Source organism: Accipiter gentilis, chromosome 1 (genome assembly GCF_929443795.1).
Source record: "Accipiter gentilis chromosome 1, bAccGen1.1, whole genome shotgun sequence".
Taxonomy (NCBI): domain Eukaryota; kingdom Metazoa; phylum Chordata; class Aves; order Accipitriformes; family Accipitridae; genus Astur; species Astur gentilis.
This window is the reverse complement of record NC_064880.1, coordinates 52,085,992-52,230,170: the sequence shown is the minus strand read 5'-3', so window position 1 is coordinate 52,230,170 and position 144,179 is coordinate 52,085,992.

Here is a 144,179-nt window from a genome sequence, read left to right as displayed (position 1 = left end):
ATGACTTGGAGCAGTGGGAGAACAGGGTCATAGGCAGACTGGTAACTAATGTGTTTACATAAGCCTTGTTTTCTTAGGAAACCATGCTAAAAAGCCATCAGTATGTTGATATATCCTTTGATGGTGTTTGGATGGGGTTAGCTCGTACTTTAACTGCTGATTCACTCGACAGTGTGTTTAACTTTGTTGAAGAGAACTGTAACAGCGTTTACAGATAACATAAATTTATTAGTTTGAAACTTGGAGACGGGAGGGAAGAAACAGGAAGGAAATCTGAGCTCCTGTAGGTCAATCTTTTTGTTACATTGGCATTAAATCAAGAACAGGAGGAGAAAAATTGTGCAACAAGAATCTGAGTCTTTTTTTACTGGCTTGCCACTTTCTATTTATGGGAACCCAAAATGACCTCGCTTCCTGGACTGAAAACAGTAGTAACATACCCTTAATGATAGTCTTACTTTTACTTTTTAAGCCAGTCTCTGCTACATATCTATGCCATTTTTTAACAGATGCCATAGCCCGCAGTGCAATCTGAAAGGTGGTAGGACCTGGGACTGCATCCTGTGACACATGAAGCACCAGGTGATGTTAATAAAATCAGTGATGATGTTAGGGCTGCCTCTTCCACCCCCAGTAAATCAACACTCGATGCTTCTCTCGTACTCCCCCTCACCCTGGAGAAGAGCCTTATATAAATATTGTCACTCATTTTTCTTTTCCCAACAATGCCTCCAGGAAGAATAAGGCAGTAATGGTCAGCACGAGAGAGATTAAGCAGAGACTCCAGCAGTCCAACTGTTACAGTTTTTCTCCTTTGCTTGGCTCTTGTGCTAAATTTAATCTGTCCCCCAGACAGCTCAGAATCTGGTTTTTTTCTTCTGTTCTGTTTTTATGCAAGCTGTACCGTGACTGGCTCTTACCTATGCCTAGCTTGTATTGCTACAGGAACAAAATTATGAGACCTAAGTTGATATACTTGACACTAATTAAAATTGGTAGAAGGATCCCCACTGATTTCAGTAGAACTTCATCATGTGAAGGAACACTAAGAATTGGTAAGGATTTTTATTATTTGGAAGAACAGAAGTTTGAGGATATATTAGCAAAGCACAGACTGTTAACAGAAGACTGGCTTCCTAGCCAGTTGAATACAGTGGTCTATTTCTGAAATACATCATCTGAGGGACAAAAGCTTAGTCTCACCTAATACACATGTGCAACAGACTACAGGGCCACTGACTGCATTTCGTGTGGAAGCATACAAAACTTTACATATATGTTATTGCCAAATGCAGTTTTTAAAAATAAGTGAGGATGTGCAGGCAAGAGATGTTCTTTTGTCATTTAACCTCTTACCCAGACAGGGTAGTTGTCAGAGAGGCTCCAGAGACCCTGAAGCACTGCTGAGCATGAACTTAAGGAAAAAAGGAGACAGAGAAAGGAAATAGCAGGAGACCTTGCATTCACGTATCTTTTTGGCAAGATTGAAAGAACATCAAGCTCTTGTTCGATGCCTCCTGTATTTAGGAGAAATGGTACTTGTAAATTTTTTTTAATAAGCAAGTCTGCATACAGTCTACCAATTTCTTCCTCAGTCTTTTTTCTTGCAGGGCCTTGGAAACAGGACTTTTAATTTTCGATGTTTGGCTTTGGTCAAAAGCAGCACAGTTATATACAGTGCCTAATGGTTTCTTAAATAGTTCAATACTTCTAATCTTTTTTGATCAGCATGAACAGTAGGAGAAGCTTTCTCTGCTCCTTTTGCTCATTTCTATGTAGTATTGAGACCACGTGGTTCCTATTTTTTTTTCTTGCACTGCCCAAGCAGTGACTTTCACCATGGTTCACATTGACTGCTTTCTATAAGAAGCTTTTTTGCTTCTTGTTGTTCTGAATGCCTCTGAAGTGAAAATTTAAGTACTTTCTCACAAGTCTAATCACGCACACACACCACCCTCCCCAGGAGAGTAAAATTTCACTTAGTAGCAGCCTATAAAACACCGTGTGGTGGCATCAGCTATCTATCACCTGGATTTTTCAAAACATTGTCGTTTCTCAGAAGTAAGATCTATTCCATTTCACATCCTTTTTCTCCTATCTGCTGGGTGGCTGTAGCCTGCTGGATGATGGAGAAAAGAATTAAGATTCATTGCTGTATTGTTTCCTGTGCATACAAATAATATACACATAGGCATGGGATTATTTATTCATAGGTGTAAGGAAATCATCTAAATATGTCAAACAAAATTAACATTTAAAAATGCATGAAAAGTGATTACAATATTTAGTCCTACCTTAGACTTGTAGCTCTAGTTTTATCTTCTCTGAACTTTTTGAAAGAATTCTATTTCTAAAATGAAACACGTATATTTACAGAGGGTAGTTGGCTATTAAATTGAAATAATTTTTGTCAATTTCTGTGGAACCCCTGCCAGTGGCTGAATATTTGGCACTTTTGTGAACATTGAAAAATCTGGAATAATTGAGGAAGTTTATAAATTCTTTGTGATATTCCTGATTATCCAAGAGGACTTCAAAGACTCTGCAGCAGTGAATTTATTTGAATCTGGATCTCTCTAGTGCCATATCAGAACTACTGAGTCATGTTTGCACCAGCCAGGCTAAAACACAACTTAATACTTACCAGATTTTTGAGTCTTTTGCCTTTTACTGATCATAATTTGTTGCCCAACTTTCTGTATGCGTCAAGAGAAGAAACACATTTCAAGAAGGAATTTGAGTAAAGCTCAGATTGAGTTCTGAGATTGGCTTGGTTCAGTACTCTATTGTAAGTGATACCTAAGAGCACTATTTTGCTTCTTTCTATTTTGTAGTTGAGAAGTAAAGCCATTTGAAGGAAAAATGACTCAAATAGTCTACCAGATACTGTTATTCACATCAGTTAGGTGCAGCTGGGAGACTCTGCTCAGGAAGTGTAACACAGACTCAAATACCTATTGCAATTAGAGGTCTGTCTGGGTCAAAGAAGGAAGGAAGAGCTTTCCTTCTGCTTGTATACACATAGCCAGCTGAAAATACCATATTGCAGTATTTTCTTTACTTTAAGTAGTAGGGATAGACTCATTTCTTGTAACAGAGTTATATGGACGCATGTGATAAAGGTTACAGATTTTTTTAGAACAGGAGATTCTTGAGATCTTCAGAGAAAGGTGTTGATGCTTCAAACTCTTGTCTTACAGAAAAAAAAAAGGCCGGATAAGAGGTACCAGAGGTTTTTGAGGGCGATTCCTGTGATAGAGGATGTCTTCCTACTAGAGATTCTGCATATAGCAAATGGGGCAACAGAAACAAATGAAATCTGAATGAGGATTTCAAAGAAGAAAAGAGGTCAGACGGCTCTTACATTTGACCTTGTCTGAGTATTTATTCCTTCTGAGTTCTTATCTTCTGTGTGCATGTGTAAGGATAGTAAAGGGGAAATGCAGGCAGAAGGCTGCCTATTTTTCCTTCTGGCTGGCGGCAAGTTTGGCCACAGAATAGAGAATGGGAAGTAGGTTGGTAAATGCTGATTGCAGCACTAACAGGGGAGTTCTTCTGTTGGCTGGGGGCAGGAAGTTCTTCAGCCCACGACTGCTGGATGACAGCAATGCTCCTTTGTTTCCAGCTGAGGAATTTGCTGGTTGTACCACAGGCAGAATTTCTCAGATAAAATTTGCAGCTTCTGTGGGTGGGGAAGAATGTTTCAAAGAGCTAAACTGAACCTTCTTCTGGCTTGTGACTCTGAAAGGAAGGAGGGTACTTCAGGCTACTACTTGCGTAATGGTCTCACTATGTCTGTTGGCTTGTAAGGACCAGCCATCGTGGAGCTAGTTGGTGCTCCTTTGCCAGATTTTCTTGAGATCGTATTCTTTTAAGGTCTCTGGTTTTTAATGATCTCACATTTTTTACATCATAGATCATATTTGCTAATTGTTAGATTGTTGGTTTTGTCTAAGCAACCTTAATGTTCTTAACTGTTCCTCGATTTTGTTCTACCTTTGAAGCTGAATCAGTGTTAATGCTGTTGGATTAGAGATATTCTCCAAAGCATGAAAGAAGACTTTGAGCCCATTCTGATACTGTCCGTGTTATAGTGGAGAGGTTCCCATTGTGCTTTTGTGATCACTAGAGTGGCTGACACAATGTCTTCTGGTGGTGACATGTCGTGAGACGTAATCCAGCTAAAACCAACACTGCTGGCAAGTTTTATGAAGGAATCAGAGGGTTGTTTAGTTATGTCAGCTGGAGGTGATGATAGCTGTCCATTCTTTGAAGCCATGTTTTGAAAGCTCAAGGTCTAGTAGACCTTGAGCTGTTGGCTGTAAACTCCTACAGAAGCATCCAAAAGCCTGCTTTTCCCATCTGTTCTTGCAAAGGTAAATGTGACAATTCACTCTGAGGACACACCTGACTTCCTTCATTAGCTTTAGATTAGTCTAATGCTACTCATTTTTCTTGGAGCTACATGTAGGAGCTGCACAGAGTATACAGTTAGTTCAGATAGCACAGCCAGGTGATTAAAGGTAGCTTCTTGTGGTGAGCATACTGCACCTGCGGCCTACAGGTTGCTCTACTTGTTGGCTTGTAATATGAAGCAAGATATTATTTGTTCGTGTTAAATCCCGAGTGATTCAAGGCTAGGTTCTTGAATGCTTGTATCCTCCTTGTTTTGTATTTTTTTTGTTGTTGCTTATTTTATGCTACCACAGGAATGATCGATAGAAGCCTTGAACTGAAGCCAATATGACTTGTAGGAGCCAGTCTGGAATTACTTCCTACCGCTGTGTGCCAGAATCATGAATTCCTGACGTTCCTGCCACCTGAAAAGGTTCAGTGGGCACTTCTGGAAGGAATTGGTTCCATGTTGATTAATTGTATTTAATTACATTGTGGTGATCTAGTATGCCTGCTATTCCTGATCGATTCTTGTGACTTTGAGAAGGCTCATGGCACCAAACGGCTTGCATACCTTGGGACTCTGAGCACTGCTCAAATCTTCTTGAGGAGGTAACCCTTCTTGATTGACTTTAGGGGGAGCTTCACAAAAATACCCAACCCACTGAATCAATCCACAATGCAAAATTTTACTTTTTATATGCCTTTTAATGAAATGTAATTGTTGCCTACTATAGAAAAGTACTAATTATTTAAAAAAAAAAAAAAGGTAACAGGGCAGTCACTTTTTTTTTAAATAAGATTCTGTCTGAGTACCCCCAAATAATGGGGTAATACCATGTGTCATTACAGAAGCCATGAGTAGAGTGCTTCTTTCATCAGTGCACTATTGCTAGGCATGAAATGCTCATTTAGGATTTTAAGAGCCAAATCTAAATGTGCTTAATGAGACACAAGGGGACTGGTCTGTGGCTGGGGAGAAATGGCTTTTAGCAGCAGATGCAGACAAAAGTATTGGATTTCAGTCTACAAAAAGTCAAAGACAGAAAGAAAAAGAGACTATAGTCCCAAACGAAGGAAGGAGGTGTCAGAATTTAGAAGGCTAAACAGCTGTAGCCTGTTTATGTATTTTAATCCATTGTTAGAGGACTAGAATTAAACAAAAAACCAAGAACATATTGAATCCTTTTAATAAAAGATCTGCAGTTGACCAAGACAGGCTACAAAAAGAAATGCAAAATTTGTCAGTAGTTTTAGGGTTATATGGAATGCATCTAAAATACATTGAAAGATTCTTCTGAGTGGGTGTTGTAGGAAAACACTCAAAATCACAGAATGAAAATAAAATCATTCAGATATCTCATGGTATCAGAAATCTGGTGACTGTCTGAAACCTGCTGTTCCAAAGCTCATAACTTACATCTGAGAATATTCCTACTATTGACAACTGTGTCAATACTGATCTGGCTAGTTAGGCAAGCGTTTTTTCTCAAAGTGTGGAAAAGTGGCATGTTTCTGAACTTTAACAATGATGGTATTTGATACTGGTGAAAAAGGAAGCAAAAAGTAATTATGAAATATTTTTATTGGCTTCAGCAACAGCTCTGCAGTTCAGATGGTTTAAATTACCTACCTCAGGGTTTGAGTGTAAAACTCATATCCATCTCGACATTTTTAATATTTAAAAAAAGGTACTAACTTGCTGGCCTAGATCTTGAAACAGCATAATTGAACCCTTAAAAGCTGCTAGTTCTATTTTACAGGAATCAACAAATACTTTTTTTTTTCCTCTCTAGTTTATTGGCAGTGAATTACTTAGTCACAGAAAATGTCAATCTGAAGAGAAGGAATTTTTTTCCCCAGACTATTCCATCTTTCAGCAGAACTTGAATCCTAACAGATGCAGTTGGATTCCACTGCCTTGTGTGCTCAGTGACTGAGGCCAAAAGGGTCATCCTACCCTTCCCTCTCCTTTCCACCTTCACTCACGGGTAACCAGATGTTCCTTCCTACCAGCTCTGGCATTCACCTAAGCCATTGCAAGCCAGGTCTTTTCTTTCCTTTTTCTTCTTCTTTTTTTTTTTTTTTTTTTTAAAGAAGGCTTTCTTTTAGCTTAGTGAACAGATTAGCTTAACAGGCCAAAGAAGCACCATGCCCTGCTTTGGTGTCTGTGGACAACTTGCTAAAACATTTTAACTGCACTATATTGGCTTTATATTTAAACATAACTTTCTTCTAGGCCTTTGCATAGTCCATGCTATGAGACAGTATTGCTGAGTGCCAGAAAAATGGGGCTAGGTAAGACTCTGTGAGGCTGTTTTACTTCATTTTTATGCTTGTTTAAACCTAATGAGACTACTGGAGTTGAATGGAGGCTATGTTCTTCAGAAGTATTGCTGACGGGGTTAAACCCTCATAGCAGTGCTACAGCCTGGCAATAGGACGTAAATTAGGCAGTCCGCATAAGCTGTTCAGTACTTGATGAGTTTTCAAGAATAAATGTTAGAAAAGTACCTTCATTTTTCTGTCTGTGAAGAATTGAGGATTGGAAGGCAAAGAACTTCTTATGCACCAGCTGAGTGTCTTCCACTCCAGCAGGTGAATAACAAAGGAGCCGAGCTGATACTTCTTGCAGCACCGTTCATAGAAAACCCCTTGTTAGGTGGGTGACGTTTTCTCTAAAAGGCATAGTCGTGTGTCAGACAGAGAGAAACAGTGAAGAGAGTCGACCGCAGCTTACGACGGCTCTCGCCAGTCTTGCAGATGTGGTGGGTCTTCTGCAGACGATTGTCACTCACTTGCTGCAAACTCCGCAAACCTCTGCCAGCACCAGGGCTGGAGGGAGAGTTGGGAAGTCAGACTGGAACAATACTTCATCCAAACGCACACCCAGAGTACTTTAAGTGTGACAAAAACCTAGTTCCCTCTTTGGTTTTGTACGGAAAAATACAGTTCTGAAAAGCCTCTGACTATTGTTTTTCTAACAAGTTAAACAGATGGATTGGAAATAGTATTTACTGTTTATTTCCTCAACATATCAATATGTGAGGAGCCAGTATAAATTATGGTTTGACTGCAAACAAACCAACCCACGCCAAAGCAATAGAGTAAACGTTGTTGTATTTTGTTTCAAGTCAATATTATGGGAATTTAGATGGCTGATGTTTCTGTTTTCACTGGCTATCACTGACTAGCTGAATTTTAAGCCCTGTAATAGAAAAAAATTATGGTTTAAGAGATTTTGTGGGAAATTGCCTTAGTAGTTATTCCGCAGAACATCAGAAGCTAGTAACTTCAGAAGTTACAGGCTTTAGCATTAGAAACAAGATTCCTACCTATTTCAGAACTGTTAAATTTTTTCACATGAGAAGAACAAGAGTGAAGCCATCACCAGGTACTCTCTGACGGTGGGGTTTATGATATGACAGTCTGTTCCTTCCTCTTTTCCCTCGCTTTATGCTTGTGGGTTTTTTTTCTGTACTGACTTCTTGACCTTTCAGGGAGCCAGCCGAGAGCCCTAAACCAGCAGAAAATCAACACTGCCAAAAAAGTGGATGGTTTCTGCCAGTTTAGAGCCAGTTGGGGGAACATCTTGAAGGCAGACCAGTATGGCAGGCAAGTGCCAGCGCGAGGATGGTGATGGGGACACGTGGCTGGGGAGGCTGTACATGCGGGGGTGGGGTTGAAGTAGAACGTTTTGGCAGAAGTGAGCCATTAAATTGGCTTAACTGAATTGTGTCCTCAAATTGCTTAAACTCTGCATACCAAAAACCAAAAAGTGGTGTATGTCATGTTCGCAACAACTTTGCCTGTATGTTATTAATTTAACATGTAGTTGGGCAAATTAGTTAACATGTCAGGGTTCTTGATCCATCTGTCTGACTGACCATGTGCTTCCAGCTGTAGTTTTCCAAACAGCATACTGCGGAAATTGAGAACAGATGAAACAAGGGAATGTAAAAACAGTGAATTGAATATACTCCCCAAATTATTCACTTATTTCAACAAACAAGAATCACATTGATGTAATATATGACTGGTTTCAATGCTAAAAGCAAATCAAGAGCTGGAATGTACTTACGTGGCTAGACAGTAAATATCTTTGAGTCCTTATAATCCATTAAATTGCAAGAGTATGTCTGCTTGTCTAAATGGAAGGAGACATCTCTTCTCTCTGCCACTGTCATTTACTCCTCTACTTCCTGGTTCTTTAGCCTTTTCTTTCTTTTTTCTATTTTTTTTTAAATAGGGCTTCTTTTGTATGTGTGAAATTACTGCTACTCCCACTTTAGTTTTCTCTCGGAAGCTGGGTTAAAGTACTGTACAAATTCATGCAGCAAGGGATGCAGCTTTTCCACTGTGAGTTGCCACTTTCTGGTATCAGAAATGGCCTAATGCAGAAGATGGGATTGAATGGTGTGAGGCTGAGCCACCCTCACTGTGCTTTGTGTTGAAGCTATTTGTTCTGCTTTTGATCACAGATTGTGATGTTTGCTTTCACCTCGTTGCCTAGTGTTGCAGACAAACACCACAGAACCGACTGGTTTGCGAAGTAGTCTTGTGCTAGTACATTGAATATTCTTACTGTAACTCAGTCTACCCAAAGTGTTATGACTAGGTAGACCTAATGCTTTTTTCAGGTAAATATCTTTAAGGCTGATAAATGTTGGTTCAGCTCAGGCCGGCGAAATAAATCTTTTTCACAATGCTTTAGTCCTGGCAGGGGACTTTGGAAGTCTGCCCTACGCCACAGAGTAGACATGGCTCAGAGTACCTGTGTGTCTCAGCAATATGTGCTCGGCAACCTGAGATCAGGATGCAGAAAGGGGGTGGAGGTGTCACAGTGTCTGTTTTTTCCAGTTTATCTGTCTGCATTAAACTGATAGGAAGTGGCATCATCTCTCAGGGTGCTCTGGAAACATATTTTGTGTGCAAATGGAGATACTGAACATGCAGTGAACAGTACGGGTGTTTAGCCTTGCTCTCTACGGTCCACATCATGGTGTTAGTTCCAATGTGTTGGCCCTCTCATTAGCTTCAGATAGTCATCATGTAAATCACAATGCAAGAAAAAGTTAATCTTCCCTTTTTCTGCAGTCTTTCACAAAATCCAAGATTCGAAATTATTGCTCTGAAATCTATGATGTGTGATACTTTCTATCAGGTGGCATATTACAAAATTGCTTGGGATTCAGAAGGTCTTTGTCCTATGTGCATTATGTTTCTAGAAAGCTTATCAGTTGGCTGATGAAAATCACTGCAAGACAGTTCTCCCACTCGCTCCTCAGACTGGCCATGCAGGGCAGAAGATGTGTACCATAGTGACCTTATGGCACTCAGCATTGCTAGGGTGCTCTCATGATCCTGTTTCAAGAATAGCTCTTTTGAAGGACTGAAATGCCTTTACCTTAGCCTGATCTGACAAACACAAAAGAAAATCAGACTTTTTGCAAAATCCCAAACAAAGGAACCCAGCTGTGGAAGTTCGTCACGATAGAGATGACAGAAAAGAAACCCTCTACACTTCCTCTACATTTCCAAACCTGTCCAATCCAAAAAGTCATCCCTTATAAATCTGGTTCACTAGCTGTCTGTGGTTATTTATTGCCTGAACAGTAATCGACTCCTAGCACCTGTCCGGTGTTACAGTTCTTAGGCAGGAGAGGCATGCTGAATGCCATACCCTGCTAGTTGGTGTGAGGTTTAGTATGAGCATCCCTGAGCTCCTAGCATACGTAATTCTTTGCCTTTAGGAGAATGTAGCTTGGATACTTCTTTTGCTGGGCTCTTGGCTGCCCTCAGTTTTTGGAGCCACTGAAATCTCTTTGGCAGGCCACGTGCAATCACCTTTTATGCTTGATTGAGATATTAGCAAGTCATTAATCCAAATAGCAAATTACTTAGTGAGGCAACAGCCAAATCTCCAATCCTAAGACTTTTTACACCCTTAGTGTTATAATTTCACATAAAGAATATAAATTGGTATGCATTCTTTATGCAAAATTATATAGGACATTAATGTATGCTGTTTATTACAGACCAGAAATTAGGTCTCACTTAGTCAGTTGGGTGGTTAGTAGTACTATGAGTTGACTGACTCCTAAAACTATCTTTTTGAAAGAAAACACACACCTTGTGCATAAATGGCAAGGCAACATACTAATCGTTTATATTACTGAAATTGTGGAAACTCGTAACTTCAAAATGTGCTACCTAGTGTTTACTTCTGAGTCTGTAGGAATTTAAAAATACGCGTATTTGAAGTTAAATATCTTTTGTCTAAACAGCTTTTAAAGTAGCTCTATAATGGAACTGTTTTGTTTTTCCTCTAATTGGACTCCTAACACCTAAGACCTCAAGGCTGTGTAGCTGCTATTTTCAGAGGTGCTGAGTGCATACAGCTGCTGTTGACTTCCCTTCGTATTCTGGATGTTCAACACTTCTCAAAATGAGTGCATACAGCATCTGCTGCTACTGCTAGAGTACCAGAGTTCCAGTACAAATGGCTGAAAATTTTCTGTTACATTTCTGCAGCAGTCAACGGAGTTGTTCAGCAGGTAATGCTCTGCTGTGATGTACAGTTTTGTTTGGGTGGTAGTTAGAGGGGATGTGCGTAACTGACATATGGCTTTGCTGTGTGTAACGTGGTCAGCCTAAGCTCATAGACCTCTCTTCTACACTGCAATGTATATGTAATGCATACCTCCTGTGGCCTTCATGACAGCGTTACCTTGGTTCGGCACTGATAAGTTACAAGCTTGGTAGAGGCTGAAAAAAGCATCTGCTTCATTAAGCTTTAAGAATTTTGCTCCAATTTGTTTGAATCAGACACAGAACCTAAATGTGAATATTGTCCAGCCTTTCCCATCCTCCAGAAAATGAAGTACTATCAAGTCACTTCAAGATCTATTGATTCACTATTTATTCTTCAGATGAGGTGTTCAAGTAGGTCTTGAGTAGCAGATTATTCTGTTGAACTCGCAAAGCCAAACGCTTTGTGTTTTCCACGATCATTCCCTAACATCTAGTTAAAATAGGTTTCCATTTGCTGAAATAGCAATTTTTAAGTATTGCACTCCAATCTGTCACTGGGACTTTGTTTGAAAACGTCTGAATAGTGAGAATTGCTTTGTGTCAAAGGAAAGTGGACAATTATTTCAAACCTTTCATTTTCACAGGCTATTACACTGCTGCAAATTAACAATTGCTGCAAGCTGACATGTAATTTAGAATATATGCCCCGCACACTTCTAGCTGAACAAAACCCACTAGGATATATGAAAAGAATCATGCAGCTCTGAGTGATGTGTATGTTCACACTGGAAAATGTTGGGTTATTCCCATTTGAAATACCACTATAAATGTTCATCGTTTGTCTCTGGTAAGATGAGGTGGGTAGAAAGTTAAAGTTACTACTTTCACAACTGTTAAAGAGCTCTTTCAGGCAAGAAGACACGCGCAACTGTAAAGCTGTCTTCATTCATAGCCTTTGAAATACAAAACTGTGAACTCAGACCACCAAGAAATATTAGGCATGCCAGCTAATGTTTACAGCAGTGTAGTCTTCATGTTTTCCATGCATGACTTGTGAAACTTCATTAAATATCTGTCAAGTACCAGAGTTTACTTTGATGTTGCAAATCTGCATATCTTAAACTTTGTCTTCTTTTGTTTAAACAGGCAAGTAATAAAAAACAATAGCTTTTATTGTTGGTTCACACCTCAAGAATATAGTGCTAAAGTCTTTGTTATCAAGTTAGAATTGAGAATTTCGTGCCACTAGTACAAATGTAAAAGAGCAAGCGGAAATCTATTTATAGAGATACAGTTATTGCAGACTTCTGAACAACAGATTAAAGGGACTGTTGGTTATTTTCTTCTGCAATGAATGTTTTGCTAATTATGAGCTATCTATTTTCTTTCCAAATATCGAAATGTGAAGAAAACAAATGTTTAGCAAACCAAGCAGTGAATTTATATTTCAAATAATTGGTGGGAAAATGTGTCTTGCATTCACGGCAGGCTCTGAATGCGCTGCTGTATTAATGTATTATGGGAATCTTAAGTAAGCATGGCACTACAGGCAGAATAAGTGCAGATTTTTTGAAAACTACCAGAAAAAAGTGAAGCATCGCTCTACTAACAATACATAAAAATACAACTTTTATCTATTAATCTTCAGCTGCTCAAAACCACAGTTTACCTTGAAAGCGGAAGATAAGGTTTGCTTGTGAAGGTGTAAAAGATACTCATACAAATGCATTTCCTTTGCAGTATGATCTTTCAGCTGTTTTTTTTAGCAGCAAAATATAAGATGATTCATACAGGTGAAGAAATTCATAAAATTTTGCATGGGATGTGATAAAAACATTCATGAACCTGTCTAGATACACAGTCCAGTTATTTTATTACTAGCACAGCTACATGACTCTAAATTATACAAATAGTTGCGTTATGGCTTTTCTAGCTGCCGAACACCTTGAGCTCCGCTGTAGAGGCCTCTTTGCCCAGTGGCACGTTAGCTCAGAGTGAATGTCTGCTGGTATGAACATACTGTAATGGGGGTTTTAGATTAAATACCTGCTTCGTCCAGAAATCTAATACAGGTTGTCCAGGCCAGTATGCAGAGACTCCAAGCATCCCCAACAAAAGAGGTGATATTTTATTGTGCAAGACACGCAATTTACAAAACTCGTAGGGGCAGATTTATAGTTTTCACAGCATAGGATCAGGCTAGTGAGGCAAATACCTATAGTCCACTTCTTTCATTAGCACTTTATTTTTACGCCATGTTGGTAGGGAGAGTGCTGGACAGGTGGATCCAGGTTTTTCTAGTCATTGCACTCTTATCCCTGTCCTCTTAGCACAATGTTGACCTCTCTCTTTCCCTCTTAGCTTCCCAAGGTGTTATTTTTGAGGGTATGCATCACTCCTGTCAAAGAAGACTTGTAATCTGATGCCATAAAATCATTCTTGAAGGTCTAACACATAGCAGGTTTATTCCAGATAGTCCTAAAGAGTCACAAGAGCAAAATACTAGCATAGCAGAAACTCATCTTGTAATACCTTGTTGGGTGACTTTAGGCAAATTACTTTATCTGTCTGAGTCTCAGGTTCCCCATCTATTAAAAAATAATGCTTTGTAAAAGTACTTTAAGATCTGCTCATGAAAACCATTTTCATGCTTTCTTTTGCAGTTGTGAAGACTTTTCATGTGGGAAGTCCTGCATGGTTATACATGTATTCGTCACAAAAAAGGCAAAAAAGAAGAAAAAATTCCAAAGAGCTATGCATTTATTTTTTTTTTTTTTTTTTTACTGGTAACATACATTGGTTAGAGAGGATTAGAATCTGATATTTTCGAAAATAAACAAAAATAAAAGGGATTATTTAAGAAGCTTGTGTTCAGAGACTACAGCTCACAGCAAGTCTGTGTTTTCAATGGTTTATTTGTAAGAAAATATTCTGAACCCATTAGACTGCTGCTGCTTTGAAGCAGTGTGGAGACTTAATTAAAGGTTCAAGGGAGAAAAGAGGATGGTGAGAGTTTTATAACCATAGGCTGATATTTTTGAAAAGCATTATCATGTTTTTTAATATGTAGAGGACTTGTAAAAGTGCAGGCTTGGAAGGTAAAACTACCTTGTCCTTCACTGCCAGGATTCACCTGCAGGTTCCTGAATTCTGGGATTTCGCTGTTCTCAGAATAATATCCTGAGCATTTCAGCTGCAAGGATCATACATTTCTGTGTACATTAAAAGGGCTGGGTTAATGTGACTCAAAAATGCGCTATAAATCTTTACAATTTTTCTAGATGAATCTGTGAGTTCAGTCGCCAAAAGACTTTCACTTGTTTCTTTTGCATGTAGATGTGTTATTACATGTATTTCCCATTACAAAAGCATTGCATTTAAATGTTTCGTATTCAGTTTTATAAATAATTACCTTTTGCGTGCTTATCCTGAAATTAGTATTGGTGCTTAAAGTACCCTTCCTTTTCTAGTTGCACCTTGTATTGCTGTGTGAATTTGGGGTACTTTGTTGTGTGCACTGCTTGATTACTCTCCACTCTTTTGATACGGCAAGTATGCCAGAAAATAGGGGGGTTTGGTAGGCAACCTAATTTCCCTATTTCTTAGGGGAATACAAGGAACTATTGCTAAAGCCTCCCGTCACAGAGGGGAGAAGAGGTGTGGAGAGAAGAACAAGCTTATGTTCAAGATTTAGTCCTGTAAGTGTATGCATGCAAAAGCTCAGCCCCTTGAACTTTGGGGAATTTGAGCCTGACCTTGAGTGCAGCTTCTGAAGGCTATGGAGAGGTGGCCTTTGGTGATGGAAGGGGTATTTGAAAGCTAGCTCCCCGGTGCTCCAAGTGCCTGGCATGGAACGGTGTTAGGCTAAGCTATGCCAATGCAAATGGAAATACGATGGTGTAGAGAGGTTTGGGAAGCCTTTCCTTCTGTGCTTGACACCTCACTCTTAGGAACACCTGTGATTTTTACAATGAACAGCGTGTAATACTTCTTAGAGCCTCCACCTCCTGTCTTATTGTAAGAATTCCAGCCTTCATTTAAAACAAAGCTTCCAGTCTTCTGAGTTACAGGAGAAAAACTTGGAAACGTAGGCCCAGCTGTCAAAGCGCCAACCACTTGTCACTTGTAATTTCACTACCTAAATATGTTAGAGAAAATAGCATTATTTAGACCTGTCTGGGTAGTGCTTTCATGTTCCACTGCACTTCTTTGGTAACTGAGGTGTCCTTTTGTTTCCACACATTAAATAATGTGTTACTCATCAATTTTTGACCTCACCGAGATGAAGAATTAGTCAGAATGCTGTGTGTATAAGTGGCTCATGACTATGTTCCTTCCAGTTGGGTCAAACAAGACAAATTTTAGATCTTAAGCGCATGGCTAAATTTACCCAGTTCTGCATACTTGATTTGGCAAAACCATATGGACTTTTTGATACATTCCTCAGATCTCTTCTGAATCAGTTTCAAAAGTCTATATTCATGAATTGTACCCACTGTTCAGTAGGAGGTGTAGAAGAACAACGCCTATTTTAGGCGGAAGATTTCCTGTGAACGTACTTGTCTCGGACCAGCTCTACCCCGAAGCTGCAGTCTGAAACTGTTGAAAGGGCCAGTCCTGTCCTCCCACCTCCGCTTAGCCGTGTTCCCGCACCTCCCCGGGGCTGGGGGGGGACGGGGGTCCCGCAGCCGTACGACGGAGCAGCTATGGGGTGTAGCTGAACAGTAATTTTCTCTCTCTGTCCTTCAGGCTGAGCTTTTCTGGAGCAGAGCTCTTGGGTCTGATCCAGAGTCCCCTCTGCCACAGGGAAGGGGGTGAGGATGTGCAGTGGGAGATGAAAAGACGGACCAGAGGCAACAGGGGAGGGGGGGGGGAGAGGGGGTGTCTCAGGTCAGCTTTAGCTAACCGTGCGATTGCACTTCGTTTTTTGCTGTGGGTTGTACGGCTGATACTGGAAAATGGAAAATTCCCTTTTAACCTGTTGGGCAGGATTTCCGCAGGAAAAAATGTATTTGCTAAACACGAGCTGTGAAGCAGCTGACGGATCAATCCCCAACGATATGCCTGAAAATCATCCTCCGGGATATTAGATGTTGAAAGCATATCCTGTTCCCTGAGCAGTTTGCCCTGAGGACGAAAGCTGGAGATGTCTTTCTGCTTTGCCAGTTGAGATTCCAGTGCGACTGAAGCACAAAGCAGCCTCGCCCCTGCCTCCGCCGAGCTGCAGAAGCCCGGGGGGAGCCTGTAGCATGCATCCGAGGCAGAGGATGTCTTCGTCAATAGAATGCTGCTTTTTTCTCTGAATGCCCAGGTCCTGATAAGTAAAGGTGCAATAATAAGAGGTTGACAGGGAAAGAACTATGAGCTGTTTAAAAAAAGACATTTGAGAATAATACTAGCCTCCCTTATATTTCAGATATAACAACTGCATAGATTGCCTTGTAATTGCTTTTTATTCTTTTGAGAAATGTTAAAACTGTAAGTAGGTTTTTTTCCCTCTGTCAGTGGGCTTAAGAATAGATTATTTATACCTGTTAGGAGATTGCTCAGCCCAGAAGGTATGAAACAGAAGGCTGCAAGAACTCGCTGTAAGGTCTTACATTAGAGCCAAGACAACCCAAAAATTAGCTGATGTAAAAAAAAAGACATATATATGTAGAGTCATCTTTTTTTCTTCTGTTCCCCCAACCATGTGATCCTGGTGCAGGCTCTGTGGCTCGTTTGCCCTGTGGTGAGCTGATTCAGGGAGCTAAACTGGCAGAAAAGAACTTGCTGGTTTTTGTTTAGTTAGTTCTTTGCTGTCTCATTTTCTGCACTGATTCACCACAAAGTGAGACAAACTCCAAAGCCAGGAGAGGAGAAGCGGAGTGTGGGCAGAACAGCAAAGGAGGGGAGCCAGCGGGACACCACCTTTCAGTTGCAGCTAGCTTTTAGAGTGCCTTAACGCTAATCTAAAATCACCGCCAAAAACCTTTAGAGTGAGTTAAAGCCATTTTTAAATTTTGGGTGATAGCAGGAATCTGTGAAAATACAAGTTTCTTCATCAGTTAATTGTTCAAATAAGTGTGGGAAGTCTATCTGAACTCCTGGGGGTTAAAGTTTGGATATACTTACGCATGCGCCTGTGTTTTGGCAGGGTTTGTAAGAACATCAATATACAGGAATTCTTTTTTAAAAATAAAATCAGAATTGTTGGCATTTTTACAGTTCAGTGCCTAAACTGAAAATGTAGAAACAATTAACTTAGAATTGAATGCAATATTTTGTTTCACATAAAATATTTTGGTTTGAGCTTTTAAATACTTTCCAAGTTTCAGATCTCCTCTGCTCTGCTATAAAATTCAATCTGAACTTGCAAATACTTTGTTTACTCCAGAATCATTTTTTTGGAATATAAACTATGCATTTTTGCTGCCAGCTATAGCTTCTAATGCAGGCTTATGAAGCTAGGCCACTTCCCCTACCATACGCTCTCAGTGAGTCAGGACTGCGGGTGGAACTTGAGTTTTCTCATTGCCAGGAATAAAAACACACTGCTTTATCAGAGCAGAAAACTTACGGGCATCATTTTTTATCACAAAAAGTGAAAAACAGCGGTTCAGCATTTTCATATTTTTGTATTGCTGACGTTTCTTCATCTTTCAAATTGAAAATATTCAGTGCACACATCAGTTTAAAAGCACCGAAACCCATGAAAATACAGCTTGATACCTCAGAGTGCTGAGAGCTTTGGCCTCATCCAAGAAGACACCAAGACACTTAACCATGTTAGTCATCACAGTGGTTTCAAAAGTGAGTGCTTGTTGCTTTGGGGGTTCAAACCCAAAGAAAGCTAAACTTGCAGAAGACCACGGAGAAGTCTAGTATCCGGTTGGCTGAACTGACAAATTTTCTGGAAACTCCCCTAAAATCTGGGCTAAAATTATTTCTTTTTGATGCTGAAATCACAGCTGTGACAAATATTCAGCCTTATCTATGATTCATGTGTTCTCTCAGAATGGGAAGTGTTAGAGTAGCACAATTTAGTAACTTTTGTTTACTTCCCCCTAGTTCAGCATTTCTGATTTAACATGGTTTCTCTGGAGTAGGTTATCTACAGAACAAACTCATTATTACCTGTCTGTATCTGACACTTTGCCATTTGTCCAACTGTTCTCTGCTGCCTGGTTGTAAAATATTCAGCTTCCTGTGATGTGACCCAAGCGGGGGGGAAATTTTTCTGTCTTAAATGTTGCAGAATTAATTTACAATCTCATATCTTTTTTACATACAGGGAATTTTCTTGTTTCAGAACATACCCCGGTTTACCTGCAAAATGGAATAACCATCTTTCTCTCTCTGTTGGCAGTTGCAACATTTCTTGAAACCTGGTGACCCCCACCTCCACACGCCCAGCTCCTAGAAGGTAAGACAATGCTGGACACTTCAGTTGAGCGTTGTAGGCTTTCAAGTCTCAGGTCTGCTCCCCGCTGATACAGAAAGAGGGGCTGAGACCTGTTTTCCTATTGTGCCTGCTCATCCCTTACCATTTGGGTTAGGAGCACATTATTCATGCACAGTTCTGTGTCCTGCTAATAGCTTAATTTGCAAACTTTTCCTTTTATCACAGCATCTAACCTCAGTTTGTCCACGCTTGAAAGTCTCGCTTCCTGTAATTTTTTTGTCTTTTGGTTCCTTTTAAAACATTTCAACATATTAGAAACTAAAGATTGGTTTCCTGCACGTAATAGTTGTTTCTTCGGTGGTATGCTTTTGGTCTGTGTTTGAGAAAGAAGTCCTGGTGGTCTTTCATGCAATTAAATTCAAAGTAGCTGTGGGGATCTTGAAATGAAAATATATTTCACTGCAAAACTGTCATCCTAACCAGTCACTTCAGATTGTTGTTCTCTCCCTTGGCATAAAATAATGTGCATTTTCAAGCTGAGATTTTTCTTTTCTGTCTGCCCTCATGGTCATTAGAAAATTGTAAATGAAACCTCGTTATGTTGAACAGCTGGTAGTTGTATTTAAAAATCTCATGTTAAAGCAAATGAATTAACTAAGTAACAAAGTTAAAATCTGTACACTGAGAGGCCAAAGTGGTAACAGAGCCACTCATGTCTTAGCAAGAACAGCTGAGTACAAGTGAAAATATGTCTAGGAAAAAAATGGAGTTTTGCTTGCACATTGTTGTCATAAGCACAACTTATTTTAATAACTTGCCAAACCTATGTTGGTAAAAGTCACATGGTACCACTTGTAAGAGATTTTTTAGAATTATGTGCATTAGAGGGGTTTTCTTGAATTAGAGCAAATTTTGTTCTCCTGCCTGCAGCAATGTCATTTCATTTAAGTGAATGCATTTCACAGTGGAGTAAAATGCAGTTCATCGTATTTAACTGTGGTATTAGCAACAAGAACAAATCTGTGGCTGCTTTTGTAAGGAATGTAACTTTTATGTGATAAGAGGAATGGAAAATAAATTATTGTCAAAAAGGCAGTTTATAAACGCCAATCCTTCTTGTGGAATATTGAAAAGCTCAATCAGAGATGAAGGATTCAGGTCTTTGCTTTTCACTGTGATGCCTCAACCCTGCACTTTGTAGGATTCCCCTTTGGGAAGGATTTTTAGGAGGGCATCATCATCCCAAGCAGTGAGACTGGCAGCTCTGCCTGCCCATTCTGCTTGTCATCCTCGACCAAAGGAGAATCTGGCTCCACACTCTCTCGTTTCGATGTGGAATTTGAAGGTGCTTAGAAAACATGTTATTCTACATTTGACTTTCCTTTTTTGGGTATTGCAAACTGTGGTTTTACTTGAATTTTCATGAAAAGTTTAGATGAATTTAGATATTTAAGCGGAAGCTTTCAAGGCAACTTACTATTTTGAGTCAAAACCAGTTTGAAACTAGTTGCAAGTAGAATGGCTGAGATCACATGATACTTTTCAAGACAAAGGTAGCTCCATTTGTTCAAGAAATGCTTTCACGTGGTTTCTCAAGGGGAATGGTAACTTCTCATGAACTGTTTAGATATACTCAGTGTCAAAGTGGCTGGTAGCAAAGTTCCATTATTTCAGCCTCCAAACGCATTTTCCAGCTAAAGTAAATATGTGTCGGTGACAAATAAAACACCTTTGTAAGAAGTAGGTTGAGCAGGAGGTTTTAAAGCTTGACACCTGAATATAATCTACAAATTATTTCCCCAGCAGAACCTCCTCTGCAGCATCTTAGTGAGGTGGGAAGAATTAGCAGGTAGCGTAACAGGTTGCCAGTAAAAACTTCTCGTGGTGTAGTATGTAGTGATGAATTGAGTCAAAGAGGAGGGAAGCGCTACAGAATCTCTGGCCAGCCCTGGGTTGTAGAACTTGTGCTCGGGGCTCCTCGTGGGGCTCCTGCCTTCCCCAGCTGCTCAAATACTTCTCCGGTTGCACCGGGCCCCCAGAGTTTGAAGTTACAGAAGTAAATAAAAAGCTGTTGGTGTCTCGTTCTCTGGGCACACCAATACTGCGTGCTGTGCTCTTTGTAGCACAGAACGTTATCTCGCCTGTTGGTTTTTGTTTGTCTTGGAGGGTCTTGTTAGTTTTTATTTTTGTCATTTGTGGTACTTTAAATAAAATGACATCAACTTTCACAATGATTTTTGCTTCTGGTCCCTTGGTATTTGCTGTTCATGAGGTTTAAGGAGATTTCCAGTATACTTCTAACAAGCTTAACTTCTTTTGTGTGGGTGGTGACCACTTTTTGAAAATCAGGCTGTATATGGCATCCTTACTCCAACACCCCAAATCCTTAGCTGATGTGACTAGATAAGGAGGTGACGCTAGAGTTGAATCTAAAACCACTCAGCCAAGAAAGAATGCCTTAATTTATCACATCATGCATAATGTAAGCAGAATAACACGGATCTTTTTGTTCATATTCAAATCACAATGTCTCTATGAATACATGGAGAATGTAATTTGTTCTTTCATTCATAAAAACCATAAAGATTTCAGATACCTTATTAGGGCTCATCGCTTTCAATTAGCTTTTACCGTTACATTGAAGTCTACTGAAAATGGCTAATTGTTCTGTGTGTAAAGAACAGATCGAATAACCCAAATAATCTTGTAGAAACAGTGGAGACCTGCACGTTCTCCATAGGCCTACAAGCCCAGTGGTTAACAGATTAGGCTCTGGAAACTGTTTTGTGCTAATGATGCTCCCAAGGTCAGTATCAAAATAATAAGCTAGGTGTGGTGAATTTAGCTTCTCTCCCTGTGTTTTCTTCTAACAATCCAAGAAATGTTTTTTTGTGTCTGAATGAGCATTTTTTCGCATTTTAAATGTTGGCGTATTCATCAGTCACTGATATCATTATGATTACTTTGTTTGGGTCAGCCTTTAATATGTTTTTAGACAAGCTTTTCTTCATTCAAAATATCGTCAGTGGTCTGTCTATCAGCTGTAAGGTGGGCAGGAGATGGCATCTGCTGTGTCTCATTCTGGACTAACAGTGTCTCAATGGCCAGAGGCAGCCCAGGCGTGGGGGATGACTGATGAGCTCCCATTTAAGCCTTTTTACCAGTGACAGTACTAATTTGTGTACTTTTTTCCCTTCCAGCCATCAGTTTTCATTAAGATGATAGAAACTCATATCTGTGAGATGTCTACCTGGCTTTCCGATTTGATTAAAATTGGTCCAAAAGTTATTGGACAAAGGAAAGATGGACAGTGTGATCACATAACTCTTCTTCATTAGCAATTGAAGCCAAGAATGCTGCATTATAAAACTGTGCCATGCATTTGTGGGAGATACTTCCATCTCTTATAAAGCATTTGCCTAGTCCATATTTGCAATTAATAGCAGCCATATAAGCTATAAACATTACCAGTAGTTTGCAGTGGTATTTTGCATTACCTGAAAACCAGTGATGGAAAATGAGGAGGAGTATCTTGCAGAAGTAACAGATTCTGAGACGAATAGGAACAATGTGAAAATTGTAAGGCCCAAATGTTAGCAAGGCTACTACATTTGGAAGACATTAGTACTATTTTATGCACGAAGCCTCCTAATAGTTATTTCTCATGGATCTGCAAAATACAAAAGACTTTGGGTTAAAGGAATAGTAATGAATCATTTATGAGATATTATCTACGAAGATGGATTGGTTCCATCTGTTACAGTAATAAAAATAATAATGCTTAGCAATTACATAAATGCTTTACAGGTTTTCAGTGTGCATCACAAACATTAATCTAAGATCTAGCCCATAGCACAGTTTTTAAGAGCTTGTAAAATGGCTTCAGCTTATACCTACTGGTTTATTTATTTATTTATAACAAGGAAATTTGGTGTAATAGAGTTTTTAAACTGGTTTAGAAAATTGAGTTGTAGCTCCTTGGTCTAAGACGGTATATGAAGATAGCCCCAAAACTAACTTCTTTTCCTTCTGTTAATTTAAGTTGCTGCAAATGTCCAGGAAAAATACAGCTCTACAGGCAGGTGTTCATTAACATACAAATGATGGAAGAGTCTTCCAAGATGCAGTATTCACATTATCTCACAGTTATTTGTTAATCTCAATTTTTGTGTCTTGTAAGCAGCTCACTGATTGAAAGCCAATGTATTCTGAAGCAGGCTCTAGTCTGGCAGAAGTTATGCTACGTCCATGTGTTATGTGTCAGTATATAGGATCATGTTACCTGAAAGAAGTAACTTCTTTTGTTCAATCCAGAAAGAAATCGAATATATGAAGTAGCGGTTTCCCATAAAACATGTTTTAGGTGCAGCCTAATTTACCTAACAGAATGACTATTAGATTTAATTTTGTCCTGTTTGGATTTTAATTTGAATTCTTGAAAAAGAGGTGATGATAACATTAGGCAAAAAAAAAAAAATAAAAAAAAAAAAATCAATACCTATTGGGATTGTTTGATGTGCTCCCTAGCAGTGTGGAGGTGTGGTAAAATAGACAAGATTTATAGTAAATGCAATTTAATAAATAGCTATCCCTAGTGATATTTTGAGCATGTCTGTAGGTTTTACGAATATCTAGATCAATATCCACTGTTACGCTTGGGGTAAGTACATATGTAAGAGTGTCTTGAAGTTGGCTTCTTGCAGTGTAACCTGTGACCTTGAAAGACAAGGTGCCATGTAAGCTATTGCTTTGTAAATCTGTTTATCCATATACGTCATAGATTAGACATGGGCTTTGCAATACGACTTGACTGAAACAAGTGACATTAATTCCATTAACTGTGGTCAAAAGTAGTGTATATATTGACAGTTTGAATGGGGTGGCTTACATCTCTTCATCTACCAAATATTTGGTTTGGAAACATTCAACGCATTAGATTACGCTAGATAATAGAAAGGTATTAATACAACTAAAACATCCGTTTGCCACAACAAGCTATAATTTCCTTAAGTAATATTCTGTTAATTCATATATAATAACATTAGTTAAAGCAGATGGGGGAAAAAAAATCTGGTATTTCATACACAGAAAAAATGATGGTTTCCGTTTAGTCCTACCCGAGTGAGTGCTGATAATCATTTATGAAATAGAGCAACAGTTTGTTATCAGTGCTAGCTCTACCCTTTTAATCATCAATGACCTGGAAAGCAGTTCTCTAGTCTCATTATCCAGGCTATCTGGGTTAGTGTTACAGAGCATAAACTGCACACGGAGGAAGCGATTAGCAGTGCAAAGTCGATCTTGCTCGGTAACTCCCAGATGCTGCTTGGCGTGCTCTGCTGCCTGCCCGGCACGAAGCTTCCCGTGCTGCCTCCTGCTTCGCGCTGCGGCCGTTCTGGTGTCCTCGCCAGGATGGCCCTCTGGGTACCCAGCTCCCCTCCAGCCCTTTTCTCAGGAGGCATCGCTGCTGAAGCGTCTTCAGTCTGGCCGTCTTCGGGGTTACTCATCCCAGAGCTGGTATAAAGTAGCTGTAATGTTAAAAAGCCTCTCTGTTAGCGTGTGCCGGTTCCTTGGTTCTTTCCTTCCCTGCCTCCTCCAAAGCATGAAGTACGCCATAGAAATCCCTTACTGCAAGTGTATATCAGCAGGTTTCCTCAGCCATTGGAGAAGGATGATAATCCTCCAAACTGCTGTGGAAACCTGCCCAGAAATCTACCTGAATGGAGGATGGAGCTCCCATGGTGTGAGCATTGTGATGCGTTTTTAATACCACGCTGATAAAAGTTAAATTTTGGTGGTGTTCCTCTAAACTGGCTTTGTTTCATACAGTAGGGCATTAGAATAGATGCTTTCAAGTTGGTGGTGCACAAGAGCTTTGACAAACCCGTTCCAGCTAATCTTGCTTTGAGGTGGTTAGATCTCCTGGCCCCAGAAGTCTGCTCTGTTTTTCTGCCAGAGCTCACCAGCTCATGCCAGGACTGGCAGGAAGGAAAACGCGCTTCTATCGTAACTGGAGTCTTGGCTCAAACCCACTCTCATCAGCAATTTAAACCAAGATGCCACTCTGTGAACAAGGTTAGCGGAGGCATCGCACACCTTGTGGTTTTTTGCCTCTCTTGGAGGTGGTGTAGCTCCCAGAGGATAGCAGGGTGGGTGATTAGAAGTCATCATAGTAAACGGTGCTGCAAGGTTTCCCAGATACCTTGTTTCAAGTAACCATCATCTGCAAAATCTGTAGTTAGGCTAGTAAATAACTGGTGTGCTATTTATTCCTTTCGATTCTGTCTTTCCTTAAAAAATGGTAATTATTGCTGAGAATATTGTCCCAAAGTTCCAAAATAAGCCACTGCATTTTCCTGAGAAAAGGGTCCTAGGCTGTTGCTACTCAGGTGGGATCTCAGCAGATAACAGGGTTTCAGAAGATTTTAAAAAAAGGAGCTACTAAGTACTGTTTGCCTAGAATATATAAGTAACTAGCTGTGTTACACAGCAGGATGATATGCAGAGCTGAGCTGCAACATAGTGTAATATATTAGGTTGTTTATCTCATAATAATGGCGTGATAATTGCGATAACATCAGAAATTACTATCGTTCTTTGCTGAAAAATTGCTTGTTACCATCCTCTTGTTTAAATATGCCGTTGACAGTTCTGAAATTATTTACAGGACTATTTGGAGGCCTCCCCTTATTTAGCCTTCCAGAACCTACTTAAAAAAAAAAAAAACAACAACTTGTGTGTATGTGTGAGAAATCCTCGGTTTCATCTTACCCGTGCTGCGTTGCCTTTTGTACATCTTCCCAGTGTTTTGCAGACATGTGTAATATTGAGCAGTGTTTTTTTCTCTTTTTAGTGTCTTATAAAGATCCAGTACCTTGTCTTGTAAGATGTGATTGCAGGGAAAAAAGGTATTAATGACTAATAAGAAATAATCTGTGGTTAACACAGCTCATCCCTTTCTTTTTTCCTCTGTCACGATCACAGTGTACGCTCTAGTTGTTGCTATTGAATGTTGGATTATCAAACTGCAGTATTTTGAGTTGATTGACAAAAATGGTTTGTTTAGCCTCCTTGTGTCTGAGTGAAGAAGAGACGGTCTGCTTTACTGGAATTTCCTGTGAAATGGAATCCTACCTAGGATGTACCTCTCCTCTGGTCCCAAGAGCCCCAAAATATTGAGTGTTCATCTAGCAGTAACAAAAATGTTTCTCCAACTTGAGATCTTTGAAACACCGGTCCTTGTAGCTGACATTTTTGCAGTATATTCAGCAGGTAAGAAAGTCTAGTTTGGAGAAGACGAAGCTGGAAACAAATTCCAAAGTATTTGTGTTGCTCCTGCCTATGTCCTTAGGAGATATCTCAGGTGATCAGGTCCTAAATTATTAGAAGCCTGAAGACAAACTCCAGGGACACCCCACAAGCAATGAGTTAGCCAGTATTTTCCATATCATGAAGACACAAGGAACTGTCTTCTCATTGTGATCTTGAGCTGCGAGTGAAGCAATGATAATTACCTATCACGGATGGACAACTTCCTTTTGTTTTTATTAGCAGGCATCCACAGAGTATTAGGTTAGAACTACAGAAGAGAAATTATCTCTATATCCTTCTGTGCTTTGCAGCATTTCAGTGATGTTGTAGTTTACTTAATCTAACTGAACGGTACACTCATGTGGAAAGTGTGGAAATTGAGGTGAAGGATCACAAAATGACATTAAAATTGGTGTAGAACTCCAAGCTTCCCAGCTTCTACTTTCTTCCTTCAGTTGACATTGCCAAGAGAAAGCATAACGGAAGTTACTAACATGATAGAAGTTTCCATTAGATTCTCTTTCAAAAATCAAAATAGGGTCATTTGGAGAATAACCTTTCGAACATAAAATGTTAATGACTGCTGAGGTCTGGACAGGACAGATATGCTCCATTTACACAGCCTTAGCTTCAGGTTATCAGAAGTACATGAAACATAGGCAGCTACAAAATAACTCATTACCCCATGGAAACAAAAATGTCCCATACCTTCAAAATTTCATTTAAAGTTAATCAGTGCTAGGATAGACCTTTAAAAATGTTTTTTTCCAGAATATCCTTACCATTATCAGTGATATCAATTGACCAGATATACAGCTGTGTAGCGAAGACTAGAACAAATGGTTATTAGGAAATTATTCATCAGGTAAAAGGGAGTGTTGTGGTTTGGAGTGTGAGGTTGGCTGATTTTAGCTTAGACAATGACATTTCAGCTGGAGGATTGTGATCGTTGACTCTCTGTGCTGTGTGACTGGTCACACGAGTCTTGTTCCTCCTCCGTGGAGGAGACAGGATGATTTGAACTCCTTATGCATAAAGGATAGTGAATACTGCAGTGCAGGTGTGGGCAAGGTTAACCATATTTGCACAGCGTGGGAATCCATGTATAGAAATGCCAAGAGTCTGTTTGCTTGTGTCAGTAGTGATTAATAAGTGTACAAGTATGTTGACTTGGAGTTTGTAATTTGTGCAAAGGTTTTTAACCTATTTGGCCTGAATATCTTCTGGGTGTCCGTCCTAACTGCTGTTAAATACTGGTGCTTCCTAAAGTCATGTGAGCCTGTGGTGATAGACTGGCTACAAGAATCCTATTAGTGAGAGTCTTTGAAGGAATCTCTGTGTTAAAAGGGAAGTTTGTCCCTTGAAAGTGTTTTTAGACTAGTTGGTTTTGGTTTTTTTAATGTTTCTTGAGCCTCTCTGGTTGTTCTTCTTTTTTTTTTTTTTTTTTTTTTTAAACGAATATATATATAAAAGGTGGAGTGAGAGAAGGGGCGGACTCATTTCCAGAATGTATTTATGATTTAGCAGGACTGAAAGAGAAGTGAGTTTTGGTAGTGCATGCTCAACAACAACGATGAGACTTTACATGCTGATAAAAATCACTGGAGACTGCGATGGACACTGAAGGCAGAAATTATCATGGTAATTTGGCTGCCTGCCATTCTTTTACTGTCTTTTGCTAATTTATGTACGGTATTGCATGATGGTTGTTCAGAAAATAGACAGCTTCATGAATGGTGTCTTTTATTACAAATGTAACTGTCAGATTTTATTTAGTTTCCTTAATTATAATGCTTACCCCTGATACTCACATGACAAACACTGTGACCTGTAGCGCATATCTGTTGGGTTAGGAGAAGCAAAAGGAGTCTTTCTTGTATGTGTTTAGGCTTATTTGAATGTGTTTCCCTTGAGGGGAAATCCCACATTCCTACAGGTCCCAGATAAAACCTCTCATTTCATTTCCCATAAGAGAGGCAGTGAAGGCAACAGCAGTTAGTCCCTGAAGAGTGAGCTGTAGCAGTTCCCTGCTTGATGACTGTCACTGCTAACGCTGGGTGCTAAAATAAATGCTCCACAGTACATTTAAGTTGAAAACACAGCATTATAGAGCTGCTTGAGGTAGTTAGCAGTATCAAGGCAACTTTCTAAGAGAATTAAATGAACGAGTCAAGAGTAAAACATCCATTCAGGGGTGCACTGTGGCGTGGGTGTGGGGAGGGACAGATGGAAAGGGTAAAACCAGCTGAAAGGAAGATAAATGTTCCCAGCAAAATGGCTCAATGTGTTTTCAAAGAACAAAAGTAGAAACCCACGTTGGATATATGACTTAATTTATAGAATTCTTAAAATGTTATATAATTGGAGCTTTACCATGACATTTGCAGTGTAAAACTTAATGTTTAACAGGCTTTATCACCTGAATGGTGTGTATGCCCCCCTTCTGCAGAACACTGGCTGATTTTGCTGTTACACTTTGCTAATTTCTTCATTTCTAGTGAGTTTGGTATTTAAATATCTGCCAACTCTGTGAATTCCAACAAGCATTGGCATGAGTAATGAGTCAAATGTTAGAGCAGCATTATTCTTTGACAGTTCTAAAAGGATTATATAACTAGATTTTTAAATAATATTTTTGAAAAGTGTAATTTAAAAGGTCCTCATGTTCTGTAAATGGTTTAATTTTTCATACCATTTAATTGACATTGCAAAAGAATCATTAAGTCAATGATGATTAAACCAGCACTTTTACGGATCAAACTCTCTTTTGGGAGAAATTTAATCATCATGAAAGAGATATAGGCATATATTTTGAGGACACTGCAATAGAAGCAGGGACTGAATAGGCTTTTCAATACATCTCTGCCATTGCAGCTAACCTGGAACCCCCTTCAGTCAATCTGAGGCCAAGGCACCTCTAAAGTCAACACTGAATAGTGTGGAAAAATTCTGTTGTGCCTTTACAACATGACACTCACATGAGGAGAGATTTATTTCAGCCGTGTGGTTTCAGCCCAGTCTGAACCAGATTCTAAAGAAGTGAGAATGGAATCAAGTTATTAAGTGTATGCTTGTGTTGATATTAAGCTGCACTCATTAAAAGTGAGTAATTAAGTTTTGCTTGGTTTTGTGTTGTTAAGTTTCAAAACTGCATACCTGAGACACTCGCCGTGGATCTATAGACTTTTTCTTACTTTGTAAGAAGCCTTCCCTGTATTGCATCAGAGGTATTTTTGTTTTTACTAAAAATTATAATACTCAAATATATAGTAGGCCGTGAAATAGAAAAGAAAGGAATAGTACCTAGAAGTGTTTCGTCTTTCATTCTTTCCTGTTCCCTTAAACAGTGTCTATGTTAGAGCATATAGTGACTTTTGTTCATTTTGAAGCTGGCTAGACTACGCTATCCCATCTTGCATAATAGAGGAATGGTATCATTACAGACTCAGCTGGATTAGTCTCATCTAAAATCATGTAGTACATTTAACTGTGGTTGCTAAAACAGAAGTATCTAATGCATCTGTTGGAGAGTTTCTGTGTACGATGTGAGCTTTATTGAAAATAAAATATGTAAAAAAATTTCAAGTTATGGGTAACATCGGTAGAGCAAGTTATGTAGAAGTAGTTCATAAAGAGGAGACATAAAGGAGATCAGAAATTAAGGAATGATAAATACAGAAAAGCAAGTATTATGTATCGGATCAGGAAATAGTGTTACTCTAACAGGGTTGCTGATAACACGGATTTGCGTTAGGATGGGATGACAATAAAAATGAAACCCGCAACGCCAGGAATTGCTCAGAGAAGATAAATAATTGGAAGTAGGAGCAGATTGTCTAAGAACAGAATATAACTGATCCTTCAGTTTGAAAATTCACTCTACATTTGTATGATGTAGAGTTAATGACCAAATTTTAAATTTTATTATATCAAGTTCCCTTAAGTAATATCTCTGTTAAAAGGCACTTTCAGCCTAAACTTAAAAAGTCACTCAACCAAAGGTAAAAAATTATCAGAGAGAGGAAAAAACCCCTCTAGAACATGATTATGAAATATAAATTTGCCAACAAAATAAGCTTCTCTATTGAAGTTCTCAAACCTCTCAATGAAACAAATTAGCAACAGCTTGGAAAAACGTATGCCTTGCAATATTTTTCTGATGATCAGTCAATTTGGATTGTACTGAACATGATTCTGTTCCTTTCCTGAAAGAAGAAAAACCAACCAAACAAACAGGAGCTTGTCCACCCACATCTCTATAGCTGAAGGTTTGCCAATAAGTATCGTGGTCATTGATGATAAAGAAATTTTCCAGACCTAGCAAAGTTTCTGTAGAATTTAGTAGTTCCCACGCCACATTTGTTCAGCTTGTGTCATTAGCAACAATAAGAAAGAAAAATCACTGGCTCCAAATATGCAGACTGTTCCCAGATATACACACAGAAACATATAAATCTGGACTAAATGTCAGCACTTATAAGGTAAAAAGGCTAATTGCAACTAAAGCAAATCAGTCCTTCCCCTAAAGATAAGGAAACCAGATCCTGTATACCTCTCTCATCCCCAGCCCCACATCCCACTTAATCATGTTCCCTAATCCAGATTGCTTCTGGGTTGCATTCCCTACTTGCCCTCTTTTCAGAACTTCCCCTAGGTTTTCAGGCAGCCCCCTCCACTGTTCCCCTCCCCATGCCTGGGCTGGGGGGGTCGTAGCCAGCAGAGCCTCCTGCCTGGGGACCTTTCCTATGGCAGATCCTGCAGGATTTTCCCCTCCGGGTGGAGCGGTGGGCACCTCGGCAGCCCTTTATAGGTGCGGTAGGACCCTCCCTCACCTTCCTTCTGTTCAACTCATTCATCGGAGCAGAGATTGAGAAACCACGGGAGGACGTTTCTGCGGCACGAGCAAATTGAGGAACATCGGTAGAGGTGTGCCTTTAGTTCAGTCGTTTTGTTTTACCACCAGAAAACAGATGAAAAGCCCTATACGTCAGTGTTTCAGTTATGCTGATTCTGTTAACTTTATTGCTGACTTCACTGTCAGATGCATTTATTTTACGAGCCAGGACTTCAGCCGTTCTTAGTCAAAGCAGAGCTCTTCTGCCCTTCCACATACACTCTGCAAGAGCAGATCTTTCAGCTGCCACTTTGCTGATGGTCTGCTGGTGCTGTGCCAAACCGTCTGGGAGGCGTCTTCCTGTTCTACTTATACATGAAGCATCATAGCACTTATGGGAGGCCAAATAAATTTAAATAGTAGATCAATCTACAAAATCTTAATTTGTGACTTAAATTATTTCTGTGAAGGGGAACAGATGAGTCTTTGCTAAAATGGTAGGACTTCTAAAGCCTCTTTTCAGGGCTGGTACCAACACGGTAGGGAGACACAACAGTTTGCAGACCAGGTGAAGGGGATATGATGTTTCCCGAACAGCAAGATATTACGCAGGGGATTTTCCTGTATATTGAAAAATGTCCTTAATGTGATGTTCTGTTTGTAATATTTTCTTTGTCACTTGAAAAACCCATGAGTTTCCCTGCTGAAGTTTCCCTCACCTAACTTTATGCTTTCTTTCTCTTTACAAGAGTCTGTGGTTGAAGTACTTCTATTTACTCTCCTGCTAATCCCTGCCTTTCATTGCAGGGGGCTGGTAAGCCGAACTTTTGAAATGTGGTCTCTTTTAACTGTTTCAAGCAAATAAAAGCAGCATATAAATGCAGAATATTTTAGTGCATTTTTTGCATTCAGAGTAACTGGCAATTCTGTCTAAGCTGGACTTCATTCTGGAGCAGCAGGAGCCTCAGGGCAGCAGTATCTTCTAAACACGGCTCTTGTCTGTCTGTGGTATTTGTCTTGCTCTATAACAGTTGTCCCCGAGTACAATTTTTAATGTATTTATCTGGCAGCTTTCCGTGTGCATCCATTGTCAAATGTTTTACAGAGACCGAAAGATTCAATAGTTGTGAAGAGCGTTTTTAACAGTGTTAGGATTCAACCAATACTTCCCAAGTCTTGAGTCTCATCATGAAACAATGGCTCCTCACTGCATCTTTGCGGGGGTATAAAACCAAGGAACCAACCAAAAACCCTTTAATAGACTCCACTGGAAAAACCTGAACATTCTTTGAAATGTGTCTGCAGACTCAATTGTCATTCTCAGGGCTTTGGCTACTGCTCTTGAGGACCGTTGCTCTTTTGCACATGCTCTAAGTATTCATTTGCCCTGTAAAGCTTTTTGAACGAGCCCAAATCTTGTCTAGCGTGCTGCCATTTTAATCAGATGCAGTGGTTTAAGGAGTCTGCATGGAGGAGATGATCCATTAGCTTCCTCTGCCTTCTGTTGTAGCCCCTTATATAGTATAACATCTGGTGGAAACAGCTTATATTAGTCTTATCTTCAGATTGCTTAATGGCTCTAATAACATGGCTACAAGGCCTTACATGGGTGCAGTGGGATTTGGAAAGACTTAACCTTGACTGTTGCTATTTCAAGAACGTTAGCAAGTTTTATGTTCTTTTTTCCTTTCCTGTTTTAAATTTGTGCTGTATTTTGCTGTTAGTAATTTCTGATAATAAATGGCTGTCTTGGAAGTGTTATTAAAGATACAAATAACTTTACTTTCCTGTAATGTCCAAAATATTTTCATTGACTTGCGTGTATGAGATGCTACTGAAAAATCTGACTTCCTTTTTTTCCTTCCTTTTGTATTGTTTTGATATTTCATTTAACATTTAGCTCAAGTTTACTTCTATTTCTGCTCATCAAATCAGGAAAGCTTTATTTTAGCTCTGTGATGAAAATTCTATCTAAACACTTTTATTTAAGGGTGGGGTTTTTTTGTAAAATCTTTCCTGGAAGAGAAATTTGGAATACAAGCACATATGGCCTGCCTAGGATCTTATTTCAGCGTTGCTCAGAATACGCACGTAAGGAGATAGGGAGAGCGGGATGATAGAAATTTGGTGACCATTGACTTCCTGTCTCGCTGGTGCTGGTACATTAGCCCTTATCAAAGTTGGAAGAGCAGCTACAACACAGCCATCGTAGGGATTGGATCAATACCTGGCAGAGAGCCTGAAGGTCAGATAAAGTACTTAGGCAGGCAGTATGCCAGGCTAAAGAGATGTCAAGAAAATCAATTAGATACTAAAGAAGGAGCAGCAAGCTAACTAAAAATCCAATCTTGAAAGGCTCTTTATATTTTGAAGTCAGCTTATTAGTGTTAGCTATATCTTTATCTCTCTAATAAAATTATGTTTGTTAAGCAATTAAAACCAGACTCGGGTCATACAAGGCTAGCACAAAACTGAGTGCGAACACCTGTACAGTACTAGATTAGAAATAGCTACAAGTGGTGGAGATTAAATCGAACGGCTTTCAGGCTGCAGCATTACATAACTCGTGATTAATCTGTTCTCCTCCTCCCCATATTGATTACTTTACCTATGTGCATTTGGCATATATCTTCGATACTTTCTCCTCTGAGTGGTAATGGAAAGCATAGACTTGGAGTTTGTCTACTGGTGCCAGGTAGTTTTCTTAATAAATTATAGCTCTCTGAAGTCAATAAATAGAAAAGAAATTCAGAGGGGTGGGTCGTCCCTTAGCTTTCCTGTCCCCTCCACAAACCACAGCGACGGAAAGGACCATATGTTTTACCAGGTTAGCAGTGAGAAACATGATAGCTGTGAGTAAGTGCGTTGCAGTAACACCTTTTGGTACCAAAGAGCCCTTGCTCTCAGCGTGGCCAAGTGCAGGGGGAAGCTGCTCTCCTCCCTGGGCACGGTCGCCCTTCTCTGCTCTCCTCTGCAAAAAAGTACCCATGAAAGAAGAAATTCACCACACGTCGCTACCCGGTACTATTTGTGCCACGCTGAATTTACTGGCAAAAAGTAAGAAATTAATTTCTGTCAGCTAACCAAGCTGCCCAAGGCTTGAGCGTTGGAAGGTCTCTGAGTGTGTAAGTGTGATGCGTCCTTTCCCCAAGCAGCGAGTAGATCGCACAAGCAGAGCAGGGTCCTTGCATCCTTGTCAGGCATCACGCCATTGCCACGTTGTCCCTCCTAGCCAAGATGGGGTGTGCTGGCTCGTGACCAGTCTTTATCTGATGCGAGCTGTAACCCTCAGAAATTGAAGCTGAGGTTGGTTGAAAAGAAGCTAATTCCAGCTAGAACAAAGGTACGTGTGGTTTTTTTGGCAGAGTCCCCAAGCATTCAAAACCACCCGTATTGTTGTAGACTTTATCACAAGACATCTTTGAGTAAAATCCTGGCCTTGGTGAAGTCACAGACTTTGTCAGTTTTTCAGGATTTCAGGATTTCACCTCCGTTGTGTATGATTGAAAAATATCGATTAAAGGTAGTTCACCTTGTTGCTTATATTGATACATTCTTCCGTGGACAGAATGTTTGATGGCATGTTGGTTTTATTAGCATGGGTTTGGGTTGACTACCAAATACCATTTTTTTTCTCAGAAAGGAATGGCACTGCTTTCCACAGTTATTCGTTTTGTTACTCGTACACTCTCTGTTTGACTGACAGTTTTGAACTTTGTTATCCAGATGCTGAAAATGTCCTGTGGTTTGCATGCCCATACGTGTGGGTATGTGGATGTATATGCATGCACATACATATCTCCTTCTCCGTACATCACTGTGACAAATTCCTAGAACTGAAATAATAATAATTCCTTTTTCATTTTGACATTATGTGGAGACACAGTTCAACACATATTAATAAAACAACAAAACCTGTGTGTACATAATTAAAAAGGTTAATTTATTTTATTCAGAGTCTCACTGGATGACTGAGGAATCAGAATAAGGAAGCAAAATGGGCACAAATAATGACAGCAGAAATTTGGTCTGTCACTGAGGAAAGGACTCAAGTTCTTTCTTCATTTGGTGCTCATTTTCCTGTTCGGATGTATTTTGTGATAACCTCAACCTACAGTTTCAGCACCTGCACCAGGCTTTAATTCATTTGAACCTTTTTGTTGCCAGTGATCTCACTAACAAAATATTGTAGGCAATAAGTAGTGTAGGTCTTCTCATACCTACATTTTATTTCCAAGTCCTTGGTCTCCTTGCCAGGACAAATCCGTAACATTCTTGTCAGTATTCACTAAGATTTTTTTTTTTTTTTTGCTCAAATCCGAATTTCATTGGCTGGCCTTTAAATTAATTCAGTCCCAAAGGATATGAAATCTTTCAGAATTTGAAATGTTGCGTTTTGAAATTTCAAAACCAATAAGCAAAATCAAGATATTTCCATGACCATATGCATTGACAGTTTTGACCAGCATTGGACAGAACTTCTCAAATGTCTAAATTTTACCTGTATAAAGAAAAATGACAGTGAATCTTCCCTTCTATCTCTGTCTCTTCAAAATACCAGTGTATTTTCCATAGGACCAGCTCTATTTGATGGAGCTTTATTTTTAGGAAGCTGGTGAGGAACTCCACATACTTAACATACATAAATACATATATATATATGTGTGTGTGTGTACGTGTTATCTAAAGAGTACTGCAAGTAGACAAAATAGTAGCTTTGAGGAGTGGTGGCAGTGATGTATGCACAGTAAATTAGGAAGATTTGTGTGAAATCCTTTGTACTGTTCTGGAGATCAAATGTAAATGTCTATAGAGAATTAAAGTTACCTATTATGGATATTAAACAGAAGCTAAGCCTTCAGTATGAAATATGGAGAAGGCGAATAAACTAAGGATAATAATTTAATGATGAATGTTCCTTTTTTGAACATTAATAGATAGTCATGTCTCATTCAGACTGGTTTGTAGACTTGTGTCAAGGATTTTATAAATTTCTAGTGACTCTGAAGGCTAGAGACATGATACAGTCACTACGGTTTTGATCTCCGCTTCATGCGTAAGCCCTGGGCATTCATACTGGGACAGGACTACCCGGTCCCACCTCAGCGTCCCATTTCTCTCCCATAAAATGTGCTGTCTCCCTGATGGAGGGGAACACATACTGTGTTCTACCTCGAGCTGTGTATTCAGCAGCCCAGGCTGCTGGTCTGCATACGGATTGGTGATAGTTTAAGCTGCTGTGTCCAAATGACCTGGGTGGCCGTTCAGCTGATGACTCCAGGTGGACACCAACCTCACCTGCGGAGGAGAAAGGCAAGTGACCGAGGGCCTTCAAATCACTTGGCCATGGATTACCAAAACCATTCAGTCTTCCAAGTAACATCTGGTTCTCCAGGTGTCTGTCCATGACTATGGGGTCAGATAACGATCTCCTTAAACTACAGTTTGGGAATTCATTTCTCATATCGTCACAGCAAAACTGAACAGTGTTGAAATAGTGAGAATAGAAAACGCTGGTTCCTGTGGAAGACAGTCCTTGTTGCCGATGCGTATTTCATGAATGCAGTATGACTAAGAAATGTTTATTCTTTTCAGTGTTGTCACTTTCTGTAAAGGATATTTTTTACTCTTTGCAAAGGAAACAGGTATTTTATGATTATAAAGATAGAACAAAGTGGGAATGTCTGTTCTGGCATTGACAACCTGATTACATCATTTTAAAGAGAATGCACAGATAACTGGACTCTAGTCAACTGTTACACTAAAAGTGTAACAACTTTTTCCAACCCAGCCTAGGATTAGTAGCAAGAAGTGAAACAGAAGATTACTGCATGTATTTGCGGTTTTCCAACTTCGGTAGACATATTCTGCCAATAAGTGTTTCAAAGCTAATTCAGGGGTTTTTTTTGCAATTCTGTGAATGATTTGGGTGCTTTGACACAAGAATTCACCAATTAAGAAACAAGCCAAAAGACTTTTAAATAAAACTTACCACATTTGTTCAAGTCACTGAAAAGCAGGAAATTACTGTTGCTCTGCAAAAAGCAGCTGTGTGTATACAGTGACGTTTTATTTAATGATTCAAATTATAGCATAAATATACATTGTATTACTTGTTATTCTCATTTGTATTACAATACTGCAAAAGAGCCTTCAGCATAGTTGTCAGCTCTAACAACTGAGGCTTTATACAGGAGCAGTAAGAAACCCAGACCTCAATGACATAAGAAACATTAACTGTCTTTTAGAACCTGATGCTGAAAGAGTTTTATATGTATTTTTTGAATAATCCCATTATACTGCATGCTGGTCTGCTTCTCACTTGCTGTGACTCTATGTTGTTATTTAATATTAACGTGAAAAAAAAAAAAAAAAAGTTTTAGGAGTCATTAATGTTAAACGTGCATAAAAAATGAATACCCCAGTGGCAAAAATAATCATACACAATTGAAGTAATGTATCCATGGTGAAGCAGATACACAGGTTATTTAAGGATATACCTTCATTGCCTTCCAGATACTGTCCGGTGACATTTCTGACATGCATATGATGTCCTCCGTGCTTAGCTATTTGACCCGAAAGGGTGGCCAGTCTCCAGTGACTGGGTTGCAGAGCTGCTGGATCTCTGCACAGGAAGCCTTGCTCACGTCTCTCCTGACTGGTGCTGTGGTATTAGTGTGGCTTCTCAGGTAACCTGCTCTCAAACCGCTTTAGTATATTAAGGTGTTGCAAATGCGACCACAGACGAAACTACTGAGGCAGCTGCTAGAGCACTGAGCCTTGGTTTATTTAAATGGATGGTGAGCACCTGAGAGTTGTGCAACAATTAATTCCCTTGGAAAAAATGCGGCTGGACTAGTTGTAGTGTTTCCTGCTTAGGAAGGTATCTGGAGAAGAGTAGGAAAAGAGCCCAATTCAGAGGAAGCAGCAATTCAGCTGGAGGCCTTAGACCCTGCAGAGTGCCTGGTGTGAGCTCCTGAATAGACTGGAAATAGAAAAAATAGATGGCTGACGTCGTTTGAGTGATGCCTGCTCAATAATGAACTGCGAACATGAACTGTGGCGTTAAGGTCATTCTGTATTTTAATTATAGAGTGGATTGTAAATTAATTCATTATCTGTATTCACTCTTTCAGAGAGCGAGAAGCCGTCTGCCCGTGGAGGCGGCTAACCCTGGCCTCAGCGTCGGGCTGGCGCAGGGGATGGGAGCTGACGGGGCTACTTTAGTAGCCCTAGAAATTTGCTCTGGAAATCCATGCTTGAGGGATTTGGGAAAGAAACCCGAAAGTTCAGAAATCATCAGCTAAGGTAGACGCAGACATAGTCAGCTTGGCGAGCTGGAGTGGCACTAGAGTCCCAGGGCTGCGGCATCCCCAGGGGACGGATGCCTGGAGCCGGTCCAGAGAGCGGGACGGGGTTTGCTGCGAAGAGCCGTAGGCTATACGGTGTCGTGGGATCCCTCCTCCTCTTTGTGCACATTCTTGAGGCCTTGGTTTGCACTGTACGTTTGTAACTGTTCCCCTTTTGGGTTTAGATTTAAGCTTTTCGGTTGGTTTATGTACCGAAAGGGCTCCAAAGTGTACTTTGCCCTCTGCGTCTCTGTGAGGCGTAAGCCAAATCCCGTAGCTGGCATGGGAACCCTGGCTTAAAAGCAGAGAGGACAGTCTAGAGCATTTGCTCTCAGCACTAGTGCAGATGCTCTCACAAGATAATTCATTTCGTCAAAGCCAGGCAGCCGCTCAGTTTAATACCATTTATATGAAAATAAATTCTCCAGGAAAGAGAATATACTGCTATTGTGCTTTTATAATACAGTGATGCTTTGTGCTCTTGCAGGTGAGCTCTGATGCTCAGTGCCAATCGCTGTTTGAACTGAGCGTAAGCAACTTTGGTAAGGAAAAAGAAGAAAGGTGTGAATACATGCATAACACGTATCTTAACTTCGTTACGACTCTCAGAACTTCAGCTATGTTCGGTGCATTAATAATCATTAAATATACTTATCCTGCCCTTAAGAGCAGTTTATTTTGCTGACAGTTGCTTCTTATGTGATGACATCGCAGACAATACCTAAGCAAAAAAGTGCTTTGTTATTTTTTCATTCTGACAAAAGCAGTACTGGTTATATTTAATATCAGGCAATATATGGTGAAACTGTTAAAGTAATAACTTTCTTGAAATGAATATTTAAGATGGACACATGCTGGAAGGCTGGACCATGAGCACAGAAATTTACTATTGATTTAAGGGCATCTTATTTCTTTATTTTTAAGAGCTAAGGTGTTTTATACTTTGGTTCTGTAAGCTTTTGAACTTTTTTGGCTGCATATTGTAAATGCAGAAGAAATCTCTTGCCTATTTTTTAATCTGGAAAGCTCAAAGATGTTACTTGTAGTTAATTTTCCGGCAAAGAGAAACTCAGTCATGTGAAGGAAAATGACACCAATTTTATTCAGTCCATCAGCACTGATAATACACTTGTAGAGAACCGTCTGCATTGATGAGATAGTATTTATGTACAACTACACGTACATCAAGGCATTTTTTCCTGAATCACCACTTGGGGAGATTTGTGCTTTTTAGGGGTATTAGTGATTTATTTTGTTGTTGTTGTTGTTGTAGGAGAGGTAAGATAAAGACCAGTCTGTAATACTGGAAAATGAGAAGGGCACATCAGCTTTGTTTTAAAATGCATAGTTGGTTTGGGATTCAGTGTACATGTGAAAACAATCTGAATTATCATGTCTTGAAGATGGGCAAGGAAATGATTAAGTGGCTCTATTTCTATGCAGATTGGCGCTATGTAATTAAATACGTACTTACAGACAAAAGCAGAAATGAAATTGCTTCCTCAGTTCAGAGAAAAATAATAGGAAAGAATATAAAATGGTATGAATAAAGAAATAAATGGGAGCAATAAATGGCCAGTCAATAGGGTGTTTTGGAATTAGAGAAGGTCAAGCTAACCTGATCTTTTATTCTATTTTTAGTTTTTCTGAGACTACAGGTTAGGCTGAAAAAGATAATGTAATAAACCTAAACTGAAATAAAACATTTCAAGTGAGTCTTATTTGAAATGTTGATTGAGAAATACAAATGGTTATCTGGCACATACTAAGTAAGTTGAGGTGGCCAACCATCTGCCTTCAAAGGGTAGCTTAAACAGATAGTAACCGAGAAGTACGTTTCTAGTGGAGAGACTTCTAGGTTGGTTATAGATCCACTGCTATTTCATGTTTCCGTCAAGGACCTAGAAGGAAACAAGAAATCATTACTGATTGCACATTGCTACGTATGGAGAGAGAGAGAGAGAGAGATGGAGATGGCCTGTGTCAAAGCATGTGTCATGGTCTCACAGGTGCGAGATAGAGAGAATGGGGGAGTAACACGCAGCCGAGGCCGAGCAGCTTGGTCTAACCCGACCTGCCTGGAGCAGGAGGCTGGACCAGAGGCCGCCAGAGGTCCATGCCAACCTCACCTAGTCCGTGATTTGTGTTTGGCCCTAACACAAACTCTCTGGCTGCACGGTTTCGGTCCTAGTAGTCACTCTCCTCGCTCACGAGAGTTCAGAAGGACTAAGAGCATCAGTAAAATGCTGGCAAATGGTTAATAGAGAAAGTATATATTCTCTTTATGTGGAGGACATGATGTATTGGTCTTACAAACTAAAAACTGTGCAGTGACCTCATCTGTAATAAACTATGTGGTGTATAAAACATTATTTAGCAGACAAAGGTATGGTGAGATCCAGGACTAGAAGCTGAAACTAGGCAGACTTGACTGTATGTAAGGTGCAGGTTTTACAAATGGGTGGGATTAATCATTCTTCTTATGGTCTATGGGTGCAGTGCCACATTCCCTTTGATATTTATCTAACTGCTGTCTGCTTTTAAAGCAGTAGATCTGCTTGTGTTCCCAGGCATCTTGGTGACCGAGTATGGTTATATCAAATTAAGTATAATGTGAAGCTTTGCTCTGAGCTATAGTGGAAGTTAAGCTGAAGGAGTACCGTGGTCTCTGTTGCACATCTGTAAACTTCCCTTCTTGACTGTGTTGCAAAAGGCTTTTGCAGTCACATTCTTGCTGCAGTCAGGGAGTTTTTGGAGTTCCCTAAAGAGTCTTTAATGGATCAGCTGGAGAGGTGCAGTTTTGTAGAAACCAGTCATCCAGATGGAAAGATCAGAGAACAACTCTACGATAAATTATGAAGAGATGAGCATTTGCCCCAATTACCTAAAATGCAGCTAATGACACTAAGACGCTTTTTGTCTGGGAGCGGGTCTGGATGTGTTCTGTCCTTTGAAAAGGCTGTGTTTGGGTTTTGAAATAGGTAAACACTGCCTGCTTTTTGGGGAAGCTGGGCTACCAGGACCGTCTCGTGTATGTCCTGTGTCCCTTGCTGTCCTTCTGCGTGTTGCTGCGCGTGTTGGCTGCGGTGCCCGATGGGACCGTCCTGCCCCCTCGCCCCGCTATCCCTATTCTTCACCTACCTTACTCCTCACTCTCGTTCCCATCTGATTTATATAAATTAACAGTTTATTTTTTAAATAGAAGCCCAGTAACACAGGACTTAGGTGGGGAGAAAATGTTCTTTTCTCTTAGCTTCCCCTCCTTAGTAAAAGTGCTGAGTAAGCAATGTTTTGTGATCAGTTATTAGCTGGGCATCCCCCGCCGATACAAAGAATAGACACGTGTCTGGCTGGCTGTGTGCTTGTCTGAACGCTGCTTCTTTGAATATATGTGATTAATTCAGCTGCTCTCATACGGTTGCTTTTCTTCTGGATCGTTTGATATATTATGTAAACTGCTTACTAAGATATCATGTAGTCTGAAGCTTGCATTGTTTCATGGAGAACACTGACAGTCCGGCTGAATTTATAGCCCCGATTTCCAGACGAATGCTGAGGCTTGTTTCAATTGTAATTCAACGTACTGCCTACATCCCTCTGGTTAGAGTGTACGGCAGGGAAACTGTTTATGTTGTGGAATTACTTTCTGACATTGATGCATGAGGAAATTATTCCACAAAACCTGAAAAATACCCGTGCGTGCTGCAAGAAATTCAGTGAACTAACCAGGATAAGGGTAACCTTCCAGACTGGCCAAAAGTATGGAAGTCTTTCCAAGGATTTGTGTCATCCAAAGGCAATTGTGTGGTGCTCTGCGAAGATTCCTACAGGACAGTCACACTTGAAATTCCTGCAGATTAGCCTATCATCAAGTCATCAGGATACTGCTATTTGAATAAACACAGCTGTTGTTTTCCAAGAAATATGGCAAAGAGCAGCAAGGAAAAAAGGGACAATTAGTGTTGCTAAATGCCAAGAAACTCAAGCTGGCATAGTTCTATTTATGAGAGTTTGGCTTTCTGGAAAGCCCTTTTGCAACACAGTGGTTTAACAGAAGAGAAAAAAGTAACCTACCTCTCCTATATCAGAGTCTCATTCATGTTTTTATAAATTGAATATGGGAATAATTTCCTGGTTTGGTTTGGTTTTACTTTCCAAAATACTTCAGTTTCTCACAGCTCCTGTTTCTGCTCCCGTTCTGCTCTACGTTTTAAGCAAAAAAAGGAACATTAATGCCAAAATACTTGATTCCACTTTGCTTTTCTCACTGTCTTCTTTTATGTCTTTTGGCTTGTTCTGAGTTGAGCTTAGACATGGGAGAGAACTTATCATTTGATTATTATATTGTCATTGACATGCGTCATAGCAGTTTAATCTCTTTTGTCCTCAATTGCCCAGAATATGGAGGCCGTATTGTATTTTCTCTTGTCTCACAGTAACCAGCAGCTGTACAGATGTCCATCACAGCCTGGACTGAGCGTGCATGAGCGTTCCTGAGACTGCAGAGAAATGGGTAGTTTAAAGCCACCTCGTCTGCATTTCCCATCCTCTGATCTTGTGCCAAGGAGAGTTCAGCCAGAAAAAAATCTCAGAAACCAGAAACAAGTATGTATATAAAATCTGTTTGGGAGTCTTACGAGTTAGGCCTGAGCATACAGATACAATGGGAAAGTAATGCACTAGACTTTGTTCTTCAGACGGATTTATTTTTAGAATAACTTCTCCTAACTTCTTAGTCCACAGTAAAGAGAAACTTGATTATCTTGGAAATAAAAATGACCCTCCAGCATTCTTTGTTCTTGATGATGTAAAGATCCAGAGAAAAATTAAATAGGACTCGGGTATTTCTTCAAAAAAATCCCCAGATTACACTTCCATAGCATCTCACTCCAAAAATATCCGCAAGCTCTATAAAAAATGTAGGTAAAGGCTTCTTTTTTTTTAAGTTTTGGTCTCTACAATATTTCCCCCCCCCCCCCCCCCCCCCAAATAATACAGCATACTGTTTGTTAGTGCAGCCAGTAGACCAATAAAGGACTTGTCTTGAACATGGACAGTTACTATTTAAACGATCTGTTCTTTCCTGACTGCCTTGAGGAACCACTCTGTGAGCGGCTCACGTAAGCTTGCTGAAGTCCCAGTTTTTGACATTGAAGGGCCTTGGTTCCATCTTGATAGTTCCAAACATGTTCTAGTAAGTGTCCAATTTTGTAGAACAGGAAATCTGGATCTTATACAGCGCTCTACCCTTCCTCTTTTAAGCACGATGCACTTCTTCCTACCTTATGCAGCCTGTAGGCCAGGGAAGCTCTCCCCTAATAATTTGCAAAGGTCGTGATAACTGGTATCGGGGTCCGGAGAGCTGCATCTGGACTCCAGATGATCTTTCATGGGCTTTCCTCTGTATAGGAGAGGCTTGCTTCAGAGACCTGAGAGAGTGGGGAAAGAGGTTAATTTGGAAAACAGGAAATAGAAGAGTCTTGACGTCATTAAAGGAAAAAAGGGGCGAGAAAATGAGAGAATAATCACATAACACACTTATGGACAGTGTGGTGGTCTCACAACAAGGCGTGAACATAGCCTATCAGACAAAATATGGGCAACTGAGACAAGTTAATTTCCTGTGCATCACTGTGAGGCGTCTCATCTCATACGCTTCAGCACTTTATTTATACCCCCATTTTGGCAACATACGTAGAGCAATTTCCTTAGTGGAGCATTTGATATCCAAACTGAAAATCATCCTGATATCTCTATTCATTACGGGAAAAACAATGAAAAAATGTATTAGACCTAAAATGGGACCTAAGAAGTTGCAATAACAAATGTCAGAATTGTCGCAGTGATGGAAGAAATGCAACAGCCTTCTAAAAAGCACTTAGCAAAGGCCTACGTGGCTATCTAAAACCATGGTAAAATTGCCTTGGGAGACAGAGTTATACCACCTGCGGCCTTTTGGAAGATACCACCTGAAATATAGACAGAATTCAGAAGCTTTTAACAATGTTTAAAAACCGAAGTCTGAAAAGCATTGCTTATTTGCAGGCATAAGGTGGTCTAGCTGTTAGTGGCTTTGCCGCAGACCACAGTTCAATGTTCAACTTGCTAAGTAATTAATAAAAGTCTTCTTTTGGGGCACAGCAATGTCCTAGTCTGGCATGAACTGAAAAGAAGAGAAATTGAGTTATTTTCCTTGGACATTACTCAATTGACCTTCCACCGAATAGTCTATCTCTCGCTTCTGCTTTTAAGCTTATTAATACAAATTTCCAACTTCTTCATTCCTGCTAATGTCAGAAAGTGCAGAATAAAAATTTGTATTTGTATTTGAGTCCAGACAAGCTGGCAAACTTTATTCAAGGTAAGAATAGGCAATCTGATAAAATGAATGATTCATCCTCTGCTCTAGCCACAAGTAGAATCTTTGTTACCTGTTCATTTGTATCGCTTCAGGTATAATGTCATACACTCTGGCACTGTAAACCTCTGGAGAGAAGTCCTGTTTGTGAAGTTAAATGGAAATTCCTGTGAAACCTTTTCATATTTCTTTTCTGTCACTGTACATTGTGGAACCACACGTTGATGTTGGTCCACACTTTTGTATCTTAATAACAGCAGCAACCAGAGTTTGTCAATATTTTTGCATGACTGAAAAAATGGAGAACATGGAAGTTAATGAATTACTGTATTAAAAAAAGGCAAAGCTATTATCTCTGAAATTCCAGAGTTAGTAAAGATGAGCGACAGCTACCCCCGATCTGATTTTTGTGTGGAATTACCAAGTGAGAATGGCTGAAAAAGGTCATATTACTTGGCACGTTATTTTTTAATGGAACGTGATGTAATGTTCTTGCTGAATACCACCGTGGGATCAACTATTTGGACGCAGCTGCTTGTGTTTTGGGTTTGCAGCACATAACTTAACATGTTGAGAGGATACATGGCTGCTCAGGCATGGCAGTGGAAATACTGTAGCCTTTCTTGCCAGCTACATCCAGCCTACTCCTGCACTGTCCCCTGTCAGTGCTTAGGGTGGTAGATGCATTTCCACTGCTGCACGGTACAGTGCTCAGCTTGGGAGCGCTTGGCATATGATGTTCAGCAGCACGGGTAGCCCGTGCGTGACTGCAGACCCCTATTAAAACACTTTCTGACCGTCACAGTCTTGTAGGAGTTGGGTGCGCATGCTATTTCTTCCAGCTTTTAATTTTCCTACTGGCCGATGCTTGACTATGCACAGGAGTATGTCTCCATCTGAACCTGGTTGGCAGGGATCTGTGCTTCGTGCTTACTGCGCACTTTGGGCCATCTGATCTTAAATGGAGCCTGTGAGTCCTAATACAAACAATACAATAAAGAGTAATAATATTAAGTTAAAAGAGGTAAGAATAACAAAATACATTTTGCAAATATTTTTGAAAATAAGATAAGTGGTATACACTGAGGTAGAGGGAGCCAATTTTGAGTCTAGTCTCCAACAGCAATGATGTGATTTAGATTAATTGCAGTGTTTTATTGCTTTGAATTGAAAACAGCATTTTTATAGGCTAGACAGCAGGTGCAGAATATCTCAAAAGCAAAGATCCAGTTTTCCTGAATGCTTACTAAGTAATAAAAATGGGAAAGGAAAACAAGACAGAAAATTCACTACACAAAGTGATTTTTTTTTCTAAATTGAATGTCTTATCCTCCCCCTCATCTTACTTGAAGCATTCACAGGTCTCTAGGGAGCCTATTTTTATCATGATTCACTATGCACCCTAAAGATGCAGATCCAGGTCTGATCTTTGTATAATGTGCCATTTTGAAGCATTCAGTTGTGCGGATGAGATTTATTAGGGGCTCTAGAGTACCTAATTGTAGAGGCAAGTGCTCAGCACCATGCTGCAGCATTAACACAGAGCAATTGCTCCAGAGAACCAAAATGTACAATAAGTCCTGTTTATCATTAGCCTGTACAGCAGTATTGCTAAGTACGTTGTTCTACCTTCAAAATAAAGAGAGAGTTTATGAATGAGGCACTTAGAAGTGCGGCAGCTGCCCTCCTGAAAGTACATCATTATTAGTTTGCAACAGCAGCGCTCAGCTTTCTACTGCAAGTTGCTGTTTGTTAATTCTGTAGTGTGCGGTGATAGGAGTCTAGCATGGATATTCTTTATGCTGCTCAGCACTGACAGTGCTTTCTTCCAAATTTAGCCAAGAATTGTTCACCCCGATGTTATTAAATGCTGAAAGGCACACATTTTCTGTCTCTTTCTTTGGATAATCCTAAGTACGTGGTGCTGTGCGGTCTGAAACAGCGTTTTGGTTTGTCAAAGGCAAAGAGTACATAAGCTGATGGAGCGCTGCGTGGCGAGCTGTCGATTCCCCATATCCTTGGTTTGGGAAGAATATGGCGTTATCAGTATGCTGCCTCTGCGATCCCTTCAGGGAATATACTTAGAAATACATACCACGCAGGAGCAGGACAGGCTGTTCTGCAGCAAGCAGCGGGCTCTCGGGGTCTTCTGGAGTAGGCTGAGAAAGGCAGGGAAAGCTGTGGGCTGTGCTAGTGATGGGGAGCAGCAGCGCACCTGATGGAGGTCGGGCTTTCCAGGATCACTCTTCTTCTGGGAAATTCACCATCGTCATATGTTACCCAAGGTGCTTGGTTTTCTTGCTCGCTCAGGAAGTTTTCATTCTGTTTCAATAAATGAAAGAGCAAATGCTTCCTGTTGCATTTGGAAATGTAAATTCATCAGTAATAACAAAGAGAAGAAGCATCTGGGCTTTATTTTGGCAGCAGAAGCTACAGAGAGACCTAAAGAGAGGGGAAGAGGCCTAAATATATAAACAAACCTTTGTTATTTTAAATAAGAACATGATTTTGGTGTTTTTCAAGAGCTGACTAACCAATTAGTTTACTTTATTTTCCTTACCATTAATTTCCAGGTTGGCTTCATGTATTTGATAAGGCTAAGGAGAGAAATCCCTTATCTTTGAGGCAGGAATCGGTCTGAAAGACCCACACAGAAATATTAAGAATGGCTGGCTCAGCTAAGATGTCTAGACCTTTTTGTGTCTGGTAATTGAACTGACTGCTGAGCGGGCAGCTGCCTGTACCGTTCGTCAGCTGCTGTGGCTGCGGTGATGGCCAACAGCTGCCAAAACCCTCCTCTTTCTCTGGAGGATTCTACCTGTTCCCGGGACACGCAGAGGAGGCACACCGGCCCTGTGTATACATTGCATTTAAATGCAAATAGAGAAATTACCATCGACATGCATTTTGCACAAGATAAAAGGTGGTGAGATGTTGGCCAAGGATTCTGCTCAATTTGATTCAATTTCTGCTGTTGCTGTAGATTTCCTGTCTGGCTTTATGCAAGCCCTTTTAGGTTTTCCAACTCAGGTGTCCAATGAAAGCTTTGGGTGCTTCCCATGCCTGAAAATCCTACCGATCGGGTTTTTAATTTCTCTTTGTTATACAGAAGCAGATACACCTCTGTTGTTCACGGATACCGTCCATCTGCGCCAACAGATGGAGCGTGTAGAGTCAGGTGAGCCGCACCAGCGCAAGGCTGACTCCAGGTGCGCAACCCTCACCCGAAGTCAGTAGATCCCGACAGTGGAGTAAAAACGTTTTCCTTTTTTAGTTCTTTGCTGTTAATGAGATTTACAAGAAGGCAGATATTACCCAATCGTTCGGTGTCTTTGTGAAAAGACAGCTGGGAAAGGGCAAGCAAACTCTCTTATTTTAGTGTTTATTGCATAAGATAAGCACAGGAAGCAAAGAGAGATATCTGAAGAGGAGAGATTTATCCCACACAACACTGCCAACGAAGCACAGTCTGGTAAGGGCACACAGGGCTCTCTTGTTCCTTCCGTGCTATAGATAGGTTCTCCTATCTATAGTAGGAGAATTAGGTAATTTTATATAGATTTAGGTAGAAAGTATGAAGGTTTGTTTAGTGTAGATGATTACTGGAACGGCTGGAAAACTAGGTTTCATTTAGTTGTGACACTCTGAAATATTTGTTATGTGAATGATTGAAGTCTCTGTCATCATTTGGTTTCCTCATAACCCTGTCCTTATGCTAGTCCTATTTACATTTTTAATGTGCTTATTCGTGTAGCAGCAGAGTGAGAGCGGGTCTCGTTCAAGGCAGGTTTTTTTTCTTTCTTTCGACTGTTTGTAATTTTCTGGTGTTACAGATCAGGTTGTAGTTGTTGGCAGTGATGCATGCAGAGAGGCAGAAGACCCAGATTTTTGTTTAGCATTTTTTAAAGAAGAAAAATATGTTTGGCATTTTAATTTTCTTGAAACATTCTATAATTTGTTACATCTTGCTCATTCATAATGTAAAGCTAGGGAGAGATTGATACCATATAAATAGTTTCTGAAGGCTCATGGGTGAGCGAGTATTTGTGGAGTATTAGAGACTGTAGTGTCTAGGTTATGATAGAGCAATCAGGAGTGTTCAGGAAGGTCCATTTCATGCCATGAATTTAGAATGTGAAAAATTTCGTATTTGATGGAGCAGACTTTTTGCTGGTGTAAATTGCTGTACTTCCATTGCCTGCAGCATTTTGTACTGGCTAGAAACCCATTGGGGTATGTTGAACATAGTTTTGTGGCCCTGTAGATGCCAGACTATTCCAAGTTAGGCAAAGGAAACGATCCCTGCTATGAGGTTGTCTAACTTCTGTTTTTATTGAAGCTATCTTATAATGAGATTGGTAAAAGGCAGCTGGAGGATTGGAGAGGAGGCAAGTGGGACAAGGGGAAAGTGCTGTAGCCGTGAGGTAAACCCTACTCTGATTTATTCATCTGCCCATGAATGAAAATATTTAATCTGAGGGTAGATGGCAGGACATCCAAGTCCCTTGAAAGCAGTACGAGATGAATTATGGACAGGAACAAGGAAAAGCAGCGGGAGTCTAGTTTTGCTTCTTTATTACTGTCCCCACCTTCACCTTATAAGTGAATATATTTTTTACAAATACATATTGCAAAATAAATCTCCCAAATGGAAAGATCCTTGTATGTTTTTAGTGCCTTAGTAATGCCTTTCGCTTCTCTGTGCTGCCTTTCCCATGGATCTGAGAGTGCTTATAAAGCAATCGTCACAAAGATCTGCGTGAGGCGAGGAAGAATCCTCCCCGCTTGGCAGATGGGGACTCGGAGGCACAGATGGGGTTTCGTGACTTGAGCAGAGAGGCAAAAGCCACGCGCGGCGACATCGCCGAACCTAGAACATCTCGTCTCTCCCAGATCCTTCCCAGCCCTGAACCAACACCGCAGTTACACGTGTTTAGGGCAAAACTAAGTCAGGAAAGCGATGAAGTCATGCCTGTGGCTGTTGCTGATCCACAGTGCTTCTGCGTGATTTCCCCTAGCGAGTGTGCGACTTCAGCGGGGCTGCGTCGTGGGGAGGAGGGCGGCAGGGGATAAGGAGCTGACAAGACATCTTCGACATTAGACAAGTTTTTACCTTTTTTTCTGCTAGAATTTTGCTCCTCTTGTGGAAGAACATCAGATGCTGAAATGTGGTTTATTCTCGTACAGAGTAAAGGAGGCTCTGTCATCCTGTCTGGTAGTTATCAAGTCTCCAGAAGGAGAAGGTGATTGGAAATGAGGCAGGTTTCCTTCAGAAACCCTCCAGGGTTCTGGTTGTACTTGGCAAAAATTGAACCTTGCCTGTGAAATGTTCTGATTTCACGGAAGTGGCGAGTTTCCCAAATTTCAGCTTTTTGTCTATTAAATGTGGAGAGCGATACCTTCCTACCATGTAGTGTACTGGGAGAAAAAAATGCACAAAAGGCTCTGAGAATCTCAGAAACCAAAGTAATAGGGAAGGGGCGGGGGGGCAGTGCCTCGGATATTCTAAATAGGCTATATCTAATGGCAGCTGTTTAAAGGTAGATAAATCACTTCCATCTTTCATTACCAAACAAAATTTCAAGCAAGTTTAAGAACTATAAAAACTGGTGGCAAAAGGCAACCATCCCACAGTCTCCCAAGAAACCCAGGCAATTACTTTGTCATTTGTGATTCTTGTCCTTTAACATACTTCCTTGTGGAGGCCAGGCCAGGCTTCCTTGTTGAAATTCTTACCAATTTCTTACTGGGAAGGAATGGTGTCTTGAGCAGTTCATTTTTCAAGGAGTGTTTGCCATGTAATGGACAGAGGTCTTCTCCGTGAGTGATGACTATTTCATCTGCTTCACTTCCTAGAAGGTATGTTTGTATAAGTGTGCAGGAATTAAGTGATTTATTTTTTAATGCGTTGGCGTAAGAAACACATGCATTACGTTGAGTAATAGCGGTTCTGTATCATTTTACAAAACAAATGAGAAATAGTATGCTTTAGAACTAGATTTAGCATGTCAGAATTGAGAGCTCATTTTATATTCGAGTTTGAAGATATTATTAAACTTTGCATTGCTGTGAATTATGTATCAGTCAGCACATTATCAAAATAGCAGCATCTTGAAATACTTATTGAACAAACATGAAAGTAGCTTCTTAGAGTACGTATGAAGCATCTTTACCCAGCAAAGAAAAATACAAGCTTTCTATTTTTCATGTAATAAAGGGCAAACAGACACAATAAATAGCTGCTTTTGGGAAACGTGATATAATATTCACGAAAGTCAGCATTCTTGGGGGAAAAAAAAAAAAAGAAAAAAGAAAAAAAGAGAAAGTCTAAAAACTCAGGATACAATAGCATAAACCTCCATCGAGACCGTTTGTGATACAATAAAGAAATTCAGTCTTTGTCAATCATAGGGAGGTTTTTTTCTGGCTGAAAGATCTCAGGAAGCTAAGATTCACCAAGTGCTTTGGGAAATGCTCCGAGTTTATTAAATGAGGTGGTGATGAAATCAAAGAAAAGATGATTTTTTGTAAAACACGTTTTTAATTATTTTCATTCAGTATTTTAAACATTTTTCGTAATCTTTTTTGGTCCGTTTTTGTTGCAAGGACCTCATTTGATACTCTGTGAAGATAATGGGGTAATCTAATACTAAGCAAAATGGTAACAGCATGAAGTCATACCTCAGTGAGCGCTCAGCTGAGTCCTCATGCTGTCACACTTTCTTAATGTTCCTTTTATTACAGTAACCTACAAGTTACCCAGAAGGAGGTCCCTGTTTGCTGGGGACTGTGCAAACACAGAGTAATAAATGTTCCCTGTCATGCAAAAATGTATGGCTTATGGGGATGAGGCAGCGGAAAGGTGGAGTGAAGAATGAGATAGCAACAGTCAGATGTTTTTTGTGTGCTTGGGGGACAAAAGGTCGTAACTCATTAATGAAGGTACCGGTTAAGTAGAAGGAAAAGAGCAGTAGATGAAGGGCAGACGGGAGGGAAAGAAGAACCAAAAGGACACTTCTCTTCTGGCACTGCCACAGGATACGGCATCATCTGGGGTCCTTGCACTGCTCACTAATGCCACGTGAGAGAAGGAAAAGAGAGGGTGTCCTCATATGGGTGGCCTTCTCCGTGGTGCTCCAGCAGATGCCCATTTCAGTCCCTTTCTGCAATCTGTCCCTCCTCTGAAGCAATGAAATCGATTAAATCTACTCATAATTGCTATTATGAAAAGCAACAATTTATACTAGTTGCAATGCAGCTTGCTCCTATAAGCATACTTTTACTACAGAATAGTACTCAGTCACTGGTTGTTTAAATTATCTCTTTCAGAAAATAAGTGACAGCGATCGGACATCCAGTTCTTGGGATGTACTGCTGAATACACAGCCCGAGGTCTCTTTGCCAAAGCAAAGGTCTGAAGGACTTACCAGCGCTAACGTGCTCGCAGACATCGTTAGCCCTCGTAGGTAGCTGGGGTAGCGGCGTTAGCCCTGCTGCACTGGGTGCAGGCTCAAACTACCCTGGTGTCTGTAAAAATCTTCTGGCAGAGCGTAGGCATCCCTGAAGTCCCTGGCAGTGTTATGGAGCCTGGCCAAGGGAGGGTAGCTTTGTCACTGTAATTATATCTAAGCTTAGCCTTTGCAAAACAAAGTGGTGTCAGGACCAGTCTGTCATGCTTTTCCAGTAAAAGTAAATACAGGAGACTTCCCTTCTTGCATCTTTACATGGTGGAATATGCTTGGAAAAAAATCTTATCTTATAATGATTATTATGGATACTTGTTCTAAGTAATGCTACAAAGCACACCTGTTTCTGATATCACTCCTGCCCCATGAAACACACGCCAACCCTGGTCAGTAGGTATCAACAGACTTGTTTCAGTGGTACAACCACTGTAAGCCACTGGAGACAGTAAACGATCTTATAATCTGATTTTATCTCACCTCCTTATTTACGTAACAGCCCTCATTTTGTGCTTGTAGGAAGCAGTGCTAACAACAACTTTGGTAAGCGTGACAGTATATGCTAACAACAAATGCGTAAAAAAATTCCTTCGGCTAATTGGTGACCTGTGACTTGTCCAGTGTAAGTATCCTTACAGGCAACGAACTACATGTAGACAAAGCCATGCTGTCATTTGGTGTAAACTGATCTGATGGCGCTAAAGCATTTGGAGCTGTGCTGATTTATTGTAGCAGCTGAGGATCTGGAAATTGTAATTCGTAATGTTTTTCATCATTTATAACGTTACTTTGACCAGCAGGAGCAAACTAATATATATGAGTTTCTTAGTAAGATGCTGTCATCTCTGGGGAAACATAAGGGAGGCTGCTGGAAGGTGAGGAGCCTGGGGGACCCTGCCAGCTCCGCGCCCCTGGGACCAGAGCAGCTGGACAGACCTATGGACATGGCTACTCGCACTCCAGTTGGGCTAACCCAGGTACCAACACCGCAGTGAATATGTCCCAGTACACATGTAATAAAAAAGATCACTGAATTTGCATGAAATCTTTCAATACTCTTGGGTTAGTCCTGGCTTGCTCATCTCCGCTGCTATTTTGCCTCCGTACGAGGCACAAATGTTCCATCCGCCGCATTTGAAAGTGACTGATAGATCCATTGACTTTGATCCAAAAGCAATTGCAAACCTCTATAAACACTCATTTCATGGCAGCCATCGTTACTATCACTTCTCAGCACTACATCCTTACCTACTCTAAAGCTTTCTGGTTATCTAAAGCAGCATTTAGAATCACATCTAAATGATTGTAATCAATGGTATTTATGGACCAGTCTGTACTAGTAAAACATCCCAGCAATTTTCAAACGTGTTGCAATATGAAAAGGTTGCATTTCAAACCTTCAGTTGTTATGCTGGGCTTCTAAATACTCGTTTCACCCCTCCTATAATAATAGAAATGCCGGACGCAGGGTGAGCAGATCCAGAAATTTAGCATGTCTTTTCTGTAAGCTAGTAGTAATATCAACATGCTTAATCAGGGTCTTTTATTGTTTGTAGGCCTTCTGACCTCATTAATATTACCAATTAGAAATTAGTGATTTCTTTGTTAATATTACCAGTATTAACAATAAATTATTGCTAAATTAAGAATATTGATTAGAATCTCTTCCATTGACCAGTAATCGTAATTGACATTTTGCGTCTCACATTCTTTGCCATTTTGCTTGTGATCAGCAAAATACGTTGTCTAAAATATTAGTTATTCTTGCATATGTATTCTGTACATACAGGTCTCGGTCCATGATCTGATGATAATCATGCTTTCAAAACATAAAGAAAATGTTTGCCTATTTAACTTCTGTCAACTTTATTTGTCAACTTTTTTGTTTCCTTTTGAAAAGCAGATGAACTGTAGTTTGAAATAGGTCTGTTGAAGTTCTTCGTCTCTGATTTAGGTATCTAAAAAATATTTGCAAAATAAAATAAATCCCAAGTTAAGCCTGTTGTTCCCTACATCAACTTTCAGGGAAAGTAAGAAGTGCAAATACAGCTTGCCATTTCATGAGAGGGAATTTTTTTCTGGGTCTCAGCTCTTCCCTGAAGCAACAGAAATGGGGAAAAGGATCCTGAAGCTTCTTGACATTTGTAAATTCACTCTTATTCATCTTTCTATCTAAGATTTCTCAGCTGGATGACAAATGTGTGTCATCCATGGAGTTATGTTTTTTAGACGTCTCCATTTATTGGATGCTCCAGGGTGTTTGGATTCAATTGGAACTTACAGCTTGTCTATGTTTTATTTGCATAGTAAGGTTATGAATGACAGAGCAGCTACAGCCAGACGTGTTGGCTCCAAAGACTGCAATTTAAGCTGGGAGTATTTTGCAAGAGTGAAAAAAGAATGAGAGTGAGAGAGTCTAATCACGTGTAAAAAAGTTACAGAAGGGAAACACCATTCTGTAATGTTTATGGCTGGCTGACATAAGATTTCTGGACTGACATGGTTATATGCAGCCTGAATCCAGGTCACCTGCATTTGGACGCTTTCTGGTGAGCTGTAGGAGTATATAAAGAAGTTCAGGGGGGCAAAGAGTTTTCCAAATTTGATGAGACTTTGAATGACTGCTGTCATCTTTGTAGCAGCAGATAAGGCTCCTGAATGGTTCTTGCTCAGGAAACTTAGCTTGTCAACCTGCATCGCGCATTGGCTTGAATATGAAGCGCCTCTTACCTTTAGAGACCAGAAACAGGTAAGACGAGACCCACAGGCTCCCATCCCAGACCCAGTGTATGTTTTCACAGTCTGTCTGTGTAGTCCCGTAACACATCCCCAGCCCATCTCATCTCCCCTGCTGCCTGCCTCATTTCTCTAAGAACAGCGATTAAGCCCCCTCCCCTAAAAAATCAGTGCTCGCACATACACGCACGTGTATATACAGCATATACTTCAGAGAGAAGAGACATTAGTCTTTTAGTGTTTCTAACTTACATGTATGGCCTGAATTGCATGTGTGTTAGACCTACGTGGAGAACAGTTTTCTATATATTCCAAAACACTTCATTTTTCTCCGTAACTCCCAGTCTGTGGCAATTCAGTCATGAACCTGAGGAACTCTGGACATTTGCACGTGATGTTCCCAAGAACCTGTATCGAATGGGTCATTAAAGTGGTGTTTCATGTCCTTCAGAACTATCAGTTTCCTAGACTGTCCATTTGAGAGACAGCTTCTGGTTTGTGTGAGCTGAATTACAGAGACAGAAAAATATGCTTAAGCTTCAGCGTTAGTCATTGTTTCAGCCAGTGCAGTTCACTGTCCTTTGTGGGCTGTGTTGGCTGGTTGGCGTCATCCCTAAGTGTGCATTATCTGGTACCCGAGATCACTGGTTTTGTAGTGCAGGAATGCAGCAATTTTTTTTTTTTAATTTTCTTTTTTTTTTTTGAATGCATACTTATCAACGTGAAATGGGCAAACTTTATATGCAGATATATAGAGGGCTTATTTTTGAAGCTAGCTCTTTTATACTCCAAGACTTAATTCTGATGTACAGAGCCAATGAGAGCTTCTTGGTGCTGATTTACAGATTTATTGAACCATGCACTTTTATTTCTAAAATGAATACTTTTCAATCTACATCAGGTAAGTTCTCCAGTTGTGCCATTCTGATAATGGACATGCCTGTATAAAAACAAGACATCGATGGAATAAAAGATTTTTCTTAATATCTCTGATAGTAGAAGCTATTGATTATACACGATGGTCACGTCAGGCAGTGCATTTTTAGATGATTACTTCATGCCTCAGGTGATGCAATGTACCATAAAGATGATGGATGGTGCTTTGCACTTCTAGTACCTTCTAAGTGAAGCCTGAATAATCTCTGTGATTTTCTTCCTTACAGCAATACCGAAACTGTTGGCGTTCTTCTGAAACAATAGAAATTGTCCAAGTGATGTAAGCTGTTAAGTGCTGTCTTGCGTAATTGCTAATAACTACATTTATTTTCCATTGATTAAATTCTTTCTTGTGTAGCTTCTTCAGGCAGAGCAGTATGTTAGCAGACATTATGAAGTTAGTAAACACTATAAAGTGTGAAAGCATTTGCTGCAGGAGCTGTAGTCTAAACATTACAGGAGAAAGCAGGATTCCAGATCTAGTCTTGGCTTTGCCTCTGAATATGATTGTAACCTTGGGCAAAGCTCTTAAGTTTGCCTCTCCTTAGTTGATTTAATTTGTGCAGCAGGATAATGAGACTTAGCTAGTATCATCTTTTATATTTTTGCTAGGACCTTGGCGGAGAGAGGAGGGGGGGGATCAGGAGAAGCTGGCTGGGCGGCTGGCTGGAGGATGGAGACGGGAGCGTGCGCCGCAGCTGGCACCGCACCGGCGGGGAGCAGGGCAGGAAAAGGGCTCCGCACCTCGCTGCCGGAGCTGACTCTAGAAAAGCGCCTTATGCAGACTTAGTCTTCGTTGAGTTGTGCTGCTTGACCCTGTGTTTAAGGGCAGCTTGAAGAAGAAAACGTGAAACGCCAGCAACCAGTAGAGCGTGATCCAGGGAGAGATGTGTTGCCATAGACTGACACACAGCTATTAGGAAACCTTGGGGAAGCTACCGTAATAAATTACTAGGGGTATGCTGAGCTCCTACCCAGGACTGTCACCCTCTCTCCCTAGCATCACTTTTTATTCCTTACATATTGACATTAAAGTACTTGCTCCAAGAAATCCAGCTAACTATGTCTTTAAGACGGGTCTGCCTCCCATCCATCTGGTTTTTTCTCGGTTTCACCATTATGCTATCCCCACTGGGATGGTAGATTCACAGATATTAAAGAAATTAAAAGCTTACTTCATTTTCCAATCCATCTTTTGGCAAACGCAGCAGCGTTCCCCATTCTGCATGTATGAGGGCACTTGCCCAGTCATGTCTTAAAGAATGGGGATTAACTGCTTACTTGGGAGATTGTTTGAAGCTGAAACATTTCACTGTCAGGAAGTTGTTCTTCAGAGTCAACCTGAATTATCCTTCTTAATTTAATCACATCACTCCTAGCTATGCCCACTGCGTTGCACTAAATCTTTCCTTTCCATTCTTTCTGTTTACATCCTTCATGTGTGTGTTGACAGATATATTGCCCATAGGTATTGCTTGGCTTGACTATATGTATTTAATTGAAATGCTTCTAATTATTCCTCCCATATCCACCTCTATAGCCCCTGCTATGTTTTTCTTTTACTTTTCTTTTTCTGTGCCTAGCTTGCCAGTAGCTTGCTGGTTAAAATTATTTCCAAAAGTGTGTTCGAGGCCCAAGTTTGGGGAAAAGCAGAGCAAGGGAAGGAGGCCGCATTTGTTATCAACACGAACTGATAACTGTAATTTTCTAAATTCTTGCAGTGCTTTGGTGCGTATCTGAAATAATTATCCTCACTTCTGTTTTCATAATCTTCTGGCTTGTCTGTGGATTGTCATTTGGAGTGTTTATGGGCTAAAACTAAAGGCTTTCACTGAAAGATTTCAAAGTGGGTTGAAATCTCTCTCTTAATACAGTTTGAATCACTGCCATTGTACAGCATTAGCCACAGCACCAGCTTCTACATGTTAAGCTGATTTTTTCATCTAATATTCCTCTTTTTCCTCTTTGCCTACAGGGAGATCTAGAAAGGTTACTCTACTGCTATCTAAAGCCAATTAGTAGAAAACTTGATTATTTCATTGTCACTGTTCATCCACTGCTTATCTTCTGTTGGCTTTACTAATCCTTATCAGAGGGAAGCTGGAGTCCCAACACATTGTAGGACTCAGCACAACTCCTCACGCAGTTCTAGTATACCTCATGTCCCAGGGGACTTGCCAGTCAGTAAATTGGAAATAAGCGCTATAGGTGGTATGAGACAATTTTACCAATGCTGATTGGGAAAGAATAGTTAAGGACTGAATGCTCTGCAAACTAATCTAGTTTATATTTAAGCTTTGATATCAGGTGGCAGATACCTTTGATTATTGTACATGGGTGTCTATGATAGTTTAAATGTCCAACCTCTGGCTGGCAAAATGTGTGATAGCTTTCTATTGCACCAAGAAATTGCTTTCTCTGTGGACTGACATTCAAAGATCCCAACTCTCCGTAAGAGCTTTAAAACCCATAGTCTGTTACCTCCAGTTATTTTGTACAGGACCTGGCCAGAATGACAAAAACACGACCGCTGCAACTCTGCTTCTCTCTGCTGTTTTCACAAATCGCTCATACTGTGTGCATAGGGCTACGTGGCAGAAGATGCTCAGTTGGGTTGAATGAAGAGAAAGTGTGTGGAAAACCATTTTACTTCCCTGCTTCATTCTGAAAAGATCAGAGAACGGAAAGGATACCGCTGTTCCACTTAAAAATGAGAGAGGATCTGCTGTATTGAGAAACTACCCACAGTAAAGCAAGTCTGAAAGCTCATGTCCAAACTGTTATTGAGTGGTATTAACAAGCCGTAATTTATCATTTTATTGTGGACTCAGCATGCCGATAAATACAAAATGCTTCAGTTCATTTCAAACAATCACACAATTTCCTTTGCATTGCTGCAAAAGGAATCCTTGACAAAACGATTTACTGACAGTGCCAGTCACTGTCTAAGTGTGGGACTGCTTGGACATCCTCTCCTTCAAAGTGACTGATACCCTGCAGCATCTACAACAGAACAAACAACTTTGCTAGACAATGCAAAAATATCTTGACAAGTTCAACCGTTTTACTTTAACCCCTTGAGCACCATCGCACCGTGTATTGTGCATTTGTGGGCTTTGCCGCAGTGCAGCAGGGTAAAGATAGCAGAACCTGGTGTGCCTCGGTAGGTGCCAGTTTTTAAACATATGCTCTGTAACTTCTGAAGTTGGGAAATTTGTTCAGCATAGCAAAATCGCACGCACTACTTTTCAACTCAACTTCTAAGTTGTCAGGGAGGGAAACTGTGGTAGATTACTGAGAGTTATTCTGAATTTACTTGAGACTTTTAAAATTTTTGAATTGAAATTATGCAAAAATCTGAAGATTTGAGTTTAATGTATTGTTTATTCAACAGTAATTTTTTTTTTTTTAGTGAAATTGCTGCTTCTGTCAATAATATTTTGTTCTATGTAATATATGGAGGTCTTAATGTTGATTGAAGTTCTGCCCAGGTAGGGTCTGAAAGAACAGATTGCAATTCCACATCCCAAAGAAATCAGGGCAGATCCTTAAAAAAATCTTAAATGCTTGACTCCCCTGTATATCAAAGTTTAATGTTTTAATTCTTCTCAAGCAAGACCATTGCAAAGTATGAACACGCATGTTAACACTTGACCTCCAGATGGTAAAGAGCTTTCCACTTAGAGGCATGAAGTCTAAAAACTAGAGTTCAGTGCATTCAAAATGCAACAATTTTCAGTAATACAATACATTTGAAGAATGAAATACCTCTGTTACTTTGCAGATAAAGTGGTCTGTAGGGAACCAAAATAACATTAAGGAGCCAGGCCCTAGTCTAAAGACCATAAGCTTGGGATTTGGTAGGGGCAAAGGAGGAAAGCGATGTCAAGTGACAGATATGAGGAGTGGCTTAGGCCACCCCTACTTCCATCACCCTTAAAACAGCCCACAGATCCCACTGTACTTTAAGGGCATCTTAAAAAGTGCTGTCTTCCTTTCTGCTACCTTCTACCCCATGAGGTCTGGCCAAAAAAAAAAAAAAAGAAAACAAAACGCTCAAAAATCCCAAACTCTAAACCAGAGTAACAAAAAAATCTTCAGGGAGAATGCAGCAGAGATTTCTGCCATTGGGAGAACCTGCTTAAGGCACCTGGAGAAGCCTCTTTTGTTTTTCCTGGACTTTTTCTGATCCGAGCTGTGCTTCAATCCCATTTTTCTTTCATCTTCTCCTCTTCACCTCAGGTTCCTTCCACCCCCTCTGCTCCTTTCTTTGAGCCTTTTCTTGCCATTGATTTGCAGAGGAATGCCAAGGCATTTTGGCACAGAAAGAGAGTGCAGATGCCGCCGGGAGGATGCAGTGAGATGGGAGCTCTGAGCATCCTCGTGCCCACCTTGGGTAACCCTGGCGCTGTAATTGAGGTGCCAGTCATCTGGGTTAATTGTGCGCTGTGGACTCAAACTCAAAGGCATACCTCTCTCACGGTGCCTCCTATAAATAATTTGTATGTATATATAGAAAAAACCTCTGCGTTTAATCTCATCTCTTTACTGGTTCTTATTTGTTTATTTATCCTCAGGCGCTCAGCTCCCTGCAGTAAAACCAGCCATTTCCTGAATGTCAGGTAATATGTAAATGGTGGCTGCTTTTCCTTTCAAATTAATTCATCGTTATTTTCATTTTATTTTTCTAAAATAGAAGCAAAAGATTGCTATCGGTGACTATGAAAATCTTGGAGTAACTCCGTGGCAGTTTAGGCCTGGAAATAGTTTTTTGGGTCAACAGCCTGAGCGTTTGCCCTTCTTCTCGCCAGGAACCTTTCGGTGCTGGAAGTGAACAGGGGATTTCTGACAGTCTGTGGGCAGCCGCTCCGCCAGACAACCTCCCAGCATTTTCTAGTCAATACTACTTTAAAATCCAGGTGAGCTGTTTCCTACCGAGAGTGACAATTGTTAGTGGCGAGGGAAGGAAAGCCGGCGTCTGATCGCTGAAGTGCTGCGCTTTGTTTAGTTGTGTTATGTCATGGCATTTGTCCTGTCATGTCCGATGCAACATGTTCGAGTGCAGCAAAATGTGACCCGACAGAACACTTTACGGCAAGCTGGAATGCTTTTCTCTTTGCTAATGGAAGAACATACATTTGGGGAGCAGAAATCACAGAACAAGTTGTTTCCCTTTCTACTTTCATCTGAAAGAGAGAGCTCCTCCACATATCCTTCCCAAGTTTTCACAGTGTAACTTAATTGCTCTGTTTCAGTTATCTGAATGTAAAATTTTATTCAATGTATATACTAATTTCTGCTGATTCTCCGGTTCTCCACCCCAAAAAATCCATCTTGGGTCTTGCCGCTATCCATTCTGCTAATCCATTCGGCTACCACACTCATTGCTTAAAAACTCATGGTAATACAATGATTGCTGCTTTTAAGGTGAAATATATTTGTCTTTCTCGTCAGCTGAGATACAGATGGGTCAGTTGAATTTTTCCCCGTCAGATGATATGTCTTTACTGCGTGCTGAACACTATTTAGAGACACCCGAGTTGCAACAAGCAAGCAAGTCTTGGATGAGATGTGTTGTAGCAGGTCAGGTCAGCCCTGTGGTCTGCCCGGGCGAAGGAAACGTGAATCCTGCAGCTTCTCCCCGCAGGAAGACGAGGTCCTCTTTTCCTCCCCTTCTCCTCCACTCTCTTCTCCACCTTCCGTGCTCCAGCACTTGTCAGATCCTTCACGTGTGGTTTTAGCCTGGCAGAGAACTGTTTCCTTTTTAGCTCTCCACTGGCTTGTGCGTTGACCTGGTTCATGGGAGAAGTCCAGGCGGCTGCAGGGAAGGGAGGGAAGAGGAGAACCAGAGAGCTCTGTGTTCCAGCAGCACGAATCTCCTCGATCAGCTTTGCTCTTGCATCCCGGCAGGACTCATTAGCTGAGGAAGGAGCAATTACTGCTTTTTGCTTCTGGGACCTGAGCTCTCGTGTCCGACCATTTTGCTGCCTTGTGTAGTGTAGAGTCGTTGGCCCAAGTTGGTGGTGGAGCTCTCCCGGCAGCCGGCAGATATCCCGATGCTCCAGCCTGGCTTCCTGTGGCTTGAACAAAGTTTAAAACAAAGCACCACAAGAGCAGTGAGAAGCATGGATTCACTTGCCTCATTAATTTATTTTAATCTGCGTTGTTATGAAGTTTGACGACATGGGAAGGATCTCTGTATATTGAAATACAACTTTCATCTGTTGTCAGCTCAAACATTCATCTGACAGGTCTACCCACAATTATAAAATTTCTGGGATTCTTTTATTTGTTGTCTTGTTCTAGCACTTCTGATGATTATTTATCTGCCAGTGTCAATAAAAACAAAAACTGAGATTCATGCATTCTGATGTGAATCTAGAAGCTGGGAGTTCGCTCTCCCTCTGTGGTGGTGTTCAGTGGAGTAGTCAGCCCTTAACAGCGGCACAGGCTATATATTTTAACGTCTTGGTCTATAATTGAGAAGAAAGAGCAAAAATTTCAGAAATGCAGACTGACAAGTACCTTGGCTTCTAAGTCCTCAAGAATCGTCACGTGGCTGCAATTTTTTACCTTTCTCGTGGTAAACATGCTGTTTTGTCTCTTTTTTTCCATTTCTATAACTCTAGTAAATGGCTTTATAATTGCGTGAACTTTCTGTGGACACTGGGTAAAAACCTAAGTCCTACTCCATGTAGCGGATGAGTGGGTGGCAACACAATGGTCTTTCTTTACTAATTTTGGTGAAGCTTTTTGCTTCTTTTCATGCAACGTGTAGCACTCAAAAAATAAGTAGCCGTGCTGATCAGAGAATTTTTGCTTTGGGAGATGCAAGGGGCCCAAAATGTTTTGAGAAGATCAAGTAACCTGGGAGAATAAGTAACTAAAAAAAATCACAAGGTAAAGGCAATTGATTGGTAAGCAAAAGGCTGGGAACGGGGGGGACTGACAGCGATGGGGTTATTTGGCGTTTATGGCCGGGCTGATTGCGGTGACTGATTGACTGACTTTTTCAGAACACCTCAGGTGCCTCCCTGTGTCCATCCAGCCTTGCTAACTGCTGCGGATGGACTGCCCGCACAAACCCATTTTGATGTTTTTGCTTTAGCTCTGTTTGACTAGCCCCATCGGCCTCAGTGTAGCAATGCGTGGGTCGTTAGTACAGTTAATCATCCCTAATTGAAACAATACTCTAAATGAGTCCTTGTGCGTCTCAGTGGTGGGAGGTGCTGGCAGCTCTCTTCCAGTTGAGTTTGTTTACAGACTTCCAGAAGCATCATTTACAAAGTTCAGAGGCATATTGATAAATCCCCTCGCTGGTTCAGTAGTACTTCAATCAATCATCAAACTAACAGCATCAACATTTTTCCTGGGCTATTATCATCACTTCAATTGCTGCAGCAATATATTCTGCACCCATAAATCAAGAGTGATCATTTTAGATGGGCAGAAACATAAACAGCATTTTTAAAAAATATATCTTTTAGCAATCTCCTTTCATCTTTCTGTTGGTTATTTTTATGATATAAAAGTAGGAACTTTTTCTGTGTTTGTCTTCGTTTCCTCATTGACACAAAAGACAATCTGGTATTTTCCAATTTTTTTTTTGCCAGCCAGTCGACAAGCCCCTAGCTAGCACGTTCATTTCTCATTTTTCATTTACCTTTTTCTTCTTTGCTGCTCATTTCAGTAAGTGTGGAATGTCCTTGTGTTAAGAAATGGGTTGTATTTCCTCAGGCAACAGGTGCTTATCTCTTCGGTTACAACATAAAACTGACAAAGCAGCTCACATATCTAACAGCTATCGCATGAGAATCTGAAACCTTTCTCCCCTTTAGTGAGTACTTTACTTTTTTTTTCAGGCAAGCTGCAGCTGCAACACCTGAGTTATTGTATGGCGAGACTTTCTGTGTATTATAGTTCCCTATTACATTTTCCCATTACCAACACAAGAAATGTATTTATTCTTTACGTCATGGGCACACACTAGTTTTCATGAAAGATTTTTATGTGCTGAGTCTTGAGTTCTCGCCTTTTCAATACATGTGCATAGTTAAAGGGGTTTTCTTAATTTCCTGTTTTAGACTTTCCTCAGAGATTGCTTGTTATGTTTTCCCTTCCTTATAGTATACAAATATGTCTGCTGGCTGGAAATAGTAAGACTAGTTTTCACTGAAAGTTGGCAACTCAGGTGATGACAATTGGCTCACTCTCCGCGTTACCCAGCTGTAGCGTGTGTTGACTTCAGTGCCAGATGGCACACCACACACGTATAATAAGATTGCATTTTATGTTTTTGGATGGGTAATATCCCATTTGATTGTGGTGTTTGATACTTCATCCAAAACGATCCGTTGTCCTTTGCAAAGCAAGGCTTCAGTTTTGGCTACATACCTAGCGCATCATTTAGGTATCCACCTTGCACAATTTTATCAGATTGCAAAAGCAGGTGGTTGTAGAGTGCAAGTTTGAGAGGTGGCTTGGGAGGACAGCGGTCTGCAGAGGACTTATATGACTGAGAACAAAACATGGTTTCTGTGGGCGCTGAAACTGTTCTTTTTCAAGATAAAACAAGTTGGAAATTGGAGTTATCTGCCCAATCAGAAAAATCCCTATTACATGCAAAATGAAAGATTTTCTTTCAATTTTCTTTTTTTTTTTTTTCTTCTTTTTTTCTCTAAAAAAAAGTGTTTAACAGGCCATACTTATTCAGGCCCATTATAATAGCATCGTGACCCAAGCCATTGTGTAGCTGGTAGAAAGTCGCTCTTGTGATGGCAACAATCATCTACAGGCCTGAACTTGCAATATCAGCATCATCAGGAACTGCACAAGAGTCCAGAGATCAGCGGGAACTTGGGAGTCGCTGACAGAAGAGCAAGAAATATGCTCCATGCATTCCCATAGTTGCCTGGGAAGTCCTGGTAGGAAGTAGGAACCCGAATAATATTTGAGCTAATGTTGAGGAAAGGAGCATCAACTACTCACAAAAAGATTTATACTTTTGTAACCTTTCCTATACTGCTGGAATTTTGACTTAGAAAACAAGCAGTTTTCTAATCATCTGGTATTATGCATTCAAACCTCTGATCTATATTCAAATTAAAAGCATAGACCTGAAAAAAAAAAAATAAAAAAAAATCAGTGTTTTTTCAGTCTCCTGAGTCAGCTAGTTTGGCAGCTACTTGAAATGATTTAGTTTTTTATAATTCCAAATATGGCAGGATTAGCCCTTCATCCTGTTGTTTCAGTATGTCTGCATCAATTATTTTCAGTCCTTTTTAATTCAACAATAAACTCCCATTTTCAGTTCAATGGAATGGCCTATTCTTAAATCATGTAAATATTATTCAGAACTAGGTGATACCCATATGCGGTCTTGCCAAAGTACACTCATTTATTTTTCAGCTTCTTTAGCATACTCAGTCATCCAAGGAGCAAAACAATACATGATTTATAAAAGACATTTAATGAATTTCATCCATTTCCCATCGGAATTTCAATATTGCTGAGACACAGGCACAAGTCGAAAGAACAACAGCAGAAATCCCTGAGAAATTATTATCCTGCATTCTGGGGTAGCTCTGTTTGTGTGTGTAAGGGCTAAACTACTACTTTACCGTTCAAAACCTGAATTGAACAGAGCTAATTAAAACAGCTAGTGCCTGTGGCCCGTGGTGCCAAGAAGGGATTTGCTTTCTAGGACAAAATCGTCTGTGGTGTCAGTTGTTGCCGTACTTAATCCTCTCAAAACTTAGTGTTTTGGTTTGAGTTGCTGTGGACCCTGAACATAATCTTTGTGTAGATAGACGTGAAGGTTAGTTACATGAGTGGATCTGGTTTGAGGTATCTGGCGTTTTTAGAGCTACGGCTGGAAACGTCTCTGTGCACATTCCCAACATCAGCGTGCTGTACGTGGGATTACTGCGTGACCTATGAGCAGGTCAACAGTCAAAGCTATTAATCCAGCGTTTCACACCAGAGATGTTTCAGCCCAATTTGTCAGTCATTCCGAAGGCTAATATCTAGAAAGGTGCTACTGTGTGAAATAGGGGTAATTTTCTCAGTGTCTCAAAACAGGCTCTGTTAATACAAGCTCGTGTTGATGCATTTTAGAAATTTAAGGAATCCTTCCCATTTTCATATTCTGCGATTCCTCGTATTTGATTTTGAGGTGGGTGGGGCAGAACTTTCCTAAATTGAGATCAGCCTGATGGTTTAAAATATATGCAACTGTTCCAGCCTTAGTGTGTTGTATAAAGGATTATCGTTTAAATTGTAACTCGGTTCGAAGTCCTCCAGAGTCAGATATACTTGGTGGTTTCTTTAGTTGGCAGAAGGGTTGATAACAAATTGCACCCTCCAGCTTTGTTTTATACAACCTGTGCATGGTTCTCATCACAAATACCACCTTGTTCCTGGTGCAGCCAGCAGTGGCATTATATACGACTTCTGTTTAGAAGGTAAAGCGTTATCTCAGTACAATTTGTATAGTACGAGTTGCAAGTAATTAATATTGCAGTAATATTTTCTCCTCAACTCAGAGAAATCGCATGGAAACTATGTAGATGTTATAACTGTAGAGGTGTACAACAAATAATAATTACGGATCATAATATTTCTCTCCGGTAATAGCCATTCATAGGGTACAGCTTACTGCAGTTTGTCTTCCTTGCATTTGCAACACGAAAGTTGCGGATCAAATCCTGCTTTATCATGCCATTTTAACATTTTTCTATTATCTGTTAATTATTGATGTTAGCCAGATCATTACTTTCCGTGGATGGCTGTTTTGAAGATGTCAGCTGCAAGTCAGCAATTGCTCTCGTCAGCATTGCCCTTAATCACAGAGTCGCAGTATAGCTCCTCTTTCTCATCTCATTATACAGTGCTATTGTTTGTCATCCCAAATACACCAGCAGGACTTCCAAATCTATATGTAAATGAAAAATACAGCTTCATTTAATAATAGCTCAAACTCTACTGCACTGGCAAGCAAATGAGTGCCTTGACGAGGAACATAATCGGTGGTCCCAGAGCATCCCTGCCCACGCCGGGAGCCCTACGTGGCAGCCCCCTGCCCTGCCAGGGCTCAGCCCTGAAAGCTCAGATGGCCAAGGGTGAAAAATCGTTCCAGTTTTTTCTCCTTTTATGATATATTTTTATGGGGGATGTATAGCATGCAGATGTGTATCGCGTGGCTGCTGGTAGCTTTTTAGTAACTAAAGACAATGATCGATGTGGTTTTTTCAGCTGAAAAAAAGGTTACCTGTATTGCTAAATTGTCTCACTTCAGGAGAAATTTTGGGCAATAACTTGAAAAAATATTATAATAATTTTGCATTTTTATGCAGACAACAAAAGAAATGTGTTGTTTGTACTAACAATAGTTCTGGTTTCCCAAACAAAAAAGACAGCACAGAAGTATGTGCTGTTATACGGCACTAAACAAAGCATAAATAATCGGTAGAAAAAAAAATATTGTTTAGGAATATCCCAAATTATAAACCATATAAGTACATTTAAAGCAGGTCTTTGTAATCTTTGCAAGGGCTTTTCATACTAAATCAGCCAAATACTTGAAAAAAAGAGAAATCTTTTAAACCGTCTGCTCATAATCAAAAGGTCATTAATATCAAATGCAATTCTGGCACGTGTTTCAAGTGGCTTTGTTAAATCCAAGCAGCTAGTCATTTCATATTGCGTGTACTAGATTTAAAAGAAAAAAAATAATTAAAAAAAATAGGGTTTTTAAAGCAAACTCTGTAGAATTTTCTTTTCAAAGCACGAAGGTCTCTGAACAGCAGACATCTGGGGTCTAGAAAGTTCTACCCCTCAGAGAGGTACCGGTCCATTCAACTCTAATGTCAGATCAGCTTTTCCATAAAACCTCTGATCCGTTGCATCATTTTTGTATTTGGTATATAATTAGAAATCATGGAATTGTGTTTTCCCGGAGGAACAAAAGGGACTCTTTCTCAGGACTTTGAGACTCTTGCCTTTGGTAACACTTACTAAAGGAAGAGGACATTGCTTGTTAAAAATAGTAAGATTAATTAAAGAAATCCTTAAGTTGCTCTTTAATAGGCACCTCCTATGAAACCATGAGTTTAAGAATGAATTTAAAAGTTGTGCCACTCAGCTTTACTTATTTTCTCTGTTTAAAGTCTGGTAATTGTGTATATTAAGCAAATGCAAGGACGAGGGAGCATTATACTTTTAGGTTTTCTATTTAATTGCTTGTCCTGGAAATGATTTTAGCTGTTCTAAGATATTTTATACAAATAAATGTCAACGTAGAGATCTAACAAATCAATACAAATATAATTTTATTTGCCTTCCTCTTCTTCCACAAAAGCAATAGGAAAGTGAATGGTACTCCTAAGTCTAAAAGCAACATGAGCTCCCACATATGATATTTAAATTATCAGTTACTTCCTACCAGCACCGTCTGCATTTTGCATTTACTTGTTATCTTCCATTCAAAGGCAAAAAAGTATTGTGTCTAAACAAAATTGTCATTATACTTGTATTGGTGACTGAAATTTTATGGCAATTTGTATTTTAAGTAATTCAAGATGATAATTTTACTTATTGCTTCACTAACTGCATAGTTACTATTCAGAGTACCTCATGTAGATTTTGCTGCTGTGTACGTTCTATATCAGAGCAGACCTTTTGCAAATTGATTCATTTGCATCATTATATACTCTTTCAGAAATCATTTTCTGATCGTGAGGAATAGACTTCTGGTAGAATCAGAGAGCTAATTCCCAGAACTCATCTTTATAGCTGAGGAAACTAAAAAAGAAACCAAATAAGATACTAAATTATTTTTTTTTCCCCATTTGGTATAGTTTTTAAAATTATGTACCTCTGCTGAAATGGGAAATTTTGACAGAGTATTTAGTAGAAAACTTCGCTTTTGTTCATTCATGTGGAAAAACTCAAAAAGAACAAATTATTTGGCTCCCTTTTTTTTTTCATATGGAAATGATGACAAACGTTGGGGCTGTGTGGGACGTGTGCCTGTCGTGTACCTTGGAGCACTTCCTTGTCCTCTGCCCATTATCGATCTCTCCCAGCCACTTACTTTCGAAAGATACTGATTTAAAAAAATTAATCCACTGCAGAAATCCATTAGAGTTTTTCTCCTCCCTCACCTACGCAAATTGCCACTGCCTGAAGCTGAAGAGAAGCAAAAAACCTGGACGAGTGACAAGTATCATGGCTTTTAAAGTCCTGTGGCCCTGCAGGGATAGAAGAAAGGGGACAGATCCTCTGATCAGTCAACTTGGTGCAACATAAACAAAGCCAAGTTGCTTTAAAATGGCTGAAGAGGGCTAATTCCCTTGTTCTGCTTGTACAGAGGCTTGGGGAAGCGATACTCCCACACTGGCAGTGTGACAAGCTGCATTCATCTGCAACATCTGAAGGAACCGAGTTATTTGATGTTTTGTTTTGAAAAAATTATTGAGGACTGTTTTGTATGCAAAAAGAGTTCTATTCTTTTTTTGCCTCTGAGTCCTAGATAACTGAAATTATGGTTATCGGAGGTACTACATTTAAATCTTGTACAGTTCCTTAAAAAGATGCTATGATACATGGAGAGAACATGTACCAATGCGGAAGAGGGTTTATCTGTACTGTGAAAAGTCATTCTTTTGATTTACTGACTATAGAGGTGGGCAGCAAGCAAAAAGTTAAAACCCCCTTTTCCCTCCTCCTCCTGAAATAAGATAAAATAAACTATGTGTGGATATAGCCTATTTGTTTTAGCCTATTGCCAGTATGTGGCAGATGTTTCAGCGAGAAACAGGTAACTGAAATGGGCAATAATAATTTTTCATTTCTTTTGAAAAAGAAGAAATCGGCAAAGAAAACACAGTTGGGACACTAATACAACACAGTTTAATGCTCCCATTTGTTACAGCATGTGAAGGGAAAATGACACTTATTGCTTCTGGTGTTTATGAAGAAAATGGCTGTTTACATGACTATGAATTCTTAAACAACAAGATGGGTTTTCATACTCAATATATAACTCTGTGTTTTGTTTTGTGTTGTTTTTTGAAGTGCATCCTACAGATCATAGGATCTCTACCAAACAGCAGTTCATCCTTTTTCTCAAAGGAACAACTTTTTAATATCTCATTTGCATAAAATTCTGGGGACTCTGCCGTGTGTTATTGAGCGCTGCTGATTGTCTTTTGATAGCTCTAGTTTTAATAAGTAGCGTATTATCTCATCTGTATGTGTACAACAGCATATTTCAGAACATAGGTATGGAAGGAGTAAGTTGTCTTGGCAGCAGATGAAAGTGAGATGAAATGCTTCAAAGGCCAGACAGACAGGCAGAAGGCAGAGAAAAGGGTCTGTTAGGTATTGGGATGAGAAGCTTTTGAAATATAGATAACCTACAGCAGAGATGAGCTCTCTTCTCCTGGCACTAATAATTAGACAGATAAGAAGGTAAAGTGAAAGGAAGCCAGGAGATGTGAACAAAGTTCAGGATAAACCATCCTGGAATGATGAAGCTGTGGCAATTCTGTTCTGGAAAGAAGTCAGATGGCGCTCAGGTTAGAAATCATGAAGGACGTGGAATGTTTGTGGCAAACTTGGGGACGTAGACAATGAGATCAAAACCAGCTGTGCGAGGGCTTTTATCTGAATAGCAGGAGTCCGAAAGCTCAGGGGATGTTCTAACAGGTGTTGCAGAAAGCGAGTAATCACCATAATACCACGATACAAGTTCCCCAGCAATGGGAAGGTACACGGCCCTGGCGATAAAACAGCCGCAGGATTAATAAAAAGCACAGTAGGAGTAGGTTGGTTTATCCCTGTTCAGACTGTCGGTGCCACAGCGAGGTCCCCCCTTTCAGAAACGCTTTTTGACAATAAAACAGTTGGCACGAGGAAGAATAATTCTTCAGTTACTTCTGAGCACTGCGGTTCTTCATCTTCTTCAAGCAGTATGTGTGAAAAAGCCAATCCAGAATAGTCATAACAACACTGAACATCCTCGTAGGAGGGGGGAAAAAAAAAAAAAAAAAAATCAATGCACCTACAGAGGAACTGCCTAATAATGAGCAATATAATTAAAAGGAAATTAAAGGAGCAGCTAAGAGGGGAATATGTTTGTAGGCGGCTTAGATGCTTTAAAGGCAACAACTTATTTTACTAATCAACCAAATATGCACAGCATAATAATTTTAAAGAAGATCCGCCAAATATAAAATATAAGCCAACATACAAAGGAGCTATTAGGTTTGGGTTTGGGGTTTGGGGTTTTTTTTGTTGTTGTTTTTTAAAGGAGGAAGAGTCAACTCTCAATTTAAACGTAAAATGCAAGCCAACGAGATTTTGAGCACTTACTGAACGTGGAAAAGCTAATCACAAAAACTTTTTGAACACATCAGAGGCAGGAAGCTTGCCAGAGAAGCAGTCAGGCTGATAGATGATCAAGGCTTAACAGGAGCATTAAAGGAAGATAAGGTCGTCGCAGGAGAGTGAGATGAGTTTGCAGGTTGAGGACGGCTCTGTGCTAGAGCTGCTCTTTCAGAGGGACACATTTAAGGAGCGGTCTCGGATCGAAGAGCCCAGAGCTCATCCTGCTGGGGTAGGAGAGACTCTGGGAGCCCCTTCCCACTGGAATTCCAGGGAGAGCCTGTGCTCCGGGGTCTGATCACTCCAGACTCTGCAAGCACCAGCTACCGTCTTTGGTTTGACCGGCCTCTCCTTACGTAGAGCTTTACGCCTGCTCCACACCTGTGGTTTGACCCACCTCACCTGTATCCTCTTAGGAGAGAGGGGCTAAACAACACATGATTTCCAAAGAGGACCAGGCATCCTACCTTTTCATCAGAGGTTGTAGCTAGGAAGCAACTTCTGGTCCGGTTTTTTGTTAATGATAGACACGGGATAGTACATCCCTAAAAGAAAGGTCATCCTATAGATGCATTGTTTCTTACGTTGTAGTCACCTATCATTTTCTGACCACCGTACAGATTGATGTTCCACTCTGGCCCTTTCCTGCCCCTTCCAAACTGTCTCTTGTACTTGGGTTGAATTACAGAAGAAGATCTGGGCAATACCAATTCCAGATACGTTGCTCTATAGAAGTTGACTAATCTTTAAAAATAGGCTAAATCCCAATTTGGAATGATTTCAGTAGAGTAAGCTTAGAAGACAATTGCTATAATTATGCAAATTTAAACTAGCGAAAAGCCTTAACACAATGTATACAAAATAATGATTTAAAGGAATTAGCTTTAGGAATTAGCAGAAATTGGTCATTTGTATGTAATAATAGGACTGGAAGCTAATGATCCAGAGTGAGAGAGTTTTGCCAGTAGATATTAAAGCTTAGATAATCTTTTGTTCAGTAACTTCACGCTTGTGTTTGTTTAGGATTGCAGCCTGTGCCTGCATTACTGTAGTGGAATTCCAATCACTCACCAGTTCTTAATTAGACAATACAACTGATATGATAATTGTGGCATGAATTGATTATTAACTGAAGTTTGTATGATAATTAATAACAAAGTTCTCAAACAGAACATGAATAACATAAAAATAACTTAAGCGTTCCCAAATTGGCATTCTTACACAGTGGTTGTGACCCAGAGTTTTAATTGTCAATATGCATTTAAATTCACTGCTATCCAGTCCAGTGTTTGAAATATTTGTAAGTAGTTGCCAGTAAAAGAAAATTTATCTTGTTACCAAGGCTTTTTTCCAAGCTGTGAAATTTTCAAATGATCTGCCAAAACAGTCTGTATTCTTCAGGGCCAATAATTGATCAGAGTTGTCTTCTACTTTTTGTGCTCTATTTCTGTTTTGGTTTTACGACTTAAATCAGGAACACTATCAACAGAATCCCGTAAGTATATCTGTGCTTGGTATACACTTTGGTACTCTAGCATATAGTATATATTATTCTGACGTAGAGTATATATATGTCTGGTATGTTCAATTGCACTGATTGTAGAGTAAGTATTATCCTTGAAATCTTAATTTTTGGAATGACTATCTCCTAATAACAAGAACAACAAATCGTTGTACATCAGAGTTTCGTGGCAGAAGCTGATAGAGTACGTATGTAGTTAGGGGTGTCGCGGTACCCCCGCTGAGGCTGGGAACCTTTTCTACTCACTGCTGAGCAAACACGCAAAGAGGGACAATCGCTGTCCTGGAGAATTTGAAGTCTAGCCCTTCTATGAGGGGGGCAGGCTACAGAATCGGATCTTTTGTAGCACCTTGTTTAATTAACCAGAAGAAGTGAGTTTTAAAGATAACACCCAAAACGACAGCAGCTTTTTCTCCCGGCTCTGACCATCCGGCAGCGAGCTGAGCCTCGTGTCCCACTCTCACCCCGGGGTGCTCGGGGAGGAGTCCCGCCAGCAGCGCTCGCCCCGGTGAGTCACGGCCAATTAACCGGCCTGGGGTTTAACGTCTGCTCTAAAATGGTGGGGAGACCCAGCAAACCCGGTTATTGTGTGACACAGCTAAGATTACGATTTCGCTGTCAGAGCTGAAACTAAAGCTTATTAAAATTAATGAGAGAGGTGTTACGTGGCAGTGGGAGCTGCCGTGGTTCGAGGCTCACGTGCCGGCCCAGGAGCTGCTCGGGCGTCTGCAGTGGGATGGTCCGGGCAGCCGATCGTGCTGCAAACTTACCTTTTATTTGATGTTTCTCCCTATTTTTTGGTGGGGCTTGCGTTTAACGTGGATCGGCTCCCTTATCTGTGTTACACAAATGCGAGTGCTAGTGCAAGGGAAGGGTATTTCGCTTGGGCGGAGGCCGAAGGCTAATCCTGGAGAAGCTGGGAAAGGAAATTCCAGCTGTGATAAAGCACTGTCTTTCTACAGAAATTTTGCAGTAGTGCCTGCTGTGCTGCTCATGAAATGACTCTTCCATTTGAAACTCTTTTTTGCTTTATGATATCAAACTGTGTAAGAGATGTCTCAGCCCTTCCTAAAAAGAAGGTTCTTTTTTCATCATGGAGTCTGGTTGAATGGGGGAAGATTATTTGGTCTGGAACTAAATCACAATGTCAGAATCCTTCCAGAAGTGCAACACCTGTACTTCCTACAGCTGTAGCTGAAACCAACTGGAAGTATTACTTTCTCAAGATTTACCTGTAATGTGATTTTACATTTTGAAAAGGTGAAACAGGAGGCACAGAACCGGGCAGGTTTATTTGGGTCTGGAAATCACATTATCATACAGGGAGGTCTGAGATTCTATTCCTAAGTTCCCACTTTGAAGATTTTCGTGGAGAAATGTTAATTGGTGACAGTCCAATGTATCTGACAGTTGGGTGACAGTGTTTTCCCTTTGTTTTTTGTTACGCCGTTATTGTCAGGAAAAATACAGCTCAGCTTGGGGCGGGGGGGGGGGGGGGGGGGGGAAGACAGGGGAGCAAAGCTCCTACAGTCCTCCACTTTTTTTTTTTTTTTTTTTTTACACCCTGATAAATCCATGGCTAGCTCTGAATGTTTTCTCTCTCTGGTTTCTTACTCGGTGAAGAACACCCAGGTGTGGCTGATCTGTTATCCTCGCTATTGTGCAGCTGATGCCAGTGGTGCTGGCTTTATTGTGCTTTGCAGTAAGAGGCTTTTCCTCAGATTTATGTCATATTAAAATGAGATGTGCAATTACAGAGGTTAGATGCAATGGCAGCGTGCAACAGGAAGGGTGCCTTTCATTTCTTTGTTCTTTGGCACTAATTAGCTCAAGAGTGGATTCCTTACTGCTGCGTAGCACCCGGAGAGACCTTTGCTGCAGCTTTGCGGCTGTAGCTGTGTTGCTGTCGGGATCCTGGCTTGCTGACCTGGGCTTCAGGATATCTACAGAGCTGCAGCCATCGTTCCTTGTTCAAAGGCAGACAAAACCTTTGCAGGGGCTGGCAATACGGGGCACTATAATCTGACAGGGTAGCATTTAAGAGAAACTACTTCATTTATTTGTAGCTGTGTGAGAAACAAGTGCCAGCTTTGGTAGCCAGTTGAAAGGAACATTGGATGCTCCGTCGTTCTGCTCACTCTTCTCGTGAACAAGTCATGCTGCACTCCCCGAAACTCACGCGTGTGCCAGCAATCTTCGTGTACACTCAGAAAAGCCCACAGTGTCCCAAACCGAAAACTCATGCCAGCAGTGAATTCTGAAAACGATTTCTAGCCACTATTACTTTTTGTTAACAAGCAATTTTTATTAAAGACTTCCGGAGAAAGTATTCTACTCCTCCTGCCTGTACAAACAGCTATAAACTGAATGCATTTTAATAACTTTTCCCAAGAAGTTACAAGGTATTTCATTAAAATGTCAACTTTTTCTTTCATGTATTTCATGATTCTCTTTCTTCCTTCTGCCACAAATATGTTGTTGCCAACATCATCATCATGACACAGTTTGCTGCCAAGACTATGGAAAGTTAAAAAAGGAAAGAAAAAATGAATTTCTATCCACTCTTTAGGTAAAATTCTTCCAGCACTAGAGGCTGAGAAAGCAGTCAGAAATATCTGAAGTGCCAGAGACAAATGTTAGAGTGCCAAAGCGGTGGCATAAAAACATGGAAGCAGTACCAGGGGGATCAGTTCTGTGCGATAAGTGAATAGTAATCAGCTGTGGACATTTCCTAATCCGTTTGTCATTTATAGATTTCCCATAGTCCCTATTAATGTTTCTGTAAAGATTAGATAAAACAGCACGAGCGTGCACACGCTGGCTTTGAGAGATTTAGCAGAGCAAGTCGGCTCCCGTTTGCAAGAAACGACGTGTCTTTCCCACCAAACCATCTCCAACTGCTGCACAGAATCCTTTGTGTCCTACTGCATCCCCCCAAGGACTCTCTCTTTTAAATATATCAACCTGCCGTCACTCGAAAGGTCACCAAACCCAACTCCAGCCAGGTGTCAAGCCATCTGGTGTTAGCTGGTTTAATAAGGAAGGAGCCGCTTCACCCGGTTTTAACTCGTTAGATTGGGAGTGGGGGGGAGGAAAGAAAAAAAAACCCCTCGGTTTTGCTTTTGAGAATTGTCAAGAGATGTGGCTGTATTTCCTACTCGGGTGCCTTAACACCTAGCTAATTAAAACGAGCCTGGCTTTGCATAGGGAGTATCCCTGCAAAGGCCCTAATTTTCAGCCCTTCAGCAGCACAGATCCTCACTGGAATTGTGTTATTACTTTTGCTGTCCTACCCTTGCTTCTGGTTGGAGCTGCCGAGTGGCTACAAAGGTATTAAATTAGCTTCGTGCCCAGGATTTCTGGACTTCTGCCTTTGCAGATCTCAATTTCCGTGGCCTCCTGTGCAAACGGAGAAAAGCGATGGAGGGTCCTTGCCGGCAGTGGATATTCAGAATGCCTAATTGCAGTTTTAAAGCATCTTAAAAACTTTCGAATTCCCGAGTGATAACCGAGGTAATTTGCTGGTCGGCTGGAGAGCGAGGGACAAACGTTATTTCCACCCATACTAAACCAGTTGTGGCATCGGGCTGGCTTCCCAGGCACTGCACATGACGCTGGAGAATTTTGCATTCAGCTGGTTGAGTTTGTTGTTATTTTTAAACAGCATACAATCTCTTTCTTGGGATTTGCTCTGCTTCTTAGGTGTTGCCCTCACCCCCGAGACATTCTCTTTTAAAAGCGATTTAATTTCTCTTTCTCTGGCTCATAGGCCACAGCTTGATTTTGCTTGCACTCCTGGGTCTTAAAGCAATTTTAAAGGGGAGCCAAAGAGTTGCTGAATGTAGCCGTTTTGTTTACATTATGTAAAATTGGGAATCTGCCATTAGAGAAATCCCACGCATCCCATGCGGTGTTGAAGGCACACAAGGGTGTGTACGCATCAGATAAAGTAGGTGGAGTTTTTTAGCAAAGGCCTGTAACTTGCCCAAACGAGTTAATTACACATGCTGCGTCCCACTTTCCCAATACAGAAACATTTGTAATTAAAAAAAAGAAAAAAATTAGTGTGTAATTTAGAGTTGGCCTTGGGCCGTTCCATCTTATTCCTGACTCTGGGACCCGGTCACTGTCTCATCAACTCCATTTCGGCGCGTGATGCAAGCGGTACGGAGGAGACAATTTGCTTACACCTACTGCTCTAATTTAGGCTCTCATCTTATGTAAGTAATATTGGCAAACATTACCAATATTTTACGGAAATACAATTGATTGAGAAATAGTATACATGGAATAGATTTTGAGTCATTTGGGTAATATGTAGAACATTAATTTTCTGGTACTGTCTCACGCAATGTATTGCAATTGTGAACTGCATAATGCACATAAAAATCCATATGCCTATACTTTTATTTTTAGCCCTGACAGCCTCCACGTAGAGTATTTTCTATGTCATATGCAGCTGGAGTCAATGATTCTCCCATGTATCTGAGACCATCAGCTCTCCCCGGTGGAATATTGATTTCCAGGAAATAATCTTCATGCAGCCATCGTTGCTTAAATATCGCATAAAGATATAGTCTTACTCAAAAATAATGCACATTCCTGCCATTTTCTACTGGGAATTGAACGTAGTGCTCCGTTCAGCAAAGTATTTAGACAATAAGGCAAAAAAATAGGTAGACGTCTCCATACTATGGAACATTTTACTGTTTACATCCTAGCTACCATACATGACTGGAAAGTTAATGCTTCTGAAGCAGTTTGAACTGTGAAATAAAACAAAAAAGAACAGGGCTGGCAGCTGTCTTACTGCACGGTAAAGCCAGGAAGTTGTTTAGACTGTCTTTGGACTTGGCCAGTATACTGGGATACATATATATCGGTCAGAAAAAGGAGATACTTTAAAGATCTCTTAGGTCAAGAACACATTTTATGACATCAAATATTTAATATTATCTAAGGAAATAAAAATTCCTATGTAAGAGATCAAGGTTAAAATAAAACTTTGTGGCTAATCTCTTATGCTATTAAAAGATAGTGTGTTTTCCAAAGTTAAAGGGGGTTATTTTTTAGCACATGAGTTACAGGCTGCAGATTCTGTTTAACCTTGCTACCTTGCAGCACTGAGATTGTTATTTATACTACGTACAATTTAATAAACTGGGAAGGAAAATATTTACGTCTTTGCTTAGGGTTTTGTTTTACTTATATAGGCAGCTTTTTTTCTGTGAAAGACCTTGAGATGAACCACGTTATTCGGGCCAATGGAGGTGTTGTGGATTTGTTCTTTGGCAGCTGAGTGCAAACTAGCACAACACTGCTGCCCTTCTCCATCTCACTTCTACATTCAAGAGCCGTAAGCGTGGCCCATTTTTAAGTTTTAGCCATACAGAGACCATAAATCAGGCCCCAGATTAAAACCCCATAGGATTAAAATAACCATTTTAACTATGCCGTGTACTTTTTGCCTTCAAATTGCTGGTGAGACCTTTGCACAAGGAACTCATGCTGGAAAACCCCCCCCACAAAAAATGGTGTAGGATGGGATCCAAAAACCAGAATGGTGTATCTGGCTGCATTATTAGGATGTGTAGGAAACAATTCTGTTTCCCAATGTACTTTACTTAGAATAGACAGTGGAACTTCAGTCCTTCATGGGGGTGGTAGCCGCCTAAAGAACTCGTATGCTGGGATTTTCTCATTTCCCTTGATAGAACTGCTGCAGCTCGGACAAACGATTGGGTATTTCTTGTGTACAGTCAGTCACCACGACCCCATTCCTTCCTCCACCCTCCCAACCCTTGTCAATATTTACTTATTTTTTTAATACATAGCTAAAAATCTTCACAGGAGTGCTTGGACTTCCCATCCTGGGAAGGTGAAAGGAAATGTGGCTCCTCTGTTTGCCTGCACTGAGTAGCCCCGACGCCAATGACTACGTGATAAAAGTCTTTTTCTGTCTCTTGGCCAACTGGGATATGTTGCATGCTGGTTTTGGGGAAAATACATACTTTCCCCTGCAGAGCACCAGCTAACTGCCCTGCTGTATCGTCAGCCCACAAATCCATCCTTTGCTGTGCCAGCAAGACGCCGTGCCTGCTTTGAGATTCTGCCTGTCTTTCCCTTCTTTGCCCACAAAAGTCCCTGAAACAAAAGAGGAGGATTTAATATTATGTAAAATCGACTATGGAATGGGTAAAATGATTCATGCCCCTGGCAGAACAGCAGTTGAACTTGGATCCAGTCATTGTTTTCAGTAGACTGATTAAACTTGGATCTTAACCTCTAAATGCAGAGTCAGCAGAAATTATCATGTCCAGGACTTACCGAGCAATTTCAGAGCCATGTCAGGCAACAGATTCTAGTTTTGTGTCAATATAATCCATCTTCAGTGTCAGAGGTAAAAAGAAAATAGCATTTGTATTTTGATATCATTTGTCTGTGAAAATTAATTTTCATAATCTTTTTAATGTGAAAAACTGGCTTCAAAAAAAAAAAAAAAAAAATCATGAATCCAGCACGATTAACCCCCTTTTTCCACTTGAACAATGAATTTTTGTGGACCAGTGCAGCTGCTGCAGCAGCCACTCATAAAATTATCTACTGCTCAGAGAAATGCAAAACTAAATGCCATATTTTTGGATTGTTAAGTGTCACTTCAGTGAAATGTATTCGTGGTTGAATAGCTCCCGTTTATTTTCTAGGGATGGTTAAAAATGAGGAAATTGTGACAATTCTTGAACATTTTCAATTGCTTTTCCTTCTGTTGTTCTTGCTGAATGGGGAGAATGCTTGTATTTTGGGGTGTTTTAAGGGGAGAATTTTCCAAACATTTGGTTTTGCCACTACTTCACCTCTTTTTCTCCTTCTTCTCGGATTTGCCACTGAAAAGAGAAGAAAGTTCAGCAACGGGGAATGAGGACGTAGGCGAAAGTAGGGGGAGAGAGAAGAAGAAAACCTGAAATGCATTTTATTTCCAAGTAAATGATAAAATGGAAGATTGTGTCTTGAAGGTGAACATTTTCAGTGAAAAAGCTTTGGCAAATCTTTAAGAGGGCTGAAGAGAAGGGGGGAAATACTAAGTCCGACATGTTTTCTGTGCTTGCTTTGTCAGCCTGTGGTTTTGAGGAATGGGAGGGATGCTTGCAGTGGGCACGGTACTGCCTTGTCCTGAGGACCTCCCAGTTGCTCAGCAGCTAAAACCAGGAGCAATATCAATGTGTTTTGGGAGAACGAGGGCTGGTCCATGAAGGAGCTGAAGGCAGAGCCATGGGGAGTTGGAGAACTACGGCTTTCCCACCAGTGGGTTTAGCTCAGGGAAACCATGAAGATGAAAGAGAGAAGGCAGCATAAATTAGGTATTTGTGTGTGGCTTCACTGGAGTGAAAGGGAAGAATCAAAAAAGGCATAAATAATTAATTACCCCCCCCCCCCCCCCCCCCAAATGTCTTTGAAAATACCAACAACTTATCTAGATAAGAGGGGAAGCGCTGCCTTATTTCAGTCCTTATTTCAAAGGAACGATAGATACCCTGTGACACAACAGTCTGATGGGGCTTTTTAAGATTAAAAATAGCTTAGGAGAAGAGCCATTGAAATGGATTATGAACTGGCTTGTGGAGATGAAACCGAGGGTGTCAGCGAAAGAGAAAATTCAGAGTGAGGAGGGGAAACAAGTGGGGTCAGTACTATGGGCCTTTTTTCTGATTAATCGTGAATGTGGATGACCTTGGTGAAGGTGAAATTTCAAAATAGGTTTGCACAGTGCTAATCACACAAGGCTGGAGCGTAGCAGCCAAAGACAACCAAGCAGACAGACAATTCAACAGAGTTAAACTTAATTATAAAGAAGAACAAGCTATTCGTGTCATTTAGCATATGGGACTCTGGTTTTGAGCTATTGAGATGAAAACTTTATTTAGAGGACAACGTGGTCTCGGCTAAAAAGGAAACTTTGCCGGCTGGGTTGACCCGATCTACAAGCTGTAGTTTCCCACTAATGTCTCCCCATGGTCAGTAGATGCTTGTTAATAACCTTCCAACAGAGCAGCGTGCCGGCTGGACTCGCTGCTGGACATGTTGCCTTGGTCTGGGTTGCCCCTGGTGCGCTGGGCAGGTGCGAATAGGTTGAACCATGTTCCGAGTTCAGAGCAGTCAAGGCTGTAAAAAACTGACAGCAGTCAAGGCTGTAAAAAATTGACAATCAGATGTGGGGATGTGCTGTTCTGACATGCCTTCGTCCTCCAAGCACCAGTGATGTTTCTGAGGAAAAGCTGAACTTAAAAGTTTTATCAAAAAATGCCATTTGGAAAACTGAAGCTAGAGGGGTGGTGAGATTTTCTGATTCCTTTTTAAGGTTTGAGTATATCCCTTTGAATATTTGGCAGCTAGAAAATGTTCAGTGGCTTAGCGATGTGATGATGCTCTTTAAAGGGAAACACTGTGTGATCGTAAAGATGGACTTCATCCAACAGATCGTTTCTGCTAACTTCTGCGACATGGACAAGATCCCAAAAGTTTGGCTGCCTTTTCAAAGTCACTGAACTTCTCAGGGCAGCCGGAAGGGGCTGAGCGTTTCGTAAGATGTGTTTTCAGAGCTTTCACCCAAAAATGGATCGAGACCCAAATGCTCCCTGAAGCCCAGGCTCAGGACCGAGTCTGAGCTCTGTGACTTGCTCGCTTCTTGCTTCTGGTCATCGAACGGCAGGGAGACACAGATCTGCACCGTATTTCAATGTTCTGGGTTAGTACCTGGAACCGGAGACGGGCAAGAAATGTGTGAGGTAAAAATTAACTGAACTTTTTTCAGACCTTAAATTTGTTTTAGCTTTGGCACATTTTGTCCAAACCAATTTGTCTGTCTCTAATGCAGTGTAAATAGCATAAAGCAGTTGCTTTGTGAAATATGTGACGTTTGTAGAAAAGTATATATAGACTGGCTTCCAAAATCAATATAGTAAACCCTTGATATTGCATACCGAAGTTCATTTCTGTTTTGACACATCTTCACAGTAAGATATAGAGTCCATTACTACACATGCTTTTTAAATTTAAACGCAGCAATTTATGTATTGATGAAAATGTGTAAGTCATAATCTTTATGAATGGCTTTTGGAACCCATTTATCAGAAATCTCTGGTTTTATTTTGTATGCACTGTTCTAGTTGCTTGTTTGATTTAGCAAAGAGTCTGTAGATTTTCATGGTTTTGGACAAACTGAATTGCTGAACAAACTCCTTGGTAGCACGGCTGTGTAACAAGCGCCTAAACCGCACAGAACCACTTGTGCATGCTGTCTGGCAGTAACTATGGACATTGCATTTTATTTTTTATAAATTTTTTTTATTAAGAAATATTGTTAGAGGGATCATGGCGTCGGTCGTGTGGCACCGTCCTCTGATCTATCTTCTGCCAGTGTGATAACCAGTTGACAAGTATGCCAGCTCAAGGCCTTATCTTTTAAAGCGATCTAATGCTATCACTAACGCTAATAGGTCCTAATGGCCCCGAGCAGCCTCCCCCCAACTCCTGCCCATGGCCCAGGACCCCGTCTCAGGGCCGGTCCCTGCCCCGGCCGTGCTGTAGGATGCCACGGGCTGATGTCCCTGCCTGCCCTCAGCCAGTTCCCATCCAGGGCAGAATATAAAGGCGATTTACATTTGTGAGGTTTCAAAGGTCTGAGCTCCCAAGCGTGGCTAAGATTGCAAATCTAATTTAAGCTGTTTATCAGCTGTTTTTTAATTTAACTTTCTTAACAGTTCTCACAGACATGAGAGAGAAAATAGATACTATATCTCAGCCTGCTATGCAGAATGATACGTTATCTAAATCTGTTCATCAGAATGGTTTCAAAGTATTTACACGTAAACTTACAGGTTTTCCAAACTACATGAAACCATTCTTCAAAGCAGAGAGGTTTTGATGCTCTTTTGCTCTAATCCAGTAAATCAGAATTGCCTCTCAGCACGTGCCATGAAAGCGGTGTTTTAAGATTGTAGAGGGTCGGTGTTGACAGCAAAGATGAAATGGATAACGGCAAAAAACCTCCTACATTTCTGTGTTTGGCATCTCTTTTTTTTCTGTTTAACCCAGGGGACTTCTACTGGATGGCTAAAAATTAATTAGAAGCAAAACTAAGTTTTCACCTTTGCTACCCACTCGGCAAAACAAAGTCCTGAAGGCTTGTAGTCTAAGCAGTCCTAATGAGTCCTAATGTGTCCTGACACTCCTCTGGCTCAGCTCTCCTCCGCTTCCTCCGCTTCTTGCAGACAATGAGGGCTGAATTAATGAAAAAAGGAAAACCATTCTTCCACTTTGGTTTTTGATGTGTGTGGGAGGCATGATCTGGCCAACTTTAGCCAGCGTACGTTGTTGCGGTGTTACTCGCGGAATAGCGCTGCCATCGGTATGAGAGGTATTTGGGGCTGCAGAACCAACGGTGAAGCTCCCGCTGACCCAACTAGGAGAAGAAATGTCAGAGCACTGCCACTGAGCAGCACTTCACGTATCGGGGAAGAAAACTGGGCGTCAAGATTCTCATTTCTTTTCCCAGATGGGTGACCGTGTGACTCTGTGTACATTTTCTTTAAGAAATGAGCAGGTAAACAGTTGTCTAAGTTCAGGTGAAAGGGTTTAGAAATGCTGAAATAAAACTTAGTTAAACTGAGGAAAGTGCTGAGCAGATATGGCTGCGCTTATTTTGGGACAGAAGCTTGTTTTGCTGGATTTTGCTGTACCTTGTAAGGGACTCTTAGCAAAAGGTTTGCCTCGGGCTCTGTAAGTAAATCCCGTAACTTCATCCCTTCATCAATTCATCACTTTCCCCACCACTAAATGCTCTGTTAGGAAATTAATTAAGTAATAACTATGAAGTATTTTGAATCTTTGGGGTGAATTGCTGTACAGAAAATTTCCCTTGCCTTCAACCTGCATGCACAGACAGACTTTTGTTTATATACCAGGAAACTTCCATAGCCTCGGGTACTAGGTCTCTTATTTAAAGTCTAAAACAATCAAGGCAGCCACACCGTTTAGTCTTAGGGAGAAGATCTGCTTTTCTTCAGCATGTGGTTATTTGTGCAATCACAGCAGTACTAGCGAGAGTGCTGTCTGCTCTTAGACAGCATAGGCCTAACTTCCAGGATGTCTTATTTGGAGCTGATGCCTACGTCTGAGCCTGCGATGTTTGGACGGAAAAATTAGTTATGTCAGCTCAGCCTTAAATCCTGGAACTGTTCTAAATAAACCCTTCTTCTCTTCCTGTAACACTAGCACGCTGGGGCCAAGAAATGGAGTTTGGGACATGGAGTATTTGCTACGAACCGAATTTATGTTGTTGGGGTTTTTTTTAATCGCTAGACACTGCAAATACAGTGACTGTTCCAATCAGGATCAACATTAATTTCTTCCTAGCTTTCAAATGTTATAACTACATTTCTCCCGACATGTTGGCATCTGTGTTGGTATTTATAAATTTTTGCATGCTTTGACTGCCATGCAAATTGTTCCAGAAAGTACCCTCTAAGGAGCTGAAGTGAGAGAGAGAACTCAGCAGTCGTAATAACCCTGCCTTTTAAAAGATTATTTTGCAATTAAAGTTGTGATGTTTTTATAAAACAGATGTACAGACAGTGACTCGCTAGCATCAATAACAGATAAAGTAGGGGTTTGCATTTACAAATAAAAGAGCAATTCTGTTCCTCTGAACTCGCATAGATAGTGTGGGTTCACATTATGACTTTTTTTTATATTTGCTTACAAATCTAAAAAAGGCTCATGTACGCAGCGTAGGGCCATCCTGGCTGAGAGTAGCTGTTCCCTAGGGAGTACGTTCTCAAGCTTGTCTCAGGCAGAATAACTATCAAGTTATTTAATAGAAGCAAATGGGATTTATGTATTCTTACTGTATATGAAATATTATGCGAATTTATCTGTGAATGTTACTAATCTTTTAAACACAGTCCCGCTGATATTCTCATCTCATATTGAACCCGACGGGAACAGCCGGTGCTCAGTACCTGGCAGCGTGCAATCCTTCCTTCGTTTTCCCCTCCATAACCTTGCCTGTGGACTATGAAATCCCACCGGTATGTGTTTGAACGCAGCTGCTGCTCTGGGAGGGACAGAAGCCGTTTCGTAAACAGCGCGTGGTTCCAGACCTTGGGAAGCCATGGGAAAGGTTGGTATTTCGTTCCCCATACATCACTGCAATCAGGTAGCTGATAGCGTGTCGGTAGCCCGCGAGGGGCCTGGAAGAATGAGGCTCACTTCTGCCACTCCTGCTGTTACTTGATCATCCCCAAGCTATGGATATTCTCCCTCTCCTCTGTTGTAAGCTCCTGTAAGCTGGCTGACATTCCAGTGCTCTGAGGTCTAAACGTATTTAAACCCAAACGTTTAAGGATGAAATAGGATCTATTTATTTTGCTTTCTAATGTGTTCCTAACAAAAGAGATGGAGACCTGTGATGGGGTATGATTTCCCCTATGGAAAAAAGTAACAAGGGAGCAGGGGGAAGTTCTGTCTTTGCCAAAGTAATCAGGAAAAGGATTAATATAGAAAGAGGTAAAACCCACTGCTGTGCATCCATCATAAAGAAAAGACCAGCAAGCCCATTACTACTTGCAGTCCTCCTCCCACCGTTGCTGAGAACCTGACCTCTCCTTCCCTCCATCAAAAATAAATTTGCCATAACAAAATTAGGTCTGTCCAGCAGGTTATTTGCCAACAGAATATATAGTTCAGCCTCTGAGCTCATCTGCTAAAATCACTATGAAATCCTGTCTCTGTTTGAAATCACTGGGAAATTTGCCGCTGTTTTCAGAGGAACTCGGACTTCTTTGCAGGTTTTTACAAGGCTTTGAAGTCGCTTCTCTAAAATGACCTGTTTACTTTTGTGTAAATGGAATGTACATACCTCAGATATTTATATAACCATACTGTCAAATTGGTGCAAGCTATGAACAGTTAGAAGTAACGCTGATGCTGAGGGTTCAATATGTTCTCTCTGCTGATTAAAGTTTAAACTGAGTTTAGACTAAAGCAGACACATTAATGCATGAAAAAGTTGAATATTTAAACCTGAATACATAAACCGATTGTAGAAAAAAGTCTGTAAAAAGATAAAGAGACATCTCCTAACATCATTTGTCACTGATCCTTTTGTCACATCCCAGTTTATGAAGTGCCAATGAACTGGTCACACTTTTTTTATTGTGAAGTTCTCTTTCCACTAAACATTTCTCCTGTCTTCTTATTTTCCAGAAAATGTTAGGAATACAGACTTTAGAGTTGAAGAGGGAAGTTTGTTATCCTTTCTGTGAAGTTCCTTTCTGCTAGGAGTTATCAAGTCGCATGCATGATGAATGTAACCCAGTTGTGCCTGTGTATCTGTCACCACTCCGCTCGGATTGCAGCCTCATATGATCTTAAAATAGCACTGAAAAGACATTAGTACATAGCATATACCTCTGTACCATATGCTAGGGATAAAGGAATCTAATTGGGGTCTTTTTTTTTTTTTTTTTTTTTTTTTGCATGTATTATAATGTTTTAGCTTCAGTTCCTGCAAAATATTTTTTTGCTTTCAACAGAAACTTCTAAAATACATTTGACTCCGTTTATGCAAACACTGTTTCTTGCCCTGCTTTTAGCTTGATTAATGCACTAAAGGAAAAAAGCTCAGAGTAAGATGTAACATAAATCTTAAGCTAATTTTTGGTTTTGGTGTTGGTTTTTATTTTAAAAGCTATTTTAATCACAATGGGTAACCCTTTTGGAATGGGTTTTTCTCTTTGAAATCAGGTCTTCTTTGCTACTATCATCGGTATAGTTTTGTTTGAATAAATACCAAAAAGATACAGATGATATGTATCTGATGCATAACTTATCTGGTGCTCTTGTGGTGAGCTCCGAGCGCCCCGTTGACCACTTTCTGTGTGTACTGATACTTTCAAAATGTACAGTCGTAAATGGTGGTGGAAAATTAACTTGCATTTGTTTAGGCGTACTGCATTTTAAGTATGTCCTTGGGTGAGAATCATCAGCGGCACAAGCCAGTACGATGCAATTTATGCCTGATAGCCTTTGCACAGCAGTGGATTGCATTTGTGTGTGATTATGTCCACTTAGAAATGTTTGCTCACTCATCTAGGCAGGAAATAAAACACTTAGATGCAAGTTGTGTGTCAAATCACTCCTCGACAGCACAACTTGAATATCAGATTATGCTTTTCAGTTAATCCAGAACATGAAAATCTGTCACAGAATGTTTTCTCAATTCTTTTCTCAGTTATAACTGTTATTTGAAGAAATGATCAAATATGAACAGGAAAATCATGAGCAGCATCTGCTTAGAAAATAAGCAGGGACTAGCTATGCCTCAATATAACCAAATGAAGTCTATACGTGTTTGGCTATTTAGGCATTACTACAGCAAACATGGTTAAAGTAGCAAAGAAAAATGCTCGTAGTACTTGAATAACGTACAGAATGTCTCTTTTATTTCCTTGCTTTTGTGTGTGATATGTATGAAGTACCCGCATGAGTTTTTTACGATTTGGGTCCAGATTTACGTGCCCAGCTGGTACTCCGGAACGAGAGCGGGGCTGATCGGGTTGGCGTACCTAATTTTACCGAGTATCCTAGAAAGCAGTGGGATATCAGCTGGCTATAAAACCTGCTCTGCCTGTAACATCTTTCCCCATAGCTTCCTCATCGGCTTCGGCGAGGGGCTGGGTAGGCGCTGCCTCGCAAACTGCCTTCTGCTTGTTGGGGGGAGAACAAATGTGATATTGCTGGGGTCTTCTCCAACTGTACACTCACTCACCTGAAGGTTTGAAAGCACTGTTAGAGTTTAAACTGTAAGTTGCCAAAAGAAGGGTAAGTGTGGCTGGTTGTTAAACTGCTTTTATTTCTTCACTTACAACACGAGTGCGCCATTGGCCATAATTGCTGAAGGTGCTTTATAATCATTTCCTAGCTCTTCCCTTTTAGCACCAGCCCTAAATAAAGAGAAACGGGCTTTACCATTTGCGTGCAAAGCTGGGCATCGCTGCCTGCAAACCTTTGCGCACTTCCTAATAGATGGAAAAAATACGGAGCGTGATGGCTTGGGGCTCTTCTCAAAACGCTTGTACTTTTTGTTTGTTTGTTTTCTTGGTTTTTTGACTCTGTGTTTGCTAAGGTGATGCTATCTCAAAATATACTTTGTCTTACAACACAGATCTCTTCTTCAGTCCTGTGGTACCAGTGCATTTATTTGTGGTGCATTTTAAATACGAGCCTGTTGCCCCAGCAGAAGCTACTTTGCATCCTAGATTTTAAATGTTTCTCAGATGTAAAGTTATTGATCAAACAGCCTTGGGAGCAGTTGTTGTGGCTGAAGCACAGCATCTTATGGAGGAAAATTAGTATTATTAGCACCTCTGGGGATCTCCGTCCTTATGTGCAGCAGTTTTGGAATCCTCCTTCAAACCCATCTGCTCCGAGCTAGCTGGCAAGAGAAAAAGCCAAGCATCTGCATGCCACTTGTTTGTGTACACATCAAAGTATTTAAACGGTCAGAAGTTCGGTCTCTGGTGTATCCGAATTTATTATTTTGTTCTGCTTTTTGCTTCCTGATGAGTTTCAAGGCCAAGCTCTTTGCAGGGGAAGTAGGTCCAAAATATAATTAGGAACATTTTACATTTTTTGGGTCATTCTCATTAACCAGTGGGATGTTTTGGAGAACTTGCTCTAAGGGCAGGGAGCTTTCCTTATTCCATTTGCCACTCGCTGCCACCCCCTTTGGCATACTGTTTTGTCAAAAACTGTGAAAGTTTGGGTGAAGGGAGTAGGAGGTTTTGGTGCAACAACCTAATCCCCAGCAGGAAATGTATTGAGTTGCCAATTTATGATCATCTAATTGACTTAGAAAGAATCCGAATGTGTTTCTAAATATCCGCTTGAAATCAATGGTGACTGTCTTTATTTTCAGCCTCGGGCAGATTGAAATTGAGACAATAAATGAGAGTGTCTCATTCCAAAAGAATGAGAATTGGCAGCTTCGCACAGGCTTTGCTTTTGGGGGAGGAGGAGGAACAACCAAGGGCTGAAGTTCCCTCTTCAGCGAGGGCTGGTGAGATTAAATAGGCGTCAAATCAGCCTCTGTTCGCTTTTTGTCAAAGATAGCTAAATTCTCCTCTGCCCAGGTCCACAGGCACGGTCTAGAGAATGAAGTACTGTTGAGAGGGCCCTAGGAAAGAGGAAAAAAAAACCCTTTTTAATCTCTTTCACGCTAAACCCCTTAGAGAATTTAGATGTCTGTAAAATGTTTTGAGATTCTCCATTTTCAGGCGTAATTAACTAAAAATACCTTTAACTAATGGTATTTAAGATCAGTATGTTTTTATTAGAATTTTACACTTCATATAAAGCTGTGATCTGTCTAACGCAGTTTAACGTACCTAAACGGAGAGTAGACCGCTAATAGCCCAGGAAACGATCGGGTGAGAGCATTTTTTACTTTTATTGCAGTGTTGTATCTGGTAACGTTGATCCGACCCCGCTCCAGGAGCCTTTAATGCAATTATGCCGAACAATATTTAAAGCTGTGAACAGATGCAAGCCCCCCGACTCTCGGGCACGTTTCCCCATCTACATGATCTCTCCGGCCGCCTTTTGAAGTCCTCCTGGTACTGGAGGTGGAATTTGTTTGGTATGAACTGGAAATCTAAATAGCTCTGCAAACACAATGACAGATGGCAAAATCCCAGTTGGAACGTGTGACCAGCAAACTGGCTGCGATTTGTTTTCACTCCAGGGTAGACAGCAGACATACTGTGTCTGCGGAACAGCTGTGACAAATATTTAATTCGAGAACTTTCTAAGAGCGGGGAGCATTTCCAGGGAGAGGGGGGGGACGCTACCTGTGCGATTTCTCAAATAAGAAAGGAGAATTTTCCTTTAGACCCAGGGGAAAAGAAAAGCTGGAGAAGTTGAAAATGAATGGAAGTCTATGTAATATTTATGCTCTCAATCCAGTGCGGTTTTACTGCATCGGTTTGTTACGGGGAACGGAGAACACAAGTGGGGCTTCATCAAGTAAAGATGTTGGCTTTGTAATGCCAGAGAGATTTTTCATTTTCTGAATGTTGAACAATGCGTTTTCTTAAGGGATTTTTGGGTTTTGTTTTGTTTTAAAAATATTTTTAATAAGGGACTGGAAAAATGATGTGCTCTCATGTGAGTCCAAGTTAGCAATGTTTGCAAACCTTTGAAGTGATTTCTTTATTATTATTACAATTTTTTACTCTTGAAATGAAACATAAACACATAAGAATACAATATCTAGAGTATTATCAGAATTAAGGAAATGATCCAAGTGCCTTTTCTGTGTAAGTACCAAACGTAATTAATAACTGAAGTAATATGTAAGCTTTAGTAAGCAATGTGTACTGGATATTGTGCTTTTCTTTTTCTTCTTCTTTTTCACTGACATGTTATACTCAAGTAGTCTGCTCACATCCTGGGCCCTTTAAAGCTGAGGGTGAATTTTGTTTGAAAACAGTATCAAGTTTAAACGACAAGACCCTGTGTCCAGTATTATCCTGCATCCCATACATCTGCTTCGTTTCTCCTACATCTTTGTGTACTGCCAAATTCCCTGAGTACATTATCTTGGCTCTCAATCCCTACTTTCCCCACCCAAGGCCTTAAGGAACAGCATATTGTGTTTCAGAGCACCATGACAAAAGTCCCAAATGTGCCATTTCGTATAAGTAATGTAAAAAAGGCTGGTAGTAGTCTTTGAGGAAAGTTTTCTCTTTTAAAAAAAAGCCAGGGAGTTTCAGAGTACTTAGATTTAATTGAAAACTAAATTCCTAAGAGGGAGCACTGAATGGGGATCCATAAAACTAACTCCTTTAAATGGAATGTGGCTTGGCTACAAAACTTGTTAGTGCTAGCATGCGAGTCTGAAATATATTGTGTGTGTGTGTGCGCGTATGTATGTAGATAGGTTTGATAGCTAGATCTGTATACAGGAACATATTTAATCCTTGGTTTCTTATACTTCAGTGACTGAGGTCTTGGTCTATTTCCCAATGCAGAAAAAACTAGTTCATCGGCTCAAAGGCTGTATAGTCAGTTTTCTAAACATTAGTAATCACATGAAAGCATGATCTAGATGCCTTTTTTTATCCTCTGATATCTATTAGAAAAAGATGAGAGTTATATGGGAATCCTGAGTGAAAAAAGAACTGCGTTTATTGAAGTGAAGAAATTATCTCAAGCATATACCAAAGTTTTGAATAGGGAGAAGTAAAGCTAATCTCATGGAGTATGAAAAATTACTAGACAGCACAAGGCTATCTTCATTTTAACCAGACTGTTGATTACAATCTCTGTTATTCTTCAAGATATATAAAAAAAGTGTCAGCATAAGTCTTTCTAATTATAGATAAATTGTATCGTTACTTCCTTTCCGTGATTTTTTGTATGCTAGTCTCATTTTATAAGATGTTTTTATATTAGGAAAGCATTTTCTTAACCGTGATAAGAATAGCCTCTAGAAGATGGTTTTAAAAAAACCCACACGCAAGTCATGCTCTTGACACATTTATTCTGCTAATTGTTTCACTGTATAATTTTTCCAGGAGACATGGCCAGGTCAGACCTGATGGTGGGAAAGAGTCCTGGTTTACAAAGGATGTTCTCTTCTTATGCATTCAAAAACAGAGGGATGGTCTTTTCAGAGAGAGCACTGAACTGGGAGCTCCTATTCAACTTTACGCCCACAGTATCTGGCAGACTGTTTTGAGAGTCACTGTTTCCTAGGAATCCCCCGTCCTATAAATATGGACTGCGTTCTTTGTTCCTAGAAGTACACCCTAAATTTCATTGTGCTGAAATGAATGTTATTTGCTTATGCCAAGCAAGTCACTTGAGGCTGTATCAATGACCTACTTGTTCATTTAGTATGTTAAGGACATTAAGCTAACTAATTATTAATGAACCTCCTGAAGTTTTTGTTCACTGAACTTTTTGTAATATTCTTCAGGGAACGTGTCCCATAGCACAAGAAATTTGCTGTGCCTCCTGCTGAGAGCCAGCTTTTAAGTGGTGAGGTCAAAACGTGGAGTTTTGACTTCCTAATCTCATTATTTGCCCAGAAACAAGCTGCTTGCATTAAAACAAAAAACCAGTACAGCAGAGAGGTGACGGCTAATAATACTAGGAGCCTAATAAGACACAAAAGCAGAGCAAAGCAGGGATGGCCGATCTTACCAAGGGGCTAGAAATACGTAACTCTTCTGCCCCAACTTCACCTGCCATGTTCCATTATTAGAAGAAAACACAGAAGCCCAATAGCACAACTTCCATGTGGTGCTTCATGTTAGAGCAAAAGCATGGAGTAGACCCCCTGCCTCACGTAATGAATTTTAAGTAGTCTGAGAACAATCTGCCCTTAAGAAGTTGTAAGTTACACCGGGGGAATGCCGAACCGCCAAGCCAAGTTGCTTAGAGGACCAAACAATAGATTAGTGTAAATGGATTTTGCGTTCAGAACCACTTAAAAAAAAAAAAAAAAAGAAAAGGACAAAAAAAAAAAAGATTCCAACCCAACTCCCCAAAAGATGTGTGCCTAGAGAAATAAAATAGATCTGTGCCTCATTGTTGTGTGGTTTTACACAGATGCAGAGACAAAGCCACGAAGCCATGTTAGGAACAGATGTACTGCATGTTTTATAAGCCTTGAAGGACTTTTCAGTTGTGCCTGACGGACTTGCAGCTGCACCTGCATCTGTACCTAGCGATTTCTGGAGAACGGTGTCACAGATTTCAAACAGCCGCTTTGAGGTCCCGTCTTGTTGACTAATATCCTTGTGAAGACACCCGCACAGCATGCAAAAGAGTAATAGTGATGTGTGAACTTGTATTGGGGGTCGCCTAAATTTAGCTTGTCAAAATGCTATTTGAAGCAGGCAAAATGGTTTATTTCACGGGGGAAAATGTAATATTGGAGAAAAGCATCAGAACAAACTCCAGGCAGCTGCATTGTTTGAAACAGAAAAACCTAAACCCACAAAACTTCAGCATGCGATGGCACAACTAGCTGCATCTGGTCGTCCGTCTAAGAGCTGGGGAACAGGAACAGGCAAATAAACCCTGTTTTGCCTTACAACCTTGGCATCTCTGCCCTTAGAGTTGCTCACAAAGGAGCAACCCAGTAGTTCAATGACTTCAATGGTGCTGGGCTTTGAACAGGCTTCTGTGGATAGGGAATTATTTGGGGAAGACGGGGAGCAGCTCACTCCCCCCACGTATTTTCCCTCCCATTGCAGTTCCTGGTCCGTATGTAGATAGCAGCTTCTAATGAGCACTAATGCTCATCTCAGGCCGTGGCTATATATTCTACGCGATAAACAAAGTCAGCCTTGGCGATGCTTTCCCTGCTACTCAGGCACGCAAAGCAATTAATTAGTTACTTAACTATTGCAGAGTTACTGACAGACTTGAGTAGCAATGTCAAAAGCAGAGAGCTTGATGAAAACCTGGCAAGAAAGCTAAGGTGATGCGATACGTGAATTCGTGTAGATAGAGACTCGGGAGGAATGGATGCAATAGAGTGTGTGCGCAATGCACGTTTGTTTCTCCTTGGCAGCGTAATTGTTTTGCAGATTCCTTGTGGAAATCAAATCAATCTATAGCTGTGCTGCTAGATTGATATCCCGAAGTTGTCACTCCTTTGGTATCTGAGCTCTCCCGGCGGGTTGCAAATTGTTCTAGATAAATGGTTGCATTTATTTTCTTCGCATACTGTGTCCAACCACCTGCTTTTCTGTGTTGCTGTAGGAGCTTGTAAAATACTCCACACTTCATAGATTTTTGAACTGGAGCCCATAAACATGGCAGAACAAATTTGGAGCTAATTTTACAGTGGCACAGGTTGCCAGATAGGACCATTAATTAAAGAAATCTTTACTCTGTCATCTACAATAATACTGATTAAAGGTTTTTCCTTCTAGATCTTTCAGATACATGCTGTGTATGAACTTGCATAGTCTAAAGCAGAGCTAAGAAAAAGACTTGAGGTTTTTCTAAGGGCAGAGAAGGTATGTTTTTCACCTTTTTAAAAATGCTCTGAGCTAAGATCCACTTTCAAACTTGGCGACTTTAATGACTGCAGTGAAGCAGGAGCTACAGCAATGCACATAGGAAGCATTTCTTTACTGAGAGGGTAGTCAAACACTGGGATAGGCTTCCAAGAGAGGTGGTTGGTGCCCCCAGCCTGTCGGTGTTTAAGAGGAATTTGGACAATGCCCTTAACAACATGCTTTAGCTTTTGGTCAGCCCTGAAGTGGTCAGGCAGTTGGACTAGATGATTGTTGTAGGTCCCTTCCAACCGAAATAGTCTAGTCTATTCTAATTCTATTCTATTCTAAATAATGGACATACTGGTATTTATCCCAAAGAGGTGAACTGCTCATTCCCTATTGCCTCACAGTGTTGTTTTCTAGGGGAAATGAAATTTGGAACATTACAACATTAGTAACATACATTAAGTGAACCAAGGGCTGTTGGGTTATAAATCAGTAGGCAATATGGCAAGCCCATACATTAGTTTTATAGTAACTAATAGTAAGGCATTTTTTTATGATTTATATACTAGAGAGTTTATTATTTTATTAAACATGAAAACTGGGATGGTTTCAAGCAAGGATTTGATCCTGCTGCTCTAAACCGGTTGCAATTATCAGTTTTCAGCACAGGATTATGTAAATAGGATGGTAGGAATAAACCTTAGAAAACCAGGTTTGAAATACTTGTTGCATGCCTCTAAGCTGACTGTTAGCCATAGACAAAAACTGATTAGTAGATGTTTTCTTGCATTTCTAGTGGCAGAAGGGAGACTTACCTTGCTGTCTAGGCTCTGGACTGAGCTTTTGTTGAGCGATGTTTGACTTCATTCTTCTCATTGCCATTTCTTTCTATTTATTGGCATTGAAAAGGGCCTCCTTAAAGTCTGCAAAATAGTCAGACATGCAGCTTTCCTTCGAGCCATATGCCATTTTGCAGCCAGGGAAGGTAGCAAGCAGCCACTTGCAGAAACAGCTCTGAAGAGATTCTTGAGAGATGCGTTACTCCAGCAAAGGGCTGCTGCAAAAATAAGGGCCGTTTGCAAAGACCAGAAGGTCAAAATGAAGACTGACTTGAGAGAATACAGAATGTAAACCAAGCCACAATAAAGAGCATAATCAGAGAATAGTAAATTGGAATTTTTGGCAATAGTTTTAGTAAGAGCAGGCATATGTAGCAAGATATAACAGAAAGGAGAACTTATTCTATTTCACACAATTACCATGACTGTCTACTAAAATTTGTTTTAAATATTATGTAATACACTTTCACCATTGTTCTTACTCCCTTTCCAAATAGGCTTTTTCATCAACTTACTATTATGAGACAGTTTGCTCATCTCATGGCAACTCAAAAGGGGATTTTCTATTTCTTTAGAAAAATTCTTTGAGCTACCTTCTATTTAGAATAAATAATCACCATTTAGAAGAATAAGAAAATTCAGATATCAACATGAGATAGATTTCCAAAGGTTGCATATATGTTTATTTTAAGTGGCTGAGCATTTAGGACTGGACAAGAATTTAATTATTTTTTTAACCTTTGACATCCTCACTCTGTGCTTTCTTCCAGTAAACCTCATTAAGATATTGTTTTGGTTTCAGTTCATCAGCTTCATGTATACATAGTTGTATTAATGTCTATTATGTCTATTAATATGCCTACTGAGCGCCAAACGCTGTCTAGTATTGGGAAGAGATTATGAAGTGAGATAAAGTGGGTGGGTGAACACCCCCCCTATTTCATAGGCTATCGATACTGAGGAACAGGGAAGAGAGTGCATGTTGGAGCATGACTCTCGTGTGGCTCCTGTACTGCCTGGCGCGGGTGGCATCACATTTGTTGAATTGAATGGATGCAGAATGCTAAAAATACTCTCCTCTCCGTTGAACTCAACGATTATGTTCTCTATACCAGGCTTAGCCTATTTATTTAGATCAACAGTGAGGGCAATAAAGAAACTAGTTTATATTTGTAGTTAGTTATGTTTAATTCATTGCTGTGAGGCTCTCAGCTTGTAATTGAAGTTTATGGATCACTTTGCACAGAATTGCCCAGCACCGCATCGCCCTGACTTCACTGACACCTTCTTTTACATCACCGTCTCCTGCTGCATTCACGGAAACCTTTCTTTCCGTTGTGGCTTTCCTGGCTCACATAGCCCAGGAAAATATCGGGGAACAGTACCCGCACTGGGCTGCAATTATAGCCACGTTCATTCAGAGCACACGTGAGTTAATTAGGCACGTTATGAAGCAGGACTTACTCTCTTATGCCCCCATAACATAGATGTAGTTCTTGTGGCAGCTAAGCACATTCAGACTACCTTGGGAGCACACGCAGCACTAGATTTTACTGAAGGAGCATAAACTCGTTGCCCTGCTTTGCAGGATGCTTCTCACTTTCACAAAGTTCAGCCAAACTCCTCCTCATCTTCTGACAGCTCTAGTGGTTCCAAATCAAATCACTTCTTATCTCCTTCCGTTCGTCTAATTCTACTTTTCTCCTTCTACTGACACACTCATTTTGGCAGAGGAGCACACTCTGCCAGTTTGCCATCTGGTACTCTCTTCTTGTACGACATCACTTCACTGAAGAGACTTTCCGTCGCACTTCAGAAACTTGTTTTATCTTTACCCATCTCTTACAGTATTTGTCCACTCCTCTCTTAATTACCTTTTACCGTACTCTTTATCTGTCTTGAGGACACTAAATTACAGTGTTTTATGAAAGTGCTGAACATACTATATTTATTTTGTCGTACTATGCTTTGGTGAAAATCTATGACAGTTTTTCTAAAAACAAAAATCATTTGAATTCACTAAAAATATATATATTCTGCCTGTCCTTGTAATATGTAAAGATTCCTGCAGCTTAACAGTCACAATTGGATGCATGCTCCAATTGCAGATCCATGCTGTAGAAAACTGTATGTTTTTATATACGGTGACTGAATGCAAACACTTAGACATTTATAATTACTTATTTTACTCCTAAGCTTTTAAAAAAAGTTTTCTAATCAACAAGGTGGTCCTAATTTCATGTCTGTTATTTCAGCAGCCATGGGATGAAGCTCTGCCAGTAAATATTTACTATCAAGTTACTTTTAGAAATGTATTTTTAGTCTGAATTTTTCTCACTCTTTAATGAGCACTTAAATAAAAGAAGCATATAGCATTAACTTCTGCAATGAATTAAAAATAAAAGTATAAAACAGAAAAGAAATGTCCCCATTACATAGGATTTTCTGGCCCGTTACGTATAATTTGCTTAAGTCTTTTGAGACTGAGTTACAGGTCTCACAGCCGTGACTTCAGTAACTACACGGCTTAGAAAATACATTATTCTATGTTAGTTTTTATTCACTAGCTAATATGCTTTAACATTTTGCACAAAATGGCTTGTCTAAACTATTTTTAAAAGAGCTTACATTCTGCTACCAAAAGTCTAGTTAAATATTATAGTGAAAACCAAGAAATCTGGAGATATATTTTACATCCTTAACTGCTAATCGCTTACTTTCTGCTCTGTATAGCTGTGCAGCTTCAGTGTCCTATAATGGTGATGAATTTAAAGGAGAGATTATTATCATATATCCATCCACATGAATTCACAGGATTCCTAGTGTGAATGAAGAAAGAAAATAGTCAAGCCAAATTCTCCTTGTGTTCTAAGTCTCGAAGATAAAACAAATGCTGCTGAACATAAGGTTTTAAGGCCAAATCCAAAAAAGGATTTAGCAGCGAGGCAGACTTCAGTGCCTAAATCCAAAACCGCACTACCAAAATATCATCAGCTCGACTGTGGAAGTAATGAAACTGTACTGGCCGTTCCCCCTTTAGTCAGAAATTTCACTCTTTTTTCAGCTTCCCTGTGTGCCCAGCTGCCTCAGCCTGACTGCGAGATGTCTGGCTCTCGCTGGAAGCCAGAAAGGAAGAGGAACGGCACGTAGATCCTCAGAGCACATCCTCCCACACGCTGGCAGGCCTCGGTCCCCGCAGAATTCAATTGCCGTAACTCTTTTTTTTTTTTTTTTTTCAAATGTTACTGATGGAAGAGATGGTTGTGTCACTGCCTCCTCTATAGCCTGTAGCCAGGCTGTTGGAGAAATTTGGCCAAGAAGCAGGTAACCCAGCTTGTTCTTATCTTCGTGGAGGTCACCACTGCATTGCCCTTCTTCAGGATGGGTGGTCAGAGCATAGACCAGGCTGGGTGGGTTCATCCTCGAAAGCTTTTTGTTGGAGTTTTACCACTATGTGGGAATGAATGCAAGATGTATTGTACCAGAGGTTTAAAAAAAAAAAAAAAAAAAAAAGAAAAAAAAAAAAAGAGGGCGACTGTGGCCAAATCTGTACCACGGGTGGGCACATCAGGCAAGTCCTGCAGACTGGACTGCAAACGTTCGGAACTTTTAATGTTCAATGTCTGATGTTAAATGCATCAAGTCTTGGCAGCAAGGTCAGACTCCAGGTCTTGCTATTGAAGACATGGTGTTGCAGAGCCAGTTTTCTTTGTAACCTTTTTCCTTTCGGTCCCGTGACTCCTCCAGTCTTGTTGCATGGCAGCACGATAGACAAGGCAAAGCAGGGAAAGTCCTCTCACCACCAGGTCGGCGGTACAGTGCTTTGGGCACTCCGTTGGGAAGGCGGCTTTGACCTCCCTCTGACTTCGAAGGAGATCAACATCTACATCATATGTAGAGGATCGGACGACTTGGTTATTAGTTGAAAAGTGTCGATTCTTGCTACTTCCCTAAATGGTGTGGCCAGAAGTTGCGCCCTTGCTATCATCCTTCAGGTCTCGGAGAATTTGCAGGATTTTCAGAAAGCCCTTGGCTCTTCCTGAGGACCGTGCTGCGCATCTCCCCCCTTCAGCTGTTACCTGTCAGATAGTCCTGCTGAAATCACTGCAACTACTTCTTGTCTGAAGTGTCAACAAGTCAAGTATCAGCTCATCAAGGAAGAGCAGATGTCAGTGTGGTCGTATCTATATAGCTATGGTGTCCGGGGGATATCTCCCAGGCTGAGATGTCGGACAGGATAGCACAGCGGGAGATTCAGGGCGCATGGGAAAGCAAAGTTTATCCCCATAATGCTAGGTGGCCTTAGCGTTACTGGGGGAGGGGAGTGCTAATGTGTGAGAAATATCCGATTAATTATCAAAGATGGTTCTGGTTTTGGAAAGAAACCATTGGAAGGTTGTACATTTAAAAGAAATTCAGGCTGGGGATTTTTGATTCTTTTGGTATTCTCTTTAGTTTCTTAGAGAATTCAGTCGGGATTGTCTTTAAAATGCTCTTGCAGTGGTAGTGATTGATTTCCTGTCAAATTTACGGATTGTACAGCGGCAGTAGGAAGAGATTTCTCCCAAAGGATGACATTTGTTATCGGAAACTCGGGGTTTGTTGGGCTTCTGTTTAAAGAAGGAACAGAAATTGGGATAGCTGCTGAGTAACTTCCAAGTGGCAATGTGCTGACCTTTCAACATCCGTGTGCCGCACTCTTTCTCTCTGAGGACCAGATTATGCCTCTCTTACTCACTGGAGAGCAGTTCTTCATCTCCGCCCTGTGACTTATGAGATAAGGTAGAAGTAAGATGTCAGAGTTTGGAACGTAATCGTTTAGTTTTAGTAGATCGGCATCATACACCCCTAGTTATACGAACGCGTTTGCCCCTCCTTCTGCATTTGCAAAGGCTGCTCTTGCTTTCATTGCATCCGAAGAACTGCGAGTCATGCATGACTCAGGTATTCAGCGCTCCAGAAAACCACCTCTAATATTTTTTGCATCGTCATCTTTAGGCAGCAATGTGCCCATGAGTCAGGGTGCTGTACTCAGGAGCTACTTGACCTTGGCTCTCTGATGAACTTTTCTGTGCTTTGTAGCAAAAGTTGTTATTTGAACCACACGTTAGCAGCAGCCTCAATCTTACTGTTTCTGTTTCATAATTATGAGAACATAGCACACTAACTTGACATAGGTGTCATAAAAGTTCAGGCCCAAGAAAAGTTTTATTTTATTTACATCTCATAAGGAGAAACATTCATAAGGAATTCCACAACAAACATTAGCCTGATATTAAACAAAAAAAAAAAAATCAATTTTAGGTAATTTACATATTACTTTTCATATACCTTTTTTTTTTCTGTTGATGAATTTGTTGAGTTTGCTATTTATTTACTTTTCTAACTGATGGGCTTATATTATGGAAGAAAAACTTTATTAAGCACAAACTAGCTTCAGTTCAAGATTGCATCTGTTTTTTTAAACTTCTAAAACTCTCCCTTCAAGTACACCCAAATATAAACCACTGAGGCCACGTTGCTGTGCTTAGTACCTGAGCCTCTCTCCAGAACTTGCCTTTGTTACCTTAGGTTTGTGTGCAAGGGCTTGACAGTCCTTTCCAGAAGATCCAGCTGCAGGACATTAAAAACCAGTATCGTGAAAATGCTGGGAATGCTTAATGCAAGAAGAGATAAACCGGACAAAACCAGACCAAATCGAAATGAAATTAGATATTTTGCAGTGTACTGTAAAAGGGTTTTGCACCGAGTAACTGATTTGCATTTTGTCAGCGAGGCAGGCTTTTTCATGAGCCTGTGACATTTCTGTCCATGAGAGACAGTGTTTTATAACTGCAAGGCTGGATTCCTTCAAGGCTTTGGGACCTCGTCCTGCGGTAAATGAGAGAACGTCCATTGACTTCAGCTGGAACAGGATCAAGCCCTTTAAACATGCAATGAAATGGCTTTCTAAAGCCTATGAACTTAAGCCTGGTATTTATCAAGTCTGTGTCATATTATATGTTGAAATCGGGCAACAATTGTATTTTCACATGGCTTTGGCAAGAAACCAGGAGAGGCTCGGGGACTTCAACCGACTTTCTCATGGAGTGAAACTGGAGGAAATATTTTTACAACACCCTGTAGGGAGAAACTTGGTAGTTTGCTCCCCCATTGTCTGCCAGCAGCTTTGGAAGGCAGCGGGGTTCTTTGCTGTGGTGCTCGGCTCTACAGAGGCTCTTCTCTCCATTTATTTGTAGTTAATATTTTAACCGGTATTTATGGGTGGAAAGACCCTTCAGTTCTTCAACAGCAGGTTTATAATAAATCTATCAGACTGAGCCACTGCTCCGCCATCAGCTTCTGTACTCTGGTGGTGAAATATCCCAGTAATACATGTGTTAAGAGGTTTTATTGGGAGGGTCATGCGATAGCTTTCTTTGTACTAGTGAAATGAATTGCTGAGTGTCCTTTTACTTAAACACAAATTTTCTGAGACTGGTCTTGGATAAATTTAGGCTGGGGATCCAAACTGCTGAAAAAGGAGTGAGGAAACTGATAACTTCCCCACTATGTGCTTGATGTTAGATGTGCCATTAAAATGGCGATACTTAGAAGATGAACCTAATGGACTGTAATAATATGTAATCCATCACTGCAAGATAATCTCTGTATTCGCACGATTGTCATAGTCATATGCAAGTCATCCACTGAGATCGCTATAATCAAGCTAATGTAAGTATTTCATTTCAAAATGTACATCTCAGCTTTGTCTCCATTTGCTTTGGCCAAACACTGAAATATTTACCCAACATCTGGATGTTAATATCTTCTGATAGCGTTTATCATTAAACCCATTTCTTGTTTGTTTGGATGTTATCTCCTGCGAGATTGAGAAAACATTCAAAATCTATGCAGATATATGGAAATAACAGGCATTTTAATCTGTCAGCAGCCAGTTCAGCGCTGGCCTCTGTGTAGACATTTGCAAGCTTTGAGGTGCCGTCTTTGCAGAGTGTGAGAGAGGCCCGAGCCAGCTTCTGGGACAAACGATGGCATTCCTTAAGTTTTTTGAACTTAACATTGTTTTGTGTCATTGCCTCTGAGTTTTGCAACAGCAGAGAATCAGCAGAGTGTGGGAACACGAGCAACAATGGTTGTCTGAATACTTCCAAAACGCCTGTAGGCAAATCCTATTAATTAAAAGAAATAGGAAACTCTCTGGGTCTCGACTTCCACGGGAGTTTCAGTGTGTGGGGGGTAGAGGGTTTAGTGCAGCGTGTCCGAGTGTCGTGCTGTTTGCGGGACTGCTCCGAGCTTGGCCTCAGCTCCTCCGATTTCCCCGTGCCGACTCGCAGCCGCGGCACGGCCTCGGCTCCGGACCTGGTTCGCGTCCTGCCTTCCCGCTTGTCCGTGCGGCTCAGAGGGAGCGCGGGGCTGTGTCCCGTGCGGGCGCCGTGTCCCGTGGAGGACTCTGTCCCACGCGGGTGCTGTGTCCCACGCGGGTGCTGTGCCCCACCACATTTCCTCCAGCCTTCCCGGAGTCACCTACCCTTTGAGATGGAGATTTTCAGCCGTGACGCCGGTTTCTCAAGGCTCCCCGAGAGCGGGAAACCCTCTGTTTGTCTTCCTGCTAGCAACAGGCTTATCTCCGGCGGCTTTTCATCGGGAGATGAGGATCTTTCGCAGACCTCAGCTGCGACGGCGGTGGGGTGGAGGTGCGTGTGTGGGCTGCCCTGAGACCGGGGCGGTCACCGCCGTGGGTCTGGGAACCGACAGCTCGTTCTCCCTCTCTTGGGAGCTGACCTGAGTCTCCTGCTGTAAGTAGGGCGCTGGGCTGGGACGTGTTCTGCCCTCTCCGCTCCCCTCCTGCGGCTCCCTCAGGCACCAGAAGCTCCAGAGAAGGTATTTTTATAGACTACATTGTCAACGTGCTCCTAAAATTTGGCTATCCCTTTCCTGCCATATGTCCCTGGCAACTTCCTTAAGCTGAAGCAAGCCCCCCTGACAGCCAGCACAGAAGCTGTCAATCACGTCCACATCCATCCAGTCACTTGACAGGCCCCGGGGACCACCTGCTCGTAGGCATGACTTCTTTCCCTCATCCCCCCGCTCGGTACGTCTGCCTTTTCCACCTCAAAGCTGTCCTTGATCAAACACCTGCTATTTCCTGGATCCCTAACTAGTGCCGCATTTCCATACTCCTTCCTCCGCCACCTTCACCTAGAAAGAAAATCAAAATACAAGCACTGCCTGTGAATGGTGATAGTGGACATAAAGGGAAACGGCTTAAGTAATGTGTAGTTCTTATTGTTCTTCCTGACATAACTTGCGTGAGCGTTGAGTTGCAAGCCGTGTCCTTTCTCATGTCTCTTGCTCGTTCCGAAGTCACTTACAGCTCATATCTGAAATTAGATTTTAAATTTTGTGGCATCCTGGGTGTTTGTGAGCTCCCATAGCTTGCACAAGGATCTGGCTGTTCTTCCTTGTATTTAAGAGTTACTGTAAAGAACCGTAAAACTTTAGATGTAAAAAGACCATGAAAATGATAAGTGTTACTGCAAGCTACTGTTATTACTATTGATATTTTAATTAATACTGAATTTATTGTTTATGTTTGGCTTGTCTGTATTCCAGTGCCTGACTCATTGGTTTCGCTGAGATCAAAGAATAGCTGTCTTTATCTCTGAAGAGAGAAATGGTTCGTTTCAGGGGTGGTTTCAGAGATGGAGTTTCGCTTGGGTGGCGAGAGCTAGTCCCCCAACTCTATTTTTGTGTTGCATTAAAAAAGTAAACGGAAGTCAAAAATTGCCAAATATTAAGCAGATTTGCTACAATGCAAGGATAAAATACCTATTGCTGAGAACGTGTAATGTGAAATCACCCTCAAATTATAGGTCTGTTGCGTTTGAGCGTCAGCCTGCACTAGAGCCATACGGAAAGCGGTATATGGAGATATGCCCCACGCAGGATCAGGGCCGCGGTGTCCCGCTGCAAAGACATTGGGGCTCTTCCCTGTACGTTCAACGCTCACCTGGCAGAGCTGACCAGGGCTTGGTGGGCAACTCCCACAGCAGTACTGGGGCACCACGCAAGCGGCAGCCTTCCTCTTCTGCCCTCCTCTGTGCTGGAGGCGCCACCAAAGACTTGTCCCTACCATGGCTGCTTCTCCAGTTGGTGTGAAAAGTGCCTTCTTTTTTCCCCTTGATGAGTTGATTCTGCTCGAGGACAGGAACCGGTAGAAGATGGTTCCTTTTTTGGCTGTGTTAGTTTCCTGCCACTTTAGTGAACTTCAGCGGCTCGTGGAGGGGGTCAGAGAAATGTCAGGGCTGCTGGGGGGATGCAGTGGGGACACGCAGCTGGAGTAAGAGGAGGGGAGCAGAAATGTCCCTTTCTCGTGGACCTGCTCATAGATCAGCTAAGACATCTAGAAAACTTCTTCTGAAGCAAGGAGATAATAGCCTTTTGGGTTAGTACCGGAAGATCCAAAATCCATTTTGGATCTAGTCCATAGAACACCATCTTGCTTAATCTCACCGAATGTAACAATTGCAAATTTTTCTTTGTATGCGTAAGGCCCTCGCTCTGATTATCAGAACAGAATTTGGATTACAAGCATTGTGTAGGGAAAATGTGGAATTTGCACATGAGAAAAATCTGTAGCCTCCTTGAAAACCTCACAAAGACTGAAAACACCTTTACTGAGATTTCTTTCTTTATTTACTAGCAGTCTTAATTTACTAGCAAACTTAATCTGTCAAAAAATATCTTCTAGTATATTTGCCTTTTCAGGTTACCAATAATCTTGATTTTGTCTATTCTGTCTTTTTTTCTGTCTATTCGTTAATTTGCCTTTTCCACTTCCATTCAGACATGATCTTGTGGTTTCCTTTTCAGGCAGTGTGTTCTGCTGCAGCTGTTGGGTTTTTAACTTTCTATTGTGGGTAACTTCAATCTTTCTGGCAAAAAGTGCAAATTAGTGAGGATATTTCAACTTGACTTTAAAGTCTGATTGGGAAACACTATTTTGATATACTGTTAAATGGAAAAATGTCTGATGCAATTTTGGAGGTCTTAAATCTCGTTTCTAATTATGATTGCTTTTTTTTGTGCTATAATATATATTCCTTGGCGTTGTTTAAAATTGTTTTCCTGATCGGAGGTCAGATGAAAATGAAATGATGTTATCAGAAGTAGCTGCAGTATAACTGAGTACAAATTTGCACCTTTTGAGGAACATTAACTTGATTAATTCTTGAAAACAAAAAATACAGAAGAAAGTGTGACTTTGATTAGATGGGTTTAAGGAGAAAATGAAAAGACTGTAAGAATTGTAACTAGATTTAAAGGGCATGAGCGTTAACGGTTACTTAGAAAAAAAGGCGTCTCCTTTCTTCTTCCCAATCGTATTTTTGATCATTTTATAATATAACAATAAAACTTCTCTAGCACATTTTGTTCAAGTTTTTAAAGGTCACCACATTCACACTTTAAGTAAATCAAGATGCAGAGAATGACGTACCCCAGCCAAATATTTTTACCAGTGTAAAAAGGCATACAAACTCTAATCTTTTCTCTCTTATTTTAATAATAGAATTTTTTTTTAACGATGCAAGGTAGGTAAACCCCAGCAGTCCTTCAAAGAGCTCTTTTTTTCTTCTGCTAAATCACTCTGAGCGAGGTACGACTGCAGCCCTAAGTCGGTTGCTGCAGTATTTCCCTGACGTTACGGTTTCCCACGTGATGCCCTGCCATTTCTCTGTCCTTTGGCGTGGTGAACCCATGGTCCCATACCCTGCACATTCATGAGAAGATCCTAAATGATCCTGCCTTATCTCCTTAGCCTGGGGGTGCGTGGCCGCCCGGCTCCTTAGGACAGCTTTCAGGATCTGTCGGAGTCATTCTGGGCCGTGGCAAGATTAGGCATGGTTTGTCATGAGGTCTCTCTGGTGCTACGAATCATCCCTTTGAGAAGTGAGGAAAGGCAGCTCCGCGTGACTTGCGATGCCAAATTTAAAATTTTTAATAGTGAGCACGACACTATGCTGAAATGTATAAAAATGGCCTTACTGTAACTCACTCGAGCTGCTTTTGTGTCGTGCAGTCCTTGTGTTTTACTAGCGAATCCCTTGCCCCAATAAAGTTAGTGCTTTGCCGTTTACTTTGGTAGGGCCACAGTTTTGTCCTGGTTTTGCTTGTTTTTATCTTTCATGACCTACTTTTCTCTCGGTAGACCCAGTATGTATGAAGGAGAGAAGAGTTAGAATTCAGTTCTGACTCAGGCAGCCAGAAGAAAAAATTAGCTGTAAAATCTGGCTGCCAAATCTTTGTTGTTTAGTAATGCGTGACTTGGAAAGAATCCAGAACTGGAGTAAGTTTGCACAGCTCGTATTAAAAAAAAACCCAAAAAACGACACCAACCCTCTACTTCTTTACTTATAGTGTGATTTGATTTCAACTGGAAATTACCAAGATGCCATAAATATGAGAACCTACAGCACAAACTTTTCAGAGCCACTGTTCAGAGGAGAGCTGCTCTCAAGGGAAACTTGATATTATAGCAGTAGAAACCGGTTTAGATTTATATTTAGTGACTTGCATACTTACTCAGTGATTAGACTCTTTTCCATTTTCTGGCATGGGTGAAATGGTATGTTAAGACAGGATATAATCCTTTCACACTCTGCAGGCAATGTCACAGTATGATGTTGGCACCGTGTGAGGCTTCCTTAACCCTAGAACATGTTGCGTATTCACTCTTGGCAGTATTTTAGAGGCTACAGGCAGTAACCCAGAAGTAATCTTATTACCTATAACCGACTGTATCTACATGGAATGGGGTGCTGACTGCTGAGCGAAACACAGTTACAGTCATTTGAGATTCAATTAAAAACTGTTGGTTCAGTCATTTTTGCGAGTCTGAAGCAGATTTCTTCAGCCTCCTCTTGGTACTGACGGTTTCATTAAGAATTTTCCAAAATAACAAACATAAACTGCTGGTGCTCCTTCAACAGGCAAATTGCGTTTAAAATGCATTTTGCAACATGTTTTGTAGACGAATGTGAACGATGCTCTTATTTATCTATACCGTGTATGCTGTTTGGAATTCTTATTTCTACCAACTTGGTCAAAAGGTTTTTATTTTGGAGAAAACATACTGCTTACGCAAGTGTTTCTTTATTATAAGGTATTTCTGCAAGTTTATCTGCCTTCCCTCTTGCACAGCACAGCTCATCCAGGACCACTCTATGCATGAACACTAATAACTTGGAGATAGGACAGGAATCAAACCTCGTCACAGAAAAATAGCCTTCTCCTGCGAAAAAAAAATTCCCTGGAAAACCCCGGCACTTTATCAACAAGCCACTGAAGCAAAATAGATAAATTTCTGTACAAAAGAGGTGGAGTTTATTCTCGTGCACCATTCCATTCAAATATGTTTATTTATAAGATAGAAAAATAACCGAGAAGCCGGATGTAAATATTGTGGCTGGTGGACCTTGATGCTGTTGAGCAACATTATACAGCTACTGTGCAAGACTGATTGTAAGAGACAGACTCTGTGTGTGTGTGTGTGTGTATATATATGTATATATACATAAACAAATGTATATAAGGGTTATAAGGGTATATAACGGCAGTAGGGAGTGTGGAACTGCTGAACGCTGAAGACTTGCTTGTTACCAGTGAAAGGAATGATGGAGAGAGTCCTTTTACACCCTTAACTCTGTGGATTCATTGTTTATCGTAAATCTCCACTGGCACTAACTCAGTGTCTATCTATCTGGCTGGTACGTGTTCTGTAACAAGTTCTGTGGGAGGCAATGTCAAACATCTTAGCACCAGTATTTCCGAGTACTTAGGTGCAGTCATCACTTCTAACAATTTAATCGAAGTCATATTTAAAGTATTTTTGCTGCCCCAAACTATTCAAGTCCATTCTTTACTGTTAGTTTTAATGAATCAGTAAGCGAAGGGAACTGGTCAAACTTTTACGTTCATTGTGAGTCACCAAGATTTTTAGATACTTGCCAGTGTATTTTGCAAGATTTCTGCTGTTCTAATTAACCACAGAAAAGCAAAGTGTAACTGCTCAAACCATAGGGGAGAATCTCAGTGACATATCTGTTAAAGAATGGTAGAAAAAAGACAAAAGACATTTCTAGACTTTTGGCTCTCCTTGGGCTTTTCTGCTGATGTCAATATGAACAGCGAAAGCTGTAAATCACATTACAGCTTATTGTGTGATCCTTAACCACATTCATGAGACCAGCGTGCTGTTCACGTCAATAGATAACCATAGTTCAGATAAGTTAAAGTGGAAATTATGGAAAGAATTGGAAATTATGATTGATCTGTTTATGAAAAACACATTCTTTAAAATACTTGCGAGGTTTAAAGGTTTGTTTTCGTTTTTTCCCAGTATGGTGTGGGTCCTGTAGGCTATATGGTTTTAATATTCTGATAGGCGAGTTCCATGTGTGATGCTAACATAAACTTGCTCTTTCCTCAGTGAGATGCTAGGAGGGAGATTTTCTTCTTTATACAGCCACATGATAAGCACTCTGTCTGCTAGTGATAGTACGTGTGACTAACTGTAAGTGAGATCCATCCTGTTTGCATTATATTTTCTGAGTTTAGTTATGAATGCGAGAGGGGCAGTTGAGTTACGACTGGGGGACCAGGTCCTGACTCTGCTTATAGACGGTGCGTACATGTAATCAAATATGAGGTCAAAAAGTAACAGCACAGAAACTTGGAAGGTGAATTGGTGAAATTGTTTCCCCCAATGTTTTGCATCATTCTTATAAATAACTTCCTGTTCCTCCTCTGAATCACGAAAATCAACAAAAATCCATTCCCTTCTGAACCTGGACACAAAGGTATCGATTATTTCCATCGACAGATCTTTTTATAGGCTTCGCAACTACGGACCCAAATAAGCTGCTCTTTAAGCTGCCTGTATATTTTTATTGTTAGTAAGATGGCAGCTCACAAGTGCAGCAACCCTAAATTAAGATTTGGGGATTGAATTTCTGGAGTTCGGTGCCCAAAGGAGTGCAAGGTGGATAGCAGTTCTTTGTCATACAAGTCTGTCGGTCGGCTTCAATGCTCAGCCATTGGTTTCTACCTTCTTTTCTCAACGTACAGGTTTTTCTAGGCCAAATACACCCTTTGAGTTTAGACCAAATGTTGGAAGGTCTAGATAGAAACAGGAAAGTTTTATGATACCAGTGGCATAATTGCAGTGTTAACAGACAGAGTAATCTACATCTTCATAAAATAGGAAGCAGTAACTTCAGGACAATTCATTTCAGTATCAAACCTTGAACGTTTTCCCTTTCCGCTTCCAAGTTTACTTTGGTGAAGTTTCAACATTTTGGGTGTGCTAAATATTAGGAAAGGTGTTTCCCGTGCTACAGCAGGGCCTCGCTGGAGGTTTCAGCGTTGACGAACAAACACCTTTAGGCTTGTTTGGAAAAGCCTCAGCGGTGACCACAGCGACCTCGCTGGTATTGGCATTTGTCTGCGTGGGATGAGAGCCAGCCTTAATGTGACCAGGATTTATGCAGCATCTTGGTAGGGAGAGGTTTGTTTATTTTATCAGAAAAAGAGAGCAGCCTGCAAGGGCGGGTGAGAGCCCAAAACACGACTGGAAAGCTCAGACATGCTTAAGAACATATTTCTCCCCCTTGGAGAGTTCAGTTTTGAATAAAGCGCTCCCCGGGCTCTCACACTTGTTTGCCAGATGTGGTTTTCCCTTCTTTTAGAGCGCTAATTGTGTCCCAACTGGTGTATTTTATGGCTTTGCCTATACCTGTAGCAAAACAATTAAGAATTCAATTGTGCCTCTGGAGAGAGAGAAGGGACAGAGAGGTGGGGAGGAGAGCGGTGGCCCCAGGGAAACGCCAGGACGTATTATGCCTTTACAAACCGCCGTGCCTCATGAGCATTAATACTTGCAAAACACATGTTGTAAACACCCTTCCCAGACTACCAGCACATGTTTCCCTGCTCAAAAGGCCCCTTTTAATACTGCTGGCATTACTAATCTAAATCTGTTATGGGGAAAAGGATTATTGCCCTATGCTAGCGTGTATGAGTGGGGGGAAAATTCCCTACTAACATCCAGGGCTTAGTGTTAATGCTCATCTGGGAAACCGGCTCGTTTTTCTGTTTGGATTTTGCAGATAACAGATCGAACGGTAGCTTAGAAAGGTGCGGCCCGCCGCGCGCGTAGGAAAGGTACGGCTGCGGTTTTTACGTCCGAAGCCCGTGCACGGGAGATGAAGGAGCTGCCCGTTTTCCTGGAGGACCTTCCACCTTCGAGCGTGCCTCCTGTCTTTAACTCCGCTCCCAGAGCAGCGCCGGTCGCTGGGCATCTGCCCCATATGTTTTATTGCCGACGATTCTCCCAGCGATAAGTTCATCCCATTGACTGGTTTTGGTTTAAGCTGATAAATACAGACGTGTCGCCAGTGCTCATCAGCTGCTTGTGCTCCTGTCCTGGCTGGTATATGGAGACCTGAGTCGGATACCTCCAAAGCCAGAGCTGTGAGCTGCTACACATCCAACCCAAGAACTGTAATCGATTACTGTAGATACGAAATAACAGAGACAAGGGCTTATATATTCTCCGGTAGACTATCGTATCTTTTGTCACCAGGAGTGCCCAAAGAGGCCTGGTAATATAATGATGCATCACAGAAAACCTTCCTTCTGTATCGAGAGAAATATCGTAATGAAGATTGCTCGGAAAACTCACAGGTTGGGTCTGTGTGAGTCTCTGGAGCGCTCTGTCACAGCGAAAATGTGAAACTTTAATTTACCTTTATTTTTAAGAAAAAAAGAAAGACCTGAAGCATGTATTCGTGTTGAGTGGTTAAGAACTGTGCGTGTTTGTTTTTAATATCTACCAGAAGAGAAGAGGGTTTCTCAATATCACACGTTAGGTAGGATTGCATGGGCTTGGAATTACTCGCACAGGCTTCAGGTCTGTTGAGCAGACAGTTACATGCACCAAATCCCAGAGCTCACTAAAATCTGATATAGTGCTGGAAAGACAGCAGCAAAGTTAGTGGAGAAGTAAAGATAGTGATTTATATGGGAGGTGAAAAATTATCCCTTGAATGCCTCAGCAATATATTCTGCCTTGAAAAAACCAACATTTTCTACTCCCTCGTACTGTCACCTGGCCCCACAGAGAAAAGTTTTAATACATTTTTTAAACTGAGAAAGCACAAAACTGCTGTGCTCCGTTCTGCATTGCATTATTAAAGAGGAAATGTTGGGTCATTACTAATGCAGTAAAGCACCTGGACCTTTGCACTTTGTTTAAACATGCATATCTTGGAGAGGAGATTACAGGAGGATAAAGTACAATATTTTTCAGACTTAAGTGAGCTCAGGTTGAAAGACTGTATCAAAAAACCAAAAACGTGAAAGCCACTTATTACGCTTGCCAAATTTAAGTGTTAACGTTAGGTTTGTTAACTTAACCTTTCTTAAACTAAGGACCTTCTGTCTGTTATTGGAGCGGATCCGTCGGTCAGGGGAAAGGCATTAGCTGCGAGGTGTTGCACGCTCTGCAGGCTCCCCGGGCTGAGCCCACGCTTCTCGCCAAAACCCTCCTTCAAAGCCGTCCCGGTTCTTGGAAGCAGGGTCAGGAGTCGCTCCGGGGCTGCGGCGGCTCCTCCAGCTGCTGCGAGCACAATTCCAGGCACCGCTTGCTGACAGGGACTTATTGGCCACAGCTGCCACTGGACTCAGCGAGAAGAAATGCAGAATATCTACAAAAAAACAGCGGCCCGCCAGCAGAGAATTGTGCAGTCCCAGGCCTGTCGCCTTGGCCGCTGCAGCGTAAATAGGTCTCCTCGCTTTTTGGGCTCCACGTATCCGAAACGAGCTCGGCAAAGTGGGGAAACGGTATTGTTTAGGGTTAAAAACCAGTTTTGCTTTCACAACTGCTGTATCTGCCCCCCCACAGGAGAGCTCAGGGCCTTTAATTGGCACGAAAAGCCGCGTGATCAAGGATATTTTGCTGAAACTTTCAGGTTTTGCCTCACAAATGTGCGTGCCGTACGATGTAATTAGTGCCACCGTGTCTTACTCCTTCGGCACGGCACACAACGTCCATCGTCTCGGGGCACTTGCAGTTCTGCGCCAAGACATTCCCAGACAAATGGAAGAAGAGTGCGCTCACCCAGATGGAGAAAAAAGCCTCTGGTAATGACAGACAAACTGTGTTACAGGGCAGGAATGTCATGCATGATCAGGTATTTCAGCGAGAGCATTTAGTTTTTTTATTTTCCCTTCAAGTCTTTTGGGAAGGTGGGTTCAGCAGCTCAAGAAAAGAGATGCCATAGTTTCTGACAAGTTAATTAAGCTTTCACTTCTGAGTATTATATGTATAGTGAAGAAAAGAAACTTAATTGTCTTTGCAGTGCCTGACAAAACCCAAGAAAAATGCCTGCATATTTTCTCAGTTTTGTCTCTATTTTTGATACTTATTCAGTGTGAGCATTATACTTTCATGGGTTTAATTAAAAGCCAAGTTTTGGAAGCTTCTCAGATGTTAGTTTTGGTACATAGATGTATGCATTTAAAGAAATATTTATGTGAAATCTAAAGCCTAAAAGGAATGAGAGAGGCTTTACAATGGATCAGCTGCCTCCCTTTATATCTTTTGTCCAACTACCTCCCACCTCCTTGTATTTAAGATAACTTGTGAAGAGGTGAGAAAGCTGCTTAGTCCACTTCCAGGGATTTATGAGCTCCGAGTCCTCGCACAATAGCGACGAGCAGTTCTTCCTTTGTTAAACACAATATTCAGCTTCAGATTTCTCTGTATTTATTTTTTAATCATTCTGTGCAGTACGTAAGCAAATTACAGGTGTCTAAATAGCTTCATAAACAGTTACTGGAGGATTACTTTTTTTTTGTTTACCTTCAGCCATTTTGTCTTTTGCTGTGAGACTTGTCAAAATATAGTTGCTATAAAATCAAGAGTGGCACAGAGAACATGAATAAAGAATTGTTATTCATTATTTCATGATAATTCAGTAATGCAAGAATTGAAATTATAAGGGAGTTGGTTAAAAAGAAAGAAAAGGAGCGCTTATTCTCCCAAGGTGCGGTTGAACCGTGGATCTCAGTGCGACAGGGTGGCGGTGGATGTCAGGAGTTGTCTGAAGGGTTAGACAAAATTTGAGTGACGAATTTATTTGTGGCTACTAAACATGATGATCTGGATGTAGCGGACTGCTCAGGCAGTCCCTACGCTGGCTGTTGGCAGTGGCTGGAAGGACACACCGGGAAGGAAAGAGTCACCGTGCTCTGCGTGTTCCCTGAGCATCCTTATCTGTTACCGGGAGGGGTACGGCGCGAGGTTGGACCAAACCTGTGATCGTACCTCATACAGCTCTTTTGGGGTCTTCCAACCTTTGCAACAAAAGTGTTGGAGGATTTTTTTCTGAACTTGGGAAGAGGGAGGTAAGGTGCCATGAAATACTTGCAGGTCATTGCAAGAGAGGGGAATGCCAATGACTGGAGGGGACTGTTTAAGGGAGGAAAAAAGAATAACAAAATGGGAGCCCAAGGTTAGGCAGGTGGGTTGCGTGCTGTCTGTAGTGGGATGCAATTATTTAATTGGTGGCCTCTTCTTAGTGCTTATCACAGGGCGGTTTCCATGACTGGAATGTTAAAGGGAAGCCATGAAAATTTATAAATACAACTGAAGAGAGTGTTTTATGAATCAGGACGGCCTGTAGGTGTTTGCTGAAGAAGGGGAAAGGGAGTCAGCTATTGCTTTTCCATGCAGAAGCAGCACTTCTTCCGAATTGCTAGTGAGATCTTCCTTATATAAAAAGTATTCATGCCACTCCGTGCTTGGACAGTTTTTCCTGGAAACCTCTGTTGGAGCTGGTACATTAAATAGTATTTCAATCTCTGACTCAAAACTTACTGGAAATCCAGTTATCAACCTAGGAGAGAGATAGAGATCTAGGGCATGATGAGCAGAAGTTTGGCTGAGCACCGAAATATCAGAGGCTTATTTAAAGGAGCATGTGTGTGTCAGCAGAGATGCTTGAGGCAGGAGGAAGAGTTGCCTATTTATTTATTTAATTACTCAGCTCTGCCAAGGCCTAGAAATCAGATTTTTAAACTGAATCCTAGAACAAGCTTTTTTTTGTCTCTCTCTCTCTCTCAAAAATTGCTAGAATAAAATATTTATTAAGCAGGCTGCCTGGGCAGCACACAAGATCTTGCTATTTTTTTTTTTTTTTTCTTTCTTGCAATCTTCTGTTTCAAGCACCACCTAACGGCTCCGGTGCAAAATGCAGAGCGCGCATCCCTGCGCAACAGCTGCCAGTTGTTCCGCTGCGGATCGCTCCGAGCAGAAGAAAGCTGCAGAACTTAGCAGATCAAATACCAGTCCAAAAATGTAATAGCTGGAGGGAGTTGGCCTTCGTTTTTATAGCATAATACAGCTCCAAATGCCCAGGATATTATGATTTCACCGTGTAAATGCATTTTACTACAAAGTAACCTTTCATAGCGGCAGACAGAGTGCTTGGCTCAAATGATTTGCCTAATAGAAACGGGGAAGCTTGAACTGTTTAAAACTTCTATATAACGTTTGGAAGGAAGCATTGCACTTCTTATTTCTCTCCTTATTTTAACATTTTTAGCGAGAGGGAGCACGGAGCAGGAGCATTACTTGGCTTGGCTTCCCTGCCTCTTGAATGAGATTTTTGCATCATTAAAGCATATCAGATGTGCTACTCCCATGCTACAGGCACAGCTACAGATAATTTGATAAGGCAAACATGCATAACATAGACTTGTATCAATAATTAATTTCTATTAATACTGAGATTCTGGGGAGCCTGGGAATCTGGCTTTCCCAATAGCCCATCTGAGCGGCTGTCTAGGAGCCAAGGTTTCTAGTAAAACAAGTAGGCAAATGACCCGACAGGAACAAGCCCTATCAGATTGATACGTTCCCCAAATCATTTTGATTTCAGCATGTCAGCGTTTTTGAACGGCGCAGAATTTAATCAGAAACTCCTAGAACAGCTTTAGTTTTGATCTCAGTAATAGTTCTTCACGGTTAGAAAATGCCATTTCTTTACTCTCCTGTTGCTTTTCTGTCCTTTCCTCTCCTTCTCTGTTGCTTTTTTCTTGCTTCATTTATGTTTTTGAGCATGACCTCGCGGCTGCCAGATCTCATAATGTTGTTTGGAGTCTCGTCATATATGGTATTCTTCCCACAGCCACAGCCCTGCGAGTGCGTCAGGCTCTCAGTCTGAACTGAAGCGAAAAGGACGCTTCCAGTCCTCGCCGGTTTGAAAAAGAATCTCAAAAAATAAAAACTAGCAGTTAAAAACTGTTGTTTTCAAACTGACTCCTGGTTTTGGAGTTAGAGAAAGAGCGAGCTCTGGTTTCTAAATATCTGAGGCTGGCATGGAGACCCCTGTTCTGATCTTTGGGTTTTTGATGTTGCTCTTTGTAGGTTTCGAAAAGCTCTAACCTGTAAGTGAAGAAGGTGTAGGTGTCATAAAGCTGTTATGTGACGCAGAAGAATTAGCCTGCAACATCGCAAGAGAATCACAGGCCAGAAACTGCAGGGTTTGAATAGCTCTTCGCTTTCTCTCTCTGCCTCCTCTTACTCAGGTCTGAATACACCAAATTTCTAAATCTTGAAATCAGAAATTAAAGATTGATAGTGCTGCAGGTATTGGCTGTCTCTGAAAAGACGTGTTTCCCGTTGTGTTTCATTAGGAAGGGTATTCTAGCCTCAAATTGACCTTTGTTCTACACAATTCTGCTGTTGTGCAACCTTTGTTAACTATGAATCAGAAATGCTGGACCATGAACTTGAAATTATATGTATTCGGGGGGGGGGGGGGGGGGAAATGGTAAGAAATTAATTCCACATGACAGTGAGTTTCTTGAAGAGACAGGGTGTGGGGGACAGTATGTCCATCCCCCACTTCTTGCAATTCCCAACACGAATTATAGGCCAGGTGAGAAGCAGGAGAAAGTAGGGATTTTAAAAGGAAATTCTAATATTTTTTTTTTTTTTTCCTTCTAATCCAGCAACACACTTACATTAAATGCACACAGCGTGGGAGCAGCCCCTGTTTTGGTATCCTCACCGAGGAAGTCCAGAATTGCACACCTACTTGTTTGCTGTCTTTCTGCTCAGAAGTTTTAGAAGTTGTTGCAGGAGCGGCACAAATCCAACAAACTCTCTGGTCCATAGCCTGCTCCTTGGCTTCTCAAATAGGAGTTTTATCCAGGGATATGAGGGGATTAAATGATCTAATTATTTTATATAACGTGTGCTGCAGCTCTGGCTGAATTCTAAAATGGAGGCTGCTTCAGTTCCAGTTTGGAGAGCGGCTGCTCCCGTTGCAAGGAGTTAGTTAATTGTGGTATCGGCTGTGTTGGACCCCAGAGCCCTCGCTGTCCCCGCCCGCTGCAGGAATATCTGCAGCACCTCTGGATGCGCTCAGATACGTTCTGGGAGCTACCTGGAGGACTTTCAGGCCAAACGGGATGGTGTTTCACGAGATTTATGTCCTTCCAGCAGAACTGGCTGGTGAGAGGGGTTGTTCTGGATTAAAGGTAGGATTCAGTCAATGTTCCCGTGCCAAAGTCGTGGTCAGGTGCTAAAATCCTTCTGTGGGATGTTGTGCACGCAAACTAACCGAAGGCTAGAAAACTGCCAATGTAGGGTTTAGATGTTATCTACTTCATAAAAAGTAACATTTTCATTTTTAAAAGGTTCTAAGCATGCACATTTTTTAAAAGGTACCCAAACCCAAAATGTCGAGGTTGCGAGTGCGGGAACTGTGGAGTTCAGAAGAAAGGTACATTTTTCAGTCTATTATTTTCTACATGTATTTATAAAAAAAAGTTCTACCTTATAATTACCTTGTAATTACAAATGAGTTTTAAAATGAATGCAGTGGAAATTGTTTTTCCGGTGCCTTTGAAAACTCTGTAAACTTCACCCTAAAGAAGTTGTGTTCAAGGAGGACAGAGCTACCTGAGCAGGGACACTCATTCCTGTAGTTTTCTCAGAGGCTTTAATACTCTGTATTTAGTCTCTCTGGCAGTAACCTATTTTTAAGAGGTTAAGTACTCATTAAGATAAGATGGAGCAAAAGATTGAATGCATTGTAAAGGAACATTATCCATAAACTAATTTAAAGCTTAGTCACATGAAAGCCAAGCCCAGCTTTGCTCACACAGTACACGATAATGATATGTTTCAGGATTGCAGCTGAGAACAAATTTGACAGATCTGTGCACCGTGCAATCACATTTGCTAATGTTAGTTTTAAAACAGTAAAAATCAATCCCCGCTGAAAATATTTTCTCGGGAAAGCTGACAACCTCTCTTGGTATTGCCTGGTAATAGACACGGGCACCCATTCAGTAGGAGCGTGGTGCGTTTGCCCTTGCAAGGAAATTGCTGCCGGCGGTCCCCATGCCGACTCCTGTGTGCTCAGGCAGAGCTGCCGGGGACGTGGGTGCCCGATCAGTGACCGCTGTGATCGCTCCTTGTGCACCTTTACGGATGCCTGCTCCAGGGCTGGGTGGTCCGTCCCGCATGCTCTCAGCACGGGCGCTTTGAGTGACCGACTCGGTGCTACCAAATGAGAGCGGCGACATGGGGCATCCGTGATCTCAGCTTGGCGATCGGACAGAAGTCACCCTGCAGCTCTCTCTGAGCTCTGTCTTGCCTGATATTTCAAGTCTAGGTAGAGGCTATAGTGTTACTTAGGTTTAAGGTCTTATTTGGTCGTATCTGGCCTCAGACAGGCAAAATAGCTGCTTTTCCCTGTGCTTCCTATGTCGCTGAAGGTGCCCACCCCGCTCCCGCTCCCTTGCCTGTGGATGATAAGGTGTGTCTGGCAAAACGCTCCCTCGGAGGGCTTTTGGATTTTGGAACGTGCTTCCTCCAAGCCTGAATTTGATAACGTCTTGATATGCTGCAAGACATCTGTTTGAGGGGATTTTTGGAGAGGACTGTGGGATTGCTTCCCATAGTGATGAATGAATAGAAAGAAGCTTCCATAGGTGTTTCGTTGGCTGCGTTCCTGCTGGAACAATTATTTCAGTGCTTCTGGGATTTCCTTGTATTGTGTAATTAGTGAAGGTGTCAGGAAAATTTGAGCCGAGGCTAAGCGTGTTCTTATCACCGTGGATCTTAACAAATAAATATTCTGAGGTCTAAGCTTTGCGAGTGGCTTAGGCATGTGGGTCTCAGACGGAAAAGTCACCAGCATTAGCTTTGGGGTAGCAGCCCAACTACGTGCTGTTACTCTGAGGCAAAGGCAAAATAATTCAACTGAGAGAGCTGAGCTATCTCTCCGTACTTTATAATCATCACACATTAAGAATTCACACACTGACAGCTAAAACAGCTCAGCCAAATTGGGACAGCTGGTTATGTGTCCAACCCCTGTGATCCTTCCTCCTGTCTCTAGTTCACTTCTTAAAATACAGGTTTACGTAAGAGGTCACATTTTTCAAAAGCTCCTAAATATTTCTAACTTATTGGCGAGCTTTGTAAACTTTCAAAATATCTACAGATAAATTATGCAGCTAGTATGGTTAAGAGATTCATCCGGACTCACACATTTATGTCCTACTCCTGCAGTCGTACCAGGGGGAGTTTACGCACACGAGCAGTCGCTGTGAATCATTGTGGTTGTTATTGCAGAACTGGGCCTTGGAGTTAATCAAGTTTTGAAAACATAATTTCTTTCCTATTTGAAATATAGGAAACAAAATTCTCATCTTATGCTTTTCTATTTTGCTTCCAGTGTTTCAATTTTCTTTTATTCCAGTGAATTAATTTTGCTAGCTAAATGCAACACCTCCTCTGGAATGCCAAGCAGAGGGGAATACTGCAGCACGTTTTAATCTCGAAAACAAAATAATTGCTTTAAAAATAGTCTTATATTGCTTCATTTTATGACGTGCTCTCTTTAGACTTGATAATCATCCTTTCTTGTACTCGAGATACCTTCCCTCCCCACACCCACTCTCTCCTATCCCCCTGAAATTCTGGGAAAATGGCAGAAGATGTACCTGGCAGCCTTATTTCCAACACTGGCACGGGTGATGGAGGCAGCCAGCCTTCGAAAGGGGTTTGGGGGAGAGGTTTCTAACCTTTTTGAATGAGATTTTAATGTGTTTCAGAAGCCTTTTGCTACCTGCAGCCACGTTTTGATGGTCTCTTCTCTGGTGACCACAGAAGTTTGCAACTCCACAAGCAAACGGTGGGGAAGGAGCCCGTGCATAGGAACAACGGCGCGTGGTTTTACTTCGGGTGCTTTAGAAAAGGGCATTTTGGTTAAAAAAACCCCAAACGTGAGCTACATCCTCTTTGGGTGCAGAGGTGTGGGGAGCTGGGAATTAAAGGAACATGAGACACTCTGAAGGATGCGATCAAGTAATAAAAATGAATTGGTTTGGCTTCAGTCAAACTGACAGTTTAGAGCTAAATTGGCTTTCTGAAACATACCTCAGTAATGACAAACGGTAAAAGCAGGTGGAAACAAATCTATCCAGCTGCTGCAGCCGAGGGGAAGTTGGAAGTAGTCTGAATTCAGCAGGTTTCTACATGTTACGTGAAAAGTGGTTGCTTGTTCAGATTGCAGTGTTGAAAAGCCCATATTTTCTTAATGCTTTTTTAATGAAAAATCAGATCCAGGAGAACTTTCTCATTCCTTCTGCTTTTAGATTGGCTTTCAAATGTTTCTTGTTATCTGAGAGCTCACTGTAATGCTGGGCAATTCAGAAATATATGAGGCTCGCTCAGAAAATCTGTTTCAGGAAGGTAAAGGCTTTTGTTTCGCCATGAATGATTTTTGCAAAGGGAGTTCATTCTTTACATTCTCTTCTTTGTTGTGGCTCTGCCAAGTTATGAGTAAACAAAACACTTAATGCACATTTCTGTGTATGATTTGATGAGAATGACGTACAAAGTTTGAAGGAAAAGTTAAAGCTTTTAGGGTGAATAAAAAACCCAAGCCTTAAAAGTGGTGAATACTTCTTGCTGAAATCCTGTGAAACAGCAGATTGTGCAACAGTTCTCGAAAAAGATAAAAAAGGGAGGGGGATAAGTAATGCTTCTGTGTATTTGCTGTCTTAAGAAATAGGCTAGGAATGAACTGTTCTCTTGTTAAGCAAATGCTTACCATGTATATTTTCAACCCGTGGAAAAATTTTCCGTCCTAGTCAAGAGCATCAAAATCCAAAACGAGGGCGAGGGAGGTGCTGTGAAGTGTGGTTCTTGTCCATTTGAAATAACTGGAAAAATAGAGAATAATTTAGGTTAATTACCAGCTTTTTCAGTTTTTAGGTAGTTTCTGGCCTGTTCTTCCTTCTGGTACAGAGAGCAGGGCAGAGAGGGAAACATTTCCTCGTTTTTTTCCCCCACATACCTCTCACTGCACATAGGCTGAGACAGGCTTCATGGAGGCAATTCACTTTTCTCCCTTGCAGCTAAGCAAGTGACGTGTGGGAAGTCACCCTAATCACAGCTCCCAATGCGGATTTGGTGATGGGATTTGGGCTAATGTATTGCAGAGCAGTTTGCTTTCTCCTTCAAAACTCAGAGACATCAAAAGAGAGAGTGTTATTTTGGGAGTCTAGATAATTTTCCTTCCTCTCCATTTCTTACCATCAGCAATAACCTGAAGGCTTCCCATGAAAATATTTTGTGGATGATTCCAACTGTTAAAGATATTATAGAAGCTCCTAGAATTTGAACTTTTTTCAAGGGGTTGGTGTCTGTTCTTCAAAGAACACAGTAAATAATATTTCATTCTTCATACAAAGGAGTCTGAGTTTTTCAAGGAAAAAAATCTACTTCTCTTTTCTAAGCAGAACAGTGGAAGCTACTGGGTTGTGAATGCTTTAAGAATTGTGGCCCCAAGGTCTAGTGATTAAAGGGAGCTTTAAATGTGTGAGACATTTCTCACATTAAAAATCTGTACAGGGAGACCAGTTGATATCACAATCAACCTTTGCTGTAATGCCAATAACATATTTTGCTGGCATAAGAAATACATGTTAGGGATATACCTCACTACAGGCTGGAGATTTTTGCACAGTAATTCCTGAGCATGAATATCTAAAGCAAAATAGTACAGACAGTATGGCACTAGATAAAGTCCTGATCTTTGTGTGTAGGTTACCGGAGAGTTACTACCATTTTACTAAGTTCAGAGGAGAGTAGCATAGATGTAAACCAGGGAAACTGCTCTTAGAGTTGTGTTGAAAAAAGAGGTTGCTGCGGCTCATGAGCTTCAGACTATAAAAAAGCATCTAGTAAAATAGATGCAAAGAGTTTGGCTAGCCCTAATAGCTGTGGTGCAGAGCCTTGTCTGAAACCTCAGGCACCTTTTGGAGCAGCATCAGAAAAACAACTATTAGAAGTAAAGCTGAGTTTTCTCTCATCTTATTTGAAGCTTACCCAGACATTTATGTTTGTGTTGTTTGTTTGTTGTTTGGGTTTTTTTTTTCCCCAGGTTCCTGTATTTTATTTTGTTAAGTGTACAGGTTTACAGAAAGGAGGGTCTCTGTGTTCAGTGATGGAAACATGCATGTAGAACCTTTGGTAAAATGCCTTAAAATTTGGCTTTTTATAGCAAATTTGATGCAGTTCTACTGAAGTACTGACATTGTACTTTGGGATAATTCAAGGTGTTATGTTATGTAGAGACGGGACCTTTCAGAGAATGCAAACGGTGCAGGTGCAGAGATCGCCCCTTCCAGCAGCAAGAGATGCACAGGCATAAACAGACAAAAACTCAGAGCTGAACTGCTTTAAAAAAACCACCCAGACAGCCCAGGAGTTAACCATGATGTCATCTTACTGGCTCCTTAGGAATTTCTTTGCCATATAGGTGTGACTTCAAGGTACAGGGAACCACTTCAGTTTAGGGGTGCCCTACTTTCATGTCTTGCATGAGTCCGGTCACAGATCCCAGTCAAATATTTCAGTGACGATTGCACAGGGCTCAGAGGGGAAAAGATAATAAAAAATAACCCCAAATTTATTTTTTTTGGTAGGCCTCCTGTGTCGTCAAGCTTTGGATGGAATCAGGCCAGCTTGGCACTTAGTGCCCTGACCAGACATCACCGCAGATCATGTAAAGGACTTTTTCTTTTCTAAGGAACGCTTCCTTCTTTCTAAGTGGTCTGAAAATATGCAGATTACAAGTATCAAGGCACAATCATTTCAACTATTTATGAAGGGTGGTCACTTGCAGTGAAATCCAAGCTATTCTGAATAGAGGAAAAAAAGTAGGACACATCCATGGAATAGTGCACTTTGTGCATCTGAAATACTGTAGAGGAAGGCAAAGTTTTTCCAGAATAAACACCGTTCAACGTCAGCTATACATCAGCAGAGCCGAGGGAACCGAGCTGAGCAAGTACAGCACTTTGCAGAGTCAGAAAAGTAAATAGCAGACTCCTAGGAGAACAGCCACTGTGATCCTAGTAGATCTCAGAGAAGGAGCTACGAAACGACAACAACAACAGCAACAAAAAAGCAAGAGGAGAGTTCAACGTCAAACTGGCAGACTCTACAGTGTCATCTGTAAAATGATATCATCTGCCAGAAAGCCTGCTGCCAATTCATACATTTTTCTGCATTCACAAGTTACAAGTGTGCAGCTGTGAGGCTATTGAATTTCATGACTGTACATTTGCAGCTTGTGAATTTGTCAGTAGGCATTTCCATCTTGATAATATTTGTTGAGAGCTGTGCAGTATGTACTGCCTTTATATTAGATATGCTTAGTACAGTCTGCAAATGCTAATCAGAGAATCTCTGCTGGACCATAGTAAGAGTATCTAAGACACACTATTTTCTTACTGATTTGCATTTATATTTCTTGCTTTTGCAGGGCTCTTAATCATGACGGGAACCTCATTGTGAAAAGTAGTTGAATATATATACACTGAAATAGGGGATTCTCAGCCACTCACAGTATCATTGTTTTCTATTCTTTGCTTTTTTGTGTGTTTATCTCTAAGGAAACCTCATTCCCCAGCATGCAATATCAGAATGCCAGAATCTTGTTGGGCTATTATGCAATTGATTGGGTTTTTTAATTTAAACATGTTAAAAATACAACAGCAGTGATTTTTTTCATGTACATTTGTTTGCATTTGTAGACCTTTGAAAAGTAAGGGAGCATCTTTGGTGAATGAGGAAACAAGAATGTCTGAAGTAGTTTGCTGAAGACCATCTAGGAAATCTCATTTTTAGCAACGGTCTATAAACGCATCTCTCTTAAACTGAGTATTCTAGAAATTCTGGGCACAACTGTGTCTTAAAGACACAGTTCGGAAGTAAAGGGATATCTGTGTGGAAGAAGGGGAGCCCTAACAAAAAAAAGTCTTTTTCATTTAGAGTTCACTTTGTAATATCTGGGCAGCACATTTTGCAGTGGGAATGCTGCCAAAAGCCTAGCTGTGTAGTAAATAAACATTTCGGGGGAAAGCTGGCTGAAAGAAGATGGCTAGCCAAGTAGGATCTTGAATGTCTATTTATTCATATATTTATTCACTTTAATTCTGTCCTTGTATATGGCACCTATATCGATATGGTTGGCAAATGACAGGTTCATCCACCAGAAGCAAAATATAATTAAACAATACCCTGCTATGGCTGCAAATTCCATCTCTTCCCACTCCAAAATGTGGTTTGAAGAAGCATCCATCTCACCAAGAGAGAGCAGCGAATCCCATGGTGTCGCTTCTCCTCCTAAAAGCCAGCCTTCCCCCCATCCCGTGCCAAGTGAGATCTGCTTCCTGAGTGGAGTTCTCACACAAAGAGGGGAAATTTGTGACGTTTGAGGTGGACGTGGTCACAGAGCACGTCTTGTGAGAGGTCAGACACCAGCATGAATTATGCTCAGTGGACGTTTGGGATTGCAATGCTTTGGATGGTGACGCACCGTTGGGAAGAGGCCACCACCTTCTCTGGCTTGCCTTCGGGCCTGAATTAACGTCAATGAGCGCGGTACTCTCCGTTTGACCAAACTGTGCCTTACGGTAAAAGATCCCACCTGGTGAAGCTCCACGTGCAATAACAGTAATAATTTGGTGGCTTTCTTCATCGCATCCTTGGTGCTGGTAAGTACAAAGTTTCTCTTAGGGCTGTCCTGAAGGATCCTTCAGCCCAGCCCACAGTTGCTGGAGCACACACTGAAGAAAAAAACCAAATCGTGAATTGGGTTTTTCCCAGACTGTCACAATCCGTGGCTGCTGGAGCGGTGAGCTGATTCAAACGCAGCTCTCGCTGGGTTTATTTATCCCTTGCTGATGTGTCTGCGGGGCCAGGGGCATAACAGAGCTTGCTGAAACCGAGATCTGTTTGCCACAGAAAGTCCAGGTGCATCTTCTTTTTTCCGTGGAGGCGAATCTTATTTCACTTTCCTCCCCAGCTTAGGGGAAGATAATGCTAAAAATCTTTTGCTGGCCATAAGTAAATAAATAAACAAACTCCAGAGTTCAACTATGTGTGGCATCTTGCTTGTCCTTAGCAAGCAGTGTAGACAAAAAAAGCAGTCGTCTTTTCCACTACTACTGCAAAACATTGCCAATTGATAATGTAGTAGTAATATTAACACATGCCTGTTAAAAAATGTGATACATACTTTTGGGTCTTTGAGATTAGTTCCTCTGAAGTGCTTTTTCTTCGGCTGCCTGACAAGGTTTTTGGCTCCACTTCAGTCTGGTAAGAAGACAGCTGCTCAACTTCTGACACAAATGAAGAAAATTGATGGTATGCCATCTCCAAAATTCCCTTTTTCCTGGCAGGGAATACTAGACTGAGTGCTGGGAGTCATTCAAAGTTTGGGGCTTTTTTTGTAAACGTTAGCTGGGGCAGGATTTGGTGTTTGCTTAGTTGGCTGGGCTGCTTCTAATAACATTCAACACTTGCATAGAGTCTGCATCTCTGGGAACATAAACAAATATCATAGCATTAATACTTACACTGCTGATACAGCTTGCTCGCTTAGCTGCTGCTGTGTACTGAATTATCATTAGCATGGTTTTGCATAATGTCTTAGCAGTTTATTGATCTCTCTTTGTCATGGAAATACGGGAGACAAACTCCAGTGAGGGTCCCCGTAAGGATGGGTCTTCTTGGGGTGTTTCTGTAAGTCTGGGTCCTTCTGGGATGTTTCTTTAAGGAGAGTAGAGATGTGTATTGGTGACCAAGAGGAATAATGATTAGTAACTAGCAAACTTTGTTTGCCCACCATGATATTCCTCGGAACTCTCTGATCCTCTCTCTAGTGCATCAGCCTAGAGATGCTCTCAGGATTTTGAAGACCACTCATTACAGGGTACGTGTGTTTATTGTTTTAGCTCAGTACAAAGGAAACTCCTTTCACCGTGCTTTACTGCCGTGGTTTCCCTGCTCCTCAAGATAACACGAACTATATTTTCCATGTTGCTCCTCCTGGACTATTTCCCGAGTCAAAGTTTTCATCTGCAAAAGACGTCAGCTGTTTGGGACTGTGTAAAGTGTACCTCCAGGCCTGTCCGTCTAAAAAGTACTACATTTGTTGTGTTGCTATCCCATTGCTTCAGGAAAAAAACCCCTACCCTAATCTAGTTTTAGACTTCACTTCGTTTCATGATTGTCATGATTGTTGCAAAGGATTTGATTTTGATACACAGTTTGCTGTTCATTTTTAAACCTCCATGGAGGAGAAGCTATGCAAAGCTCTGAATAATACACATGACATATGCTGCCTGTCTTGCAGAGGGAGCTGAGGAACCCGACAGCGGTTTGCATTTTTGGAGCTGGAGAATAGAGGCAGTAAGCTTTAGTCAGGAGTTTTGGGGACTCGGAGGTCAAACCAAGAAGAGGAGTTCAGAGCTGCTCTAGCGGAGATGATAATCAGGTGGGGCACAAAGGATGTGCTCAGAGCTGGCCTGAAATTAAATAGAATCTAGTCACCGTTATTATTACTTTATAAAGACACCATTTTTCTCGGGATGGTAAAACTTGCGTCCCTCAGATAACAGCAAAATCCCTTACCTAAAGCATTAATGTTTGGCAAACTTAGAGGAACGGGCAGCAGGATTTCATAGTTTCCTATGTAGGGAAATGCTAATAAAGGTGGTGCTATTAACTTTGTCATGGCAATAAATGATGGCTATGTGCGCAGCTCAACTCCATTTTCTTTGTTAGATGTGGAAATAATAACTGCTATCAATTTTCCTTGCTCTCTACCGTTGTTACTCAGCAGTACCTGAAAACTTGCATGAGGTGGGTGATTCCTTTGCAGTACCTATTATGCACGTATGTGAAAGTAGGACACACGCTGCTAAAGATGCTTTGTTTCGTTAAAGCAGGTAAAAATGCTAAACCCAAATATATTGAAGCTTGGCTGCTGAGTATTTTGTGAAGACAGCAAAATACAGTCTGATCAGCAACTCTGAGAGAAGAAGATTAAATTCTTGCTTGAGGGAAATGAGAAGTTAAAGTGAGATTTTGTTAAAATAAATAAATAAAAATTCATTTTCAAGAATCAAATACTGAAACCCCCAAATCTCATTTTGACTTTCCATTCTTCCTTGCGAACTGGAAACGGGCTCGATCAAAAATGCCACTTTTCTGAAAAATATTTGGATGGAAACTCTTTAGTCAGCTCATTTAGCAGCCGTTTGGAGGAGGCTGCCTCACGCGCGCGCGGCTGGTGAGCGCTCGGTGGTCGCTGCACCGCGTTCGGGGCTGCGCGGACATCCCTCTCCCCTCCCGAATAGGATATACTTGGGTTGTATTAACTGGTAGCCGTTTTCGATGTTTCCATCTCAAACGAGCCGGTCGTTTTGTTTTAAGAGAGTACGAGAATCTGGGTTTTGTCCAGCGAGCTTTCCCAGCGAGCTGGTTTTGGTTTGACTCTCGTGCAGGTGGGGAGCACGGGACTCGTGCAGCGGAGTTTACCTTTTTAAAAAATGCAGCTAGCTCCTTTGTCTCTTAGGCAACTGCAAAAATAACTCCATCAAGAATAAACCTGCAAACAAGGGCGAAAAAGCAGAACTGTGTGAAGACATGAAATATACGGGTTTAAATAGTCCTGTAAAGCTATTTCCTCCCGCTGTACACTTCCAAGGCTGTAATGATGTGCTCTGATTCTTAAACACGAATCCTGACTTGCATGAATTCAGAGATTTCATCTGTATAGATCTGCAAATTGCTAAGATAGTTATACCTGGATATTTTATGGCATATCCTTAAGTCAATAGGCAAAAGGTTTCTGAATAAAGGCCTTAAAATTACCTTATGAATTATTAACTTTTCCCTATATTACCTTTGAATTATAAAAGCATAGAAAAATAGGAAGGAGAATTGAAAAGCATCAATCTCAGGTTCTTTAAAAATGTAATACTAATCATTTCAGCAGTGTACAAATCTTTTATTAAAGATAAAGAGGAAGCCATGCTTTTTTATTAACTTGAGGATATGTTCAATCCACATGATTAAAAATCTCATTACTAACTCAAGTCAGGGAAGTGATTTACTACTGAAACAAAATAGAAGGCATTTTGCTGCCCATAGCTGTATTTATTGTGAAGAAAACTATCAGTTCGTATCTACTTTGTTGTGTTAGGTATTTCTAAGGGTGGATTAGATTTTCCTGGGAATGATGGGGTTTCACTGCAGTCTGCTGCTGAAGTACTACTACCTTAAGAGGGAAAGCCTGAACAAAAATTATAGGTACCAAGAGATACATTTTTGCTCTAGTAAATTTTGATGAAGCGAATGATTTTGTCTGATTAGGTAACAGGATGTGCAAAAATTCAGGACTTTATACATAGGTACTCATTCAAGTGTAGCTAATACTGTAAAGCAAGCATAGATATTTTATCTTTATGTATTTTTTATGTATCTCATATCCTAATATTTCTTGATCAGTATAGTATAGAGGTACTGTTCAAAAAGAGCCCTTGAAGTGAAGTCTCAGTTTACAATGTTAAAAAATGATCGACTCCCTCAATGTCATTCTTTCCAGAAATACTATCCTACTTAGGGAGATATATCTATGGAATATATATATATAAAAATATTTTTGTCCTTACCAAACCTTAAGCAGGTCAAATATTTTGCCTAAGTGTTAGGCAGCTATATGGGTGCCTTGTACTTGAAAAGGGTGAATGTCTTAAATAATGAATTATGCCCAGCGTTAGTTCCAGTACTATTTATATTACATCCTACAATGTAAAATGGAGATAATACTGAATTTATTTACGTCACAGCAGCTGTGGAAAAACTGGGTTATACACACTTGCATAGAAAAGGCAAGACATTAAATGGTGCCATCAATTCCTGCAAGCCAGCAGAAATAGCTTTTCTCTTCCTGATAACCATGCCTGGACGGCTCCCAAGGCTGAGTGCTAGTTTTGCACATCCCACAGGAAGTTTGGATTCTCTCCTGCATCGTGGGTGGAAAATGCCTGGTATTATCGTGACAGGTGCAATAGGTATTGAAACGTAAACCTTTCACTGATCCGGGGTAACATATTGCCAGTCCTGGGCTTTGCTCCAGAGGAGTGTTTTGGGAGAAATTACATATCTTGAGGTAAAGAAACATTTCTGGAAATAGGTTGCTTCAAAAATTTGGCAGCTCGTCAGATGTTCAAAATGTTAGAAGTAGTCAAGGCAGAGATCGAATAGTGGGCGGAGGGAGGCAAAGTAAGCAGTTCGAGGTGCATGATGTATTGTAAAACTGTGGGAGAGATCTGTTGCACAAACAGCATGGTCATTTACGGAGGGATTCATGTGACAGTTTGCAAACCTGTGATAAATGAATTGGTTGGGCACCTTCGCTCATCTCACCTGCTCGCAGTCCGCTCTTCTATTTCTGTCTGGATTTGGTGTCTGATGCACTAAGCAACTTCACTTTCCACTCACCGGTTTCAAAACTTCAAATATTGACAAGTAACTAAGGCGTCAGAATATTTCCAGTTTCTCGACTTAAAACCCTGTCTTGATGATCTCAGGAGAGACCCAATGTAAAACCCATAGTGTTTTACACAGCAGAAATGCTGAGGGACCCGAGGGGACTTTTTCCAGAGGGTAGGACGGGAAAGCTGTTTTCTAGAGAGAAGGGGGACCTCTTCAGCTCCCAGTGAGACCTAGCAAGTCCAGTAAGATGTCAGCAGGCATGGCACTCCCAACATGTCCCACAGAATTTGGGTAGTTTGCAGGGCAGGAGGAAATAACGCTACGTAAATTTGCGGGGCGAATACGTGCCTTAAATCTGCCGTGTAAATGTATCTTCAAGTTGAGTAGTTCCAGGATATCAGAAAGCATAGGAAATACAGGCAGGGTTCATACTTCTCTTTGTGTCTGGGCTGTGCTAATTAAGCTACGTCACTTTAGGAGGAATGGCAGAATAAGAAAAATGCCACCAAAAGATCTTTTTAAAATCTCACTTAAATCTATCTCCAAAGGGTTTTTTGTTGTCATAGTTTTGGCAGTTGAGGGAGGATCCTCAAGAGAATAAGAACTTGTTTGCTCTGGAAAATATGCTTTTCTTTCTTTTTTTCCTCCTATATTTGCACATAAGTGTTGTTATGTTTTCATTTCCATCTGGAAGGTACAATCTTCATCTGAAGTCTTTATGTCGTAGCTTTATGAAATAGCATCAAAGTAGGTGATAATGAACACATTAAATGTCTTCTGATGATTAACAAGATACTTTTAAGTTCTTGCTTTATCACATGGAGGAATTCGTGTATGTAAATCTATTACATGCCAACGTCTGCTCAGCCTGAATCCTTCCAGGATTCCGCCCGCTTTCAGTGCAAAGTTTATGAGTGTCCACATTTCTGTGCTTAGGTTTGCACCTTGGAGACCCCCAGCACCAATTCTTTTGCTCTGTTGAGATGATCCCGTTGACTGCCAGTGCTCACTAACGTAGGCATATGTTACATTGTTCCTTGCATCGTTCATCGTGAACGAGAAAGTATCAATTAGGCAAGATGAATTTAAAAAAGATAGGCGAGCGTGTATGCTAAATGAGATAACTGCTCACTTCTGAGCTTATGTGAATTTTGTTTTTCAGATGCTTACCTTCGGGAATATGCTTGGCAACTAATGAATATTTGCCTGAAATACTGCATTCTGGATTTCATCTGCCAGACTCTGATTTTTGTCTTCATAAATCTTTGGTAAGTTTGTTTTTGTGATTTGGCTTGAGTTTAACTTTATTTTAACTGTATTTTGTTGTAACTGTAATGTAATTTATTGTAAAGATTATTGAAAAATCTGGTTTTGAAAGTCTGAGAAAAAGACAACAGCTTGAAAAAGGAATAGAAAAATCACAGCGCTAAATATGCACCCAAATAGTCTGTCTAACAACTATCAAAGTGATAAGTTTGGATTAGGGTCTAATTTATGGCTTATATATATTGTAACTTCTCTGCATTTCTGATACCGCGGAATACCGAGTCAATGTCAATGATTTGACATTGCTTTCAAAAAGTACAATTACAGTATATTCCGCAGAAGAGTTACGTTTCACAGTAGTCCTTTGTTATAGTTGGCAATAAGTTTGACACAGCTTGGTTCTGAGCTGAGTATTTAACTTTTTTTCAAAACATTGTTCTATAAGACACTCATGAGACTTTGCAATGTGTTACAAAAAAAGCTCATCTATCCAAATAGTGCCATAATTGTTTTTATTTATGTGTATGTGCATGCATGTATTTTATGTGTATAGTTTGATAAGTAGGAAAAGTTTTCAAGGTCAATGCCGGAATATGTGCCAGACCTGAAGAGGTAAATCTCCGATAGGTATGCGATAACTCAAGAAATGCCACAAAGATCCTGAAAAGAGATCTGTGAAGAAGAGCATGGTGTTGAAAGGGAATTAAAGTACATATTTCTCTTAACATTTAAGCTGTGTTTGAACAGATCACTCTAGACAAGGTCTGGCCTCTTTGTGGTGATTGCTGCACGTTATGAGAAGGCTTTTTTGTTCAGGCTTTACCTGGTGGCTTCTCAAATACCTCTGTGGCTTTTCAGGCTGGCGTTTTGCGTCTTGGTCTGAACCCTGGGGCTACTAATGCTTCTCATTTTGACTTCACCCCATGCCAGCAGTGCTTTTCTGAAACCGGGTTAGGGAAAAGCAAAGACTGAAATGGAAAAAAACCCCAACTTACAGTTAGATAATGTATATAAGATTCTATATTACATTGGATCTTTCTCCCATGTTGATCACCTGTAACTTGCCGTTTCGAGTACTACCGCAGGGAAATGTTTGCGTACTGTTGTATAAATGAAGCGTAGGCCAACTGAGTGCCAATCCTGACTGGGGCTGTGGCAGAATAAGGGCTCTGTTTTCAAAAAGCTGTTAAATATGTATGCAAATAAGGACTCGTATGGAGAGTTTAAGCAGATTAGGTAGGTAACTCCTGTTGATTTCTTATGGAAAGGCACGCTTTACATCTTAAACGTATCTGCATTAGCTGAAGGCTAAATGCTGTTCAAACCCATCACTGCTGCTTAATACGTTTGAAATACCAACGATGTCTTCTGCCATCCAAAGTTCTCAGGTAGTGTCTGCATGTAAGAATTTCTGCAGTGGGCCAAATTCTCCTGACCAACACATTTTTCCTCCCTAGTTTAATACTGGGGATAGAAGAACGACGAGACCTTTATTTTTCTTTCCACATACTGGTGTGTATCTGACAGGAGGGAGTGAACTGACTGCTAGCCAGATCGTCAGGACATTCCCCACAACTCCGGAGGATCCCTCTTGTCTGACATGGGACTGAACTGACGACATAGAAGGGAAAAAAAAAAATAATTGACAAGCACAGGACTCTTCATGAAACAGCATTCCTGGGGTTTTTTTTTAGCTGTCCAAACACGAAACGTGCATCATGTTGACTTCCAGGTCTCAGCCTGCTGGGTTAAGAAGAGGCTCGGGGCAAGACCAGCCGGGAGAGGTGCCATTTCACAACGTGGCAGCCTATGGTACCACCTGCGGTTAGACCTCGACTGTTTAGGCCTGACTGCCCCACTTTTGGGAACCCCACAACCTGCTGGTCAGCAGACATTTTAGGAATTTCCCAGCAGATAATGGTTTATCTAATGCTTTTGGATTTACTAACTTAGAAGTGACATCATGTTTTGACAGATGGTGTCAGCTTCACCACAGAACTAAGACATGTTTAAGAAGACGTTTGCTTAAAAATACAAATTTTTGGAACAAAACTGTAAAAAGAAATAATAATATGCACTGGTAATATTAGATGCAGTAAAAAACTCTGCTTTATTTGCTCCTAGCTTTGATGCAGGCGATATACCCCAGGTCTGGGCAAGCCAAGCTTGCTGTTGGAGTTGTGTATTTACTCCCGATGTTTAGGATGCGCAGTGCTGCCGGCAGCATGACACAGGCCATGGTAATGGTCACTTGTCTTAACTTTTATAGTTATGCTCTTTCTGTGAATGTCGTAAACCACAAATTTAATACAAGAGACAGCGAAGCCGTGAGCAGCATACCTTAGTTTGAGCAGGTCCTCCTGCCTCTGCCGGGAGCACGTTACAGGAGCCGTGCTTGGCTCAACGTGAAGCCGTTTGAAATGAATGTTCAGCACTTCACACCATCAGTCTCTGGACGTGAACCTCATGTAGTGGATGGGGTCTGAAACCCAAAGTTTTCTGCTCTTTGGGACTGGGGTCCGTCTTTAACTGGTTCTGAGGGACGTTTCCTGGGATGCTGCAGAAACAGAGGTTCCGACCCTACCGTGACTTACCTTAGTGTTATTAGGTGATTCCTTCAAATTCCTTCGCTGATATTGCTTTGGTGTAAAGGTACTAAAGAAGCAGGCTTAATGAAGTAATTATAATGAATATTACATAGGGGTTTAGAGCCCTCAGGCAGGAGTCTTAATATCATGGTCTAACACTTGATTTAAGAGAACATCTTGTATGTATTATTTACATCAGATATTAGTCCTGCTGCGCCAATGCCAATAACTGCAGCCCAGGGGATTTATTAGCACCAGATGTGCTATTTATTTGGAAGAAATACCATATAATACTTGAAGCTACAAAATCAGTTTTGAAATAAATAGATCTTAATATCAGATAAATAATGGATGAAGGCTAACTTCAGACTGGCTTCCTGATAGATCAGGGCAAACACGCTGCTGGAGATTTAATGTTCATGCAGCACAGCAGGGGATTTTTTTAGGCTATCATCCCCATTCTCTGTCATGTAGAGCGGGGATGCACTGGGCTTCTGGAATCTCATCACAGAGGTCTTCTGGACTTTGAGATATTTCAGCTCTTCTTGTGTTTACTTAAATACACTTAACTCTTTTTCATGTTCAAGTAGCTTCAAAAACTTTAACTGATTTTGTTCGCTGATAAGGCTGAGAGCTTAGGGGAGGGTGAAGAGAAACCGGTGATGGCTGTAAAATGGCACGGGCACAGCAATCCTCATGTGTAGATCTCAGAGTCGAAAGGGGGTTATTGAGTCGACCTGGAAAAAACCCTTAATGTTCTGCAGGTGCCCAAAAAGTCTTTCTGTGGTGGAAGGAGATAATGTTTTCAATTTGGTTTTAAACATTTTTTATTTTTTTTCTCAAATGACTGTGAAGATACATGATCTTCCTATTGATATTTGGTGTTCCTACTGATACTATTGACGGTTATTTCAGCACAATTTTTGATGTAAGCCACCTAAGCAAGTTTATATCCAAATAAAACAAGAAGTGTAATAGCTGGAGGCAAAGTGGGAAAAGCCTGAATGTGGCAATGATGAAGTCCTGATCCTGAAGGTGCACATATGTTTCCCAAAAGTGCTGCATGAACATATATAAAGTTCTGGATCTGGGGCTTGTGTGATAACTTTTCCGTGGCAATAATCTTAAGATTTTCTCCAGCCAGGCATCTGGAAATCCCAAAATATAAGGGATTGATTCTCCTGAAACATATTGGCACTTTGGGTTTGTTCCCTGTTCCTCCCATCGATAGGCACGCACAGGTTTCCCGTGTGGAGCGAGAAGACTGAAATGTGGCCTCATTGCAAAGTTTTGCTGGCATAGCTAAGTGTGCTCCAATTGTGAAAAATTGATGCCTCTAGATGGTATCGCTGTGCAAAAGCCCACAGTGTGGATGCAGCTCTCCCGACCGAGGAACCCATGTCTGCTTCGCTTATATTCCTAAAAGCTGGTGTTGCTAAGCCGGCAGAAAAACTCCTTCCATAAGCATATGCTGCTTCCACTCTGGAGGCTCTGTATATGTAGCTATAGGAGTGTACAGAGACTTCCTTCTGCAGGTGAGGCATAATTTATATAGTAAGTATATTTTTCTAGAAGTGCTGCAGGTGGACTTAGTAAAAAGTAGCGTTTTGCTGATGCTGCTATTCTTAGTTGTATGTGTTGCTGCTGAGGCCAGTAATTTCTTGATCCGTATGTATACATGGGTTATTGTAAATTGAAAGTAGCTTAATTTCATAAGGGAGAATGCAAACTGTGCATCATCTTTGTTCTCTGCCGTGGTCCCCCAAACAAGAAAGTAGTTCTTTAAGTTTGGGGATGAATACACTGTTCTCTGTGGCATCTAGGAACCTGTATGTACTCAGTAAACAGCGTGCAGGCTTGGAAAAGATTTTGAAAAAGAACTTGGGCAAACACGATCCAGGTCAAAGCAACTGTCTTTCTGTTTCTGCTCTGGCCTTTAATTTATTTAAAAAAAAAAAAAAAAAAAAAATTAATTTCTTTTCAGCACGTGGGAGGAGTACTGCCCACTGAGCTCCAGCTAACTAGCTGATTTATGGTTTACTTCCTATGAACCCCAGTTTAATTAGGATGTTACTATTTCCTGCCCCTCATTACGCTAACCCTGATCACCGACACAGAACTGGAAACAAATTATGATCGAAGCACAGAGGAATATAAGCTGCTAATTTGTTTTGGTCTCTGCTGGAAAATTGAAATTGTATGTATTGCAAAGTGCTTTACAAAGTATATTATGTGGCCTGACAGAGAGCTTGGATGTCTAACTGTTGCTTTTCAGAGGAGAAAGCTTTCCTTATATTATTAATTATACATAACTGTATATATATTAATTATATCATCCTTTCCTCTCAGGACAGAGAGGGGGAAGGATTCACGAGGGCGGTTCAGGTGGATGGGCTGCAGACCAGGAGGGCTCTTACTTTTATACCATGACTGCACATTGTGGGAAAGATGTGTCCCTGCAGCCACAAGGGAAAACAGGAGAATTTTTAACAGAGGTTAACTAGCACATGTTAAAATCCCAGTGCTGAGAATACAAGTTGTAATTTTAGTATGTGGCAGCTGGCCGAGTTAAACCCTAGGTTAGCGTATTGCAGCAATATAGTATTCTGGCCATGTTTTGTTTGCCAGGAGAAAAACCAAACAAACAAACAAAAAAGAAATGAATTCTGTGTCTGTGCCTTTCTTGTTTAGGTTTTAATAATAGCAAGTGGGGCAAACTCACCAGCTGCGCAAATGGATTCAGAGCTACTTCAGTCAAAGGAGTCGCATTCGCTCGTGGCAGGAGGGGCTTTTTCACATGAGGGTGGCAATGGCTGGGAAGCAGCGAAGCAAAGGAGAGCCTGCAGCTGAGGTCTTGTTTGCTAGAGGGCTTAAACTACACTGATTTAAATTCAGAGTGCTGCTTTCTTCCTTGGCTGTGATAGTGTTTGCCTCGATGCGCTCTCTGAAGAGTTGGGGAGTTGTCGTGGAGAAATGTAGATGAGTTGCTTGCAGCTTAAGCACACGAGACGAGGAAAATCTCGGTATGAAAACAAAACTGAGAGTTAAGTCGCTCGTGGCGTATTCGGAAAGGGTCCGTCCTTGTGAGCCGTGCGTCCTTAACACATGGCGTTAGGGCCGTTGATGTAGGCAGTGCAGTTTGGGCTGCAGTCCCCTGGGGACACGGTAAGGTTTTAATGAAATACAAGGTGCTGCTAGGGTGGTTGGCGTAAAGGACAGCACAGTGCAGCGCTTTAGGTTCTTCACATTACAGTAGGCTGACACCTATCATGTACGGAGGGTATTGTTGTCCCTCTTTTGTGTTCTTAAATTACTAAGGCCTATTAACCACGTGCAACGGCGATACCTGTATGAAAACTGGCTTCTCGACATGCAGAGCAAAGGATTTGGTAATGAAGTGAATTCCCTTTCCCTCTGCGTGGTTAAAAGTGGATGTTGCAAGAAACTTTCAAAGATTTTTAGGTACCCGAACCTGTTAGTTAATGGGAATGACATATCCTAATGCCATTTGCAAATTTTCCATTTGAAAGTTTACCTTTATTTCATTAAAATAGTGTGAAATGTTCATAGTAGTGACCCAAGCTTGCTTCATTTAACCTCATTACAAATGCAGACTTAATTCATTAACGGTGTGGTTTTGAGATACCTTCTGTGGGAGGAAGAGGGCTTATTCTCATTTAACGGCACCGCCTTCCTCCCTCAGTTTTCTGTTTCTATTTCTATACCATGAGGCTTTCTGATGTTTATTATTATTTTGCAAGGTTTGGGTTTCCCTGAATCTTAGAAAAAACTGCAGATGGGGGCAGGATCTGTGTGCGCAGGGCAATACAAGCACAGCTGGGGGGGGGGGGGGGGGGGAGATGATGCAGCGTGGGTCTCAAGCTCACAGCTGAAGGCCAGGAGCAACTTTTCCATAACTTGCTGCTGCTCTTTGAATGCTTGAGGTGACTCTTTTCCTGCCTGTAAGTTGGTAATCCTGCAGGATAGCTGGTTTCTGACATAATGTCTGCATCTGTTTGGTAGGAGAGAGTATTGGTGTTGGTATTTGGGTTCGGATAGCATTGTGTTTCATATGAAGCAAAAATCTGCTTTGGAAGAGTACTTCCATAGTCTGACGAAATCAAGCCGGTGCAGGAAAGGTGGGCTGGGGAATTTCCAGTTCTTGAACTAAGAAAACATGAAAGTTTGTGAATCTGGACGGAACCGTAACCTCTTTTAAGTGAATACTGGCATTATTATTTCTGTGCTCTACTAATGAGTCATACAGGGAGAACAGGATCTCAGATTCAGTTTGAGATTCTCCAGCTTGAGATAAGGAATAAAAACAGTATAAGAATTTACAGGAAGGGAGTGGATAATATTTAAACATTGCTCCATCCTTCCTAGAGAGACTGCGTAAACTTAAACAGTATTGGAAATGACAGCTGAGATTAAAACAGGTCATCTCTTGTGAACACTTTCACAATATCCCCGTTTCTGTGACACTGGAGAAAGCCTGCTGTTGGCAAGCCGTCAGGGAGAACGTGTTTCGAAATGCATTGTTCACTGTAGAGCAAACACGAGCAAGGATGTTCGTTGAGAGTCTGTAAGAGCCCGCTGTTCGCCCGTGCTGTTTACAAAAATCCTCTTTTCTCTCGAAATGCAAGTCAGCCAAACTGTGGTTTAAAGCTCTTGGTCTGGATATCTTCCTGGTTTGTGTAGGATGTATGGTAGTCAGTACTACAGTCTGCAGTATTTCATCCCTGAATGTGTGCTGAAATACTTTTCCTTCCTGTAACTTTTTCCATCCTTGATCATTCTGGGCGAGCTGATTAAGGATGGGTTGTGGCTGCAGAGGGGACAGTATGCAGAGAAGGAATATAACAATTTCCTGCAGGGAAGAAATTCTACGCTGTGGCAAGGCAAATAATAATAATAATAATAATAATGCTAATGACAGACCAAATTTATATTTGGAGACCTTCCTATGTGCAGTTGTGAGCTGCATTAAAGAAATAATGAGTAAGAAGGGTCTCCGGTTCCCTGTGCAGGTGGATGTGCGACTGAGCTGCTTCCATCACCGCTGCAATTTTTTTCCTCAGCTGTGGAACATCCTAAAATGCTTCCCCTTTTGTAGGGGAACTTTTCATCTTAGATGGCTTAAGGGGAGTTCCTTCAGCTGTTCTTGAATTAATTACAGCACATCAGCTCTGAACATCGCACTCAAGGCAGTACTCTAGTGCAACCACTGCTTTCCTTGTGAAAGCTCCTTTGCCTTGCAAATGCTTCACGTACCTCATTTATCACATTAAGTGTTTTAGCAACCAGGAAATTTTCCTGAACCGATCACAAATAAACGTTTTTGGGGGGGGGCTTTAGAACAGCATTACCTTCTAGAAACTTTGTGGACAAACTCAGGAGCAGTTTCTGTGTTCTAGATCTGCAGTCGTGGAAAGCAATAGCATTAGAAAAAGAATATTAGCAAAAGAGATATATTTTTCATTTTAAATTATACCCGGCTTTCTTAAGAAAGCAAATTAAATTGCACTTAACCAAAGAATACAGATAACAGTATTAAGTACAATAGAACATTTTAATTACTAAGAAAAACAAATGTACATGTCTGTAACTGTAATTAAAGGAGTGCTGTATTTGCTGTGCATTAGTGTGACTTGTATGTCTGCAATACAGTAATTGACATAATTCATCAATTGTTTTGGACTTGACATTATGGTTACTGTGAAGCTGTACGAGAAGACAGGAATTTGGCGCTTAGCTGCAGACTGTTTGACAGGGTGTCTGGCCACTGATGGAGCATAGCTGTCATTTGTCTTTATCATAGCCCAGCTTCAGAGTCGCAGCCGTGCACTAGGTAACTTTGTACCGATCGCCGATGAGCTCTCTGCAAGCTCTCAGCGTGTTTGCTGGATGCCTTCGGAGATGGCCCGCTGGTTTCTAGTTTTTTGTCCTTCACTGGGGGATCAGGGATGTGAGTGGCTCAGGAGCTATCGTGGTGCTGAGGAGACAAAGCGATACAATCTCTGCTGAAACGAGGACCGCAACGACGCACCTTGTCCCTGTGGAAGTGTACTGGGTGCAGAAGGTGACCAAGAGGGAAGCCTGCGGGAATGAATGGGAAGAGCCTAAGAACGAAGAGGCTGAGCGTATTTCCCAGATCTAGTCCTTGCACTGTCTTCTCCTCTAGCTTCAGGACACTCGATGACAGTAAAATAGTCTTCAAATATGGAAAAAGCTTCTGCAAGAAAAAAAAGAAGCAATCTGTTCCCCATGGCCCTTGTGATAGAAGAAGAGTAATGATCTCAAAAAAATCACAGCGGGGAAGAGTTGGTTAAAAAATTAATTTGGCCACCTACTCCGGATTCCTGTGAGTCCAGGGTGGGCAAACCCTGCTGTTTGGGGGGCTATGTGGAAGACAGAAACCCATCCTGGCGATCACCTGGGAAGTCCCTCCTGAGCGGGCAACGTCAGCGGTGCAATGGGCTCCTACGTGGTCACTCCTGACCTTTCCAAGGGAAACGAGCGCATCCAGGTAGGAGATGATTCCTGGCGGTGTAACCAGCTCCCAGTCTGTCCTAGGGTTAGAATATGTATGACGAGCTAGTACGGACCTCTCTGTTTCCAATCGTCTTGAATGCATTTTCAACCATAGTTTACCTTTAGCTGTAGTGGCCAGTAGCGTCTCTTCGTTTATAAAAAATACGGAAAGGTGGGAAGCTAATCTCTTATCACACATAACTTTGCACTTTTTTAGCCGCACAGCAAGGTGGTAAAAGGCAGCAGGCGTTTCTTATACGGTGGACCTGCTTGTCCTGCTGCGTCCTTTCAGGTACAGAGGGGTCAGTTCCAAAGTGAAGCAACGTAGGATAGCTGCTTGTTAATAGTTAATGAGCAGCCTTGGTTTGAACGCACATTCCAGAGATGCCCCCGCTGACTGCAATAAAATGCAACAGACGGTGCTTTTCGAGGCGATTACAGCAGTCCTCATGTGGTGGTGTAATGCACAGGGCTGAGGGCTGAGTGACTTTAATCACTGGAGAACTGTAAATTCACTGCCTGCTATTAGGAGATGAACTTTGAGTTAAAAAAAAAAAAAAAAAAAAGGCAAGTAAAACAGGTAGGCTAGTCAATTTACTGAGCGTTATTGGCAAAACATGATTTAATTGGCAGCCAGTGAGAAATCACTCTTTATGCAGAAGTACCGGTAAGATTGACATTGCGTGAAGGATAGATTACAGTTATTGTATAACCAAGTGATATATTTGATTGCATAATGCTAAAGTGTCTACCTAAGCCATGTTGTGCACTAAGTTATTTGTTGTATTTGAGATACTTTCATATATGAAGTTGCTAGTCATAGTTAATAGGAACCGTCTTATTAAAATAACGTTAAGATTATGGAATTGTGATAATCCAGATGGGTTCTGTGCAACTACTCAAACAACAACAAAAAAAGTATTTTTGTTTTTCCTGTGGGCCATTTTGCAAATGTCAAAAAATATCTTAAATTTGATTTCTTTTTTCAGTAGAGTGATTCTAGGATGCCTGACAGTTTTAAAGAAAGTAAATCTAAGCGGATTTCATACCCACTTAATGCAACAGATTTAGTAGTAAAAATCATTCTATTTTATGTGCAAGAAACATAAAGGGACTAAGGCAATGTCTTGCACGTGAGACTGCTAAAATCGTTCAAAAGCTATGCATGATCCCGAGGAAAACAAGAGAGCTTCGTTGCCCTTCAGAGGGGCCTAAGGCAGAAGCAGTATTTGCTTGCAGTAGCTCATGCGGGAACGTGCCTGTGCACACGTTTTCCAGAAGGCGATAGCTGGGAAGGCGCGCAGGAGCAAACCTTTGAATTTGCATCACATTTCTGGTAACAGGCAGAGATCGGCGGCGTGGAGAACCGCATGGACCTGGGAGAAAGGCTTCTCAGCAGCAGAAAGCAGAGGAGAGGGCTTAACTCACAACGTAGGATTTTGCTCCTTAAGCCTCTCTTCAGTACTGGAGAATGTTTCCTGGTTATCCAGCCGGGTTAGCGATAACACCATTCTTTGGTATACATGCCCCTGATTTACTTTTATTTTCACTGACTCCCTGCTTTCATTTGGAAACTTCTTGATTTTCTTAAGCTCAAAGAAAGCTGCCAGCTGTCTTGGGACATCACCCTGAGCCATGGAAATCTGAATGATTCATTAGCCTCCGAAGAGTGAGCTCAAAGCTCAAAACCCTTTTCAGACTCTCAGTAAAAGACATGGATTAGGAGGGATCTCGGTTTCCATCTCCCAGTGAGCTGCCAAATTCCCTTCCCCGCTCCTCCGGTTCTTACGCCACTCTTCAACATAGTGCATTAAATAACATGACTAATATTTGTCATGTGTTACTTGTCCTTTAGGGCCTCTGTGGAGGGAGAAATATGTGCATTGTTTTGCCTGGCTGTTTTAGGGGGGTTTAGTCTAAATATGCGTGACGGTGGGTGTTAGAGATAGCAGGTAAGAGCGCACGGGGTGATTTGGGTCTGGAACACTCTTGACTTCCAGAAAAAGTTGATTCCAGTCTGGGGCTAATTCCTAGAAAACCTCATTTTGCAGAATGACTCCGTCTTTGCTGTCTAATGAGCTTGTAGCTGTAGCAGCAAGTGGCGGGGCCCGGTGGGAGCAGATCTGTAGAGCAAGATGGTGCTGAGAACCCACTGGCCGTGTTTGGTGGCTTTTTATTCTGACTCGTCGTGGTCCGGTGTGACGGGAGAGCACCCTTTACCAGGGCTCCAGTGCTTTTCCTGGGGCATGTGCTACAGTTTTGCTTCATCCAGAAGAAGTCCAATCCCGCAAGGTGAAGCAAAGCTCGGGAAGCGGGGAAGACTCTGCAAAACCCTACTCCTTGTCGGAACTAAACCCGCAGTGCGGCTGTACCCCCCCCCCCCCCCCAAATGCTGTTGAAAAAAGAAACCCCCTTGTCAGAGGCATAAGCCCTGTGCTAGAAGGTGGCATTGCCACCGAGAAGCTTTACCCAGGACATTATTTGGCACATCTAATCTTGCTATTTTATTACCCTGCTAATAAGAAAAACAGTAATACCACCGCTAGACATATATATATATACCACCACGTACACTTTATATAGAGCGGTTTCTTCTCTGGTTAACTTACGGACACTGACCTCCCTCTCTGCGGCACTCATGAACCAGAGTACGTCTTAATGTGCCTCCTGTGCAAATTATTTTTGTTAGTTCAGCATGTCTCTAATAATCAGTCTCTGTAATTTGGTTTTCTCCATTCATTGATTGCCCCAAATATGATTTTGCAATGCAAAGATCCCCTAGTTATAACTACAAAAATGACAGGCAGTACTTTTTGTAATCTCTATATTTGACGCATGAAAGAAGGCTAAATTCCTGTTTGAATAAACAACATAATAAGGTTATTGAGAATAAGACCATTACTATATAAAATTATGTCTAAGTGGCAGATATAATTAACATTGGATTGTAATTACACTAATTACAAGTCACATTAAGATACTCCAGTAATGACAAAGTGAGCACCCTATAATTGAATGGAATAAGCAGGGAAACATGCTGCTCACACTAATTACCTAAATGAGCTAATATGTCTTCAGAGTGACAGTCATGCTCAGTGTTATTACACAGGCAAGACAATTTTGTAAGTTAAAAAAAATTCTAATTTCCTTCCTTCCTTCTCTTCAGGACCCATTTCAAATCATCAGCAGCTTCAGAATTTCTCTCTTGAGCCAAAAATAGAGAGATCCCACAGTTCAGGCCTTTTCTAATTTAGTTCGGCAAAGTACAGTTTTCAGGGTTACACCGTGATTTTGACATATTCCTGCTGCTTGAAAAGTAAAATTTGGCTTGTTGTGTGTTTATTGGTAGGCTCCTTTGACAAGCCAATCCACTGTGATTTTTTTCACTCGTCGAAATTCGAAACAAACAAAATAATGTAACTTAAGCTCAGCGTGCTCGACAGCATAAAGCATACTTATTTTGTTGGCTCCAGAGTAACAAATATGGCTTATAACAGTCTGGCTCCAGTTGTGCCCTTGAGAGTGGTAAAATTTGAATTATTCAAGGCAATTAGTGGGAGCATTGCAGTGGAACTCAAATTTCAGTTCAAGCTTCTAAGAATAAAAACTAATATAAGAATAGGAATTCTACATATTGTGGAAAAAATGCACGTTACTTTTTTCTTTAAACACCTCCAGCTGTCTGGGGCTCTGAGTTGGGAGGAAAAATAACATAACAGACACTTTAACGATCTAGAATAGTTTGCTAAGAATTAAAAACTAGAGCCAATGCACTTCATCAGATTGTCGATACTTCAAACTTATCTGAAAGATTTATTTTTATTATTTTTACTTTATGTGTGGTTTGATTCTCAGGGACCCAGAGTACCAACGATTCCCATTCTTTTGGTGATAGCCAAAAATCTGAAGCATATGGTTTCTTAGCAATATTTCTGACTGTTGTTGTTTATTTTTATCCCAGGGCGTAGGAGGTTCACTCGCAGAGCAACTCAGTGCCAGCACTTTGATGAACTCTTTTCCTGTCACCGGGAACGCCATGAGTTTTTAGGAAGCATTTGAGAGAGGATGAGGAGGTAGTTGAGTGGGATGGTGTCCTCAAATGTAAAGATACGTCAAAGCTGCTTACAAAAAATGTAATGTAGGGGGGTGTCTTGAAGGCCCATCCTCCCCTATAGAGAGTGGAGAGGAGAAAAAAAGATGATGGAGCCTTGGAAGCTTAGGTCAGGAAAAAAAAAAGACCTGGCAAGGAAATTAGGCAATTGGTGGTTTAAAAAAAAGATGAAGTCATACTGGGGTTTGAGTTTAAGAAGTAAGGGAGATTTGCAATGTTCCTGTCCTTGGAAGGCAGTTCTTTAGCAGAGCTGAAGAAGTCCTAGGGGAGGGAGGCAATCTGGACGAGAGTTAGAGGGAAGGGCCACCAGGGAGAGATGGCAAAGCAGCTCCAGAGAACTCAGAAAAAAAGGGGGAAAAAGGAGCAAAAAGGGGGAAAAAGGAGAAAGGGCAATGGGAGGAGCATGGGTGGCACCAGGCATTTTTCAGATGACAGGGGCTAAATGTATGTTTGTACTATGAGGGGAAAGAATAGGAGAGCAAAATTTTAAGGGAATGTGCAAGGAAGAAAGAAGAAAAAGAGTGATCACGAGGAGGATTAGGATTGGGGCTCGAACAGGACACAGCCAGCGAGTGAATAGGAGCATTCAAGGCGGAGAAATAACATCTTTCTTTCTCTTGGCCTTAAAGAGACTATATGGAATTAGTTCAGATACAGATAACTGTGTTCTAGACAGCAAAATATTTATTTGGCTTACAAAGAATCACCGGTTCGATGGACCCTTTATTATTTTAATAAATAATAAATAAAAATAAATAAATAATAAATAAAAATAAATCAATAAACATCCTTTATTATTCTTACAGGTTTGAAAAGAAAATAGAGGATAAACTCCTAGGTCTTCTTAAAACCTTTCATCTGGAGTCCACCTGGGTCCTGTGTTGCCTTATTCCTGATCACGCAGATTCATTTAGGGACTTCCCTAGTTAATTGTATAAACATGTAAATCCTTCCTTACGAAAGATGGAAGTGTCAAAGTTGACAACATATTAGCAATCTACACTACTTATGATAACATATAGAAAAAAGAAATAAAATAATATCTGAATTTATACTAGCAGTTAGGTCGATTCACTAATCTGCAGGCATGTTGCAGATATGTGTTTTACAACCGTCTAGCAAAATGACATGTCGTCTATTAATTAAGTCCGAATTTGAACAAATAAATGAAAAATTATTGCCAAAATGTATAAGTACATTTAAAAAAAAGACCTCCAGTAACCAAAGTTTTTTTGATTGAAAGCATTATCCATAAAAAGTTACCTGAGAATTTAAATTCCAGGGAAAATTGTGATTTAAATTCACAAAACCATCAAATGAATAATTTTAACAGATTCTCAGCTCTTCTTAAACAGATGACTGTGTGTTTGCAACTGAATGTTTGATAAATGAAAAGAGACAAAATGTTCTACTTTTCAGCACATTTTTATCCACAGCTGGTGCACAGACTGAGACTGAGTGTATGTTAGCTTTAGCCGTGATTTTTCAAGTTGAGGTTTACTATATTTAGCTCCACATATATTTAGGATTGGTGGAAGTAAATTTTTTGACTTTGGAAAATGTTGCTGAGCTGGACTTTGGTCCAGCTGAAAAAGATCGG